Source organism: Telmatherina bonti, assembly GCF_933228915.1.
Source record: "Telmatherina bonti genome assembly, chromosome: 20".
In the NCBI taxonomy this organism is placed as follows: Eukaryota; Metazoa; Chordata; class Actinopteri; order Atheriniformes; family Telmatherinidae; genus Telmatherina; species Telmatherina bonti.
The window spans coordinates 27,977,823-28,104,946 of NC_136618.1; the positions used below are offsets into that span (position 1 = coordinate 27,977,823).

Consider the following 127,124-nt stretch of genomic DNA (forward strand, 5'->3'; position numbering starts at 1 on the left):
CAAACTCCAACGTCATTTATTGAAACACCAGAGAAAGACCTGATCCCCCTGTTTACAGGTAGACTGAGTCAACTTTGACGCACCATGCTGACCTCTGACCTCTGCACAGTTCTCATGTTGAGGAGAAACATGAGCAAACATTTCAACAACTCTCTCCAAGTCTGAGATTTTCTTTTACTATTAAAAAAACAAGACAGGAGACCCCAGCAGTGCAGTTTCTCTAGTTTTCTCTCTGTCTTCATGTAAAACATAATGCCATTCTTTATGTGCAATTTGGAAATATGGATTAAAAAAATGAACTGTCAAAATAAGACCATCTATCCATTCATTATCCAGGGTTGTGGGGCAGCCGCCTTAGCATAGAAGTGGAGATTTCCCCATCCCCAGCCACATTTACCAGCTCATCAGGGGATCTGGAGGCATTCCCAGGCCAGCTGAGAGACATAATCCCCTCCCTGGGTTTCTTCCTGCAGAGATTCATCATAGAGGTCCTCAAGCATCTCTAGGGTGCCCCCTTTTGGGCCTACCTCACTCTAAGGGCCATCTACTCGTTGGAAAGACTTCCCCAGACTGCAAGTTGCCTCTGATGCGCTTATTAGTCCTAGAACGTATGTTTAGATTAAGATTAGATTTAGATATTTCTTTATTTCAGACAAAATAACACAAATTAATCAGCAGGTTAAAAAAAGTAGAAATTATTATAGAGTCTGAAAAGGAGCAGGATGAAGCAATGCTCATGTATTCCTGCCTCCCTTTACAGCATATGTTTAAATCCTCCCGACTACCAGGAAACAAAATGTGTAACTACAAATGTCCACTACGGAGGACATTGCTTCAACTTTTAAATATTGTGGTAAAATATAGTTATATTTATCTAAGAAACGATTTAATGTGTTTATAAGATATTCAATGAAAACATAACTACAAAATTCCATGTAAAAATCAGCACAAAGAAAAGTATTATGCACTTTTGCTCTTCCCGTAAAACATGCTTGTTGCAATGGAGGCCATTTTTCTTGAAGAGAGAAAGAAAGTTCACAAAGCCTCACCCCCCACAAATGAGGTACCATTTAAAAGCACTAAATGTCCTCTTTAAAGACCAAAAAGTGTTAGTTCAGTAGCATTCAGGGAGATGAAAATATTTAGGTTTAAAAAGGTCTTCCACAGAGGACAAATTTGAACTACTGGTAGTCAGGAGGATATGTAGGAAGCAGGACATTAATAAATATATAAAGCAGTTTGAACTTTCAACGTACAGTGAATGCAACATGATTTAAAGGTGAAGTTAGGTGGTGATAGAGTTGAAGAGGCTGAATATTTCAGCTGAACTAGGAGTGTGAGTCTAAGATCTGAGACCAGAAACTCTGTTTTGTTTTGTAGATATGTTTCCATTTAGTCACAGTGGCTCCAGTCCACTGAAGGCAGAAATCTGTTTAAATCACCGTCATGTTGCCAGTTTTATCATGTCTGAGCTCTTTCTGACGTCTTGATGTTGTCCTTCCAGGCCAAGAGGAGAACAAGACGAAGAAATCCTGCGATGACTTCACAGACCTCAACCTGTCCCACTGCTTCCTAGGAACCAGGCTGTATGTCCGGCTGCTGCTCTACACCCGCTCCAACCTGGACTGCGGCCTTGAAATAAACCATCACCACCTGTCCACTCAGCCGCTCCTCAACCTCCAACGTCCCACCACCTTTGTCATCCATGGCTACCGCCCGACTGGAGCACCGCCCATCTGGATCAACCACATCGTCCACCTGCTGGCGCAGCAGGAAGACATGAACATCATCGTGGTGGACTGGAACCGAGGAGCCGCCAATCTCAACTACTTCACCGCTGTGACCTACACAAGCGAAGCTGCGCAGAACCTCACTGGCTTCATCATGGAAATGCAGGTGAGACGAAAAGCAAGCACTGAAAACCACGTCAGAGAAGAAGGACACAGCTGGAGAGCAGCTGAGGAGCCAGATGTTTCCAGAGGCAACACTAACTTAATCCCCTACAGAATCACTGGAAGCATCCTAAATCTGCAGATTTTCTGCCTTTAAGTAGCAAAAAATATCATAAAATAAAGAATGAAGACTTTAAATAATTAAATAAAAACATAAATAGAAGTTTGTTTCGACGGTTTACACATGTAGAAAGCACGCACTTTGAAGCTTGCTGATGTGTCTGCAGGAGGAAGGAGCAGCTCTGAGCTCAGTTCACCTCATCGGCGTCAGTCTGGGAGCTCACTTGGCTGGATATGTAGGAGCAAACCTGAAGGGGAAGATTGGCCGTATCACAGGTATGGAGGAGAGTTTGTTACATCTGGGAAGTTATTCCCTTTCTTTTGTGCTGTTTAACTTTTAGAGCAAAACGTTGCGATGTTGAGTAGGGACGTTCAATATTGGCATTTTTACCAACCAATACCAACTCTTCCGATACTGATATTTTAGAGCGAGTTGGAACAAACAAACAGGAATATCTGGAAATTATGACATCTCTAAAGTTTTGTCATTTTGAGTTAAAGGAGACGTAGCTGAAGAGTTTGATATAAATGTTCAAATTGTGTAAAAGTTGTGTAAAAAGAGTAAAAACTGATTCTGATTATTTCTGATGTTGTATTTTAATGCTAATATCAGCCACTGATATCGGTAGGCTGATAATACCGCACAGCTCTCAGTCTCCAGCCATCCCTCATTACTTTCAATGTATTGCTGAAAACAGGAAACAGGAGCAGAAATGTATTAAAATGTGTGCAAACATGAATTTAAAAACATTATAAAAGTGAGTTTGCATGTTTCTAACAGAGTTGAAAGTTAATATTTAGTTTGAGCCGCTTCATTCTTCAACACAGGCTGGATCCTCTTACACATTTTTATCATTTGCAGTTTCAGGAATAGTTCTCAATGCTTCAAAGCTCTTTTCTGAGAGTATATTCTGTGTCAGGATTATCCCACACTGCTTCCATCCATGTGTCATTTGGTGTTCCTCAGTCTTTTCTCCATGTTTCCTTTTTCAGATGAGGTTTCAGTAAAACAGTAGCTGGATCGCTGCATGTCCAGATGTCTTTTACAGGATACCACTTTCAGATCCTGATGTGTTTTTAGGTCAAACACTGCTCCGTTTGTCTTCCACTTGTTTATTTTCCTCAGATGTTTTAAAGGTGGAGTATGTAAGATTTTCAATATTTAAGAAAATAAATAAATAACTAATACAATAACTACAATCATAATTAGAAAGTTTTTTGAACATGTAGGTTCCAGTCTGTCCATATTTGATGCGTTATTAAATTACAAGTTTAATTAATGACAATGACAAAAAGCACTTTTTTTTTTTTTTTTACTGGTAGGCAAACATTTAAGAAGGGTCTTTGTTATTAATTAAACTTGTAATTTAATACCATTCAAATATGGACAGACTGGAACCTACATGTTTTAAAAACTATCTAATTATGATTGTAGTTATTTTTTTAGTTAATCTTTTTTTTTTTTAAATATTGAAAATTTTACATACTCCACCTTTAAGGACACGCTGCTCACCTGACGTTTATTGCCTCTATGATCTTAGGAATTTTTGGTGCAAAAATATTATTTTCTGTCTGTCAAGCTGCGTTTCCTTTGGTGTTTTTTAAAGACACCACTAGAGAAAAGGGAAAGTTATGTCTTTGTGACACAGTGCTGGTAACAAACAGCCTAAAGGTTTAATTCAAACTGGTTCTGTGGTGTTGTGTGTTCCTGTGTGTGTAAATCCATGTAACCTTTTTGTTATATAACAAGATTAAGAATGAGTTCATGATCATAATAATCAATTAATCAAAGTTTATTTATATAGCACTTTTCATACAAAAGTAGCACAAAGTGCTTCACAAAATAAAAAGCAAAAATAGAACAAGGTTAAAAAACCACCTTCACATCTAAAAATATGGAATTTACCCAAAGTCTAACACATATACTCACTTTTCACACATACTCACATAGATAAAACACATCAAACCAATTTTAGGGATCCACATTGGCACACTAATCATGACTTTAGGAATAAGGCCTTATCAGGGTTCAGGGCTTCAGCATGACAGATTAATAAAAAGAGAACATAGAAGATATTATTAAGACTAATTAGTAGAGTAGCTGCTGGTGAACTGACTGTAAAAAATTGTTCAAACTATTTCAATCAATTATTGAGTCATAAAATCTAAGATTTCCAAACAGAAGGAAAACAGAATATTTAAATAAAACCATTGAAGCTGAAGGAATAAAAACATTAGAATAAGACACATCCTGGGTTCTCCCTTCCAGGATTGGATCCGGCCGGACCCATGTTCACCAGCGCCACACCAGATGAGCGGCTGGACCCCACAGACGCCATGTTCGTGGATGTGCTTCACACCGACATGGACTGTAAGAACCTAACTCAGATTTACTGATAATAATGTTAAAATCATTTACGCGCAGTGGATTTTTACAGAGGAATGTTACCTTTCCCAGAGAAATTACTGTGATTTTCCGATGGTTGATCATTGATCCAGTAAAGTCTAAATAAAAACGGGACAAACAGAACATTTAAAACAACATAGAAGTCTAAATCATTCAAGAAAAAGGGTAATGTTGCATCTGAATTCTATTAATTATTGACAAATTTTTACATTTTGAGCAGCTTTTATGCAGAATTATGGAGCTGACCAATCAGAGCAGAGCAGGGCAGGCTCTGCTCTCATTGGTATTCACATAAAAGAAGGAAAAGTGCCGTTTTTAGCCTCGGGATGCTGCAGGGCAATGTTTTCTCCAGGAAAGTGCACAATAAATGTCAGTCTATCATCAAACAAGTCAGAAGCAAAACCTTTTCAGGTCAGAAATGAAAGTAATGTTGCTTTAAAAGAAGCATTTTAGCACACAGCAACCGAAACAGAAAGGGTTTTAATTTTCCAGAATATAGTTGGCTATAACTAAGAAAGGAAAAATTCAGTATTTGCATCAATGAGTGATGCATCCATTGCCCCAGAATCTAAATACCTGGCTCAGTGTTAATGCTGCCTTCTCAGGCCTCATGCACGATAGCGGGTTGAAGTGTGTGCTGCTTGGAAGCTGGCTGGTCTGTAACCTCTTTAACCTGAAAAATGTCTGTTTCCTGTTTTTATTCCAGCGTTTCACTTCAGTTCTTACCACTTCAAATAAGTTCAAGACTTACGAAACCCACGTGGCCCTGTTTCCGCTCAGTTTATAGTTTATGGAATACTAAATTCTGGCATCGCATGAAGTCTGAAAAGTCCTGAGAGTAAAAGCTGTGACTTCTGTTTGCAGCGTTCGGACTGAGAGGAGCTCATGGCCACATCGATTTCTATGCCAATGGCGGAGCTGATCAGCCAGGATGCCCCAAAACCATCTTTTCAGGTGTGCATGCACACACACACACACATTCATAAGCTGTTACAAGCACATAAAATGAACACACACTCGCTCATTGCAGCATCATCCCTTTGTCCTCCAGGTAAATCTTACTTTGTGTGCGACCACCAGCGCTCGGTGTTCCTGTACCTGTGCGCTCTGAACCGAACCTGCCACCTCACAGGCTACCCCTGTGTGTCATACTCCCACTTCCTGGATGCTCGATGTCTGCAGTGTGAGGTCTTCAAACCTGCGCCCTGTCCTGTGCTTGGTGGGTGCAGAAACACTAAAGAAACAAACACAAACTAACACAAATACAACAATATACTATTAAACCAACTTCATGGTAAAATGATCTACCTCAATGTATGTTTTCTTTTTGTATTAGAATAAAAAAAACTTTGGATTTTGGTCTGAAAAGATAAAATAATTAGTGAGCATGAACTCATGTCAGCATCCTGGTGTGACCTAATCTGCAGGTTATGACCTCAGCCAGTGGAGGGATTCTCTTCTTCGACTCGGACAGACCAAAGTCTTCTTCAGCACCACCGGCTCTTTACCCTACAGGAGTGAGTCCATCACACACTTCTTTCACAAGCAGTTTGACTTGTAGGAACATTTTAGAAGCAGAAAACCGACGACTCATTCGCTTTGTGTCCTGTGTGTTGCAGAGCTGAGCTACAGGGTGGATATGGTGACGTGGAACCAGTACCTCCGCTGGGGAGTGGTTTACATCCGGCTGCACAGTGGCAGGAACTTCACAGAAGCCCGAATAGACCAGTGAGTCCTTTTATGGTTTAACAACACAGCATATGCAAAAAAAAAAAAAAAAAAAAAAAAAGGAAGGAAATATCACACGTCGCTTCTTTTTTTTCCCTCTCTTTCCTCACCATTACTCCCAGTAAGCGTCTCCGGTTCGAGCAGTACACCTCCACAAGGCTGCTGGCCCAGTTTGACGAGGACCTGCAGCACATTCAGAAGATCTCCATGCGAATCAACACAGGAAACATCATCGGCCCCCGTTACAAAATAAGGCTGCTGAGGATTCGGTTCACGCCGCTGGAGCATCCAGAGAGGTCAGAGGTCACTGCACTCAACTACAAATTAACAGACAGCTCCTGTCTGTAAATGTTACAGAGAACATTTAATGTAAAAAAAGAGTTTATGTTTCTCTCTTTAACACACACTCACATACACTGCTGTGATCACATTGGAGACACAAGAAATAAAACATCTTCACATAAACTGAATCTCCAAGTGAAAATATTGGCAACAAGTTAAAAACCTTTAACTGGTCAGGTGGTTGTTTTGGGTGCAGTATGTGGTAGGAGGATGATAAATCTTTTCCATCACTTGTAGTTCTGCTTACTCTCTGATAGTGGTATTAAACTGGTCTGATCCTTGTGACGGCCTCCCAGTTGGAGCTGTTCTCAGCCTGATGTTTTCCTCCTCTTTACAGTTTAAATATCTTCTTACACAAATTAAGACGTTTTATAGGCAAGATTTGTCCATGTTTTCAAGCTAAAGGTACTTTAAAGTAAACTACAGCCTTGTTGGCCTCCTGTTTAACATAAACTGCATAATGTAGCGCTAGCTTAGTTAGCACTAGTTAATGTGGATATTGAGCATCTCTGTGAGCATCTATATTAGTTATTTTAGACTCTAATGTGAAAACCTTGATCACTGAGTTGTAAGTAGTCCTGAAATACACTTAGTAAAACTAAGTTAATTCATCTAATGCTACTATATAACTAGATATAACTATATAACTCGATTAGCACTGCTATGTAGCTTCATGCTAACATCAGGTTAAAATCCTTATGTAACATCAGTCGCTGTACAAGCTCTGGGGGGAAAAATGATAAAAATGCCAAAATTATTAAAGAATGACTGGATAGGAATGTACTTCAAACTGGTGTAGTGACACTGATGATCCATGCTTGTCTGGAGAAAAGGTTTCAAACCTCCTACAGTAACATCCTTATTCACCTGAGAAGTGGTATTTGGTGTGATCAATCTGATTTCAGCGGGGGAATTACCAGCCTTACACCCTCTAGCTCTGCCCCTGGTTTATATGAAATCCGTGATTAATAAAGCAGTCAGTTAAGGGACACAGATCCAGAAGGTGGAGCATTCAAAGGATTCCTCGCTTAGATCTGCTGCTATAATTCACTCGAGTTTTCACTCCAATTACTCAAACAATGATAAAAAAAAAAAAAAGTATTATTGCTATAAAACAAAGATGATTAAGTATCACAAAACAGCAGAAATGTTTAACAACAGAAATTTTAAATCAGAGTGACGTATTAACAGACATGTCTTCCTCTCCATCAGGCCTTTAATGTGCCGTTTTGACATCATCATGGAGGAAAACATGGAGGTGGCATTCCGGCCTCTGCCTTGTACCTCTCACCTCTGACTCAGCACACCTCACCTTCCTCTTCTTCTTCTTCTTTGGAGGCACATCTGACTCGCCCTGAAACCTGAGACCCAGCTTTCTGCTGGGTGCTACAGCCCCATCACCACGTGAAGCTCCAGGAACCTTAACGGAGGTCCAGCTGCAGGCTGAGGAAAGTTATTAGAACCAGAAACTGGAAAGCTGAAACACGACTCGTGTTTAATGGAAAGAATGAGAAACAGCTGATTTATGAAGAGATTCTACATGAGAGGCTTTGATCAAGCAACAGTTTTCCTTATGAAGCTTATGAACATCTATTTTTAGTAAATCCCCACATTGTTCCTCCAACTTCATTTGATGTAATGATTGTTAATCCCTTTAATCTAAATGAAAAAACTGGAAATGAACCAAAAAAATGAACATTTTAGTTTGTTTCTGGCCTCTGAGAGACATTTAGAAACCTAAACCTTTAAACAAACTCAGTGCACATAGAAACGGGACTAAATGCAGCTCCTCCTCTTTGTGCCTTGTTCCAGTAGCCCTTCTCAAGGTGAGGTGAATCAAATGCACTGGAAGTGTAGAACATGGAGCTTACCATCATCCACCAGAGGAGAGGCTGAGAAGTCCTCCACATCAACGCTGCAATGATGTTTGTCCACTGTGACAATTCAGGGTTAAACAGTTTTGGAGACCTGCGTGTTTCTGTGAAGTTGGCCAGAAGAAGATGGGACTTCAACTGAGCAGCCAATACAAACACCTCCTCCACTGTGCAATTCATAAAATACTGAAAATTTATAGTTGTCCTTTTTTTTTTTTTTTTTACTATTGTATTTTTTCACGCTGAAATAAATCCTTATATGTCACAGCCTTTAAAACTGACCATGCATATTTGATGGCATGTAAAGCAAAGTTGGTGTTTGAAGATGTGAAACATTTTCAGAAAGATTCACCTGTAAGCATCAAGGACAAAATACAATGTTGGAATGAGTTACTTTGTTGTTTTACTTGGAACAAATCTGAAAGGAACTTCTGATATGGACTTTGTAAATGCAAGATAAACATAACAGCTTTCTACAAAAGGCCAAGCAGAGCTGTGTAGAAGAGAAGGTACACCCTGTTTCCACTCTAAGGTTTTACATACCAGAACATAAAAATAAAAAATTCTGGTCATTACCAGACCTAAAAGTGAGATTAATACTAAACGCATTCTGATCACGTTCACAATGCACATTTTTGGCTAACTTGGCTTTCCATACTTTCATGTCGTCTGGTTTCAGACCTTCCATGACTTCCCTCGTAGGTTTCTAAAGAGCTAAATTGAAGCTCGTTGGGCAGTTCCTACTGTCACCATCTTGGCAGCATAATGCGTGTCTTCTCTCCCAAAAATGGGCAAAGTAGAACTGAGAGGGGGGCGGTGAGCATGGGGGTGGATGATTGACATCTACCGAACTCCGAGCTTTCTGTAGCTAAAAGCTAGCTGAGCTAACCCCGAGATAACGGGAGCTAACCAGCTAACGGAGGTAAGCGGGCTAAAGCTAAGCCACGTTGTTAACAGATTAAAAACCGCGGTTGTTCTCTAGAGCTATCTGAGATAACAGGAGCTAATGGAGGTAGGTGGGCTAAAGCTAAGTCACACTTAGTCGACTAAAAACCGCGGTTCTACATTCCCCCTTCTTGAGGCAGGACATTGTGTACCTGTCAATCAAAATGTCACGCCTCTAATTATGCAAAATTTCGGGATGAAATTATTTCTAAGCAGAAGAGTTAGAAAAAAATTCACTCCCCCCCACAGTTGTCATGAAGGTAAACCTGACTTATTAAACCCAAAATGGATTCTTGAACCAGGCTGTAAACATGTTTATTTCTGCTGTAAACATGTTTATTTCTGCTGTGAAGTTGGTCTTTTTAACATGGGAGTCTATGGGGATTCTCTCTGTTTTGGAGCCTCCTAGTGGATGAAGAGGGGAACTGCAATTTTTGGCACTTTAACATGGGCTTCACTTTTTACTGTGGAAGGTTGCTGCTTGGAGAGAACCCACGCATACACAGGGAGAACATGCAAGCTCCACATAGAAAGACCACCTTTCAAGCCTCCACCCCAGCAGAGGCTTAAAGCAGAGACTTGCTGTGAGGCCACAGTGCTAACCAGTGCTAGCCTGTTCTGGAAGTATTTTCTCTGGTAAGTGGCTGGAATTACATTTGTTGGCGTTGTGAGTCATTAGCTGTATATTCTGCAACAAGTTAAGTCAACTGTTAATCTGGACAGTCATAGTTAGATGCTGTGTTGCTGAGCCAGTATGTCCAGTTACATCAGAAAGCTCCACGCTTTGTGATTACCATCTCATCCAGTTTGCACACATTCTCCATCTCTGAGAGACTGAAGAATGAAATTATACTGTATAAGACTTTTTTGTTTGGTTGAAAGTTGGATTTTTAAGGACAAACTCATTTAGTCATTAAATAGAAAATATTTTAGTCTAATACATGTTCTATTGTTCTATAATACATATATATATTATACGTATATTCTATATTGTTTTATAATACATCTCATATTTTGCAATAGTTTTCCGGCTAAAACATTTCTTCTTCCACTGCTGGAGTGTTTGGAGACAGTAAATCCTGGCAATAGACAGTAATATCACAGGCTTTGTTGTATAATATAGATGTGAAGATAAACTCAAACAGGTGCTAACTCTGGCACAATGTAGCAGGATGATGTGTAGCATTCCCATGCTAGTGCCACACACAATGTTCTTCATGTTCCAGCAGCAAAAGCAGTTTCCACTGTTGGAGAGAAATTGTAACACAATTTGAATAATCAAAAACAGTTAAACACTGAATAAAATGCCCAAGAAACAGTCCAATAAAAGTCCTAAAAGATGAGGCTAAAAAGTTTAAGCTCCTGTTTGGAACTATTGAGGGATCAAATAAAACCTTTGGTTACTTTAGGTGTGATAGAAATACAAAGGAAATTTCTTTTATTTACATTTTTTTTCAGTGCATTGGGTTTTGAAAGCATTTGTAGATTTTTTTTCTATAATTATCTATTATAATCAAGATGTGAATATATTTCATATCTCTATGTGTACTAACATTGTTTTCACATTAAAGATTTTTTTTTTTAAAAATTGGAAGAAATTGTCTGTTTTTCTTTAAGGGTTGTGAGCAAATGTGATGGCATCAGTCTGGGAAGAGTTTCACCTCCACATTTCATCAGGAAATCTTCATCATAAAGCAGCATTTAAATTGAAAGTTTATGTGGGTAATAATAGTTGTCTGCCCAGGTTGTTTATATTTTATATAAAGAGGATGTAAAAGTCATAAAACTACAGATTGTGCAAAGTTTATTCTCAAAACATGCTGAATGAAAACTGATACAAGTTCAGACTGGGATTAAAACTGTTCCTGTGAACAGCGCTGTATGACAAGTCTTTGTGTGATGGTGCTTAAAGACATACGATGCAGGATGATCCTACATAAACAATTACCGATTTAAAAACTTTGTTTTTTTAACTTCATTCATCACATGACATGAGGACTTTAGTGGAAAAGAAATTATTTAGTTATGAAACAAGCTGCAGCAGAGCTGTTGTTCTCTTTATGGACTCATGTGAACATGTTAGTTGCTTTTCCAGGAGAACATGACACAACTTCACACACATGACATGATCAGACTTTTTCATGCAGTTTTGTTCACATCTGGATAAACATCAGGGCATGGATTGGCTGACCTGGGTTCCATGGTTGCTATGGTTCCTCCTGGGTCCATCATTGTTTGAAACATAACAAAGTTCTCCCAGATAAAAGAATTTTCTGGAAAAATCCAGTTTTATCTCAACAAGTCCTCTCTGAAGACAAGTTGTGCCATCTTGAGAGTTTATCAAGAGAAAGAGCAAAGCTTCTAACATGGAAGATGTAAGATTTAAGTTCATTTAAATTCTGTAGGAAGTTATTTAAGTCTTTTAAAATCCACGAATGAGATATTATTCTTGATGAAAATGAAGTCTGGATGTTACTAATTTAGTGGATAAAATGTAAATTTTTTAATTCAATTTTTTTATTTTATTTAATTTTTTTAATTTTAGCATATTGGTTTTAGAGTTTTGTATGTTAAAAATGCTCATAAGTGGTTTAGTTTAAAGGAGTTGTAGGCTGAGTTGACAAAAATGTTACTGTTTTTCTTAAATCTGTTGTGTTTTATAAAACTTATATATTCTTATGTATATTAAATGTTTTATATATATATATATATATATATATATATATATGCAGCACAAAGTACAGTATAGATTACATATACACATAATGTATGTAATTTTTTTCTGAACATTTGGGTAAAAAACTGTTGAAATTGTTCTGAAGTTCAAGGGACAAAGTTGACATACGTGCCAACTCATCTATCTAAACTGTATATTAAGTGCGCATGCGCCAAACCATGCTGGCCAGCCGTGTTGATTAGAGTCAGAATAAGAGTTTATTTGCCAAGAATTAGAGGAGCTGATTAATTCTCGGAGGGAACTCAAGTTGTCATAGCAACAACACCTTAAAAAAATACAAGAACATTTTTTAAAAAGCTGCGCTGTACATGGTTATGTAACACAGCAACACATTAATGCTGCTTATTAAATAGTTACTAAAATCTAAGAAATAGCTGCTAAAATATAGGAACATTATATAACTATAAACAAACTTAAGCGCAAGATGATAGACCAGTATTTGCATAAAATAGTTAAAGCAAATTTAAACTCATTTAAACTCTTTACATAAAACAGTTTAAAATTGCTTGATTAAAGGCAAAAGGTGAGAACCTATCACCTGTTTCATGGCATTAAATAAATGTTACTTTTTGTTACTTATTTTATTATTTTCCTTTAAACTGCAGCTCTAACATAAACTTAAACAAATTAAATGTGTTCAAAGAGCAAATAGTGAAGCAGATAAAACTACAGAGAGTAAAATCCAACACTGGAAGCAGAACTTTGTGGGTTTAAAAGGTTTTCAGGCTTCTTTAATTCACTTATTTACTTCTGTAGGATTGTGTGAAATTCCCATTTGTTAGATTTCCTGTTAATGTGCAGTTTTTCTCTGACGTGTGTGTTTAGTTTCAGAACCTATATTGTCCCCGCTGTTTGGGGAGTGGAGGCGACTGTGGAGATTGCGGGGAAGTGCAGGTAATCCATCTGATTCCCACATTTTACTGGGTGATTTTAACGTCTCAGTGAGCCGGATGATGAGAGAATCAGACATTTTCTATCATAGAAACACGTTCCTGAGGAAAGCAGGAATGTTTTTTTTATCCTAGCCTGCTGCTCAGCTGAGGATATGAAAGGTTTGCTGTGTAAAATCTGATGCTCTGAAAGGTGTAAAAGTGTGCAGTAAGGTCAGCTGGTTCCTCTGATCTGAACTGGTTTCTGTGGGAATGACGTGGTCCAGGTGGCGGATGGAGTTGTGAAGGAAGCGACGGCATCAGCTGTGTGTGTTTCTGCCTGCGGAGTCCGTCTTTAGTGTCGTTAGTCTGCAGCCAGAGTTCCTCTTCTGTTCCTGCTTCACTTTTCTGCTCTTTGCTTTCTGACGCGTCCAAGGAGCGACTGAAGCAACGTGTCTCCATGTGTTGCAGGAGATGTTTGCAACCTGGTATGCTGAGGAGGTGCCGTCGTCGGGGGATACCAGCCCTTCTCCATCTCTGACTCCTCCTGCTGCTCCTTTTCTCTCTGACGCCTCCTCTTCTCCTCAATCTGATCTCTCTGTTGCAACTCCTTCCTCTCCTCTGTCTCCTCCTTCACCTCTTCCCTCTTATGCCTCCTCTCCTCATTCTACACCTCCTCCCTCTGCCCCCCTTTCTCCCCTTGCTACTTCTTCTCCCCTTTTCTCTTTAAGCACTCCTCCTCTTTCTCCTCTTTTCTCCAGTCCCTCTCCTCCTCCGACTTCTCCTTCTTTTCCCCTTTCATCTTTTATCTCACTTCCCCCTCCTGCTACTTCTGCCCCTTCTCCTCCCCTTCTTTCTAGTCCTTCTCTCATTCCTCCTCCTGCCCAACCTCCTCTTTGTCATCCCTCCCTCCTTCCTCCAACTCCCCAACCTCCTCTTTGTCATCCCTCCCTCCTTCCTCCAACTCCCCAACCTCCTCTTGTTTGTCACCCCTCCCTCCTCCCCCCTCCTCCCCAACCTCCTCTTTGTCACCCCTCCCTCCTTCCTCCTCCTCCCCAACCTCTTGTTTGTCACCCCTCCCTCCTCCCTCCTCCTCCCCAACCTCTTGTTTGTCACCCCTCCCTCCTCCCTCCTCCTCCCCAACCTCCTCTTGTTTGTCACCCCTCCCTCCTCCCTCCAACTCCCCAACCTCCTCTTGTTTGTCACCCCTCCCTCCTCCCCCCTCCTCCCCAACCTCCTCTTTGTCACCCCTCCCTCCTTCCTCCTCCTCCCCAACCTCCTCTTGTTTGTCACCCCTCCTTCCTCCCTCCTCCTCCCCAACCTCCTCTTGTTTGTCACCCCTTCCTCCTCCCTCCTCCTCCCCAACCTCCTCTTGTTTGTCACCCCTCCTTCCTCCCTCCTCCTCCCCAACCTCCTCTTGTTTGTCACCCCTTCCTCCTCCCTCATCCTCCCCAACCTCCTCTTGTTTGTCACCCCTCCCTCCTCCCTCCTCCTCCCCAACCTCCTCTTGTTTGTCACCCCTCCCTCCTCCCTCCTCCTCCCCAACCTCCTCTTGTTTGTCACCCCTCCCTCCTCCCTCCTCCTCCCCAACCTCCTCTTTGTCACCCCTCCCTCCTTCCTCCTCCTCCCCAACCTCCTCTTGTTTGTCACCCCTCCCTCCTCCCTCCTCCTCCCCAACCTCCTCTTGTTTGTCACCCCTTCCTCCTCCCTCCTCCTCCCCAACCTCCTCTTGTTTGTCATCCCTCCCTCCTCCCTCCTCCTCCCCAACCTCCTCTTGTGTGTCATCCCTCCTTCCTTCTTCCAACTCCCCAACTTCTTCCTCTTCTTCCTCACCCCTCTCTCCTTCCTCCTCCTCCTGCTCCTCCTGGTCTCCCTGCAGGGCTCGGTCCAGCCCACCGTGTCCCCAGCCTCCTGCAGCCGGCTCACCTGACCAGCCAGGTAGGTGCAGACAGTCAGCAGCAGGTGAGACTGGAGGAACAAACAGAGGTTTCTTCTGCTTCATCAATAAAAACGATCTGATGAAGAAGCCGATCAATGAAGAAGATTTCAGAGCGAATCAAGATAAATTCATAGAAATGAATCATTAAACACAATCTGGTTTTTGACAACATTAGAAGTATAACGATAAGAATAATAATCAGTTTATTTATACCAAACATGTCAACCTGCTGGGACCCGACGTGACAAATAAAACTGTATTTTCCTCCGTCTGCCTTCCAAGTTCCCACACATGTTAAACACCAGTGGAAAGCTGGGATTTCTGAGATGGGAATGATGGGAATCATTCCGGTCTACAATCTGAACGTTCAGTAAACACTTTCTCAGACCAGTCGCCGCTACAGTTTGTCTTTGAAGCTGTACTGTAGTCCAGTAGCAGCAGAAACCCTTCTGTTCCATCAGCAGGGGTCCAGTATAAGTAGTCCAGTCAAATAGTGATCCTCAACAAGTCTGTCGTCCAGAAAAACACCATTTTGGCCAAAATAAAACCCAAAAAATAATCACAATCTAACTGATAAATAAAGTCGGCAAAGTTCCAAAAATCAACAATAAGGTTAAATAAACATCATTTCCTTAAAATAATGACTGATATTAAACAGTTTTGATGATAAAAGAATAATTTATTAGCTGATTAGATGTAACTGGTGAAGGCATGTGTGTGTGTGTGTGTGATGATGTTGGTTCTGCTTGTGTCTACAGGTGGGCTCTCTGCCGGTTCTCCGGCTGCCTGACGGTAACGTCATGGTCCCTGTTCAATACCAGTAAGTAAAATCCTGATGGATCAGCTGAGCCTCTGTGTTTTTACGTTGTCTTCCTAATGGAAAATCTGTGTGTGTGTGTGTGTGTGCAGGATGCCGGTGTACAACGCCTGCCCCGCTGCAGTCGACCAGAACTCCGGCTGCTCGCAGTAAGTTTTCCCTCCAGATCTTTTCTTCCCTCCTGATGTATGGCAGTGGATCAGTGTTTCTGCCTCCATATTTTCCTCTAAAACACTTTTTCCTTTGAAGCGAGTCGCCATGGAGACGTGTGAGCTCAGCTCTGAGTGTGTTTTATTCTGTTGTGTTGCTGCAGGAAGAGGAAGCGTGATGAAGACGATGAGAGCGCCGCTGTCAACGCCATCCTGGAGGAGAGAGTAAGTAGATGCGATCCGTCTGGATGCTGGTTTCTGCTCTGAGAGGCTGACAGTGGTGTGTGGTGTGTCCACAGCGGAGGTCCATGTCCGCTGAGCAGCAGGCCAGGTACTTCCAGGAGGCCGATGCAGAGACGCGGAGGCACGAGGAGCAGCGCCCCCAGTGCTCCAGCCAGGACGATGATGTACGTCCGCTGTGCTCAGACACGATCGCCTCACTGCACTGATGCTGCTGAAGCGGTGACAGAAATATCTGTGTGTCTAATGTGTGTTTTTCTGTGTTTTTAGGGCCAGGAGAGGAGGAGGAGGAGGCATCAGAGGAGCGCGGCTCCCAGCAGCTCTGGAGGTAACAAACACAACACTGGTGTGGATCATGTGATGAAAACAAGGCGACATGTGACACACTGAGTCCTGTCTGACTGGATGAGATCCCAGATTGTTAGAACGATGTTACAGAGACACAAGTTGAAGACATCAGAGTGTTTTTTAGCAGCGTGGAGGAGAAATCTGCTTTAGACGAAGGATGAAAATCTCTCTCCGTGCAGAAGCTGCATCTCTTCTCCCAGCTGTCTCAGGAGGCTGATGGGGTTTTTGTGTGTTTGTGTTGCAGCTTCCTCTTCTCAGCCAGAGGAGGGTCTGCAGGGGTCGGCTTTCCCCCGACCTGCCTCGGATATCTGAGGTAAGCCCCGCCTCCTGGTGGATGTTCCTGGGTTCTCCACGAGTGCACCACCTCAAGCCCAGGCCGACACCACCCGTTTAGAAACTCACCTCTTTTAAAATGCTAATGTTATGCTAATGCTAACGATTGTCAATTAAACGATTGATCCAAGATTTAATGATCATTGAAAGTTTCATCCTGATTGTTTCTGTTTCTTCTGTCTCTTGCAGGCGGAGGAGCGGCGGTGGTCTTTCAGGGTGGTGTCACAGCGCTGACCAGAAGTTCTGGGACACCAGACAAAGATCACCACGAGCCGCTTCACAAGTTTTATATTTAAACTAAATCTTCAACTTTTCTACAAACTTTTATTTTCTGGTTTCGTGTAAAAAGTTCTGAATTTAAGATTTTATGTTTCAGTGTTTTTGTTCTGTAAACTTGTTTGTTTTTTACTCTGCAGGGTCGACGACATCCACCTCCTTCCTCGTCGTGCAGCCACCACCATTGGCTCCCACAACATCCACCTCCTGCCTCCACCTGCAGCCACCACCATCGACTCCCACAGCATCCACCTCCTGCCTCCACCTGCAGCCACCACCATCGACTCCCACAACCTCCACCTCCTGCCACCACCATCGGCTCCCACAACATCCACCTGCTGCCTCCACCTGCAGCCACCACCATCGGCTCCCACAACATCCACCTCCTTCTTCCACCTGCAGCCACCACCATCGGCTCCCACAACATCCACCTCCTGCCTCCACCTGCAGCCACCACCATTGGCTCCCACAACATCCACATCCTGGCTCCACCTACTGCCACCACCATCGGCTCCCACAACATCCACCTGCTGCCTCCACCTGCAGCCACCACCATCGGCTCCCACAACATCCACCTCCTGCCTCCACCTGCAGCCATCACCATCGGCTCCCACAACATCCACCTCCTTCTTCCACCTGCAGCCACCACCATCGGCTCAAACAAAATCCACCTCCTGCCTCCACCTGCAGCCACCACCATCGGCTCCCACAACATCCACCTCCTGCCTCCACCTGCAGCCATCACCATCGGCTCCCACAACATCCACCTCCTGCCTCCACCTGCAACCACAAACATTGGCTCCAACAACATCCACCTCCTGCCACCACCATCGGCTCCCACAACATCCACCTCCTGCCTCCACCTGCAGCCACCACCATTGGCTCCCACAACATCCACCTCCTGCCTCCACCTGCAGCCACCACCATCGGCTCCAACAACATCCACCTCCTGCCACCACCATCGGCTCCCACAACATTCACTTCCTGCCTCCACCTGCAGCCACCACCATTGGCTCCCACAACATCCACCTCCTGCCTCCACCTGCAGCCACAAACATTGGCTCCCACAACATCCACCTCCTGCCTCCACCTGCAGCCACCACCATTGGCTCCAACAACATCCACCTCCTGCCACCACCATCGGCTCCCACAACATCCACCTCCTGCCTCCACCTGCAGCCACCACCATTGGCTCCCACAACATCCACCTCCTGCCTCCACCTGCAGCCACAAACATTGGCTCCCACAACATTCACTTCCTTCCTCCACCTGCAGCCACCACCATCAGTTCCAACAACATCCACCTCCTGCCACCACCATCGGCTCCCACAACATCCACCTCCTGCCTCCACCTGCAGCCACCACCATTGGCTCCCACAACATCCACCTCCTGCCTCCACCTGCAGCCACAAACATTGGCTCCCACAACATCCACCTCCTGCCTCCACCTGCAGCCACCACCATTGGCTCCAACAACATCCACCTCCTGCCACCACCATCGGCTCCCACAACATCCACCTCCTGCCTCCACCTGCAGCCACCACCATTGGCTCCCACAACATCCACCTCCTGCCTCCACCTGCAGCCACAAACATTGGCTCCCACAACATTCACTTCCTTCCTCCACCTACTGCCACCACCATCGGCTCCCACAACATCCACCTCCTGCCTCCACCTGCAGCCACCACCATCGGCTCACACAACATCCACCTCCTGCCTCCACCTGCAGCCACCACCATCGGCTCACACAACATCCACCTCCTGCCTCCACCTGCAGCCACCACCATCAGGTGAAGGCAGGAGGTGGATGTTTTGGGCGCCGATGCTGGTGGCTGCCTCCGCCTGCTGCCACCACCATCGGCTCAAAAAACAGCCACCTCCTTCATCCACCTGCAGCCACCACCATCGGCTCCCACAACATCCACCTCCTGCCTCCACCTGCTGCCACCACCATCGGCATGCAAAACATCCACCTCCTGCCTCCACCTGCAGCCACAACCATCAGCCTGCATAAAAAAGTCACCTCCACCCACAGTGTCTCCTCTCAGCAAGCACCGTCTCATCGTCCAACACCACCTGCAGCCTTTACATCCACCTTTAGGTAAAATCTGCCTCCTCTAGCCACCATCTTCCATCTGTTCCTTTGTCTTTCATTTCCAGTTTACTGACAGCGTCTGTGTTTTGGTTCCTACAGACTGGAAGAAGATCCACCTCCACCTGCAGGATCCACCAACTACTTCCCCCACCCCCACAGTACTGTGCAAAAGTCTCGAGCCACTCCTTGTGTTTGTCCTTTCCGTTTCCAACTCTGACCTTGTCTTGAGCAGTAGTTTCTGTTGCTCAGGACAAGTTCAGCTTTTCCTGGAACATTTTAACCCTGTTAACTTTTAAGCTTTCCTGTCTGCACTTTTTCATTGGACGTTGGCTGCTTTTTAACTGGTTTCCAGTCCAGTTCTTATACCAGACTGGTTTTGCAGGAATGTGTTTATATTTATGTGTTTATATGTGTTTATATTTATGTGTTTATATGTGTGTTCATATTTATGTGTTTGTATGTGTGTATATTTATATGTTTGTTTGTTTGCCTCTCAACACTAACCTGCAAATCATTCAGGTATAAAACAACTCCTAACTCGAGGAATACACATTAATCGACACGCAAAAAAATTACATTTGATTTTAAATTGGATTTTCGGCTCTTTGTTTACTGCCTGACACAAATTTATCATCGTAACATCGACAGTTTGACAAACTAAAGATAAAAATTTGGCCCAACAAGGTGATTCTTAAAGGGTTCGTAGCTTCAAACTTGGCACATCTCAGGACAGAATCCACAACCACTGGTTCAGATGTGGAACTTTGTCCACATCTTTTATTCTCATCTGGTCCAGTTTGTCCAGTTTAGTTGAGGACACACCGTCCACCACGCTGAGACGTGGCAAGTCCTCCTGAAGGAGAGTCAAGGCTGCATTGTAGGAGCTGGAAGATGATGCCTGATGCTTCTCCTGTCTATCATGGACAACCTCCTTCACTCCTGCCTCATCCATCTGTCTTCTCTGTCCAAAATGAGGACATGACTGTCCTCCAAAGAGCGTCCTTTCTCCTTGAGATGCAGATGGACGTCTGAATGTGGTCGTGTAGAGATGCTCTCCTGTGTTTATGAAGTGGTTGTTAGGTCTCTCCTGGATAAAGGTTTGGACACTCCTCGCTGCTCTGCAACACGATGCCACTCAGCTTGTGATTGGCTGTTTGGTCCTTCGGGTGAAGCAGCCTCTGTCTGAGAGGGATGTTTTGTGAGAAATGAACCAGGATGTCGTGTTTGGAGAAGATCCTTTGAGTTTCTCAGACACTCCTGGGACGTATGGAATGATGATATTCTTCCTCCTGTGCTTTCTGTCTTCTCTGCTTGTGTTTTTCTAGATTTTTCAGCCGATTTAATGAAGGTCCAGCTGGATATAAACAGGTTTGAAGAGCTTCCTTAATGTACTTTTGTTCCTTAAGTTTTCTCTTCGTCCTCGTAGCAACATCTTCAGCCTGATGGTGTGAAGTTCTGATGAGACAGTTTGTGTTCTGGTTGGTGGAGAAACGTGGAGTTCTGCATGTCGTCTGTATGTGGTGCCGTCCACTGATCCGGTTCAGGTGGATGACACCTGGGTCAGAATCTAAAGTCTAGAAGCAGAAAAACTCTGGAACAGAAAACTTTGACCCGGTGGACAGCAACATCCAGTTCACTAGACAGCAAGTTGTATTTTTGGACTGGGTGCTCACACCGAGGAGGATGTAGATCTCAACACTTTACCAGAAACACACCGGGATCTAGTTTTTGACCCACACCACGTCCTGGAACACAAACTGTCTGATGAGGACGGAGGGAAAACTCAGGGAACAAAAACACATCAAGGAAGATAGTTAAACCCGGTTTTATCCAAAATGACATTTTCTTAAATCAGATTAAAAGAAGTCTGGAAAAACAGAGACAGAAAAAACAGGAGGAAGAATATTGTCATTCCATATGTAGCCGGAGTGACCAAACATCACGCTCACACAGAGGCTGCTTCACCCACACAGCCAATCACAAGCTCAGTGGCTTCTGTTCAGACCTGAATCCAGGAGAAACCAAACAACCGCTTCATCAACACATGAACACAGCAGAGCATCTCAGCGTGGTGGACAGTGTGTTCTCATCTAAACTGGACAAACTGGGAAAGACAGGAGTAAAAAAAGAAGTGAAGGAATCTGAACCAGTGGCTGGTTGGACTGAAAATGATGGAATCCAGCCTGATAGAGCAGCTGAAACAGGGAGAAAGGTCTGAGGTGTGCCAGATGTGGAACTGGACTGAAAATCAGCGGTAACAGGTCTGATGGAGGGACGAGTCCAGACCTCAACATCATCAAAGGAATCTGGGACGATGTTGATAGAAAACAGAACAAAAAGCAGCCAACGTGCTTCAGTAACTCTCTTGCTTTTTTCTGATCTTACTCTGTTTTTTTATGTCCTGGAGTGTCTCCAGGCCTTTGCACAGTACTGTCCCCCAAAGTAAGAATTCAGCTTCCATCCCTGTCATGGACACACGGCATCAGACGTTGTTCATGATGACGTTTCTAAGTTCAGCAATTAATTCATGGTTTTCAGTCGGTGCCACATGATTTAACGGTTTAATGCTCTTTTCTTTTCCCGGTGCCGGGGTCTCCCGGTGCCTGAGACGTGCTGACTGAGGAAGACATTGTGTCAAAGACTAGAGGTAAACAGGGGAGGTGTTGCTGATATATAGAGGAAGGGAGGTCTTTATTTTATTTAGTTTAATTTGTTATTTCTTTTATTAGATCTTCTGGGATTCCTGGTAGTTTCCATCTCAGACCGCAGGCGTCAAGAAAGCCAGAAGGAGAACACACAATAAGGACCCGGGTGGATTTCTAATTCAGCTATCCATCAGCTAAAACAACATCCACCTCCTGCCTCCACCTGCAGCCACAACCATCAGCTCGAAAAACATCCACCTTTTTGCCTCCACCTGCTGCCACCACCATCGGCCTGCATAAGAAAGTCACCTCCACCTACAGTGTCTCCTCTCAGCAAGCACCGTCTCATCGTCCAACACCACCTGCAGCCTTTACATCCACCTTTAGGTAAAATCTGCCTCCTCTAGCCACCATCTTCCATCTGTTCCTTTGTCTTTCATTTCCAGTTTACTGACAGCGTCTGTGTTTTGGTTCCTACAGACTGGAAGAAGATCCACCTCCACCTGCAGGATCCACCAACTACTTCCCCCACCCCCACAGTACTGTGCAAAAGTCTCGAACCGCTCCTTGTGTTTGTCCTTTCCGTTTCCAACTCTGACCTTGTCTTGAGCAGTAGTTTCTGTTGCTCAGGACAAGTTCAGCTTTTCCTGGAACATTTTAACCCTGTTAACTTTTAAGCTTTCCTGTCTGCACTTTTTCATTGGACGTTGGCTGCTTTTTAACTGGTTTCCAGTCCAGTTCTTATACCAGACTGGTTTTGCAGGAATGTGTTTATATTTATGTGTTTATATGTGTTTATATTTATGTGTTTATATGTGTGTATATTTATATGTTTGTTTGTTTGCCTCTCAACACTAACCTGCAAATCATTCAGGTATAAAACAACTCCTAACTCGAGGAATACACAGTTATCGACACATAAAAAAATTACATTTTATTTTAAATTGGATTTTCGGCTCTTTGTTTACTGCCTGACACAAATTTATCATCGTAACATCGACAGTTTGACAAACTAAAGCTAAAAATTTGGCCCAACAAGGTGATTCCTAAAGGGTTCGTAGCTTCAGCTGGACTGAAAATGATGGAATCCAGCCTGATAGAGCAGCTGAAACAGGGAGAAAGGTCTGAGGTGTGCCAGATGTGGAACTGGACTGAAAATCAGTGGTAACAGGTCTGATGGAGGGACGAGTCCAGACCTCAACATCATCAAAGAAATCTGGGATGATGTTGATAGAAAACAGAACAAAAAGCAGCCAACGTGCTTCAGTAACTCTCTTGCTTTTTTCTGATCTTACTGTTTTTTTATGTCCTGGAGTGTCTCCAGGCCTTTGCACAGTACTGTCCCCCAAGGTAAGAATTCAGCTTCCATCCCTGTCATGGACACACGGCATCAGACGTTGTTCATGATGACGTTTCTAAGTTCAGCAATTAATTCATGGTTTTCAGTCGGTGCCACATGATTTAACGGTTTAATGCTCTTTTCTTTTCCCGGTGCCGGGGTCTCCCGGTGCCTGAGACGTGCTGACTGAGGAAGACATTGTGTCAAAGACTAGAGGTAAACAGGGGAGGTGTTGCTGATATATAGAGGAAGGGAGGTCTTTAATTTATTTAGTTTAATTTGTTATTTCTTTTATTAGATCTTCTGGGATTCCTGGTAGTTTCCATCTCAGACCGCAGGCGTCAAGAAAGCCGGAAGGAGACACACAATAAGGACCCGGGTGGATTTCTAATTCAGCCAACACAGTTCAGGTGTCGCATCACTGATGTCAGATCTAGACTTTAGCACATGATAAGTTAGGAAGTGTTTTTACTGAGGACGGTTCTTTGGTCTTTCTCCAATCAGTGGGAATCTGAACGTCAGGAATAGCTACATCTGACTCAGCAACGTTGGAGGACAGCACAATCTGAAAGAAGCACAAAGCAGAGAGACAGTGAAGACGTACCTCTGGACTGCAGTACCTTCATACGACCAGCAGGGGGCGCTGTGAAGCCTGCTACCTGATCAAAGTGGAGCAGAAGAGACACATCCTAAACTTTATTAAGGACTGCAGATGAAACATAACAATTTGACTGAGTGCTACATAATGTCTATAAATCTACATTGTATTGAAACAAAACAAAAATACACACAGTCAAAATAAACATGTCAACTTTAACCTGTTCAGTTTTTTTCCTTTTCTTGTGTTTTAGATGTGTAAGTTGTGAATAAATGTGCATTACAAAACCTTTTTTCTCCTGTAACTTCTGGTCTGGTCATCAGGTCATACAGCTTAAAAAAAAAAGTAAAAGGCAGCACATTGTCCTTAGGGAGGGGGGGCCCAGTGGTTGCAGAGGTGTGCTTAGGTCTGGAAAACCTGGGTTTAGGTCCTGCTGACAGGTGAACCATTGTGGTTCCCACTGAATGCTCTCTAGTACTTGTAGAGATGGGTTAAATGCAGAGCTGAATTTTCCAATGAGGATTAATAAAATCCAAATCAATATTAGTGTTTTATGCGTGTCAATCTGAAGTGTCACTCATACACACCTTGCTGTATGAAGTGTATTCTGTCCTCTGACCTGTCTTGTCTCCTTTGGCCTCGGCACCATCTGCTGTTTCTTTAGTGTGGTGGAAAATAGAGATTTATATTTATTAAACTGTTGTCTTTGATACTTTGATCGATTAGATGCAGCAGAAATGAGAACATTTGCTGTGTCTTTCTGACAGGCTGCTGGTAACAAAGTGCTTAATGATACAATTTAACACCTTGAGTAAGACGTCTTTTCTGTGCCTGAATTATGTTGTAAATGTGAGCCATCGCAATTAGTCAGTTCCTCTTATTGATCATAAATCTGCACTTGCATCAGTAGGTAGTCAAAACTATTTGTATATTATCTGAATTCATCATAAAAAATACAATATTGTTTCATGACTTTGAATAAAAAACTTATAAGGCCAAAATGAATAAATAAAACCCTTAAATCAGATCTAGAATTAACTGGAAGATGTTTTCTAACATTGTTTAGTCTCACAGTATTGAGACAGTATTCTAAAATCAGTCACAGGCTGTTCTATCGGCCTATGTAAGACAGGAAGATCAGAGTAAAAGATTGCAGTACTTTCCACATTTACAATCTACATATAGGGTCTAATTTCAGCATTTTTCTTTTATCTGGTGTGTGTGTGTGTGTGTGATGACATAAGGCAGTGGTTCCCTAACTGGGAGTAACAACAGGAGTTTTTCTGTGATCACTCACAAGTTATAATTTTGATTTGTTTTATGATTCAATGTCTAGATACAACTAAAGATTTCCCTATTATTATGTAACAGCAAATGTGAATGTGATAATGTGTAATTACTGATTTATAATGCAAAAAAGCTGACGATGTCACTGAAATTACTGGCAGGATGTTCCAAATATTTCTAGTCACAAGTGTAATATTCACATGACAGAGTGAATAAAGTCTTGTGTTCAGCAACACTTTTGATGAGACTAAAAGAATGAAAAGAAAGAATCAATAATCAAAGTTTTATAACATCTACATTTATTAGAAACAAAACTTCTTTTTAGGATAGTTGTATGTACATTCATCATCCACAGTGAGATCTGTTCATCAGATTTTATTCAGTATGTTGAACATCTTTGATCAATTTAAATGTAATCCGTCTAATTAAATCAAATATCTAAATAAAGCAAGAACGAAGTAAAAAAAAAAAAAAAAAAAAAAAAGTTTAAAAGAATTTGGAACATCACAACATACAAAGGATTGAGGACACGACATGTTAAAACAAGAATTGTGAGTGTTACACTTTTATGAAATGAGTAAGTCGTTACCAAACCTTCGTTTGCAGGAAGAAAAAGAAAAAACTGAGCTCAACGTCTTCACAGTTTCTAACATCATGGACACAATTCAGCCTGAGAACAAACTCTTCTCCTGACTGGCTGCTTCCTTCCGCTTGCATGAACTCCTTCTCAGACGTGATCCCTCTGCAGAGACCCATCACCAGTTAGGATCTACCAACAGGAGAGAGGAAAGCACATGAGGCGTCCAGTGAGAGCAGAAAGAATAAAATAAAATAAAAAAACTGGCCAGTAGAGGAGAAACTAGACTTCAGGTCTTTTTTTTCCACATGGAACACAAAAACCATAAAAAACCAGGTTCCAGAGTGGATAAACCTTTCTGTGTTTACATCCTACATGCATCTGTCCTGAACTGATGACATCAAAGCCCCCCCTTTCCCCCTAACCTGCATGTCTGAAGCCCACTAAGAGCTGCAGCAATGGAGGATGACAGCGTTGCATTTGGGCAGCTGACTTGATGCTAAATCATTTTTATCATGTTTTACACACAGTCAAACACACTGCACGTCTGTTTTTAGTGTATTTCTGTGTTACAGAACCACTTGCAGGCCCGGTACTAGAGCAGCGTTCTGAATCCTGGTCCTGAAGTACCACTGCTCTGTGTTTTAGAGGTAACCTACCTTAACGCACCATGCAGGCCAGCGGTGATGAGGACCAGGATTATCTAGAGTCATCAGTGACATCTTTATTTTAGGAACAACGCTGTATTTATGGAGTTTGGGTTTTTTTGTTTTTTTTTAAAAACAAAGATGAGTTCCGCCTCCATGCAAATGCAGATAAGATGAATAATTTTTACATTCAAGCTTCACTCAGCAACATTATTCTGGACAGAGACAGCATTCACATGCTGTACTTCTCACTCGAATCCAACCTTCAAAAAAACAACGTGTTTGACTCTCCACCAGAGACATGAAAACACAGAGCTGCATCAGATCATAGAGATTTCTATCACAACTTTGATCAGATTCATCCACGTCTTCCCCGTGAGCTGTTTTCCCATCCAGAGCCGTCTACTGTCCCACACACACGTTGCGTTGAACCCACAATGCACTTTGTTTTGTAGTCCGCTTCCTGTATTTGGTCCACTTGAAACGGACGGAGACCTGTGTTTGTAGGCAGACCGAGTCTGCTTCTTCGACCTGAATCAGAATCGTTTGCACGTTCCCATGACTCCAAAGGCAGCGGACTTTCCGAGCAAACAGCAAACGTGAATCAAAAGAGCTCATGTGAACGTGCCCTGAGGGCTTCACAAATCAGAAATTGTTTTAACTAATCTTTGTGCTCTGCAGAGTAATTCTGTGTAGATCTGTAGTTTTTCCCGAGGACCGGGTCGAGTGTGGTCAAGGTCCCAGAAAAAGCAGTGGAATCGCCCTTTTTGCACATCCCACATCAGAAACTAACCTCGGCAACGGCAGGCTTTCTCTGAACATTAGTTCATCTACGCTCTGCGACAGTGTTTAAAAACTAAATTTATCTCTCTATCGCAGCATGTAAGACCATATCGTGGCGATGGAGCCTCATATGAAACAACTGATATTTTCTATCGTCCTAAGGATATATACGTCATATCGCCCAGGCCTGGCAGGATGTCATTTCTGACTGTACATGGTCCAAGCAGCAACCTGCAGCGGTTAAAAGTGAAGCCTATGCGGAAGTGCATAAAAGTGCAGTTCCCCCTTCATCCACTAGGGGCTCCAAAACAGAGTTAATCCCCATAGACTCCCATGTTAAAAAGACCAACTTCACAGCAGAAATAAACATGTTTACAGCCTGGTTCAAAAATCCATTTTAGGTTTAATAGGTCAGGTTTACCTTCATGACAACTGTGAGGGGAGGGAATTTTTTTCTAACTCGCCTGTTTTAAAGTAATTTAATCTCGAAGTTCGGCATATTTAGGGGCGTGTCCTTTTGATTGACAGGTACCCAATCTCTGGCTTCAAGTCAGAAGAACGTAGAACAATCGCGGTTTTTAGCCGGTTAACAACGTGACTTAGCTTTAGCCTGCTTACCTCCGTTAGCTGGTTAGCTTCCGTTATCTCGGGGTTAGCTCGGTTAGCTCTTAGCTACAGAGAGCTCGGAGTTCGCTAGATGTCATTCATCCACCATGACACACAGGGCTCCCCTCTCAGCTCAACCTCTTTGCCCATATTTGTATTTTCCGGGCGAGACGACGCGCATAACGCTGCCAACAGGACGATGTTAGGAACCGCCCACCGAGCTTCAATTCAGCTCTTCAGAAACCTATGGGTGACATCACAGAGGCTCCGTCCATCTCTTTATATACAGTCTATGACGTGGTCACAAGTTTGGATTTTGTAGTTTTCAGCACCCACTGAGAGTGCAGTTATGATAATGATCCATAATTTCCTGCCATCTACAAAGAATTCAGACAACATCCATTTTTACTTCCACGTGTCCCCTCAGCAGGATAAAGCCAGTGTTGTAGTGTGATCAGTGGATACAGAAAGTCTAGTTAGTGATTCAGGAGAAGCATCATTGCATGTGCATGTAGGTGAGCAGGTTTGAGTTACCTGTTGGACTGTCGTGTATGTTGTGTCTCCGATTACTGAAGCGGTTGTTCCTGCGTGGAGGGCCCATGTTCAGTCTGTTTGAAGGGCCTCCTCTTGGTCCCTTCAGAAGACAGGTACGTATAAGAGTCACCTTCATGTCATCGGCAGCAGATGGCTCACACAGCTGAAAAGCTTCAAACAGTCAAGCTCTGCTGTTCCTGCAACTTACAAAGTTTCCTTCTCTTTTTCTATTTTGGCCTCTTGACCAGTTGGGGAATTCTTCTTGGTCCATCAGAGACATCCGATCCGCCTCACTGACACAAACATTTTCACACTTTACAATCAAAGTATCCAACTTACTAAACAAACAACTATTCTACAAACAGTTCATCTAAACCAGGGATGTGTAACTCCAGTCCTCGAGGGCCGGTATCCGGTTGGTTTTTGTTGTTTCTCTCCACCAACACACCTGATTCAAATCAAATGGATCCAGCAGCTTCTTGTTAACATATTTATGAGTTTCAGTCAGGTGTGTTGGAGCAGGGAGACAATAAAAACCTGCAGGAAACAGACGCTGGACTGGATTTTACACCTGTGATCTAAACCAAGTTAAATCACTTCTGAACATGAAGAAGAAATGTTCTTATGGCAAAATGTAAGTCTAACTTCAACGCATCAGACTGGAAAGTTAACCTCTTCCACTCCGAGGTTCTTTTGAAGGTTTTGGCTTGGTAATGACACACACATTGCATATTTATCTGTGATTATACACTCTACATAAACCATCTTGGTATCAAATTAAAGCTAACACTTGTGGGATTGTATCTGAAGTGTACTCATCACCACTGTAAAGGGCGCTTAATAAACCCTAAAAATGTGACTTCTTAATGTAATGGTTGTATGGTAATCACTTTCTAAAGCTTTTATTTTAGACGTTACGCTTTGCATTGTAAAGGCTTTTATTTTGGCACAGTTCCTGTGAACTTCCGGTTTTTATCATTTTGTAAGCAGGAAATCGTCTGTAAAAACGGAGGGAATGCGCATCGTCTAAGTAATGACTGTTATACTGCAAGGCTTCGGATCTCTCATAAATAAGCACCTAGCTGGAATGGGAACAAGGTACTGTTTGGTTTCTAACCATTTATGATTGTGTTCTCTAATAAGTTTGTTAACAAGTGTTCAAGTACATTACTCTTCCGACAGCTATGCCAAGATCAGAACCTAAACTGTAAGAAATCAAAGTCATGTTTCCAATAAGCCTCTCGTTTGTAAAGGGCTTTATATTATCTTGTGTCAAAATATTATGCTGATGAATAGATGTTTGTCTGTTTAATGGTTAAAACAATAAGGCTTCGCTTATGAAGAAAAGAGCTCATATTATGTTTCTGTCCTGTAGTTCTTACGGTGTTTTCTAAAGGCGAAGGAAGATCACAGAAAACGGATCAAACTCAATAAAATAGTTCTGAAACATCAGTAAGCTCCACCATCGTCTGGCTGGGTTAGCTACAACCGCAGACGTTGATATTTTAAAGTAATCAAAGATGGAACATGAGAAATGTTCATATTTTTTCCCTTACCTAAATATTTTTTTTTTTACATTTCATAGTATATAAAAGCTTTAAAAATGACTACTGTAGACAAAACACCCAGAAAACCATGAGTCAGCATGTGGACGGTACCTGTGCAATGTTTCATGGAGCTGAAGCAAAGCACAACAAACTTAGAGGGATTTCAGTAAAGAGGTGGCGAGGCGGTTTTCAGTTTGGCACCTTGTGTGAAAATTGGGATTTTTTCTTAGGTATTGAAAAGCAGAAATGGCCGGACTTCATTTGGGGTGGAAGAGGTTAAGAGCTTAACTGTGAAGTTAATGTTTATTTGTCCCTGGAAGTGACTCTACATTAATTTAATCTAAATCTAATCTGTTATAATAAACAGCCAATCAGAGCTACTTGACTCCTACCCGACAGGCTCCATGGCGCTTTGGGGAAGGCTGTTTCCTGGTATGGTAACCTGAACTCCCTCCAGCTTCTCCTGTCGCCTCCTCTCCAGGTCGTGCCTCAGGTCTCCCGGACCTCGTAACGGCTGCTTGCGCAACCCCTGTCATTACAACACTGTGATTAAAGGGCCAATCACAACCATAGATACTGATTATTGATAATCTTTGATATCAAATGATTGTCCCACCTGCGTTGGTCCCATTCCTGAAAAGATCAGTTCATCTTCCTCATCAAGTAACGACTCCATGTTTAAATTGAAGCCTCTGCAGAGAAACATGAACAGTATCTTAAATACATCAGCTGGACGATACAGAAAGAAAAGCATCAATAAAAACATCATATTGATCAATATTGGCCATTTCATGCTACTGTACAACAGGCGTCTTCACTGGTCTCACGACTTGATTTGACAACAATCCTCTTCCATTTGATTCAACGATGCATCATAATACATCACTTTGTGTTGCATCCTCCAGTTTTTGTCTCTGCAGAGTCTTGTCAGCACAAGCAGTCAGATAATTATGGACTCTTATTAGATCAGAACTTAATCTGAATGTCCTAATATTGACAAACAGAAACATGTAAATAATTACGCTATTTTTAACTTCATTGTATAACTTTATTGCTCCATTGCCAGAAAATAAAAAAAGCATCTTGCTGGTGGTGAAGCTTCTTGCAGTGATGATTGTGTTTTGTCCTTTCAGACTTGCTATTATTACTTTAGTCAGAATTTAGATGAAGATCAGATGTTTTTCGTGTTTTCTTTTAACAGCAGAAAATGTTTTCCTGCAAGTTTTTTACTTCATTTGTGATTAAACAGAAAATGTTGTCGAGGTAAACATTTGTTGGTTGAAAAAGCTGTTTTAATCTCTTTAGCTTGTGCACGCTAACCGCTAGCCTACCCACTGTATGTTCTATTGACATTAGCCTCAAGACAACATGTAGATTTTTATTCATCTTGATAGGCAGCGTTGTGTGATTTCACTCAGACAGTGAATTTATTTCCAGTAAGATACTGGTGTATTTTACGTATATCTGCACAGATTCGGCCTTGAATCCTTCTTGGGAAACTCCGTTTATCTGCTGAGCTCTGATAGCAGCTGGCTGAATCACGCCCAGAAAATGCAACCTGCGACAAAATAAATTTAGTTGAGCTTCACACCTCAATTATAATGTATAAAACTAAGAATAAAAACTAACCTGAGCAACTACAGAAATTATTAGAATCTGAAGGGGAGGGCTGCAGATGCTGGTTGGATTATAAACTCAGGTTTGCACGATTAACTATGAAACTAAAGTGTATTTCTGCTGCAGGTGCTAAACTAGGAAATTCAGTGAATGTTACTCTGAAATGTTTTAAGTACTACTTTGTTCAAGAAAATGTTTAAAAAAGAAAAAATGAGTTATGTTTCAGAAGAAGACTGTAAAAGATAACTTTAGTTGTTTCCTAGTTATATCAAGGTATGGTTAGTCGTGTCACTTTAGGCACCAGATGGAAGGACATGTATAGAGTGGGACAGGTATCTATCATTTTTCTTCCACCTGCTCCTTTTCATTTGTGGTATCAAAGAATGTCAACAAATGTAGCTATATAAACCATGAATGGAATAAATAAACAAATAATCAGTGGATTATGTTTTGTTGCTCCATCAGTGCAGAATTTTTCAATGGAACATTTATATATATAGCTTATCGGATTATTACCCAGCCCTACTGTTAGCACCACTTTAATAATCAAAAACAAATAAAAAGCCCGTTCACCACCATTAGTACCTGTTTGAACTGAATCTCTGACTGAGAGTCATCTCCTCGGGCTCTTCCTCAGAGTAACCTCCTTCTTGTGGAGCTGAGAAACGTTCGTTCAGGGTGACTCCATCACCTCGGAAATATTGTTCTGTAAAAGCAGAAAAATTGATTGTTAACACAACAGTTCATTCCTGTATTTAAGACCTACTTTATCCAATGTAATACTACCACAGTGATTTATACCAGAGATGCTGATATACCAGTGTCTTCATGTAGTAGCACATGTGTCTTTTAATGACATAACACCATGATTAACCAGCTTAGAGCGCACAATAAATTTACTTAAAGACCTCTCATACAACCACAAAGAAAGAGAGCTACAGACAGAATCAAGGATTGTGAAAGCCTACTACTTTACCTTGCTTTATTTTATTCTTATTTCTGACCTAAATTAGCATTTTATTGATGTTTGTACAAATGGCAACAGAGAAAAATCTGCTTCAGTATCAATTAAACATCCATCCATCCATCCATCCATCCATCCATCCATCTAGAGAAAGGATGCAGAGCTAAATGAAAGATGCAAGTTCCCCTGTTTTTAAAAGTTGTGTATGTGGATGCTTTCTATGACACACAAAAGGATGATGACACTTCATAACACTGTTCATATATAAATAAAATAATTCTTAGTCTTCTTATGTAAATGAAGCTGGGACTGTGTAAATACAGTTTTACAAGTCAAACAGTTCTGTCTGTTTCTGGAATATTTATTTAATGTCTTGTACTTTGTTAATGACTTTTAGTGAACATAATATTATGATTCAAAAGGTAAAATAATAACAATAACATCATGTAAGAATCATCTAATCTTCCTGACATCTGCCTGACCTGCAGGAAAGAATATTTACATTTCATCTAATATTTGTTGGTCCTTTCTGGAATTAGAAAAACAACTCCTTTAGTTTATCTTTTCACTGGTAAGAAGTTTTTTACCATGTTATAACAAACAAATATAAACAGAAACAACAGTATTTCCACCTGTCCAAAATGCCAACAGATTAGGTGTATGTGTGTGTGTGTGTGTGTAGTTTTGACCTTTGACAAGATGCACCAGAGTGATGATTTCCTGGGCAAACGTCCCAGTGTGCATGGCGCTCTCCTGGTAAGTCCCAGAGTGCTCCAGCATGGGCAGGAAGTCCAGGCGCTGGCGACCCACATTGACCAGGTCCAAAGACAGCTGTCTGTCTGAGGAGTAGCACAGCAGGCTGCAGGGGAGGTAGAGGAGGACGACGAAGATTAAAGCACCCAAGAATAACTTTAGCAGGTATGAGAAAAAAAATCTTACAATTAATTAAATACAGTTGGAAATTAGATGTTCGTGTTTCACAAAATATAATTCAACTAGACACTGCCTTCACTTCTGCAGCATTTAAAATAACTCGACTGATAAAGGCTTTATAGTTTACTATAAACAGTGAATTTGGGTCAGTATAAAATAAACACAGAAAATAGTGTGTGCAGCAATTTCACCTGATCTCAGTTATTAATCTAGTCTGCCATCAGCGGTTAGCTAAACATCCTGAGCAAAAGGACAAACTGCACACAAGCAGAGACTATCTGCACTAAGAATAAAATATAACTTAATCAGCTAATGTGTTTGTTTCTTCAAACAGAAAGGATTATTAACTCGTGCTGTTTTACAGCATTTCAGGCCAAGTTAGACATCCTAACCTCCGAGTTTGTTCTGATATTTATTTAGCTTAAAATTATATATATATATATATATATATATATATATATATATATATATATATATATATATATATATATATATATATATATATATACTGTTGAATGAAGAGAAAACTATTCTCTACAGAGTGTAAAACTATAGTAAATTATACATAAGAGCAGAAAAAATAGGTTTACCTGATCCAACCAACTTACCTTTCATGAGGTCCACAGATAATATTTACTATTTGTTCACTAAAAGGGGGGTTTTGTTTAGACTTGAAAACACAGATTTAAACCAAATCCTCATTTTTCCTAAAGCTGCTATAAAAAGTTTTAAGTGGGAGTCAAAGAAAACAAGCGGGTGAGTTAATAACTGGGTGAAAGTTCACACTTTTTCTTTTTTAGATCAATTAAATGTCGAGTTAGAGCGTGGCTTCAGTCCTTAGAGGTCATACCTGATGCTTGTCAACTGGTAAGTTAACATGCCTCCAGTCATGATTCATCATTCTTGGAGAACTTGCTTGCTTCTGCTGTCAGCAGCGGCTTCAACATGAAGCTCATTCTTCTCCTCGTGATGACCGTTCCCTCTAAAACAAGTGTGTTTCCGTGATGTCCGTCTTTTGGTGCGAGAACACTGCTGACAAGTGATGTTCATGACAACAGTCTCTCTTGGGAACAGATCCAACAATGCATCCGAGTCTCCAGACATCAGTGTTTGTGTATATTCTTGATTGTAAATTCAATATTTCCTTCCAGGAGTGAAGATGTCACAGACCTCTAGCAGACCAGGTCTTTATTTCCCTGAAGTAGGTTTGTAGTTGGTCTCTTCATACAATCTGTGACGAGAGCGTCTCCATTTCATTCATTAGTTGGGATTTTTATGTTCGTAGCTTTGTTGTCTTGACAATAAAGCCCCACGATGCTCCAATTCATCAACATTTTCCAGTTAATTTCCATCATAAATCTCTTCTTCTTACAGGAAACAGTGGTATTTATTCTCTTCTCATCTTCCTTAATCTTTTAAAGAACGATGAGGAGAAACGTTGTCCATGCGTCTTCATCATGTTGAACATGTTCATACTTTATTTTCCACTTCAAACTTGTATGATTTCACTGTTATGGTGTGAAACTCAAGTCTGAGTCAAGGTTTAGCTTTATGCGTTTGTCCTCACAACAAGGCAGGTTCTTCATCAAATCCTGTTTCCCTGTCGATCATCCCTCGCAGGGTTCTGGACAAAACCAACACTCCTTTCATTGCTCTTGTGCACATCTGGACATCCTCTTCAGTCACATCACACACTCATATTGGTAAGCTGATATATTTCAAGCACTGTCCCCCCTCAAGCACGTTCCATCTGTAGCTGGAGTCGTGTAGGTGTAGTTGGAAGCGCTTATTCTGAGGACCACGGGTACACTCATCCACATTGCCCCTCCCTCCACTCTCGGACGGCGAGTTGGATGGGCATGCTGGTTGGCTTGCTGCGACCTCACTGGCTGTTTGGGAGACCCCACCCACCCATTTTCCCATAGTGTGTGTTGTCTATTGTCTGAATTTGTGTTTATGCTTAGAGGCACGTGTTGTTTTTTTGCATCTTTATCCTTCCCCCCTTTAGGTGAAGTGTAGAGATACTTCTTTTTTTTTCCAACACCCACACATCATTCCTCATGTCATCTTTTCCACATTTTAAGGCAGCACCGGTTAAAAAACTGGCTGAAGGGCCTAAGTATCAGTTCGTTCTGTAAACTTGTTAAATGTAAATGTCTGTATGTCTAACCTTGGATGAGCTGGCTTGAACCTTGAATTTCCCCTCGGGGATAAATAAAGTATCTTTGATTTGATTTGATTAAATGCGGAAAACAGGTCGTCTGTCATGTTTTGACCGTGGTAGGTGTTTTTCCAACGGGCCCATCACGGGTTAACCTTGTGGTCCAGATCCTTCTGTCAAGCCCAAATCTAGTCCATATGTATGGATCTTGAAATGTGTTGCGTTACAACAACCAACCTTTCCTCTTTCTTCTTCAGGCCGACATGATCTTCAGTTTTCTTCTGAAAACACATCATCTCATCTCAGCGTTCTGCTTGGAGCTTCCTTGTTCCCACAGAGCACCTCCTCCAGCTTCCAGCACCTTTAGACCTCCAGTTTGACACACACGGGGCGAAGAAGACACTCCTCTCTCAGTAGCAACAGCTTCGGATGCTTCTCAGTCCAGCTTGACTGAAAACAGAAGGCTTATAAATATGTAAGAAAGCCCCCTCCTGTTGTCCGATACAGTGTACACACACAGACATTAGAATAAAGACGTCTCTGTCATATAAGTCTTCTTTCTGTCAAAACCCAAATGTAAAACATCTTCTGTTGACTATTATGGAGTGAAGATGTGAAGCAGGTGGCCTTCAAAGCATATATCCTTCTGCTGTAAATACAAGATATGAATCTTCAACAGGGACTTTGCTCCTGATTCGGGTTCAACGCAATCTTCTGCATCTATATGGATCCACAGGCTGCAAACTCTTTAGCATGATTTTCCAGACATCTTTCAGAAAATATCGTGAACTTGATGGACGGTGAGAGGTTTTATCTGCTTCAGCAGGTTGTGTACCTGTTGGCTTTTAACAACAATATCCCCACGTTCCAACGGAGTTTATCAGTGAAGACAATCGCTTCAGGATTAAAACAAAAACAACATTTTATGTCAGCCATCTTCCACTCTCAGGATAAGAGGTACACCTTTCCACCATCATCTGGAGGACCTGCTCTTCTGCATCGTGATTTAACATCAGGTGATTCCTTTCAGATCAACAGACGGATTGGTGCGGCGTCTGCAGTAATGCGGGCTCTGCGCCGGTCTGTCGTGGTGAAGAAGGAGCTGAGCCAGAAGGTAAAGCTCTCGATTTACCAGTCGATCTACGTTCCTACCCTCACCTATGGTCATGAGCTGTGGGTCGTGACCGAAAGAACGAGATCTCGTTTACAGGCGGCTGAAATGAGTTTCCTCCGCAGGGTGGCCGGGCTCACCCTTAGAGATAGGGTGAGGAGCTCGGTCATCCGGGAGGGGCTCAGAGTAGAGCCGCTGCTCCTCCGCATCGAGAGGAACCAGTTGAGGTGGCTCGGGCATCTGGTCAGGATGCTTCCTGGACGCCTCCCTGGTGAGGTGTTCCAGGCACGTCCCTCTGGGAGGAGACCCCGGGGAAGACCCAGGACACACTGGAGGGATTATTTCTCTCAGCTGGCCTGGGAACGCCTCGGGATCCCCCCCGCAGAGTTGGCAAATGTGGCTGGGGAGAGGGAAGTCTGGGCTTCCCTGCTTAGGCTGCTGCCCCCGCGACCTGACCCCGGATAAGCGGCAGAAGATGGATGGATGGATGGTGATTCCTTTCATTTCAGCTCAAAACATTTGAACAAGTCGAGATCTCAAAACGTTTCTTTCATTTGTGCATTTGTGCAAATGAACCATTTGCATCCAGTTCAATCTTCTTTTCCTCCACAGCAGCAAAGGCTTGTTTAAATCAGCTTGGCCACTCTCCTAAACTGTTCCTCGAAATCCTTCGAGTTTGGGGAAAAAAAAGGCTTGTTCCTTAAAATCAACTTAGGTTACACTTTAACTTGTGGCCAAGTTCCTTGTGAAAGGTGAGTTTTTCCATAGTTAGCTGTTTGGGAAGAGTTTCTTCTTCACGTTCTGTCACTGAGTTTTACTGTGACGTGAGACTTGAGACTTCTTGCAGAAACGTACGGGAAGTTTACGATCCTGTTTACAAGACAGCCAGGATCAGCTTAAGAAAGCGATTTCTTGAATCCACACAGATTCAGTTTCAGACAAACCCAGTAGGACTTGGCATGGATTTGTTTGTCCTTTCCTCAGCAGCTCCACGTGTCTGCAGCTTTCTTCAGGTTTAGAAAAAAGAAAATGTGAACTTTCACCCCTCACCCTGAAAGTAAAACCATGAAAAGAACTCTACCTGTTTTGGTTCGCAGGTCGACTCATGTCCACTTTGATGGTTAGTGTTTCCTCTGTAACAATGTTCATACTGCCAGACTTCTGATCGCTCCATCCGCGCTCTCTCTGACGGGACATTTTAGGGTTCAAATCATCCTTTTGTAAGTGTCGGTTCAAACTTCCAGACCTGTCCTGTTTCCATTGTGGATGTTTGCTTTTTTCCTCCCAGTTAGGCTTGTTTTCAAAGGACTTTCCAAAGTCGTCCCTGAAGGGTCGGTATTCTGGTCTCTGATCTTTACTGGGAAGATCCTGATATCCCTGGGAGGACTGCTGTACATGTGGTTGACTCCTGGGGTGTTCAATCCTTCCACCCCGACCTTGGTCATACCTCCTCCTCTCACCACCCCTTCCCCTGTGGTTCATGGGACTATCTCTGTTGCCATATTTTGTAGTATTTGGTCTGTCCTGTGGCACTGGGCTCCTGCTTGTTTCATGATAGTTGGGGTCCCTTGAATCATCTTGAAAATGGTAATCTGGCATGTCGTCATGGTTATCCATCCTGCCGTCTGATGGCCTAAAACGCTCCTGAGAGGAGCCTGCTGGACGGGGGCTCCTGTGGCGATCAAATTCAGAATAATGCCGTCTGCGATCCTCAAACTCTTCCCATTGTGAAGGTTCTCTGTCTGCGATGCCACGATCATGATCACTGAGAAGTGGCCGAATGCCTCCTCGGGGGAAGTTCCCCCGAGGGCCTCCTTTAAACCCACCTCTGGGTGTGTCCATTGAGAAACCCTTTCCCCCAAAGTCCTCCTCATCCCTGTACCTGTGACAGCATAAGAAGAGGTGACATGGTTCAACAATGCTACATGGAGCCATCGCATCTTCACATCTGATCTTTAAATCTGAAATTAGCGCTGCATTATTTTTAGTCAAATGATAATTTAAGATCACTGCTGGGTTTGAATGAGAAAATAAAAATGAGCAGTGTGCTAAAGCAACTATAAGGTGTTTAACAAAGTCATGCAGATCTAAAAAAAAAGAAGCTTAATTAAACAGGAAACTTAAGTCATGCAATTCTGCTACGCTGCATTAGAGAGAAAGAATCATGAAGATAAAGAAGGATTGCTCTACGGAGAACACGGAGGTTGAGCATCCTCTGCATTCTTCCTTTCCAGACTGTGCTGCAAAGCATTTTGCTTAAAATTTACCCAAGACGATCGCTGCTATCCATTTCTCTTCGTGGCCTTTTAAAAGGAGGTCCTCTGTCATGGTGTGGGTTCTCCCTTTGTCTGCCTCTATTATAATCCTGTGGGTTCCTTCTTCCTCTTTCCCAGTCACCAGGTCTGTGTTCACCTGACCTCATATCAGGAGTAAAGTCTCTGAACCTTCCTTGACCTCTGCCCTGCCCTCCTCTCCTCCAGCTTGGTCCCATCCCTCTCTGTTGGTGGTCTGAGTGAGACCTCTGAGTGGGTTGGAATCCTTCCCTTCCCATTCGCGGAGGCGACTGGGACATGGTTCCTCTTTTATCAAACCTCTGAAAGGGTTCTCTAAAACCTCGTCTGTCTCTCTCCATGTCAATCCCTCCATCATCCAGGGGGGAAAGCTTCTGGTTTTTATAGTGTGCCCCATCATGATGGGTCGATGACCTTCGTCCGTAGAACTCGTCCTGGTCTGGATGATGTCGACGACGAAACCGATAGTCATCTGGGAAAGGAGATCTTCTCTGGTCTTCTGGGTACATACCCTCGAAAGAGTCCCCACGTTCTTTGGCACCTTCTCTGAAATGATGACTTCTCTGCTGTGGATTCCTATCCAGCTCTGCAAGAACTTTGTGAGGATCAAAGTCAGGCTCTTCCCATGGGTACTTTCTGAGCAAATAAGGAAAACAGAAAAAGCAAATGAGACAGGAATATACTGATAACTCTTTGCATTCACAATAAAAAAAAAAACATTTCTGTCATATAATTTATACATGTTAGAACACTTAAAATGAGTTACTGATGTACCTGAAACGAGGGGATCTAGACCTTGATCTTGACATGTATCAGCCTAAAAGGAAGTGAGATTTATTGTCGCAAAATTGCCACTGTACAAAAACTGTAAGATTTTGTATATACAGTTTTAGTTTAGTTTATTTAGGATCCCCATTAGCTGTAGTAAGCTAGAGCTATTCTTCCTGGGGTCCGGCACAATTACACTTAAAAAAACAAAAATTTGTAAAAAGTTACACAGCACATCAGCACTTCAGTTCAATCGTGGAATACAAGCTATTTACATATTCAAATCCTTCTCTTTCCTATTTCTCAAATCCATTTTTACATACTAAATGCATGCATGTAAGTCCATTCATGTTACATTGTATCATATAAACTATTCATTCACAAAAATATGCTTACTCATATTTGGATATCAACCTATATATTTGATTACCTTTAATACAAATCTTCTAGTACACCTCTTTCCACATTATCAGTTTGTTTCCTCTATGACACATACATTTGTATTTATTATACTTTTAACACCAAACCCTTATAATTATGATTTATATAGATACCTGTACTTTTAATATTTAATCTTTTAATAATATTTTAAAGGGGGTTTGTTTTTGTTTTGTTTTTTTAAGTGATAAAAGAGTAGCAAGTAGTAGTCTTAATGTTAAAATGTACAGTTTAATCTAGAAGCGTTAAAAATTTGACCACATCACTGTTTTTTGCTGGTAATAAGCGATGTTTAACAGAAGAAAGTAACACTTAAAATCACAATGATTATTAAAAAAAAAAAAAAAAAAAAAAAAGGTACTGAACTGCAAGTAGAGCTCTAGTACTGCACTTTTTTTTGTTGTTGTTGTTAACTCTTCTTTTCTACAGCTACAATGTGAAATCTCAGCAACCCTTGAAGATTTGCATGCTGTAACTAGCTATGATTGATGCACAGTTAGCACACTCATTCAACTTTCTCATGTAATTATATCAACAGGACTCAACTAAGAAAGGCCATTACATTTGTTTAAGTAGGCTCAGGCATTCATATTCTAAAAAGTATAAGTAATTCTCTTAAAAGTAACTATTACGAAGAACTAACTTTGTCTGGCGACGCTAAAGAGAAGCTAGCTGTTATCTTACCTTTAACCGCAACACGCACCAAGCCAATGCGAACGTCGCTAAAATATATCGCAGCTAAAACTAAAACAAATATTCTAATAGTCTTTATTATTAGCCGTTTATAAATTATGTTTACACCCCCTTCCTTTTACAGACGTAACCGATGTATCCTACGGTTAGCTGCGTGTTTTAACGTCACACAAAACATGAGAGGAAAATGGCTGAGTGGTTTTTTTTCCCTCAAACGAGGTCAACAAACCGCCAAACGGAAATAGTTTAGTGTTTCCGGTCAGAACTTTTCAAAATAAAATGTGTAGGTTGGCGGAAACTACAACAATGCCGATGTTTGTGTTTGTCTACTTTTGATAAAAAGCAAAAGGAAAAAGTTGTTTGTATTTTATACGTAAGACAATTTTTTTTTAAATAATTGGTACAGATGACAGCAAATAATACAAATGAAACGGTTAAACAAATCTGTAAAAGTCTTACCTAAACCAATGGTGGTAGAGATCATTTAGGCAGGTTTACTACTACATTTTTTAATTAAAGCAGCATAGACCGTATATGAAAGTTGGACGGAGCCTCCAGCAGTTAAAAGTGAAGCTTATGCGGAAGTGCATAAAACTGCAGTTCCCCCTTCATCCACTAGGGGCAGCAAAACAGCGCAAATCCCCATAGACTCCCATGTTAAAAAGACCAACTTCACAACAGAAATAAACACGTTTACAGCCTGGTTCAGAAATCCGTTTTAGGTTTAATAGGTCAGGGGTACCTTCATGACAACTATGGGGGTGAGTGTTGTTGTTGTTTTTTTTTCTAACTCGCCAGTTTAAAAGTAATTTAATCCTGAAATTCATCATATTTAGGGGCGTGTCCTTTTGATTGACAGGTATCCAATCTCCCGCTTCAAGTAAGAAGAACTAGAACAACCGCGGTTGTTAGCCGGTTAACAACGCGACTTAGCTTTAGCCCGCTTACCTCAGTTAGCTGGTTAGCTCCTGTTATATCCGGTTTAGCTTAGTTAGCTCTTAGCAACAGAAAGCTCGATGTCAATTATCCACCATGACGCTCACCTTCACCTTCTCAGCTCCACCTCTTTGCCCATATTTGTATTTTCCGGGTAAGACGACACGCATGCCCCTGCCAAGATGGCGATCCTAGGAACCGCCCACCGAGCTTCAATTCAGCTCTTCAGAAACCTATGGTTTCCATCTTTTTTATATACAGTCTATGGCTTGTGTAGTTTTCATGACAAGCATTTAAAAAAAAAAAAAAAAAAGTTTGTATTTTTTTTATAAGACAAAAAAAAATTGTTTTTGAATAAATGGTACAGATGACAGCAAATAATACAAATAAAACGGTTAAACAAATCAGTAAAAGTCTGACTTAAACCAATGGTTGTAGAGATCATTAAGGCAGGTTTCCACATTTTTTAAATTAAAATGATCACTGTCACTGAAACATTTGCTCTATTAAAACAGTAGAATAGGCAGTTAAAGTTTTAAGAGTCGACTCTTTTAAGTTTCTCTCAGAGCCGTCTTCTCTCTTAAGCATTTTCTTAGGCATTTTGAAGGGTTTGTGTAGTGGCAAGCAATAAATTATGTTAATTTACTGTAAATGAGTAACTGAAGCCAGAAAAACAACCACAATAGCATGTTAATCAGAGAAAGGCCAAGAAGTTAACTTTATGACACTTGAATTTGTTAATTTCCTCATTCTTCTCCAGACACACTTGCATCTAAACGTGGCTCTCATTCTTACTCTGTCCTCTGTGTACCTTGCCTATGCTACTACACTTATCAATCTTGGAGCATCTGCCCCGCATTTTGTTCTTTTAAATGTTTTATTTTGTCTTTAGTTGTGAGACATAATCAATCTCAAGCAATGACATGAATGATTGAGATTATTGCAGATAAGTTTTAATGTCAATGTGGCATAATGCTGACACACATAATAGTTAAAGCAGTTGCATAAAGTCCTACACTAAATATTTCTTTCATGACACTCATAAATTCTAGACTAATCATCTCACACATACTTTATTTGCTCGTCAACATCTTGTATTGTTCATCTTAAAGTGTGTTTTTCCATCCAGACCTGTTCATTTATCCAGCTCACTGACACAAATGGTTCGATGAATTTTATTTGTCTTTTTCAGCAAGAATCCATGCACCACATCTACAATGATATATTCCACCAAGCTGCAGTGTCACAGAGTTTAAGTAATATTAGGATAAACACTATGTCCTTTATGTTTACTTCATATACAGGGGGACCCCATAAGAAACCTCTCTTTGCAGCAGAATCTGGAGAATGAGAAGCAAACGTGGAAGGAAGAGAGCTGACAGGAGTGGGATGATATAAATCAATGTTTAGTGTAACTGCTTTGTCCTCAGCAGGGATGGGAAATGTTTCCTTACCTCAGCTGAGCAGCGAGGTGGAGCAGCAGAGCTCCTTTACATAAAAGTAGTTTTTAGGGAACACTCTGTTGCTCCTGGTTCAGTTTGTGAGAATAAACAACACACTGTCAACACCACCTTTTTCTGTCGTATTCTACTTGTGTCATTTTTATGAACAGTCCATAATCACCACCACATTAATAAACTGCAAGCAGCTGAATAAATAAAGGATCTGTTACTTTATGATGGCTAGAAATGCTTTCAGAGTTTAGCTTTTGGTTGGTCAAACTTGTTACGGGTGGATGTGAATGTGTTATCTTAGTGGATGTGTAGTCAGAGTAGTGTGGCTGCATCGTCATCCTCAGCACAGAGAAGCTGGGCTCTCTTGGAGGCGTGAAGGCTTGTGTTCTCGAAGGTTAGCAGAACCATACTTTTACATAAATAGTCATGTTTACACTAACAGGCCAAAGCTGGGTGAATGAGTGTGTGCCAGGGCCAATAACACTTTAATTTGTCACTGCTAGGATGTAAGCAGGGCTTTGTTGGGGCTCTCTCAGCGCTACATCCCAGGCATTTTAACTCAGGAAATACCCTTGGAACAGACAAGGCTACTCTGGTATGAATGAGAGTAAAAAGTGGGGTTCACATGCGTGCTGCGAATGGTGTCGAAGATCAAGGAACCTTTTGTCAACTCCAATCTTTTGGCTGCAGTACAGCAATGTAATGATTCAGGAAACTGGACTTATTTTTCCTGGTTCCTCAGAGATGTTTCCCTTCTCCTCTAAATTGCTTCTTCACCTCTGACAAGATGGTGAGGAGTTTCAGCTTCTAAGTATAAAAGGTAAAGTCAATAATACGTAACAATAACATCTCTACATGTCTGAAAGCTCCTATTACGCTTAAAAACCCCAACTCCCCGCCGCCTCGCTAGAAATGATTAAATCTTTCAGGTGAGAGGTGAGACATCTTCAAGAACAAAGGGAGAGAAGTCCAGCTGCTTTTATTTAAACCTTCATGACCTGGATGACTGAGAACCTATAAAAGGGATCCTCAATCCTGGTCCTTGAGGGCCAGTTTCCTGCAGGTTTTCCAGGTGTCCCTGACTCAGACAAAAGTTCTGCACATGTCTGCTAAATACACATTGATTTGAATCGGGTGTGTTGCAGCGGGGCCACTTGGAAAACCTAAAGGACACCGGCCCTGAGGACCAGGGTTGAAGATCCCTGACCTATAACAAGGTACAGTAATACAGTAATGAACCAGGGCTCCAATATCTGGAGAGAATATGAGACCGACTGAGTGTCTGAAGATGTTTAAAGACCTGAAGAACCAGTACAAAACCTCTAAACTTAACAATTATATCCAAATAAAGGAAATCCAGTGGTACGACATAGACGTCTGCCACCATGGATGGTGGGTTGTTTTTAAACAGCTTTAAGTGTATTTCTGCAGAGCTTTGTATTCTAAGGACATCCTTGATGGATAGATCTGTGAGTTAACGATAAGGAGAGGCTATTTTCAGTAACCCAGTCTACAGGATTTATACATGACACACATGCTGGGTGACTTTCTGTATGTCCAGGGGTCCTAAAGTCTAAATTCAAAGATATTTTTGGTTCTGGGACTCAAACATCCAGATAAAAGGGAACGCCGGCTTGGGAACAACATTAACCCACAGCGAACTGATGAGTGTAAACATGGATTCGTTGAGGTTCCCCTCACAGATCTGCCTTATCTGGTGCAGCTGGAAAGTAAAGAAATTCCCTCAAGAAATCTATGAGTGTGCGGCTCTCGTTTCTGTAGTGCCTTTAAGTGGTGAAGGGACTTTCAGCAGTGAAAAGTGCTTGTGCTGAAGGGTGAAGCACAGAAGGCTGACAGAGGGAAAGATCTTGACTGCACAGAGGTTTAAGGCCTCAGAGGTGATGAGCTGTGAAGCGGTGAAGTCTGTTTAACAAAAGAGTCTGCGTTGAATCAGTGAGGTATGTTTTAGTCAGGGGAACAAGCCGAAGTGGACGTGCAAGCATCATCGGAGCAGCGAAACACACAACTTCTGTGAGTGCATACTACAAACTGCATGGTGTGTATTTGTCTGACACACCACAGGCGTGGTGTGTCAGACAAATACACACCACGCCTGTGTCAATCAGTTCCTGACCTGCAGATAAAAATACAAGACATTGAACATTTTTCACCCTTTTTCCTCCCTAAACGTTATGTCCACACCCTGTGACAAGCAGCGGAGATACCAAAGCTATAGGCTACGTGTTACAGGTTAACAGCAGGCTCATTATATCATGTTTATGGTTTCTCCAGCTTCAGGATGACAAGAAATCTGTTCTACACAAGTGAGAGTGGCTGTCAGCAGTAGATAAGATCAGTGGTGGGATAGACACACAGAAACCATCAGAAACACTGACAGGAGAGAAACTCCCACACACTGAAGTACACAGCTACAATAAAACAGCCTATAAAACAGCTCAACTAACTAGTCCTCACTGGAGATGCTACACAGGATTTACATAACAGCTTCACTCTAACAGCTCTCCTCCTTATTAACGGCTACTCAGCTGCTTCTTGTCCCAATGATTACAGACTCCACCATCCAGTTGATCTATTTACAAAGTCTTTAAAAGCAGAGGGTGCGAGATTAAAGCAGATGATACTTGAGATTCGCCTCGTGCAGCACAGATGGGCAACATCGATGAAAAACAGGTGTAAAGGAGATGTAGTGATTTATGGAGGACAGTAAAGTTCATGGAAAGCTACAGCTCACTGTCAGGTGTCTTCAGAGTGAAATATGTACAAGAGTGGCTTAACATGTGCAGATTTGATCTAATAATTAAATCGAGCCTCAGCTCATGCCTTAAAGTTTCACAGCATGATTAAGGTGTCGCGTCTCAGTGACTTTTACTGCTCTAAACTTGGAGCTTTTGGCGTGAAAATGGAGCAAGGATGTTTTCACCAGCTGCCCATCTGCGCTGAATCAAAACATGACAAAAAGCCTAACAGTGATGCGTGTGTTTGCAGAGATCAGGCGTGGAGCAGTTGTTCCTTTTGGAGATGATGACTGTCGTCGTTTGTGTTGCAGATGGAGGTGGTGGTCTCTTGGTCTGTGTCTCCTGGCTTCAGTTTTTACCCGCCAGCACACGAAAAGCTCTAAAAGAGAGACAAAATGGTAAATATGGGTTATTTTTGTTGACTAAAGTAAAGTATCTTCTTTTATTTTGGCTGAACGGGGGTTGTATGGGTCTGTTGATCTCCACCTGGCTACTAGACGTCCAGTTTGCTCGGACCAACGCTGGGAATCAGCTGGGATGTTTCAGAGGTGGCGCTGTACGCTTGGATCAGCAGGTTCTTGTTGAGGTCTCCGACCCCACTGCCAGCCTGCAGTTTTGAGTATGGGGGTGTTTCTGCAGCCTGACGCTGTCCCCGTCCTGGTGCGTCCACCTCCATCAGGTGCTCCAGGGGACAGACATCTGGTCCCTCGGTGACGGGTGAGAACTCGTGAGCGCTCGCCTGCTCGTCCCTGGACACAGGACTGATGGAGACAGATGGAGAGCTTACAGGAACAATGATGACAGAGACACAGTTTTTGATTTGTTAGCACTTAGAAAGATACTGATTCAGTTTTTCATGACAAAAATCTTCATCACTTTTCAAACATCAGCTTGTGAATCAATCAATCACAAGTCTGGGGGAGTCTAAGTCACATTTATATATCATCCTTTGGGGGCATGCTAAAAAGTGGTCCACCAAACAGAAACAGTCTGCAGTAAAGTGTTAACAAGCCCAGATCAGCAGGTTTTACTACAATCACCATGCTGTTATTTTTCTATCAAAGTGGAGTTTCAGTCTAAATGGCTCTAATTGGAATTGCTTATTTATCACTAAAATAAAGCAAAGCATGTAATGCTAATAAAAACCCTTTTGGCACGTGAAAAGAGGACCTGCATGCCAACTTCACAGCCAACTCAGACTTATTTCTCCTGCTGCCTATGAACACGTAGAAAGTGGAACTTTAGTCTGATGTCCATCCAGGAGGAAACAGGATCATATGGATCAAAGTGTTCGAGAAACATCAGATTTACTGATTAGGATGGAATTCTGTCGAAATCTTTCATTAAGTAGTTTAATGAAGTTTCCCCGACAAATAAAATAAAATGAAGTGTCTGAAAAGGGGCCGCACGGTGGAGATGTGTCCGTAAAGAGCCCGGAGACGACGTTATGAAGTGGTGCTATACGAATAAAGCTACATTGAATTGAATTGAATTGAACCGAATGAATTGAATTTAATTGAATTTAATACAATTGAACTGAATTTAATTAAAATTAATTGAATTAAATTGAATCGAATTGAATTGAATTATAATGAATTGAATTAAATTGAATTGAACTTAACTAAATTAAATTAAATTAAATTAAATTAAATTAAATTAAATTAAATTAAATTAAATTAAATTAAATTGAACTGAACTGAACTGAATTGAATTGGATGGGGAGGGGTTTGAACATGGGCATTTCTGAGTAGAGTTTTCTTGTTTTCCAAGTACATGAGTGGGTTCTCTCCTGGACTGGTATTCTAGTTACAAAGATGTCTAGATTAGATTACAAAGATCTAGATTACAAAGATGTCTTACAGACATCAAGACCTGGATGACTCTGAATTTTCTCCTTGTAAACTCAGACAAGACAGAGGTTATCTTCAGGCTTGAAAAACTTAGAACAAAATAATCCAGTTATGTAATTAATCTGGATGGCATTAATCTGGCCTCCAGTACCACTGTGAGAAATCTTGGAGTCATTATTGACCAGGACTTGTCTTTTAACTCACATGTAAAACAGGTTTCTCGAACCGCCTTCTTCCACCTGCGTAATATTGTAAAAATTAGAGGCATCTTGTCTCAGAAAGATGCAGAAAAATTATTCCATGCCTTTATTACTTCCAGACTGGATTACTGCAATTCCTTATTTATGGGTTGTCCCAAATATGCCCTGAAAAGTCTCCAGCTGATCCAAAATGCTGCAGCGAGGGTTCTGATGAGGACTAGCAGGAGAGATCATGTTTCACCAGTTTTAGCCTCTCTACACTGGCTCCCTGTTAAATCCAGGATAAAGTTTAACATTATTCTCCTCACATATAAAGCTCTCCATGACCAAGCTCCATTGTACATAAAAGATCTTATAGTTCCATATATTCCAAATGGAGCACTTTGCTCTCAGACTGCAGGTTTACTGGTGGTTCCCAGAGTCTCAAAGAGTACTATGGGAGGAAGGGCTTTTAGCTATCAGGCTCCTCTCTTATGGAACCAGCTCCCATCATGGGTTCAGGAGGCAGACTCCCTCCACACCTTTAAGATGGAGCTGAAAACCTTCCTTTTCCTTGATTCTTATAGTTAGGATATGAGCATCTCCTGAGTTCGAGTCTACATGTACGGGACCCAACTATCCAGGTTATGCTCATTGCTCTTATAGTTATGGGTAGTCTAGCCATCCATTACTTATGTAGCAATGGGGACGTTACCTGATGCACTGAGAAATACCTCACTCTATTTCTCTAATAATGTATAAATATATGACAATATTGCCGTCTCTAACTTATTTTTCCTTTTTTCCGCAGGTCTTCCTGAATAAGTGCAGTTGTACATGTTGATCTGTCTTTCCTGTCGTCTCCACCCCAACCAGTCGAGGCAGATGGCTGCCCTCCCTGAGCCGGGTACTGCCGGAGGTTTTCTTCCTGTTAAAGGGGAGTTTTTTCCTTCCCACTGTCGCCGCGTGCAGCTCAGGATGGGGGATTGGATCCAAGTCATGACTCGATGCAATCAGTTGGTTTCTATTATAGTATATGTATGAATTGGCTCGAAATGATGTGTATGTAAAGTTCCCTGTGACAACATTGTTGTGAAGTGGCGCTATACAAATAAAGTTGAGTTGAGTAGTTTCCTCCCACCATCCAAAGACACATTTTAGGTTTAATTGGTCTCTCTAAATTCTCCCCAGGTGTGTGTGTGTAAATGGTTACTGCCCCTGTGATGAACTGATGACCTGTCCAGGGTGTACCATGCTAACTGCTGGGACTGGCCACAGCTCCCAGTGACCCAGAACTGGATGAAGAACTATAGAGCATGAATGAAAGCATCTGAGCTGAGAAAAGAATAATGTGTCTTTACCTCTGTGTGGTTTGAGGAGACACATAAAGATCTAGTTTATTCCAACCCCAGAAAAACAATCAGATTAAATGATTTAATTTACACCACCACCATCTGAAACTACCCAAAATCTGACTTTTCTTAGTGATCTGAATGAAAACAAGGTGTTTTTTTTACAGTTAATTTTCCAACTAAAGTTTCTCTGCTTTTCTATGGTGAAACATTTTCTCCTTCCTCAACCATTAGCTTTTAGCTTCTGAGACACCAAAATTAAAACAATTTGCAGATTAATTATTAAATTAAAAAGTCTATCAGAAAATATCCAGGAGTTGCAGCCCCCCACACAAATATTTTAATGTTCCCCAACAATCAGTACCCAATCTTTCACGCTTTATTTGATCTGGAACCATGAATCATCTGGTGACAGAAGCCAACCAGACTCGATGCAAAGATGTGTAGGAATGTTCTTTGCATGCATTTACCTGACGTCCATGGACTGGACTCCATCAGAGAGCTCATCCAGGCAGCTCTTGTTCTCCAGGGGACCCAGCATAATGACGGGGCCTTCCGCAGGAGTTGGAGCATCGTCCTCGGAGGCGACAGCAGCTTCAGCTCTCCCCTCGCAGGCTGCAGACAAAGTGTTTAGGTATAACATCAGTCATTTAGCTGATACCTTTATTATCCTTTTATTACAAACTGAACATTCAAGCTTCAACTTGCTGCAAGAAACCCTGATCCACATGTGGAGGGAAAAATCATGATAAATAATTTTAAATCCAAATGAGCCCCCTGCTGAAGGAGACAGATTCTGCAGAGGCGGCTACAGCAGATGCACCTATCCCTCATCAGCCAAGTAAATACAGATGCTCTGTTCCTCTTTTCTGTGATCCTACCGCATTACAGCTGGATGGGGCGGGGGATTGATTAAAAGCTCGGACAGCTTATTGTTGCAGAAATCTGAGGTCCTCATTTTTGCAGATTGGGCTATAATCCATGCTTCGGCAGGGAGAAGCAATTATGAAGCATAAAATAGAGTTTGATACATTTATAGATGATAATATTTGTAATATTAGGAAGAAATTTAGCAGTTTAAAAGCAGCAGTAACAATGAAGCATGTAGAAGAACCTTTCACGGTAAAAATAATTTCCCTTCTGCCACTCAGTGATTGCTTTATAACTAATCCTGCATGGCTTGGTGTGGTTTATTTCCTCTGGGGCTACCTGTGCTAATAAAACAGCCATAATGACAGCTAGTTCAGGTCAGGGAGTTCAGTCAACGCTGCAGTATGGTTGGTGTTTTAGCCATCAGGGGGTAGTGTTTCCCTGCCTATCAAACACTGCTGAGTCACACTGCAGCTGTGGATGATTGCATCTGGTTTCATACAAGGAAATAAACATGACAGAGGAAACTAAATCAAATAGATCATAAAAATAAAAAACAAGAGCTTTATGGAAATCTTTCCCATACACAGAGAGGGGTAAATGAAGCAAAAAAAAAAAACACGTTTATGAGACGGTGAGTGTTGTTTTGTGGGATGAGTAGCAGAATTAAGAGTCACGTGAACTGTGCTGATGCAGACAATGAAGTCCTTGGGGAGGTGAGGGCATTAGTTTAGCTCAGGAGTGTATTTGTGGTGAAGGAGGAGCAGTTATTGAACAGCTACCCGAGGCAGCTGATGGAGGCTCCACTTCACTCTTCCTCGTCCTCTTCATAATCTCTTCAATTCTCTGCAAAGCAAATTAAACAACATCTGGTTAACAACCATAGTGGAGGAGCTTTTGTGGATTTTATCTGATGTTTGATGTTAAGTATTAATTTATATCCACACATTATACACTCAGTGCACACTTTATTAGGCATGCCTTGCTGGTACCCAGTTAGATCCCCTTTTCCCTTCAGAACTACCTACATTGTTGGTTTCATAGATTCAACAAAGACTTGGAAATATTCCTCAGAGATTTTGCTCCATATTGTCCGTCCTAAGGGGCCTAAAATGTGTCAAGAAAACATCCCCCACACCATTACACTCCCAGTCTGAGCTGCTGATACGTTTTTATTGTTTCCACATGATTCTGATCAAACCATCTTAACATGCACTGAAGTGGATTCATCAGACCAGCAACATTTCTCCATCTTCTATTGTCCAGTTTTGGTGAGTCTGTGTGAATTGTAGCCTCAGTTTCCTGTTCTTACTGACAGGAGGGAACCCGGTGTGGTCTTCTGCTGCTGGAGAACATCTGCTTCCAGGCTGGACGTGTTCAGAGATGATGTTCTGCAGATCTTGGTTAACACCATAGACTGTATATAAAGAGATGGACAGAGCCTACGTGACGTCACCCGTAGGTTTCTGAAGAGCTGAATTGAAGCTCGGTGGGGGGTTCCCACGATCGCCATCTTGGCAGAAGCATGCGCGTCGTCTCACCCGGAAAAAACAAATATGGGTAAAATGGATTTTTGAACCAGGTTGTAAACATGTTTATTTCTGCTGTGAAGTTGGTCTGTTTAACATGGGAGTTTACGAGGATTTGCTCTGTTTTGGAGCCCCTAGTGGATGAAGGGGGAACTGCCGTTTTATGCACTTCCACGTAGGCTTCACTTTTTACCGCCGAAGGCTCAATCCATCTTTAATATACGGTCTATGATTAACACCAGTTCTTATTTAACTTCCTGTTGCATTTCCATCATCTCCAACCAGTCTGCCCATTCAACTCTGACATCTGACACCAACAAGACATTTTGGTCCAGACAATGCTGCTCGCTGGATGTTTTCTCTTTCTTCCAGACCTTCTCTGTAAACTCTAGACATGGTTGTGTGAGAAAATCCCAATAGATCAGCAGTTTCTGAAACACTCAGACCAACAACCACGCTACATTCAAATCACCTTTCTTCCCCAATCTGATCATCGGTCTCGAGCATTTGTTGGCGGATTACACACTCATGTTAAAAAGCAAGTGAATAGCTGCACCTCAGAAAGTATCTGGTGAGTGTCGATGATGAAATCCAGGGGGCAAATAAAAAAAAAAAAAAAACACGAGACCTCAGCCTTGTGGACAGTTTTGCAGTGAACAAAGCGCCCAGAGGGAAAAACTCGACCGTCTTCCGGGGATGTTAACACTTCCGGTCAACGCCAACACACACGTTTTAACTTGAAAAAGTGCTATTTCCGGGTGATGACACCTTTAAGCTTTAAGATATCATGACAGAAAGTAAAAATCTGTCTGCAGGTGAATCTGAAGTGATTAGATCCGCCACAAGATTATCAGAAGGTCTGGCTGTGACATGTTGCTTGTGCCTCTAACTGTGCAGATGCTCCCTTCAGGAGTTAAAAAGCAAAGTTAAATGTTGGTTACCCTCCTCCTCTGCTGCCTCTCCTGCTCCTCCTGGATGTGTAGCAGCTCCCTCTCCCGCCTCTTCCTCTCAGCCTCTCTCTGGGCCCGCAGGAAAGCCTCCTCCCTCTGAAAAACACCCAGCAACATCCGGTCACTCACTGTTCATTAAAACTCTTCATCACAGTGATTAAAATGATGCAGCTGCATTGTCATTCTTTTATCTTTGTCGACCGTTTTCACTTCCCGGCAGTCAGCTCAGAAAATAAGAGAATTAAACCTTTGCATTAAAGTTGCTTATCAACCTACTTTCTCTTATTGCAGGTACTTAAATAGCTTTTGTTGAGATTTTTAATAATACGAAATACCACTCAAAGACTTTGAAAACGTGGTATTTCCAAAAAAGAAGACAATTCATTTCTAACTGGAACCCTGTATGTGTGAATATGTTGATATATTTCTGGGTTTGTGTTTCAGGAGTTAAAATAACACAAAGACAGAAACCAGCACACACACTGACATTTTATTAAACCCATCTGCAAATTTATATGCAAATAATATCAATACAGCCAGAGAGATGTTGTCTGGGATCTTTAAATCTACAGTTTTGAACAAAAGTCTTCAGTCACCTCCATTTCTTTCAACATTGCCAGGAAAACAGAAAAGTAGATGCTGTTTATAGAAACGTGTGAAAACATCAATAGAAATGCAGTGAATGCAGTAAAAATCGAGTTTTTCCAAGCAGCTTTATTCTTCCACACAGATGAGTTTTCTTTCATTTTCTGAAGTAATCCTCAGAAATAGTTTTCCAGACGTCTTAAAAGACGTTCCAGGGTGCTTCTTTGGATGCTGTCAGCCCCTGTTTCTGGTCTTCACTGTTTTTTTCCTCTTTCATCGGGTCACTTTCAGATCCTCTAAACCTACCTTATAAAGTTTTTAGTCCTTCACATGTCCTGTTTAACATGTTTAACCCTTTAATGTTCACACTATGAAAAAGACCAGCGAAAACTGTTTCTCTGCATGTTTTCTGTTTGTTTTGGACAAAATAATCAGAATAAATGTTTTTTATCAAATGGTTGAGATTTAATTTGATAACATTACAACAGGAAAAAGGGCCCAATTTGAAACAGTAGCGTAAACAAACACTTAGTTTGGGTTTTTACTAATCAAATAGTAGAGATGCTCATGAAGGTTTATTTCACAATTTTTAAATAAATCCATCATAGTCACTGCAAATATTCCTCTACCAAATGGTAGACCAGGACCTTAAAGGGTTATAGTGCACACTATCCTGACATATGCCGAGTTGTGAGCTAATAGCTCTTTAGAAATCACTTTATTGGTGCAAAAATGTATCCTTTCAGTTTTTGTTATGCTTGGATGAATCCTCTGTGGCCTCAACAAATGAGTGAAAAATCAGATGATGTCCACAAAAAATCTCAAAAACTGAAGGACTGAGGAACCACAATACCACTTTACAAGATAACAAGAAAGTCTGGCTCATTGGATGGGAATGAGGAGCACTTTAGCTCAGTACTGCTTCAAACAGATAAAAAAAAAATAAATAAATAATTCAATTATAACATTAAATGATTTAATTAAAAATGAAAAAATAAAAATTACACAGTGGTACAGGTATGTAGACAGACCTCTCTGTCCAGCTGGTCCTGCATGTCCTTCCATCTCTGCTCCTTCTGCCGCCTCTCCTCCTCCTCCTTGATCCTCTTGTCCTCCTCCCTCCTCACTCGCTCCTCCTCGGCCTGCTGTGCTGCTCTCTCCTGTCGCTCTCTCAGCTCCTGCTGCCTCCTCTGCTCCTCCTCAACTCTTAGCCTGAAGGAAGCACAGAGACTGGGCTCAACAGAGACGATAAAACAGCAGCCATCCCAGATATCTGGAAGTTATCTGATCACTGCATGCAGCAGGAATAAGGATGTTTTGAGACATTACAAACGGCAAATATTAAAAAAACAAGCTGCCTTCAGAATATTTAGATGGTTTCAGAAACATAAAAATATTATTTATATGATAAATTAAACGAACAGAAGACATATGAATGGTTGAATGAATGGAAGGATTAGAATAAAAGCTTTTGGTTGTATACCATGCATACTTTTTGGACACAGAACTTATGAACAGGGTTTCTATTTCCTCTCTGAGGAGTAACATTTAGAATATTTACTAAGCTTTTAAAATTTACTAGAAGCACAATATCTTTAATGTACCTAAATTATGAATCACAGTTGTTCAATATTGTTTGAACCAATTTATTGCCTATGCTACCCATAACGAAATGAGTATATGTCTGCAACCACACAGTCAATTTAGATACTTCTGGACTACTAATAGTAAATGGGACATTTGGGTCATCTGTGACATAGATGTGTAAATATCAGTATAAGTGTTACTGGTATAATAAATAAAAAAAACCCAGCATAAATGAAAGTAAGTTTTAATTTTGCCCAAAATAAAACACTTTCAGGATAAATATGAATATATCTTTGTTATCTGTGCATGTGTAGCTCTAATCCTCCTTTAGATCATAGTACAGCTTGTGAACATTTTCTCTGCATAGGCCAACGGACAGACAGACATATATATATATATATATATATATATATATATATATATATATATATATATATATATATATATATATATATATATATATATATATACATATACATATACATATATATATATATATATATACATATATATATATATATGTATATATATATAGATATATATATATATATATATATATATATATATATATATACATATACATATACATATATATATATATATATATACATATATATATATATGTATATATATATATATATATATATATATATATATATATATATATATATATAGCCTATATATATATAGCCTAAAATACATTCAAACCTGTACAGGTGAACTTAATGTGATCTTCTCTAAGCTTTTAAATGCACATGTCCAACTGTTAAATGTTTCAATAAATTTTGCACAAGTTGCTGTTCTCTAACAAGGAGCTTAACGGCAAAAATCACGGCAGGTGTGTGATCCTTGAATTGACCAATAAATGTCCTGGTTCAATTAGAGCTGGTGTTTAAACAGTTGTCCTCATCATGCTGTTCACATTTTGACATCATGAGACCAAGACGACACCTAACAATGGAACAACAGTCCCTTGCCATTGCGATGCTTCAAACAGGACGTTCTCAGACAGAAGTGGCCACTGAGCTTGGAGTGTCACAGAGTGTCATCAGCAGGTTGCAACAGAGATATGGAGAGACTGGAAGAGTCACAGAAAGGCCTAGAAGTGGACGTCCTTTGGCCCCATCCCGTGCTGATGACCGCTACATTGTGAACACTGCCCTGAGAAAGCGGATGATGAATGCCACTCAACTCCAGGCACGTTTAAGAGAGGTGAGAGGCACCCAAGTGTCACGTCAGACCATTAGAAACCGTTTCCATCAGCGTGGTCTGCGCGCTAGACGACCTGCACGGGTACCTGACCACACCACCAGGCACAGGCATCATCGTCTTGCATGGGCCAGGGAGCATTTACGCTGGACGAGGAACCAGTGGGCCTCAGTGCTGTTCTCTGATGAAAGTCGATTCACACTGAGCAGAAATGATGGCCGGCAACGATGTTGGAGACGTCAGGGAGAGCGCTATGCATCAGCCACTGTTGTCACCAGGCGGGCTTTTGGTGGTGGCGGTGTTACAGTGTGGGCAGGGGTGTCCACTTGGTACAGAACTGCCCTACACTTTGTGAATGGTACAGTGACAAGTCCATACTACCTGAATAACATCATTAATCCAGTGATTGTGCCCCTACATGAACAGCACAGGCCTAATTTCATCTTCATGGACGACAATGCTCCTGCTCATCGAGGCCGTATCATCAGGGAACGGCTGTTGGAGACTGGTGTACCTCAAATGGAATGGCCTGCACTCTCTCCAGACCTGAATCCCATTGAAAACCTGTGGGATCAGCTGAGCCGTCGTGTAGAGGCTCGAAACCCTGCACCCTAGAACCTCAATGACCTGAGGGCTGCCCTTCAAGAAGAGTGGGATGCCATGCCTCAGCAGGCAATAAGTTGCCTTGTGAACAGCATGAGACGTCGTTGTCAAGCTGTAATTGATGCTCAAGGGCACATGACGAGATATTGAGACGTTCAAATTTTTTGTTGTGGTGTAACTACCATTGTTGTTACCTTTTGTGTTGAATGAATTTTTTGAGATGAGGAAATCAGTAGTGCGTCCTTCTACTTAAATGTCTTACTTTTATGATATTATATCACTGTAGCATGAACATATTGCATTTTCCATAAATTTCACCTGAAAGCCAAATATCCCTAACTTTTTGTGAGTAGTGTGTATATATATATATATATATATATATGTATATATATATATATATATATATAGAGAGAGAGAGAGAGAGAGAAATAGACAGATGAAGATCCTGTCTTCATCATGTAAACAAGTGGAATTGATGGCATCACTGTGAATATGAGAGGAGTCACCTCTCCTCCTCCTGCCGTTGTCTCTCCTCCTGCTCCTTTTGTATTCGGGCCAGACGGCGTCTCTCTGCCAGCAGCCTGGACGCCTCCTCAGCATCCGTCGTCCCCCCGACACTTCTGCCCGTAGGAGTGCTGGGAGACTCTGTGTGGGTGGTGAGGGGGTGGAGACGGACAAAGACAGCTGGGTGAGGAGGTGGTTAAGAACGAAGGAGTGTTTGTGGAAAGACTACTGGTGGTTAGGAAAGACTGATCAGCAGACCAGACACAACTTCTTAATCTGCTTATCTTTTAATTTTCTCATGACTGTAACTGCATAAATACCATCATTTAGTTGTACAAAAGTTCAAGTTTGACATAGAAAACAGTTCACATAAAAGACTTTTTTAACACTTACACTCATTAAATAAATAAAAAGGAGCAGATTTGTGTGAACTTGGAAGTTTAAGCATTTAATGAACATCTTGATCAGTTGTCAAATATCCATCTTGAATTATTATTAGAGTTGTGTATCTATTAAAGAAAAGATTTCTAAATCAGTTGCTTTGCATAATTAGCAGAAAATCCCACATTGGATCCCATGAAACATTTATGTCACATCCACCAGTGACTTTGCTTTATTGCTGATGTATTCACTTTGAGGCAAAGTAAAAAGGAAAGAGACCTCCAGATCTCTTTCACTCATTTTTGTATTGGTTTGCATGAAGATAAACAACAAAGTCCAACTGAAAATGTAAAGTTGTCCAGTTCACCACCTGTCCTGGTACAAACCTGCTACTAGTTCAGTCCTTTTTCACTTGTTTAGACGTGTGATGTAGCAGATTAATCAGAGAAAACCCAGTCCTACAGGTTAAACAGGGACATATCATCACTTTCTGGGACAGAGTCTGACATGTTTTGGTCAATGAATTGATTCCCTTTGTTTGTATTCTGGGACAAGGACACCCGTCCAATCTGATGGCCTGGTTAAGTTAAAAAAAAAAAAAAAAAAAAGCCATGTCTATATGCCAGAAAACTAGATAAACAAAGTCATGAACAAGTAAACAAGCTACTGGCTAAACACTGAAACCTTTCATTACGTTTTAAACACATCCAGGAGGAAACTTCACACACTGCTTGGTCAGCTGTCATCAAAATGATGGGAACTTTTATATTTGAAGATTATATATTGTGGTTCATGACCACCAAACCACCCGTTTCCTCGTGTTGAGTGCTGAGAGACAGTCCATAATATGTAAATAAATGACAAAGCCATGTAGAAATAACGCATGCAGCTGGGTCTAAATGTTTCTGTGTGACCCAGCTTACCTGCATTCAGCTCTCTGCTGCTGGATTTAGGAATCTTCTTCTCTGAAGTCTCAGGTTTAGTGGACTTCCTCTCCAGGGTGCTGTGACCTTTAAAGTCAGCGTGGCCCCTGTCATCTGTGCCGGGCGTGGTGGCTCTCTGTCGGAGTGGGGATTGGGGGAACTGTCCAGGGGAGCAGGGGGACTGAGCCCGACTCCTGTTGGATCTCACCCTAAAAATAAACACAGCCGCCATGTCACCTGGACTCCAAACACTATGAGTGACGTGTTGCTATGTATGTGTGAGAGGTTTGTGTACCGTTTTGGTGTGGCGGGACCCTTGCTGTTGGCCCTTAATGAAGAACTACGGACTGGCGTGTTTGGTGTTTCCCCCTGTTTGTCATATTTAGAATAACAATAGATTAGAAAACACAATGTACACAGAGTAAAAATCGGATTAAAAAACATGTATAAACCTGACGACAAGCTAGCTCACTGACCTACAAATATTGACACATGAACATGAAGAGCTCTCACCATCGAGAAGCCAGACATCAAGCTAATTTTCCAGTCTGTTAAACTGATTTATTTGTTCCTGTGGGGTCTGAAGGCAGCAGCACCAGTTGTTCATGGTTTATCGAGTCAGGGAAAAGTAAACTGGTCAACAGAAAATGCTTATAAATCCCTGTTGTGGTGGTTTTTAGCTGAAATATGATGCAGTAGTTTACATGTGCTGAATGTTTTGTGACTAAACTTTAACCTTATGAAGCCAAACGCATCACATTTGATACAGTTTCTGAGACATTTTGCACCATTTTATGGTAAAATCTTTGTTCAAAATCTTGCAGAACACAATCTGATACTTATCTGCTGTCCGCTGACAGAAAACAGAAGATTACACAATAATAGTTTTGACATATGACATGGTAAGAAATGGTAAATATCCCTCCAAAAAATGTATTTTTTGGTACATTTTGTTAAAGCGCCAATTAACAACCTCAAATTTAAAAAAAACAATTCTTTTCTTACCAGTTTTCATGGGTCGGGTTAAACAAATCTACATTTGTCAGTTCATATTACAGGAAAACATGCCATATTAGCTTTCTGGTACATGACTATTAATAATTACTAAGAGCAGTGGGCAGCCTGAGTTGGGGGGTTAAAAAGTTAAGGATCTCTTATTTCCCTCAAAGCCGTTGCCACTTAAAAACAGTCAAACAAGACAAATAGTTGTGTGAATGAATTGCATTCAATTGGTGAATTAGTGGCTTAACACAGAAGCAGAGAATTTAGTCAATAAATAAATAAACGCAGAAAGTTAGTAAGCCTATCTGACCACAGTGTGCTGACTCGAGAAAACATCTGTGTGGAGGGGTCCACGCAGACCCCGGTGAAAAGTGCTCCAGCTGCACAGAAACCATCAATGTGACACCTATAAGGGGCTTTAATTCACTTTTTAAAAACTTTTTTTTCTCTGATTTACAACATTTGCTGAGTTTATTCTTTTTTTTTAATTTTTATTTTATTTTATTTTTTTTAATAAAAACAGGCTTAAATGTTTTGTTTACAAATAGTATTGGTGTTTTATTAAGGTGTACCATGGAGGTACTGGTGCTGCTGGTGGAGATCAACCATGAGATGAGGCAGAAAGGCAGAAATGAAGAAACTGGTAATGAACCAGAAATTAAACAGCAGCTTTTAAGTAAAACCAGGGTTGTTTAATGGGGTAAATTTCTCCTTCAGATCTTCTAATCATCCTCTGTCCAAGAGGTTCAGCAGTCAAAACGCTTGGAAGAAGATAGAAAAAGCTGTAATAGCTTTAGCTATAATCTTCTACTATAAGTGAGAAAGTGATGAAGAACGAAAGAAGAATTGTGACAAAACCATCACTCTTAAAAAAAGAAGCAGTCAGACGGTCTCATGGTTGTATTTCCCTTAAACCCCCCCATGAGAACCTCTCTGTGTACCTTTGATTATTATCCACACGCACAAACGTCAACACATGCAAATGTGCCTTTTGATATCTGGACACCTCACTTATATAACAAGTATTAAACATTGTCTGTGATACCAGGTTTGTTTTTTATGTATGTAGCAGCTGAGTGTGGACCACAAGGCTGGAACAAAGAAGCTTTTTTAGGGTAAAAACTTGCTTTTAGGTTAAATACTCAGTAAAAATACAGAGTATTACAGAGTATGTACAAAGGTGAAGGAAATGTATTAAATCCATTACTTAAGATTGTGTATCTATATGTGTGTGTGTGTGTTTGCTAACCGTGGGTGTTTTGGCCTTCGACGTCTCCTCTGGGAGTCCAGCAATGCTTCTGCGGTTGGATGAACTCCTGTACGGTCTGTGGTTATTAGGGGAAGCTGTTCGATGGGACATAAAAGACACTGACGGATCACAGAACGACAAACATACAGAAATATTGTTACAAAAAAAGCACAAAACACAGGAAATACGTGAAGACATATTTTTTACCCTGCAAATGTTTTCTGCTCAACTTAACTCTTAAAATCAAAAAGACGCATCAGTTCTTATGAGAATATCTATTATTTTATGTCTGAAGGTCATTTTGTGTGTTTCTGGGCCCTAAAATTAATTTATATAACACATCCAGTTTCACAGCGAGCTTGTCAAAAGACTAAGCTTGCGTGTTCAAGCAGAAATGAGTGTTTTAATTGGAAATCTAATAAATGAGATCACAAAAGTGGATTCCATTAGTTATAGATAGATTCATGTAAACGATAGATAAAGATCTGGATGGCTGCAGATGATGAAAAGTTTATACTGTCATCAGAGAGAACTTCCATATCTAACCTGCTCAGGGCTAAAAAGTGATGGTGAAACAAGAAAATGGTAAATTTTGTCCTGATTTTTCCTCTCAGGTTTTGTAAAAGTGCTGCTAAAGCTTCATATCGACCTTATGATTAACATGAGCTGCATGTCAGCTGGTCGGATGGCGTTATAAACAGCCCCCGACTCTGAACAGTCAGATATTCCCTGTCCAACTAAGGAGCTGAGCAAGCAGATTTTTACCTCCTTCTGTGGTTTTTTTTACATAAGTTTAGTTCAGCTGGTTGAAAAAGGGCAGGTTTCCAGCTGCAGTCCGTAAACACATTACACACAGACTATACAAGGCACATATTCAGTGCAATTTGCAGCGATGGTCTCATTCTACCGTAGTTTTACTCTGAACATGTGCAAACAAATGCCGTTTAATCAATAACTCTCTGGGGGGATAAAAAACACGGCCACTTTCAAACTCTATGCTTGTAACTCCTGATGTGAGCAGAGAAAATATGCTAGAAAGCATCGCCTCCTCCTGCAACCTGTCACTGCAGACTCAGTGTTGATATAAACTCATTTATCTCTGACTTAAGTAAAGATGTTAAACTTCTAATCATATTGATTCCAATCAAACTTTCAATATGTTTTATCAGTTCTTCTTGCAGCTGCTTCAAATCCCTTTTTCATTTTGGATGAACCCTTTGTTTGTCTGTGTTTTTATTGTAACTATGTTTTAATGTTGCCTGTGTTTTCTTGATAAAAACTCCTTTGAAACAGAAATCTGTCATGTCAACCTGACATGGCAACAATCATCATGGCAACCTTCCTGGGTAGAGATCAGCTCAACAAAATTGAACTAATAATTTTTTAGTACAACACTGTATTCTGTCTTTTAAACTATTCAGTTTATTTTATTTAAATCCACTAACATGGAGTTTAGTTAGTCTTCAATCAGAAACTGTTAATAAATAAATATATTAACTTATACTGTCACTTAACTTATTGGGAACTTCACTCATTAAGTTGAGCTACATGCCGTTGCCACAAATACAGAATTTTTAACCCTTTGCCTTGCGCCAAGAACATAACATGCAGCATTTTCTGGTAGGCTGACTGCTGCTAAAGCCAGCTACATACTCCATGAGAAGACAGAACTTTTGTCTTGTTCTCGCAGACTGTAATGGCTTTTCCCAGCAGTTCCTGAAGGCATCCTTCAGTGCTGCTTTGCTGATGCGTCCCACCTGTGCCTCTCTCTATTTAAGCAACAAGCCCAGGACTGCTGATTGACAGATCGTCAGAGTTTCTCTGTTCGTCTCCAGCCTGTAAAACTAAACACCTGCTCTCCCTGGTTCTCCTTCGCCCTGATCACCTGCCTGCCTCAGCGGTTTCCTGAACTCTTCCTCCTTGTGAGTTTTCCTGGTGAATTGGACCTTGGACTGTTTTTTTTTTAGATTTTGGGTTCTGGACTACCCATCTTTATCTCTGGTGAGAAGATTACTTTTGTTCAGTGGCGTAGTGGTCCCTCAAGAAGTGGATATACTCAATTTTTTTGCCCTTAAAAAAAAATAAATAAAGAGTGGTAGCGGGCGTCTGGCTGCTAGATATAGAAACATCGTTAATATGTCTATTTTCAGTCTAAAATTAATGCAGCTGCTGGTTAACTCCACCATTGTGGATTTGGTATCATTAGCTGAGCTGCTGGTAGACGTACATTCATGGGAATGTTTGTAATTGTAAAAGCAGCATCACAGATGCTTTAGAGGTGGGTATATTCACTGCTGACTGAAAAGAAGTGGGTATACTCTGTATACCCTGGACTACACCACTGCTCTTGTTGCTCCTGGACATTAATTCTCCCTGGAGTTTCTGTGCCACTCTACCAATGTCGTCTTCAGCCATGCCCAGTTTGAATAAACCTTAAAGGAAGATTCTCGCTCTACTGAATTCCTGCGTTCCCGACTCTGGCAACTGTCAAAATCTTGAACCTGAGGTCTTCTGATTCTTTTGTTTTCTGAGTCGTCGCACAGCTGTTGTTGAAGACGGTTGTCCAGATCGGGCTGGCAGAACTTTCTACTCGAGGTGCTCCGAAAACTATTGTGTGATTGGTCAGTCATTTGAGATGGGTGTGGTTAGCGTGAAAAAGCATGAAGCATGTTTGCTAATGCAGGTAAAGCAGATTGTTTTGATAAAACAGCTGATCAAGGTGGTGAGAAAGTATAAACACTTTTACATCATCTGGCATTTACACACGGTGACTCAGCCGTGTGCACGTGCCGCCATGCCGCGAACAAAGTTTCATGTTAAATATTAAATAACGGAGTTCATGGCACATAATAGCATGAACATCAGTACCCCTTGCAGACAAAGCTTCTCCTGGAGTATGAATGGACTGGATGAGAATTTTTTATTCTTGCGCTCTTAAGAGCAAGATGAAAGTTATCTCTTCTGTGGAGCAAGTAACAAGCACAATGTTAAACATATTTAACTGGTTTACAGACTAAAGATCCTTTAAAATATCTCTACATATTGACAAAACAGCTAAAAAATAAAATCTTGATAATAGAACTACCAGCCAAGTATGTCTTTGACAATTTGATAAGTGGTAAGCTGAGGTTTGATTGTTGTGGGTGCTTGGTAGTGTATCCTCTTTTATATAGTAATAAACTGTAAACATAGGAAATCTGTGGCGTGAATTCATGCGGGTCACTTCATGCCCTGAAACAGGTCGATGTGAACAGAGGTGTCATTTCATGTTAGAGAGCTGCTGTACTGTATTTTCCTAAACTTATAGAAGTTTTATTACACCTTCAGGTAGCTAATGCTAATAAAAGAGTTAAAAATGTCTCCTTTGAGTTTCAGAGATCATAATATTTAATAATATCTCACCTCGTTCTGGTGAGTGAAGGGCTGCAGAAGAGTTAGAAAGCTGCTTGTTGATTGGCTGATCCGTCATGGGTGGAGTCAAGAAGTCAACTACCGATCAAAAAAGGAAAAAAGTTATTAATTTCCACATGTGTGACTGAATCACAGCACTGACTCCTGCTTCTGCTGTTGTGATGACGTAAAAACATGTTGAGTAAATCCCAGAACAAACCAGACAACAAACACAAAACCTCCAGCTCACACACGAGATAATCCTGCTGAGCGATGAGCATTGCAGGTCGCCGCATGACTTAACCTTGCTGGTGTAAGACAGACGTGAAGCGGCGAAACAGAAGCACAGATTCTGTCTGCAAACTGCTTCGTCATGAAATGGAGGATGATGATTCAGAAGCAGCCCCATGAAACAGAGCAGACGTTTCACACACACCACAAGAACATCAAGAGAAGAAGAAGAGAGCAGCTCAGAACATTTAATTCATTCACAGACTTTGACATGTTTACTGTGAAGGATCACACACTCATTTTAGTGTTTTCTCAGTATGCATTAAACTATAAGGACGCTAATGTTTGGATAAACGTTTCTGGCTGAACAGAAAACAAAACTATGAGCTTTTCATTCACAAATCTCAAAGCCAGTTTCAAATCGAATTAAATACATGAGAGATGTAGTTAAAATCTATCTACACTGTTTTATAATAAATTTGGTCAGCTGACAGAACACATAAATATTATCACAGGAGTTAATTACAATGTGTTCAGAAAGCAACAACTAAATGAAATGCATTAAAAATATGTATTTAATTAGTTTTATCACACACAGAAATGGTCATTTATCAGTAGACAGTCAGCTTTAGCTTATAAGGGTTAATCCTTGAACACTAACTAGCCGCTATTCAAAGCCAATGTAGCAGCAGGTGAAAATCCCCTGAACTTGAGCTTTATTTATGTATTTTCTTTAGACTGATGCATAAATGGAGTCAAAATAAGGAACCTACAGGCCATGGCATGTAGCATTTGTCAGTGACAACAACCAGGTTCCCATTCACTAGCAGAGAAGCTGCAGAAAATAAATGTGAAGAGCAACAATTTCTATTAACTTCATTAACTAGGTGACTAAACAGAGCTGTGTAGTAAGTGGCGGTCTAGCCTCTGTTTCTATTGGCCGTAATGCAGTAGATTAAAATAAATCTAAAGTAAAGTCTGAGTTGATAGCAGGATTTCAATGATGCAGCTTGAAGGAACAAAAACTCGGGCTCTTTGAGTTGCTAAAAATATAAACAGTTGCTTTTACTGAAACGACTGCAAGACTACAAACAGACAAGATATTAGAAGATGGTAGAGAGAACAAATGCTGCATTTGTTTTCAAATTTGGTTTGTTCTGTAAATTACATGAAAACATTGTTCTAAAATATCATCACAGCTTGTTTTGAAGTAAAAGTATATACTCTGCATATATATATATATATATATATATATATATATATATATATATATATATATATATATATATATATATATGTATAAAAACACAAAAGCTATTCTTTTTATGATCTCTTTCTGCTGTACGAAAAAGTGCAGCAGCAGTCTAGAGCTAAAATGAAAATACGTTGCTGGTTGTTGTGTCTGTCTTCGATTGCACTGGTCTGGCTGTTGGTGGGATTTAATAAGTTCCACAGATGGCTTTAGGGTTAAAATCTGATATGACAAATGGTGGGTGTGTAGGAGAGTGTGTGTGTCAGGGAGAGCTGTGTTTTATAGAGTGGGTTCCCAGCCGAGAATTACATGTATGCACCAGTAAACAAGGCCCTGGGCCAGGAAAACAGGAAAGGGAGCAGCCTTTTGTTGTGCTGAGGATGGGGGTGGAAAGCCGTGCACATGTGGCTGTGTATATGAAGACAAGGGAGGGGGGGTTCACACCAGAAGCTCATTAAATGACTTGCTAAAGTAAAAGGAAGTACAGCTAAAATCTGCAGGAGAAGTAGAGATAATTAATGACTTTGCAATTTTAAAATAATCACTTTACTTGTAAGAAATTAAATAGTTTCTTCAGCTATTATCTAGATTTGCAAATGTCTTCCCAATGGCTGAATTATTTTCTTCAAATTTCCATCTAATTCTTGGAAAACATGTCAAGCACAGAAGGATAAAACAAGCCTCAACAAGCAGGTTCAACACACACACACACACACACTGTGAACACTAACACCGCAGTACGATTTTACAGCAAGTGTGACAACACAAAGACGTCCACGCGCATGCAGACGAGATCAGCTGCAGGTGAGACGCAGCAGTGGTAGAGGGTGGAAGTGGGATGGGCGTGGCACACAAGAGTCATGTGGTCTGTACCGTTACGGGACTGGTTGGCACTGGAAGCAGCAGGAAGCTCATTGGACTGAGCGGAGCCAATGGCATGGCAGGGCGGGGTCTTAGGATTACCTGGGCAGCCAGTAAAGCAGAGCGGAAAAAGCAAAGCATTACACATTCACTCACACACACCCACCTGTGTCACTAACACATAACAGGCACGCAAGAATCAACCTTCTTCCACGCTGAACAAGAACGAAACACACAAGATAAAATGCACAAAAACCCACAACAGGAGGCGCTGCCTCAGACGCTTTTTTTTTTAAATCAATTTGTCATCAGTTTGAATGAAACAGCAATAAAATGCATCTTCAACAGTTTAAACTGATGAGCTTCTACAACATCTGGCCTGGTATGAACAAGTAAATGTGTGCAGGAAGAATAAGGTCACCCTTACAGGTCATGAAAATATTGATCTAGTTGTATTTGTTGACCTCATGCCCCTGTAAGAGTTTTTATCTGTTTGCTGGAAATGACGCTGTCAGGGATTCTTCTCATGACATCAAGCAGACGTTACTGATCATACGGCTCCATACAAAGATTTTGCTTCAATCCTCATTGCTTCATATTTTGAATTCAAGCCACGACATTGTAATATCTTAAAGTGGTCTTAATGAATAGAACTCTTAAACTTTTAAAGACTGGCAGACAGTTTTTTGCCAGTCTTTAAAAGATTTTCCTTGGAAATGTCCTGCTTTTCACTCATTTTCAGTCCAGGAGTTGCTTATTGCTTTAGCAGGAGTGGATATTTTTGCTGCGATGGACTGGTGACCAGTCCAGGGTGTACCTGCATCCCACCTGCTAATTGCTGGGATTGGCTCCAGCTTCCCTGCGACCCTGAACTGGATTAAGTGGTTCAGAAAATGAATGGACATCTATGTTTTACAAACTACTTATTACTGAGCTATAAATCATAACAAAAGACACCCAACTCAAGAGGAGAACCAGCAGAAATCCACTTTAAATAGCATCTTTAGGGTCTTTGTTACTAGCAGCATGTCACAAAGACAAATCATTTAAAGAAAGGCGGGGTGGCTGTCAAAAAAACAAATGTTAGGAAAGTGGGGAGAAAAGGCAGAGGTATGCTGAATGACACAAGAAGTGGACTGAAAATCTGTGAACATAGATCTTATGGAGTGATGAATCCTCCTCAAAGCCCAGACCTCAGCATTTTTAAATGAGTGTGGGATCATCTGGACAGCAAACAGAACAAAACGCAGAAAGCATCCAAAGAAGAGCTTTACAAAGTGCTGCAAGAAGTCTGGAGAACAACTTTTGAAGCCTACTTAAAGAAATTACAAGAAAGTTCGTGTCAATTACCAGTCCATGTTAGTAATACACCCGTTAATGAGCAGGCCGTACCCTGTGAAGATGCTTGGGTCTCTGCAGTATGAACTGGATGCAAAACACCGAACGAGGAGTCGAGGCGCCACCACGGCTCACCACAACTGTTCATAACAATCCCAGCAGCTGCACCTGAATAAAAGCCTCCTTCTGATACAAGAAGGCATCAGAGATCACCAGACAGACCATTTTTAATCTGTCTGCTGCTTCAAAGAGCCGGTTTGACTCTACTGTCTGAAAGTTTCAGAAATATTCATTACCAGCTTGTTCTAAAGGCTGAACCGCTCCCTAAAAGCTTCACATTCAGACACAACATCCTGCTTCAGACCAAATGTTCTGTGTGATGAAGTAATGTTTCACTACACTGGATGGGTTTATTATGTCAGGTCTCTGCCTGCCTGTCTCTGCATTTGCATAATTATCACACTAAAGTAGCTTGTTGTAGCTCATTTATTTATAACCCCAAAAGGCCAAATTCTTATCATCCAGCCAACTGCCTCAAATTTTCTTTAATTTTTCACACCACCAAGCTTTTGAGCATAAATTAGTCTGTACTGACATAATTCTGTTCAGAAAAACTTGCACCTGCCACCAGTACGAACTGTTTAAACCAACAACCTCATGACCAGGCAAAAATACGCAGTCTGCTAACACACAAACACACACTTTGAGCCTGTGTCCTTTAATCGAGTGGAGCTGTAAGATGAGATGCTGCTGCTGTTTCTGCTGCAGTGAGCGTTCTTCTGGGTCTGACTGATCCCAGAGCAGCCACTCTGACAGTCAGCCAGACCAGAGCCAAATGAGCTGCCGGGCGAGCTGCTGATCCCCGGTCAGTGCCAGGACAGCTCAGCTGATGGGTGTAGTGAATAATTGATGGCGTTATGAATGCGCCACAGAATAGAGCCAAGCTGGTGGCGCTGTGGCCTCGTGCTGGCAGACATGACGACAGAAGATGTCCCAGAGAAGACGAGAGAGACACACGAGGCAGAAGATAAAAAGGCTCTGAATGACTGAGATGTATATACAGTAAACGTCTCCATGTTGCACTTTGCTGGTGTTTCTGTGCAGGACCTCGTTGTTTTCAAGGTTAAATGTGTAACACATGATCTTCTGAGGATTAGACCTGCATCCCAGCAGAGAAATAACACAACAGAGGATTGACACAGACACACACCTGTAGCACGTTTGCAGCAGGAAACACTAACTAATGACAACACCATCATATCCAGTCGCATCCTCAGACTCGCTGTAGACAGGTGGTTGACTAGAACCATAGTTTCTCCTCACCAAAAGGAGGTTTTGGGAGAAATTGCTGAGGAGCTCCTGCATTGCAGCCTCCACACCCTTTTCTTTCTTCTGCCCCTCTCTCTTACTCCATCTCTTCTTCTCTGTGTCCTCAATTCACCTGCTCTTTGTCCACCCTTTCTCTGCTCTGATGTCCCCACCCTTTCATCTCACCATCCCCCCCTTTCCTTTGCCACCTGACCTCCAGACTTCCTCCCCAAACGTCTCCCCTTTTCTCCAGTATCCACCTTTTCCCCAGTTGACATCATTGCAGTTATAACAACACCCCCGCTTCCCTCTTTACTCACCTTCCACTCCATCAGGAGGTCCTCCCCATGTCCATCGCTTGGGTCTGTTATCCAGGTGATCCTGGGCCTCTCCTGCGCCACCTCCTCTTCCTCGTCTATCAGCACCCCCACCTCTCCGGTGTACCAGGGCCTCCAGCCGCTCCTGTTCGTTCCGTTCGGAAACAGGGAAAAACAGGCATTCTCTCACAGAGCCATCACTACGGCGACGGACGCCGGGCGATGCGCTTGGAGAAGGCTGCGCCATGGTTACCGCATGCATCGGCAGAGGCCTCGCCCCTGCGTCCCCTTCACACTCCTCTGTTCACCGTCTGCTGATGCTCGACCGCTCAGTCGTCTGTCACTCAGTGATACACACAACAGCAGAGCTGCTGCTTCTCTCCTCCATCTGCCGCTCCCTCCACCAGCACTGATTCTCTCTCTCTTCCTCTCTCTCTTCCTCTCTCCTCCACCTCACAATTCAATTCACCCCACCCTCTCCCTTTCTCTCTTGTTCACTCTATACCTTGATCTTCCGCTCCCTCTCTAATGACTGAGTCTGTTTTCTGGAGCACTTTACCATACAGGGGAGGCAAAACGCAGCTTGTCACCCCCTCCCTACACACACACACACACACACACACACACACTCACATAGATCAACACTCTCACATGCACACACACACACACACACACACACACACATGCAATAGGTGGATTGGACATCGATACCAGCTGCATGTGTTTCCACCTCCTCTAATCTTGATCTATATCTTCCTTTGGAGATATAATGTAAAGTCACTAACAACAACAAATATAGTAATAATAATAATGATTTTTTTTTTTTTTTTTTTTTTACTTAATTACAATTTTTCATGTGGTCATTATAAAATATTGCTAAAATATTGTGAATAGATTGTATGACAGGATACCAAATAGACTCCAGGAACGCTCTGTGTTTTAGCAGCTAATGGAGATCTAAATAAATGAAAATAAAATTAAATAATAAGACAAGTCATAAATGGAAAAAAAAAACACCAGGCGAATGAAAAACACCATATGTGTCATATTTTACCTTGTTGCATTCTGTTTTGCATGCACATTGCATGTCTGTGTCATCTTTTAACAGAGTAAAAACATAGAGTTACATGTATAGATACAGAGATGTATCAGCTTCATATTAATATCAGACATATTCAGCCTGTATGACTGTAGTCGGATCATCTCTAACTAGGATTACATCAGCAGCTGGCAGTGCCTGGAGTTTAGCTGGTGTGTTCTTGTTTTGTGTTACTGACTTTGTCCTGTAACGTGATATTTTTTAACGTTTTATAGTACTAAAACCTTTTTAGAGCAATGTAAGCTTTGAAAATAATTGAATTTGCAATTTTACAGGGTAAAAGCCTTCTGTTATATTTTTGTATTTTATTTTGCACAAATGATCTTTTCAAATGACAAATTACATCTGTTTAGTACATTTGTAAGATGTGTGTAATTTATGGAAATTCCAACCTTGCAAAAGCTGTTTTAATGCACATTCATTTGATTCCATGGCATTAAGTGAAAAGTAAATGATAAAAACAAGTATCAGCAACACGTTTTAGCAAATGTTCCCTTTCTGACATCTGCATTAGCCAATAATTTTACAATTTGTGCATCCTTTCGACTGTTAATTTGGAAGAACATAATTAAACATATCTGTGACACAGCTAACATCATGCTTTGAATTTATTCATTAATCATTTTGTAAGATTTCCTGGCTAAATTTCAATTAACACTGAAGGTTCTTTGACGATATTGTCAGATAGGAACTCTGGTGCCTTTATTCATAATGCATATCAATATCTCATATTCATAGAAATGGTAATTCATTTATTATTTAAGTTGCTTGAAGGTCTGAAATCTCAGTTTTAGGCTCTTTAATATCACACAGAAAAGAACTTTTTATGATACCATAAAATTGGAATACTATTACAGAAAATTATTTTTTTAAAAACTGTCAGTGAGTATAATGTGATCCAGAATTACATTTATTACCTTTTATGTAACTACAGGTGTATAAAAATCATCCAAAATTATACTTATTATAATCATTCAGAATTATACTGAAGTCCAATCAGCCTGAACCCATAAAACCCATGGTTTTATTGAAGGTCTTTCTAGATTCAACATTATTGTCAGGGTTTGGACTTTTTGGGCCTCAGTTTTTCTGTTTTATTTAGTAGTTTTTCCTGTTTAGCTCCCTTATGTCTTGTTTAGTTTTTGTTCCTGTTGATTTGGTTCACCTGGGTTCATTTAGTAGACGTGTTTCACCTGTTTTGTTGTGTTCAGTGTATTTATACCCTTGGTTTCAGTTCTATGTGTTGAGTTCTTCTGTTCGCATTAAATCAGTCCTAAACCTGCATCTCAGTTTTCTCATCTCTGCTTTTGAGTCCACACTTTCACCGCCATCATGACAATTATAATGTCAGTAGTTCAAGTCAATAAATATTTTCTAAAGGTACTTTTCTTTTACATGCCACAGTTTTTTATGGTATGGCCTGAGAAGGCTTTTTGTTTGTTTTATAAACTGATACTATCCTGTACGCTTTGGATTTCTATGTCATCTGTGCTTGTAAGCGTGCCATGCTAACATCATACAATGACACTGAAAGACTGGAGCGGGTTGATTTTTCCTAAAACCATTGCTTGTGGACCTAAATGACTCTCTATAGCTGCACAGGCCAGCATACCTCCTTGTTACATGAAGCTGTATGAAAGTTGTAACATCCAACACAGAACTTTTGCATATTTGCTTGAATGAATCACATACTCTGAAAAAGACGAATGAACACAGGTTTTTATTTACAGCTGTGTCGGCGTTGTGTTTCTGTTGTTTTGATATTAACCTCCATGATAAATTGGTAAAAGAATTAAATTTTTTTTCTTTTTTCTCCTCTGATCGAGCTGAGCTCTGCGACTAGTCATTACGATTACTGCTGCTTTCCCTTATTGCTACTCTGTATTTATGTTTATTTATCTACATCTTTCTCTCATTTTTTTGCTTATTCTTTGATTATTTAACGTAATAACAACTGAGAGCAAGTTGGCACAAGTGTCAGATTCCTTCCTTGTTTGCACAAACATAGTGAATGAAGTAATTCTGATTCTGATACCCCAGCACTGTTGAAGTCACCACCAGATGCTTGTAATCAACTGTAATACACACACAGCTGATCCTTCCCACAGTTTCACCTGTAAAGGAAAACAAACCAGGGCAAAGATGTACGATGCATTACGGTACTGTCCCGTATTATGAAGAACCAGCGGAGGATCTATTGAACCAGATTGAAACCTAACAACAAAAAGCTTTTTACCGCTTGATTCCCCGTTCCAACTGGGATTACTACCGACTCGAAACCCTCTGAGACATGCTTAGAAAACTAAATACCTATAAAGACTTTCTAAGAACTGCACACACACTGCATATCTTTTCATTATTTTAATTATAGCAGTGCATCGTAAAGCACTTTACATAGTAAGACCATCTCAAAGTGCTACCAGTACACCCAGTAGCCACCTTCACTGCACCAGTATTTAACTGGAATTATTATTTTATGGTGTATAGATGAGCTTTTCCTGTTCAGACATTTAGTTTGAAGCTCTGATGCTGTAAAATATAAAAACATTATGTCCTTGTGTGTATTTTTCTTTTCATTGGAAATAAGAGTTTTGACATTTTAAACTGTTTAAATAGATAAAAAGGAAAACCGAACCATGATAATTAAACTTACTTATAAATCCCTTTTATAGGACACCTGAAGATGTGTTCATTCAATCACATAATGTGATATATACAGAATTACCCTTTTATTGAATTTCCCTTTTGGGGTAATCCCCAAAAGTATTTTTCATTTTGTTTCATTCATTCATTTTATATTTATATAATGTATTTTTTTCTACATAAAAATATGTGTGTGTTTACTTATATTTACTCATTTATCATTCTTTTATTAGTTTATCATTTTAATTTGTGTACCGACTAAGTTTATTTCTGCCTTTTCTAGTTGTGTCTATCATCCACTTTCTGCTCTTTATGTCGTCCAGCTGGGGGTGGGGGGTGGGGGGTGGGGGGGGGGGGGGGGGGGGGGGGGGGGGGTACGTGTTCAGAATACGTCTCAATATATATGCTGCTTTGGTAAACTGCTTAAATAAAGGATGAAAATGGCCCCTCTCAGCACAGTGGAGGGGGTTGCTGAAGGTGCATGCAGAGTCACGCACAAACTGCAGGAGGAGGTGGGGGGGAGGAGAACTGGTGGTTTCGAACCAGTAAGGGGGGGAGGGTTTAAAGGGAGAGGGAGACAGAAGACAAGTAAAGTATAGATGTGGACAGGAGCTGATATAAACATAGATCAAAGACAAAGACAGAAGCAGGGTGGATTAGCCGACTGCAGCAGAGGCATTTGATGCATCCGGATGCAGGACTGTTCAGTACTAACATCACATCCCACCATGATGAATCAGAAATACAAGACTTTCAGATGTGATTTTCCCCCACTCTGCAATATTTATACGTAAAAAACAAAGAATGATCAGTTCTATTTATCCATCTAGGGCACTGCAGTGTCATAATCGACTGTATTTACAAGGCAGATGTAGCAGAATTAATCATAATTAGCTCATTTACATCTGTAGTGTCATTCCTGGATGTTAAATTACTGTCTGATAAAAGGAAAGTCTGACTAATGACAGGGTTTATTTACTCTTTCAGGCATTACAGGCAGGTGACATAACTACAATATGATGAAGAAAAATTTACTAATTAAATATATATTGTTGATTAAAAAATGGTAATAGTTTTTATTCACTGTACGTCGATATAATCCACTAAGTGACATATTGGTTGGAGAAAACAAGACATTTCCTGCTGAACAGCTGATTTGAGGCTATATGATTAAAAACTTCTGTAACTAAAATATCTTTAAGAACAGAGAAGGAAAATATTCAAGCCAGCAAGGCTCAACCCTTTCCTCAGTGACCTGAGACAGCTTGATCATGTAGTTTTCTTTTCCTGTTCAGCGGTGAAATATATGCTTGTCCCAGCACTGCCGACATCAACTATCTGTTCCAGTAAACGCCACACAATACGCTAAACATGATGTCATCCAATCATTATATCATTAGGTTATGTATATGAAATGCAGGGTAAGAGAACACAGCCCCTACAAATCAATAGTGACCGTACACCCCCTCTCCCTTCCCGTGACTGCTGAGTAGTGACCCTCTGAGGATTTGGTAACCCTTCAAGTCCCGCACAAAATTTCATGTTTGTGTTCTTTATGATCTGGGTCAAACTGACAAGGTTACCATAAAAACAGCCAATAATTCATGGTGGAGGATGAAGTTATAGTGATAAAATGTGTTTGTGTTTCTGAGTCCGCTCATGACTCATTCAGAGCAGGATGACGTGAATATGTGATTCACTGTTTCTAAATGAAAAACCTATAAACAACTTTTTAAAATCATCCCTGCAATCATTTTCAGCATTTTAGTTTCTATAAAGCTGTCCTTGATTTCCTATAGGATTATCTCACATCTACGTAACAATAAATTCTCTTTACTTTCCATAAAACGCCTTGAAAATTCCCATTTTAAAACAGGCCATTAAAACTGCTTTTATATATTCCTTCCTATGAGTGGAATCATTTCCAAAAACTTTTAAATGGGACATCTTTGGGTTCCTTTAAACCAATTAAAAATCCCTCTTGGAAGATGGCGAGCTGACTAAATGCATCTCTGCAACTCAACATCACAACCGAGCGTACATCATTATATCTGCATTCTGTTTTATTTGAGCAGCTGTGGAGGTCAAATCTTATCAGCTGCTACTGGAGGGACTTAAGTACTCTGGCTGGTATTTGTTCATATTGTAATACTACTGGGGGTTTTTTTTTTCCCTCTCACATAATCACATGTGTTGTTTGCTTTTGAGTAGCCAAGCACTTGTGGTCTATTTAGACCATCCACAGAGGTCACAGAGTAGAAATATTAATACCAGAGGTTGTGACATAATCTCTGACAGATATGTGAATGAACGTGTGAAACCTAGAGGCAAGGACAAGATTATTAGTACCAGAGGCTTTCTTGCTTGTAGGCCCTGATAAGGCTGAGTCATGCTAACTAGTCATGACTGTGCAAGCTTTGGCTACATGCATGTAACATATCAAGACAGTAAAAGACAAAGCACATTGGTCAATGTAGAATCTCATAACCATCACCAACCGCTTAGCTTGTTGCTCGGGCTTCAAAATCCATCATTAAAGTCATTTTACCGTATTTAAACAAAAAAACACCCTCAGCTTATTGTCTGAGTATCTTCTCGCTACACTAGAAGCCCAGAAATATTGGGCTTCTAGAAATATTGAAATATTAAGCCTCATAGTCATCACTGTAGGTAAGGGGTGATGTGTTATTATAAAAGGCTACAAAAGAAGTTGACTTTTGTTCTACGCATCAAAAGGCATGTTTACAAGAAACACTGGACAAAATAGTTTGCATATAAGAAAGAAGCATAAATATCCTCTATTCTCTGTGTAATTTTATTTCACAAATGTACAGTGCCCCCTGTGTTCTCTGCTCTGTTTTTGTGTGGTAATACTTAAAATGCTAAATAAAGAGTTTGTTTTTTTTTTTTAAAAAAGGCTACACAAAGTTACATAGTGACTTTCTGCATCGAAGTGAGTTTATAATAAAGCTTCAACACCTACACAACAAGTTGCCTACATCAGATAGATTTCTGCATGTTTAGTTTATTGATTAGACATATAAATTCGGCCAAAGATTGGAAAGTAAAATCAGAGGTAACATCTGCAGTCTACTCCTCATTTATGCTGCAGAATAAAAGTTCGATCAAACTGAAGGGCTGTATTACGAAGCAGCTGAGGGGATTGCTTCTTATGTGTTATGATTACTGTATGCATAAATAAAGAAGTGCTCTGCGATGGACTGGCAAGCTGTCCAGGGTGTACCCTGCCTTTTGCTCAAAGACTGCTGGGATAGGCTCCAGCTTCCCGCGACCTTTCATCAGATTAAGCGGTGAGGATATTAAATGAATGAATGAATAAAGAAGTGAAATGTTGCTATGAACATGGGAGAAAAATGAAGTCACTTAATGTTTGCAAACCATACATAAATTAAAATCTTTAATTTCCTCCTGATGAAGTGCTTTTATCTATAAAATTGTGCCATAATAAAGTAGAAACCAAATTAACTTATTTAGACTTAATATATTTGGTATTTCATCCAGCACCGAGAATGAGGAAGAGATTTTGTAGCAAAGGCCAGATTATAGATTCAGGTTACCACCAATAAGATAGATTGGATGTAGAAAGTCATTATATTATGATTAAACTTGGCAATTAAAATATTAACATTTAATTAACATGGAAATCCAGTGATCAACCTTTTAGGAGATGGTTAAAGCATCAATTTTCTGTCGCTTATTGGACAATCTGACTTTAGTTCAGCGCCAATCAAGTGCTTTAGTGTGGTTATGATGTTAAATGTCAACAAAACAATCTACACTTTAGCCTTTATGCATGGGTTTATGTATGGGTTCTGCTGTCTGAGAACTCAAAGAATCAGCTGAAACATAGCTGTTAAAGACAATCATCTGAATCTCAGAACCTAAACTTCTCTGATGTCTCATATTTGTACAGCGATCTAGTAAATCTAGAACCAGACTGAATCCTACTGAAACTGAAAACTTTTGGCTTTAAGCCCAACATAGCTCTCTAAGATATTAACCGTGCTTCAAAAGACATTCCTCTGGAGATATGGCCCAACTCAGGGGACAATAAAGTGTTCTGGTGTAAAATATGCAGAAAACCAGCTAAACTTTTCATGTTTCACTCAAGTGCACACAAGTGGTCAGCTGACAGAAAGTCATTAGAGCTTCTGCGTTAATTACCAGCTTCTTCTTTCGACTCCGGCTCAGCCTAACGACACTGACTCAGTTACACACCACTACAACTAATTCAGAAAGAGAGAAGAGACTTCACAGAGGCAGCAGAAGGAAGTGATTATTGGTGGAACACGGTGACTTTTGATCACAGTTTTTCTTCCCAGCAGTATTGGTCAAAGGTACAGGATGTGAAATGGTGAGAAGGATGAGGCGTGGTGGCCAGAGGAACACATGACGGGACCATTTAGAGGAGAACACATAACTGATTTAATTAAAGGACATGAAAGCATTGAGGGATGATAAGTGCACAATATCTGCACTGGCCTTCAACTGAACTGAATCTCACCTATTTAATCCCTCTATGCTTTTGATTTATCAAATGTTTATATTTATCGTTTTCTTTATTAATTATTTTATTCATTTTATATGATCCCAACAGCTATACAGCTACTGCTAACAACCTTCCCAGCTAACGTTATTGGGGGATAGAGGTATCAGAGCACATTTAAGAGTCTACTGTGGGAAAACAAGAAGAAAAAAAAGATTGCATGTCTGTAACTATTAGAAATGTTGGATACACCCCTGTCTATGCATTTTCATGTTGACAGATATTCTTTAATAAATGACACTGTTAGTGTTAATAATAAAGTTCTTTGTTAAGAGCTTCTAATGACATACAAATACATCATTCGTATGCCTTAACCTCTGACCTTTTCAGCCTCTTGTTGCTGGCGTCGCTTCTCCTCAGCTGCTGCCCTGCGCTGCTTTTCCTTTCTCTTCTGCTCCTCCATCTTCCTCCCTCGCTCTTCAGCACAGCGTTCCAGCTGCTGCTGCACACGACGCTCCTTATCCTGCAGCACCTGCGACAGCTCTGCACACACAGTTGGAAAGTTAGTTTAATATTTATAATCCAAACAAAAAGTCTGAATTTGATGAAGATTTCATTTCTTCCTTGCAACTTTAGCTCAGTCCTTCCCGTTTGTGGGCTACACTTAGTTTTTTAAATAACTGGAAAACTGCTAAATAAATGTTTACATTTAAAGATCCTTAAATCAGATAAGTTTTATAAGACTGTCTAAGGTTTTAGTGGAGTTTATTTCACAGATATGATAAAGTAACTTTTTATAAGTTGACATTCATTATGTGCATTCCTTGTTTCTCTGCAGCATCCCAAATCTGAGAAACCCCACGTCACAATTTTTTCTCCAACCTGGGGCATTGTATTACATCTCTGTTTGGCTTTACATCGCCAGTTCACGCCAGCAACTGGATATCAATACACCTGCCATGACGGATTCAGCAAAGAAACGCAAGAGGGCACTCAGAGTAAGTGAAGAGAAAGACAGAATGTGACAGAACAAGAGATGATACAAGAGTCAATATCAAGCTGACTTTTACTGGCCAGAGAGAACTAAGCAAAGAGACAGGATGCAGGCCAGATTTTGAATTAACTTTCATTAGGGGGCATCGGTAGAAATATCTGCTGTAGTTCAGTAGTGTAGCTTTAACAAACAGCATAAGTAAAAGATAAAAAAAAAAAAAAAGAACATTCTCTATTTTCTTTTTTCTATTTTCTTCTTTTTAAGAGCATTTCGCATACATGTACATCTAAGAAAATTAGAATATTATTAAAAAGTTCAATATTTTTTGTCAATCATCTCAGAATGTGAAACCTATATATTTTATAGATTCATTACACATAGAGTGAAACATTTCAAATATTCAATATTCTTGGTTTATAGATAATGAAAACCCAAAATGCAGTGTCTCGGAAAATTAGAATATTGTGAAAAAGTTCAATCTTAGAAAGTCATGGTGTCACATCATAATCAACTAATTAATTCAAAATACCTCCAAAGGTATCCTAAACCTTTAAATGGTCTCTCAGTCAGATGGCTACAGAGTCATGGGGAAGACTGCTGACTTGTCCAGAAGACGATCATTGACCCTCCACAAGGAGGAAAAGCCATTAAAGGTCATTTCTAAAGAAGCTGGTTGTTCAGAGTGCTGGATCCAAGCATCTTAATGGAAAGTTGAGTGGAAGGAAAAGGTGCACCAGCAAAAGGCAGAACTGTAGCCTTGTGAGGATTGTCAAGCTACATCCATTCAAGAATTTGGGGAGCTTCACAAGGAGTGGAGAAGCTGGACTCAGAGCATCAAGAGCCGCTACGCACAGACGGATCCTAGACATGGGCTACAAATATCACATTCCTCGTGTCGAGCCACTCCTGAACCAGAGACAATAACAGAAGCATCTCACCTGGGCTAAGGAGGAAAAGGACTAGACTGTTTCTCAGATGGAAACAGATTCTGCATTTCATTTGAAAACCAAGGTCCCAGAGTCTGGAGAAAGAGTGGAGAGGCACAGAATCCATGTTGCTGGAAGTCCAGTGTGAAGTTTCCAGTCAGCAGTGATTTGGGGAACCATGTCATCTGCTGGTGTTGGTCCACTGTGTTTTCTGAAGTGCACAGTCAACACAGCATCTACCAGGAAATGTTAGAGCACTTCATGCTTCCTCCTGCTGACAAGCTTTATGGAGATGCCGATTTCATTTCCCAGCAGGACTTGGCAGCTGCCTACACTGCCAAAGGTACCGAAAGCTGCTCCAATGACCATGGTGTTACTAAAACCAACCTGATCTGAACCCCATAGAGAATCTGTGGGTATTGTCAAGAGGAAGATGAGAGACACCAGACCCAACTATGTAGATGACCTGAAGGCTGCTATCACAGCAACCCGGGTTTCATTACACCTGAGCAGCGCCACACACTCATGGCTTCCATAGCCACGCTGCATTGATGCAGTAATTCATGCAAAAGGAGGCCCAACCAAGTACTGAGTGCATGGGAATGAACATACTTTTCAGAAGCCTGACATTTCTGTTTAAAATATCCTTCTTTCATTTATCTTATGTAATATTCTATTTTTCTGAGACACTGCATTTTGGCTTTTTATTATCAATAAGCTACAATCATCAAAATTTCAAGAAATAAATGTTTGAAATGTTTCACACTATGTGTAATTAATCTATATAACATCTGGGTTTCACATTCTGAAATAAGTGACAAAAAAAATTGAACTTTTTTATAATAGACTAATTTTCTGATATGTGCCTGTAAGTTATGACAATATTATAATATTGTTGTATAATTTTTTTTATGTATATTGTTTTAAAGCAACACTACATACATTTTTGAGCTTAAAGCTCTCTGCTCCTGACTCATTTTAATGTCACACAGACATTCATTAGTCACATTCCTCCAACCATTGTTCCCCTGCAGTGTCCCAAAGCTGAGGAACGACATTACACAACTTTTCACAAGACAAGAGTCAGCTTGACTTTTATTGGCTGAAGGGAGCTAAGAAAAGAGACAGGATGCAAGATGGATGGTGATATATATTCAGTAGCCACATCTCAGTGAGAAAATCTGCTAATAATATTGGTTTAAGATTGAGTGCTTCACATATAAATGTCTCATTGTTTTCTGAGAAACTTTTCTTTTGTGAAACTAGATATTGAAACTACATATTCCATTTTTACACCAAAGCTAGCATGTTAAAAGAGAAATTTTATATATAGGTACACCACTTAAAATGAGGCAATTAAATCTTTCGTCACTGTTGCAGAACATTTAATCCATTCTTGATAAAAATAAATAAATAATGTATTTGCTCAACAATCAGAAGGCTACAATGTAAAACTTAATGAAGGATGATTTACTCTGTGTCAAGATGTGATGTTTCGTGTTGTCTTTAGTTTCTGTTTTGCTTTCCTGTTTGTTAGTTTCACCTGGTCTCATTTAGTTTATTCACTTCCCCTGTGGCTTGTTTTGTTCTTGTGTATTTAGACCCCTTGGTTTCTGTTCCCAGGGCTGGTCCATTGCGTTGTATTAGTGTTTGCTTCCCTTCAGTTCAGTTCAGTGTTCTGTCATTAAAACTTCTTCATTCTGCATCCTTGGCTCCTGTTCCTGCATTTGGGTCCTCCGCTCCACCACAACCCTGACACTCTGTATCCTGCATGTTGTGTCAACCACAGTTTCTGATGATCTCTGCTTTCTGATTTAATCAGATTGTTATTTTTAACTGAGGAACTAGGAAGGTAAGTTTCTAACTGTCTTAAAAATGCTAAAATTGATCAATCTCATCTCTTTTTGTCTGAGTTTTAGCTGTCAGATTCTGAATCTTCATGTGTGATGTTACAGCTGTTAAATGTGATTCTACAACTAAAAGTGGCCTTTCCGAACTCTTGTAACCCCCACAACAGCATAAGCACTGAGTATTGGTGAGTAAATCCAGGCGTTACGTTTCCATCTATGCAAATTAAAAATATTAACAACAGCAACAGCAACTGCCCTCACATGTCATGGTTAGAGGTGTTAACAGGTTTTCTCACCCACAGAGAAAAAAAGGTTGTTATACTGCAGCATCCAGGTTTATGAACTCCACTTCTGCACCATGATCAAATACTACTTATGACCGTGTGTATCCAAGAATATGAATGATCTATGAAAATTTTCATTTAACTAAAAATACTTAAATATCAAGGTGGCTCTACTTATCACTATTATTCATGTGTTTTGGTGTGTCAATATGATTTATAGGGTGCTGGTCTTTACAAATGGTTGTCATACATTTGCACTCAAAAACTTACTTTCTTCTTTCTTTCTATCCATTAAATGAGGCGGGCAAATCTCCAAATATGGAGTTGAAGAGGTTTTTATACTGCTACACCTCTACTACAACACATCCTTTAAATGTTTTTGCCCATTTTCTAAATAAAAACTTGAATAAACTTCAACAGTTGAAAAGAATAAATATTTAAATGTAAAGTTTGTGATTTTGAAAAGAGTGGGGTCAAATCTACCTACACCCTCCAGCACTGTGGGAGTGTGTGTGTGTGTGTGTGTGTGTGTTTGTGTGTGTGTGTGTGTGTGTGTGTGTGTGTGTGTGTGTGTGTGTGTGTTCGTGTGTCAGAGACAGATGAACAGGAAAGACCCCACAGAGCTCCACCAGCTGGAAGGTTGAGTATACCTTGTGTTTTCTCTCTGTACTCTGTTGTTCTTTTGCTAAATGTAGCCGGGAGCCTTGAAACAGGTGAAGGAAAGATTTAGAGATTAGCTCTGCCTGCAGATTGTTAAATATGTCATATTTCATTTCTGCCTCTATATTTACTGAGAGTCTGGTATCAGAACAGTGTGAGGTTGAAAAATCATCTTTTGTACTGGGGACCATATATTTGGCTGGACTCATGAAGCTAAATACCAGTCATTAACTCCTAAAATACAATTATGTTACTTTGTTTCAGTCCATATCAGTCCGACGTTCAGATCTGCAGTGGATTTTTATGTCACAATTTCCAGCTTCCTTATTTTTAACACCCAACTTCAACTTTAAATCATGCTGCATTCCCCGTACCACAGCATTGGAAACCCAAAACTATTTTGTTCTTTCTCTTTCTACACATATACTGTTTCCTCAATTCAAGAAAGAAATAAGCTAATACGTATGTTTAATAAGCCTCAAAGCAACATAATGATAAGACTGTCCCTAAAAGAGGGATTGGTATCTTTTCACATACGGTTATTGAGGTTTGGAAAATCACCTTTTAAAATATGCATTTTGTATTTACTCACTTCATGTTTGTCTCATATTAAAATGTGTGTGATGATCTAAAAACATTTAAGCGTGGCAAATTTGGAAAATAGTAAGAAATCAGGAAGAGGGCAAATACTTTTCGCATCACTATGAAAAAACCAAACTCGGAAACAAACTCTGGAACACCGAAAAGTTAAGCTTGTTCCATCCTCCACAAGAAGCCAGAACTTTTTTCTTGTTCTCGAGGCTCCGAGAAGAAAATTACGTCATCTTGTTCTCACAGACGCGTCTGAAGACAGTTCTCGACACATCGGGCTGGCAGAACTTTTTTCTTGCAGGGCTCCGAGAAGTATCGTGTGATTGGTCGGACATGTGAGGTGGGCGTGGTTAACACAGAGAAAGCATGAAGCGGAATTGCTGCTTCCGCATTTTTACTGTTGCAGGTAAAACGGATTGTTTTGATAAAACGCTGATCGAGGTGGTGAGGAAGTACAAACATTTTTACATGTGGCGTTAAAACACTTGGACCCAGCCGCGTGCACGACCCGCCCTGCCGCGTGCATGACCTGCCCCGCCACGTGCAGGACCTGCCCTGCTAGTTAAATATGAAACTAGAAAAGCACTCAGAGAGCGGAAACCTCCGCCAAGCACAATGTTACAGAATCCTTTTTAAAACATTCCTGGATCCAAACGGTGATCCGGATCACCAACAGAATTTAATCAGTTCTTTATTTTCACATTTCCAACAACGCTTGAAATGTTAATAAAAATCCGTCCGTAACCTTTTGAGTTATCTTGAGCACAAAGACGCCGGGAAAAACATAACCTCCATGGTGGAGGTAACAACCGGGTTCATTGCACATAAAAGCAGACATCCCCCCCCCCGCAGTGATCCCTCCCCGCTGCAGACCTGCTTCTCCTGGAGGACGGATGGACCTGACGAAAAGGTTTTTTCTTGTTCTTGCAGCCTCGAGAGCAAGAACTCAATTCTTGCTTCAGGTGGAGGATGGAACAAGTTTTAAGGTGATGTTTCACTTCCAAAGAACCAAATGCAGGAAGTGAATGACATCCTATGTGACAGAAACTGAAGTCCTCCTACATTAAACATTAAATGAGCTATTTTCTTGTTTGTTGTTTGTCTTTTCTGTAAATCTTCACGGCATGTAGCAAAATGCTTGTTTTTTTTTTACTGGGTGCAGAGTGAAAGCAAACTCCAACCAGGTGAATGTTCATTCATCCATTATTCTTATCCAGTTAATCCGATGAAGGGTCGCTGGGAAGCTGGAGCCTATCCCAGCAGTCTTTGGGCGAAAGGCAGGGTACACCCTGGACAGCTCGCCAGTCCATCGCAGGGCCCAGGTGAATGTTACAACCGTCAAATGGGCTGAATCCCCAGTCGCAGCAAGTCTTGCTGATGACTGGGTGTGAATATGACTTTATTGCTTCAGACCACTGGCTGTAAAGTTTCTTTGTGATCCAGCAGAGGACACTTAAGTATTAGCTTGTCCAAATGGCCTAAAAAGATCCCAGTAAAAGAAGCTGATGTTATGTAAAATAAACTTAAAGCCACTGAAAAGCTGGGAAATGACGTACTCATCTGGCGTTATCTTGTTTTCTGTTTGATGAATAAAAATATTAAAACCATTAACATCTTACTTTGCTCAGGATTTATAACTCATCTCGATGTGGTTTTCATTTCCTTTGCAATAATCCACAGTATAAATCCAAACTTATTCATTTAATATTCAATTTACCCACAATGCAAAGTAAAAATAGTGGTATTGGTACCAATAGTGGCCAAAAACCTGTTTGCTCTTTCTGTCACCTGAAATATAGTTCTTAGGTCTCAATTAACTACTGGATCAAATTAAACCTTTAAAAATGTCTGCTACAACATGTAAGCAAACAAAAATGTAGGAAAGAATGAACAAATCCTTCTTACAGAACAGAAACTTTGGCAGATTTTCTCAGAAAGGCGCCACCTAATGACAACTAATTCAGCATCCATCTTGCATCCTGTCTCTACTCTGAGAACTCTCCAGCCAGTAAAGGCCAGTCTGATATTTACATCTTTTGCTCTGTTCATTTACCTCTTTTTTTTCCTGATACTTTCTGAGAATGTCCTCTCGCCTTTCTTTTGCTAATCAGCCCCATTGCATTCTCAAAATGCCCAGGGTGTTGCTGGTCCATGCAGCGGTGCAGTGTGTAAAGCTAAACTCAGCTGTAACATTTGGCTCTAGTTTGGGATACAAATGTGTGAAGTGTAGTTTCTCATCCTTAGCAAGCTGCTGGGCAATGAGGGCTCCAGGAATCTGCATAATAAATATCACTCTGCTATCAAAATGAGTCAGAAACACATATTTTCGAGGTCAGAAAGTTACTATTGTTAGCTACAGTAACCTATTCAAAAACCATGATGCATCCTAAAGCAGGTCATTATAAACAGATGTGTGAAAGGAGCTGTGATACTGTCATCCTGTGGTGTTCTGAACAAATGATGTCAGAGACGTTTCATTACAGGTAAAATTTGGAAGAATTACTGACGTCTCGTGGCAAAGATGAGCACAGAAATGACTTTAATATAGATATGAAAGAACTGTGTCTGTTTGTTGCCTACAGATGTTTTTATCTGTGAGTGGATCCTGTGGCCTCGGGTACAGCGATGACCGGTAGCTACGGCAACACTGTGTACATGTATGTTGACTTCTATGTAACCATAAAGGCATTACTTATTCTAAACAGTGCTCAACCACTGATCAAACAAAGCCCCTAGTTTGGCATATACGATCAGAAAAGCAATCAGAAAGTCCATATTTATAGTCTGATCTGCAAATTTAGGCAACTTTATCAAAACATTACACCTCTGTATACCCATGAAAAGTGATTACAGTGATAGTTAATATTTATTTAGCAATAGTAATTTCAAAGATAAGCATTATGTGTTCAATAGTAGTTTGGGAAAAGGAGTTGAATGCTGATAACTTGATAACACAATATGTTTTTAAATAACCTTATAACCTCAGTTGCCAAAATAATAGCAGAAAACTGCAGTAAAATTACACTTTCATTCACTTCTTCTGGGTTCCTCTTAGCTTTAGTCATGAAAAGGATACATACTGTATGAACTACCAGCAATTGATTTGCAATATAACTAACTGCTAGTGGCTTCACAGTTTGCTGTATGCTGACACAATTTCTAAGTAGTAAGTAATGGGTCATTTGGTTGTTCTGTGCTGAGTATATGTTTTAACCAATTGTATTTCATTTTGAAACCATAAGAACATCCGTACTGCAGTTTTAATGCTCCAATGGTTCTCATTCCACACAGAGTTGTTTGTCCATTCAAAGACACCGAAGTAAAAATATCAGCACAGATATGTCAGCCGCTGTGAACTCATGGCAAGTAGATATAAATGGCTCATTATAAAAGAATAGAAGATAACAGTAATTTTAGTAAAGGCAAGCGAAAATAAAAGAAACAGTTTTTATTTAAATATATAATTTTTCTGTAATTGACTTTTGATTTTTTTACACACTGCACCTTTAAGATTTTATGACAATGTCAGCTTGTGGGAAAAGATATGCCTCCTTTAAACATTATTTCTCTCATCCAACAAAAAGTAAACAACAATGCAAAAATGATGGCTTGTCTGAGGAGAATTCAAACTGTGATATAATCTTTACACAAACGTGAAGCCTTCACACTTTCCTGATGCTGCCATATTACTGATTAAGAAACACTGAGAAGAAATGAAAAGATTGCAGGATTAGCTGTTTACCTGTAGGGCTGGATGGAGATCGAGCAGGAGATGGATGTCTGTTGGTGAGCGGCGGTGCAGGCGGTGGGACCAAAGCTGTGTTTTAAAGTCAGATATGATTCATGTAAACACTGACCAAAAGTCAGATACAATTAAAAATATAAAGCTACGATGGTGAATTGTACTACTGTATCTATCAATATGGAAGTGGCTTTAAAGCTAGGGACTGTCATGGTGCCTTTTATACAATAAATCTTCTGTCAGTCACTGTATTGCTTTTGGGGTCAAGTGTCAGTGTAAGACCCCTGAGTGTAACCTTCAGCCCTCTTCCTGTTATCTTTTCAAATCTCAGTCTGTCAATTCGACATGAAAGCTTCCTGGAGTCATCCATCGAAAGATGTCTACATGCAAACAAATGGGAGACCGCTATAAATAGGTCCTCAACATGGTCATTAGATATGTAAAAACATGCAAATCTCAGCTTAGTCTTCAGCATGCCATGGGTCCATCACTGTTTGATCTCACGTTAAAATTATATCACAGGCCAAAATCAGCATAATCACCAGTTAAAAAGGTGTGACTCTGTGTGATGGTTTACAGTAAGATTTTAATTACATTGTCAGGTTTCAATAGCACCCCTTGAAGCAGTTCACATGGTTATAGTGAAACATAGAAATATGGAAATCTACTCTTGAATATGAAAAATAACATCTGACTTAATGTCAAGTATCACATGCCAACATAGAAATTTTTTTTATCCAGCTATTGATCCTTTTAATAACTCAATAACATGAGATAATAAGCTGCACAGATAGAAAACGTAAAACAAGATACCTTGCAAGAAAAATGACTTAATCTTAAAAATATGATTTATCCCTTTATCCTCTTTGTCTGTGCAAACAAAATTATCACCTAATTCAAGGCACTATTACATAGATTTACAAAATGAGCATAACTATATCTCACCTGTCATGACAACACGGCTAGAAACCACCTGGGTCATCGAGTATTTTCAGCAGAGGAGACTGAGAGGAGCCAGAGTTCTGCTCGTTGAGACGGAGACCGCTGGTCCACACAGCGGTGACTCAGGAAAAATAAACGGAGGAGAAAGTGACGCACGGAGCGTCGCTGGAAAGACAAGAGTGGGGAGGGGAGCAAGCATAGCCTACATTTATTTATTTATTTGTTTGTTTATTTAACTGTTTTCCACCTGATATGACAAGCAAACACACAAAAAACATTGGACGGTCTGGTCTATTTTCTCAACGCCTCCATGAATATACTTTTGTTAGAAAATTATCGAAATGAGACGTTACTAGCCTATAAAACAGTTTTAAATTAACACGATAAAAAAAATTAGTACACATTTTCTAAATATCTTATATAAAAACATAAAAAGAAAAAAAAAAAGAAAAAAATACATCAGTAACCGATTCACATTTGGCTAATTTGCATATTAATGCACCAGGTCACGCTGCTATTTGTCACCTAGCAACCAAGTAGGCTTTTGCCCAAAAGATACAAGCAACATGGAGGAGTGAAAAACCTCTTTTTTCCACTATTTACCATTTAAAATACTTTTAGCAAGCGTTTAATGCACTTAATAATAAATTCCGTGTCCGTTACCGCAGATTCTGCATGCCTCATATCGCCCCTCCATCCCCCCGTCACGTGGCCGCTACTTCACTTGGTGCGGCTGTCAAACCGGCTCGTGTCAGAGCGCACGTGCGGAGCACAAGCGAGACCCAGCGGAAGAGTTACGTCATAGTTATTGCAAACAGGCCTGGCAGATGTAATATGGGTCAGTGATGTTTACGCTGCTCACACACGCGTTTACCGAGTCATGAGTGATGGAAAAGCCATAAACAACAACAAAGGGTTGTTTTCTTAAGAACCACCATGAAAACTATCAGGACCATTTATGTATCTGTACGAAATGAAAAAGCATACAAGATAATCTGGATCCTTTTTGCTTTATCCTTATTACCATATATCATCTGACATATTTGACTGTTGCGTCATAACACAATATGATAGGATCAAAAACCTTATGTCATCTTAAAGACAAGCACACACAATAACAAGTCAAAGAAAAATGCTGAAATTAGACCCTATATGTAGATTGTAAATGTGGAAAGTACTGCAATCTTTTACTCTGATCTTCCTGTCCAACATGCGCCTATAGAACAGCTTGTGATTGATTCAAAATACTGCTACCAGGAGACTAAACAATGTTAGAAAGTGCTTTCCAGTTAATTCTAGATCTGATTTAAAGGTTTCATTTATCCAGTTTGGCCATATGATAATTAATCAGTTTTTCATTCAAAGTCATGAAACAATATTGTATTTTTTATGATGAATTCAGATAATATACAAATAGTTTTGACTACCTACTGATGCAAGTGCAGATTTATGATCAATAAGAGGAACTGACTAATTGCGATGGCTCACATTTACAACATAATTCAGGCACAGAAAAGACGTCTTACTCAAGGTGTTAAATTGTATCATTAAGCACTTTGTTACCAGCAGCCTGTCAGAAAGACACAGCAAATGTTCTCATTTCTGCTGCATCTAATCAATCAAAGTATCAAAGACAGTTTAATAAATATAAATCTCTATTTTCCACCACACTAAAGAAACAGCAGATGGTGCCGAGGCCAAAGGAGACAAGACAGGTCAGAGGACAGAATACACTTCATACAGCAAGGTGTGTATGAGTGACACTTCAGATTGACACGCATAAAACACTAATATTGATTTGGATTTTATTAATCCTCATTGGAAAATTCAGCTCTGCATTTAACCCATCTCTACAAGTACTAGAGAGCATTCAGTGGGAACCACAATGGTTCACCTGTCAGCAGGACCTAAACCCAGGTTTTCCAGACCTAAGCACACCTCTGCAACCACTGGGCCCCCCCTCCCTAAGGACAATGTGCTGCCTTTTACTTTTTTTTTTTAAGCTGTATGACCTGATGACCAGACCAGAAGTTACAGGAGAAAAAAGGTTTTGTAATGCACTTTTATTCACAAATTACACATCTAAAACACAAGAAAAGGAAAAAAACTGAACAGGTTAAAGTTGACATGTTTATTTTGACTGTGTGTATTTTTGTTTTGTTTCAATACAATGTAGATTTATAGACATTATGTAGCACTCAGTCAAATTGTTATGTTTCATCTGCAGTCCTTAATAAAGTTTAGGATGTGTCTCTTCTGCTCCACTTTGATCAGGTAGCAGGCTTCACAGCGCCCCCTGCTGGTCGTATGAAGGTACTGCAGTCCAGAGGTACGTCTTCACTGTCTCTCTGCTTTGTGCTTCTTTCAGATTGTGCTGTCCTCCAACGTTGCTGAGTCAGATGTAGCTATTCCTGACGTTCAGATTCCCACTGATTGGAGAAAGACCAAAGAACCGTCCTCAGTAAAAACACTTCCTAACTTATCATGTGCTAAAGTCTAGATCTGACATCAGTGATGCGACACCTGAACTGTGTTGGCTGAATTAGAAATCCACCCGGGTCCTTATTGTGTGTTCTCCTTCCGGCTTTCTTGACGCCTGCGGTCTGAGATGGAAACTACCAGGAATCCCAGAAGATCTAATAAAAGAAATAACAAATTAAACTAAATAAATTAAAGACCTCCCTTCCTCTATATATCAGCAACACCTCCCCTGTTTACCTCTAGTCTTCGACACAATGTCTTCCTCAGTCAGCACGTCTCAGGCACCGGGAGACCCCGGCACCGGGAAAAGAAAAGAGCATTAAACCGTTAAATCATGTGGCACCGACTGAAAACCATGAATTAATTGCTGAACTTAGAAACGTCATCATGAACAACGTCTGATGCCGTGTGTCCATGACAGGGATGGAAGCTGAATTCTTACCTTGGGGGACAGTACTGTGCAAAGGCCTGGAGACACTCCAGGACATAAAAAAACAGAGTAAGATCAGAAAAAAGCAAGAGAGTTACTGAAGCACGTTGGCTGCTTTTTGTTCTGTTTTCTATCAACATCATCCCAGATTTCTTTGATGATGTTGAGGTCTGGACTCGTCCCTCCATCAGACCTGTTACCGCTGATTTTCAGTCCAGTTCCACATCTGGCACACCTCAGACCTTTCTCCCTGTTTCAGCTGCTCTATCAGGCTGGATTCCATCATTTTCAGTCCAACCAGCCACTGGTTCAGATTCCTTCACTTCTTTTTTTTACTCCTGTCTTTCCCAGTTTGTCCAGTTTAGATGAGAACACACTGTCCACCACGCTGAGATGCTCTGCTGTGTTCATGTGTTGATGAAGCGGTTGTTTGGTTTCTCCTGGATTCAGGTCTGAACAGAAGCCACTGAGCTTGTGATTGGCTGTGTGGGTGAAGCAGCCTCTGTGTGAGCGTGATGTTTGGTCACTCCGGCTACATATGGAATGACAATATTCTTCCTCCTGTTTTTTCTGTCTCTGTTTTTCCAGACTTCTTTTAATCTGATTTAACAAAATGTCATTTTGGATAAAACCGGGTTTAACTATCTTCCTTGATGTGTTTTTGTTCCCTGAGTTTTCCCTCCGTCCTCATCAGACAGTTTGTGTTCCAGGACGTGGTGTGGGTCAAAAACTAGATCCCGGTGTGTTTCTGGTAAAGTGTTGAGATCTACATCCTCCTCGGTGTGAGCAGCCAGTCCACAAATACAACTTGCTGTCTAGTGAACTGGATGTTGCTGTCCACCGGGTCAAAGTTTTCTGTTCCAGAGTTTTTCTGCTTCTAGACTTTAGATTCTGACCCAGGTGTCATCCGCCTGAACCGGATCAGTGGACGGCACCACATACAGACGACATGCAGAACTCCACGTTTCTCCACCAACCAGAACACAAACTGTCTCATCAGAACTTCACACCATCAGGCTGAAGATGTTGCTACGAGGACGAAGAGAAAACTTAAGGAACAAAAGTACATTAAGGAAGCTCTTCAAACCTGTTTATATCCAGCTGGACCTTCATTAAATCGGCTGAAAAATCTAGAAAAACACAAGCAGAGAAGACAGAAAGCACAGGAGGAAGAATATCATCATTCCATACGTCCCAGGAGTGTCTGAGAAACTCAAAGGATCTTCTCCAAACACGACATCCTGGTTCATTTCTCACAAAACATCCCTCTCAGACAGAGGCTGCTTCACCCGAAGGACCAAACAGCCAATCACAAGCTGAGTGGCATCATGTTGCAGAGCAGCGAGGAGTGTCCAAACCTTTATCCAGGAGAGACCTAACAACCACTTCATAAACACAGGAGAGCATCTCTACACGACCACATTCAGACGTCCATCTGCATCTCAAGGAGAAAGGACGCTCTTTGGAGGACAGTCATGTCCTCATTTTGGACAGAGAAGACAGATGGATGAGGCAGGAGTGAAGGAGGTTGTCCATGATAGACAGGAGAAGCATCAGGCATCACCTTCCAGCTCCTACAATGCAGCCTTGACTCTCCTTCAGGAGGACTTGCCACGTCTCAGCGTGGTGGACGGTGTGTCCTCAACTAAACTGGACAAACTGGACCAGATGAGAATAAAAGATGTGGACAAAGTTCCACATCTGAACCAGTGGTTGTGGATTCTGTCCTGAGATGTGCCAAGTTTGAAGCTACGAACCCTTTAAGAATCACCTTGTTGGGCCAAATTTTTATCTTTAGTTTGTCAAACTGTCGATGTTACGATGATAAATTTGTGTCAGGCAGTAAACAAAGAGCCGAAAATCCAATTTAAAATCAAATGTAATTTTTTTGCGTGTCGATTAATGTGTATTCCTCGAGTTAGGAGTTGTTTTATACCTGAATGATTTGCAGGTTAGTGTTGAGAGGCAAACAAACAAACATATAAATATACACACATATAAACACATAAATATGAACACACATATAAACACATAAATATACACACATATAAACACATAAATATAAACACATTCCTGCTAAACCAGTCTGGTATAAGAACTGGACTGGAAACCAGTTAAAAAGCAGCCAACGTCCAATGAAAAAGTGCAGACAGGAAAGCTTAAAAGTTAACAGGGTTAAAATGTTCCAGGAAAAGCTGAACTTGTCCTGAGCAACAGAAACTACTGCTCAAGACAAGGTCAGAGTTGGAAACGGAAAGGACAAACACAAGGAGTGGCTCGAGACTTTTGCACAGTACTGTGGGGGTGGGGGAAGTAGTTGGTGGATCCTGCAGGTGGAGGTGGATCTTCTTCCAGTCTGTAGGAACCAAAACACAGACGCTGTCAGTAAACTGGAAATGAAAGACAAAGGAACAGATGGAAGATGGTGGCTAGAGGAGGCAGATTTTACCTAAAGGTGGATGTAAAGGCTGCAGGTGGTGTTGGACGATGAGACGGTGCTTGCTGAGAGGAGACACTGTGGGTGGAGGTGACTTTCTTATGCAGGCTGCTGGTGGTGGCAGCAGGTGGAGGCAGGAGGTGGATGTTTTGCATGCCGATGGTGTTGGCAGCAGGTGGAGGCAGGAGGTGGATGTTGTTTTAGCTGATGGATAGCTGAATTAGAAATCCACCCGGGTCCTTATTGTGTGTTCTCCTTCTGGCTTTCTTGACGCCTGCGGTCTGAGATGGAAACTACCAGGAATCCCAGAAGATCTAATAAAAGAAATAACAAATTAAACTAAATAAATTAAAGACCTCCCTTCCTCTATATATCAGCAACACCTCCCCTGTTTACCTCTAGTCTTTGACACAATGTCTTCCTCAGTCAGCACGTCTCAGGCACCGGGAGACCCCGGCACCGGGAAAAGAAAAGAGCATTAAACCGTTAAATCATGTGGCACCGACTGAAAACCATGAATTAATTGCTGAACTTAGAAACGTCATCATGAACAACGTCTGATGCCGTGTGTCCATGACAGGGATGGAAGCTGAATTCTTACCTTGGGGGACAGTACTGTGCAAAGGCCTGGAGACACTCCAGGACATAAAAAAACAGAGTAAGATCAGAAAAAAGCAAGAGAGTTACTGAAGCACGTTGGCTGCTTTTTGTTCTGTTTTCTATCAACATCATCCCAGATTTCTTTGATGATGTTGAGGTCTGGACTCGTCCCTCCATCAGACCTGTTACCGCTGATTTTCAGTCCAGTTCCACATCTGGCACACCTCAGACCTTTCTCCCTGTTTCAGCTGCTCTATCAGGCTGGATTCCATCATTTTCAGTCCAACCAGCCACTGGTTCAGATTCCTTCACTTCTTTTTTTACTCCTGTCTTTCCCAGTTTGTCCAGTTTAGATGAGAACACACTGTCCACCACGCTGAGATGCTCTGCTGTGTTCATGTGTTGATGAAGCGGTTGTTTGGTTTCTCCTGGATTCAGGTCTGAACAGAAGCCACTGAGCTTGTGATTGGCTGTGTGGGTGAAGCAGCCTCTGTGTGAGCGTGATGTTTGGTCACTCCGGCTACATATGGAATGACAATATTCTTCCTCCTGTTTTTTCTGTCTCTGTTTTTCCAGACTTCTTTTAATCTGATTTAACAAAATGTCATTTTGGATAAAACCGGGTTTAACTATCTTCCTTGATGTGTTTTTGTTCCCTGAGTTTTCCCTCCGTCCTCATCAGACAGTTTGTGTTCCAGGACGTGGTGTGGGTCAAAAACTAGATCCCGGTGTGTTTCTGGTAAAGTGTTGAGATCTACATCCTCCTCGGTGTGAGCAGCCAGTCCACAAATACAACTTGCTGTCTAGTGAACTGGATGTTGCTGTCCACCGGGTCAAAGTTTTCTGTTCCAGAGTTTTTCTGCTTCTAGACTTTAGATTCTGACCCAGGTGTCATCCGCCTGAACCGGATCAGTGGACGGCACCACATACAGACGACATGCAGAACTCCACGTTTCTCCACCAACCAGAACACAAACTGTCTCATCAGAACTTCACACCATCAGGCTGAAGATGTTGCTACGAGGACGAAGAGAAAACTTAAGGAACAAAAGTACATTAAGGAAGCTCTTCAAACCTGTTTATATCCAGCTGGACCTTCATTAAATTGGCTGAAAAATCTAGAAAAACACAAGCAGAGAAGACAGAAAGCACAGGAGGAAGAATATCATCATTCCATACGTCCCAGGAGTGTCTGAGAAACTCAAAGGATCTTCTCCAAACACGACATCCTGGTTCATTTCTCACAAAACATCCCTCTCAGACAGAGGCTGCTTCACCCGAAGGACCAAACAGCCAATCACAAGCTGAGTGGCATCGTGTTGCAGAGCAGCGAGGAGTGTCCAAACCTTTATCCAGGAGAGACCTAACAACCACTTCATAAACACAGGAGAACATCTCTACACGACCACATTCAGACGTCCATCTGCATCTCAAGGAGAAAGGATGCTCTTTGGAGGACAGTCATGTCCTCATTTTGGACAGAGAAGACAGATGGATGAGGCAGGAGTGAAGGAGGTTGTCCATGATAGACAGGAGAAGCATCAGGCATCACCTTCCAGCTCCTACAATGCAGCCTTGACTCTCCTTCAGGAGGACTTGCCACGTCTCAGCGTGGTGGACGGTGTGTCCTCAACTAAACTGGACAAACTGGACCAGATGAGAATAAAAGATGTGGACAAAGTTCCACATCTGAACCAGTGGTTGTGGATTCTGTCCTGAGATGTGCCAAGTTTGAAGCTACGAACCCTTTAAGAATCACCTTGTTGGGCCAAATTTTTATCTTTAGTTTGTCAAACTGTCGATGTTACGATGATAAATTTGTGTCAGGCAGTAAACAAAGAGCCGAAAATCCAATTTAAAATCAAATGTAATTTTTTTGCGTGTCGATTAATGTGTATTCCTCGAGTTAGGAGTTGTTTTATACCTGAATGATTTGCAGGTTAGTGTTGAGAGGCAAACAAACAAACATATAAATATACACACATATAAACACATAAATATGAACACACATATAAACACATAAATATACACACATATAAACACATAAATATAAACACATTCCTGCAAAACCAGTCTGGTATAAGAACTGGACTGGAAACCAGTTAAAAAGCAGCCAACGTCCAATGAAAAAGTGCAGACAGGAAAGCTTAAAAGTTAAAAGGGTTAAAATGTTCCAGGAAAAGCTGAACTTGTCCTGAGCAACAGAAACTACTGCTCAAGACAAGGTCAGAGTTGGAAACGGAAAGGACAAACACAAGGAGTGGCTCGAGACTTTTGCACAGTACTGTGGGGGTGGGGGAAGTAGTTGGTGGATCCTGCAGGTGGAGGTGGATCTTCTTCCAGTCTGTAGGAACCAAAACACAGACGCTGTCAGTAAACTGGAAATGAAAGACAAAGGAACAGATGGAAGATGGTGGCTAGAGGAGGCAGATTTTACCTAAAGGTGGATGTAAAGGCTGCAGGTAGTGTTGGACGATGAGACGGTGCTTGCTGAGAGGAGACACTGTGGGTGGAGGTGACTTTCTTATGCAGGCTGATGGTGGTGGCTGCAGGTGGAGGCAGGAGGTGGATGTTGTTTTAGCTGATGGATAGCTGAATTAGAAATCCACCCGGGTCCTTATTGTGTGTTCTCCTTCTGGCTTTCTTGACGCCTGCGGTCTGAGATGGAAACTACCAGGAATCCCAGAAGATCTAATAAAAGAAATAACAAATTAAACTAAATAAAATAAAGACCTCCCTTCCTCTATATATCAGCAACACCTCCCCTGTTTACCTCTAGTCTTTGACACAATGTCTTCCTCAGTCAGCACGTCTCAGGCACCGGGAGACCCCGGCACCGGGAAAAGAAAAGAGCATTAAACCGTTAAATCATGTGGCACCGACTGAAAACCATGAATTAATTGCTGAACTTAGAAACGTCATCATGAACAACGTCTGATGCCGTGTGTCCATGACAGGGATGGAAGCTGAATTCTTACCTTGGGGGACAGTACTGTGCAAAGGCCTGGAGACACTCCAGGACATAAAAAAACAGAGTAAGATCAGAAAAAAGCAAGAGAGTTACTGAAGCACGTTGGCTGCTTTTTGTTCTGTTTTCTATCAACATCATCCCAGATTTCTTTGATGATGTTGAGGTCTGGACTCGTCCCTCCATCAGACCTGTTACCGCTGATTTTCAGTCCAGTTCCACATCTGGCACACCTCAGACCTTTCTCCCTGTTTCAGCTGCTCTATCAGGCTGGATTCCATCATTTTCAGTCCAACCAGCCACTGGTTCAGATTCCTTCACTTCTTTTTTTACTCCTGTCTTTCCCAGTTTGTCCAGTTTAGATGAGAACACACTGTCCACCACGCTGAGATGCTCTGCTGTGTTCATGTGTTGATGAAGCGGTTGTTTGGTTTCTCCTGGATTCAGGTCTGAACAGAAGCCACTGAGCTTGTGATTGGCTGTGTGGGTGAAGCAGCCTCTGTGTGAGCGTGATGTTTGGTCACTCCGGCTACATATGGAATGACAATATTCTTCCTCCTGTTTTTTCTGTCTCTGTTTTTCCAGACTTCTTTTAATCTGATTTAACAAAATGTCATTTTGGATAAAACCGGGTTTAACTATCTTCCTTGATGTGTTTTTGTTCCCTGAGTTTTCCCTCCGTCCTCATCAGACAGTTTGTGTTCCAGGACGTGGTGTGGGTCAAAAACTAGATCCCGGTGTGTTTCTGGTAAAGTGTTGAGATCTACATCCTCCTCGGTGTGAGCAGCCAGTCCACAAATACAACTTGCTGTCTAGTGAACTGGATGTTGCTGTCCACCGGGTCAAAGTTTTCTGTTCCAGAGTTTTTCTGCTTCTAGACTTTAGATTCTGACCCAGGTGTCATCCGCCTGAACCGGATCAGTGGACGGCACCACATACAGACGACATGCAGAACTCCACGTTTCTCCACCAACCAGAACACAAACTGTCTCATCAGAACTTCACACCATCAGGCTGAAGATGTTGCTACGAGGACGAAGAGAAAACTTAAGGAACAAAAGTACATTAAGGAAGCTCTTCAAACCTGTTTATATCCAGCTGGACCTTCATTAAATCGGCTGAAAAATCTAGAAAAACACAAGCAGAGAAGACAGAAAGCACAGGAGGAAGAATATCATCATTCCATACGTCCCAGGAGTGTCTGAGAAACTCAAAGGATCTTCTCCAAACACGACATCCTGGTTCATTTCTCACAAAACATCCCTCTCAGACAGAGGCTGCTTCACCCGAAGGACCAAACAGCCAATCACAAGCTGAGTGGCATCATGTTGCAGAGCAGCGAGGAGTGTCCAAACCTTTATCCAGGAGAGACCTAACAACCACTTCATAAACACAGGAGAGCATCTCTACACGACCACATTCAGACGTCCATCTGCATCTCAAGGAGAAAGGACGCTCTTTGGAGGACAGTCATGTCCTCATTTTGGACAGAGAAGACAGATGGATGAGGCAGGAGTGAAGGAGGTTGTCCATGATAGACAGGAGAAGCATCAGGCATCACCTTCCAGCTCCTACAATGCAGCCTTGACTCTCCTTCAGGAGGACTTGCCACGTCTCAGCGTGGTGGACGGTGTGTCCTCAACTAAACTGGACAAACTGGACCAGATGAGAATAAAAGATGTGGACAAAGTTCCACATCTGAACCAGTGGTTGTGGATTCTGTCCTGAGATGTGCCAAGTTTGAAGCTACGAACCCTTTAAGAATCACCTTGTTGGGCCAAATTTTTATCTTTAGTTTGTCAAACTGTCGATGTTACGATGATAAATTTGTGTCAGGCAGTAAACAAAGAGCCGAAAATCCAATTTAAAATCAAATGTAATTTTTTTGCGTGTCGATTAATGTGTATTCCTCGAGTTAGGAGTTGTTTTATACCTGAATGATTTGCAGGTTAGTGTTGAGAGGCAAACAAACAAACATATAAATATACACACATATAAACACATAAATATGAACACACATATAAACACATAAATATACACACATATAAACACATAAATATAAACACATTCCTGCTAAACCAGTCTGGTATAAGAACTGGACTGGAAACCAGTTAAAAAGCAGCCAACGTCCAATGAAAAAGTGCAGACAGGAAAGCTTAAAAGTTAACAGGGTTAAAATGTTCCAGGAAAAGCTGAACTTGTCCTGAGCAACAGAAACTACTGCTCAAGACAAGGTCAGAGTTGGAAACGGAAAGGACAAACACAAGGAGTGGCTCGAGACTTTTGCACAGTACTGTGGGGGTGGGGGAAGTAGTTGGTGGATCCTGCAGGTGGAGGTGGATCTTCTTCCAGTCTGTAGGAACCAAAACACAGACGCTGTCAGTAAACTGGAAATGAAAGACAAAGGAACAGATGGAAGATGGTGGCTAGAGGAGGCAGATTTTACCTAAAGGTGGATGTAAAGGCTGCAGGTGGTGTTGGACGATGAGACGGTGCTTGCTGAGAGGAGACACTGTGGGTGGAGGTGACTTTCTTATGCAGGCTGCTGGTGGTGGCAGCAGGTGGAGGCAGGAGGTGGATGTTTTGCATGCCGATGGTGGTGGCAGCAGGTGGAGGCAGGAGGTGGATGTTGTTTTAGCTGATGGATAGCTGAATTAGAAATCCACCCGGGTCCTTATTGTGTGTTCTCCTTCTGGCTTTCTTGACGCCTGCGGTCTGAGATGGAAACTACCAGGAATCCCAGAAGATCTAATAAAAGAAATAACAAATTAAACTAAATAAAATAAAGACCTCCCTTCCTCTATATATCAGCAACACCTCCCCTGTTTACCTCTAGTCTTTGACACAATGTCTTCCTCAGTCAGCACGTCTCAGGCACCGGGAGACCCCGGCACCGGGAAAAGAAAAGAGCATTAAACCGTTAAATCATGTGGCACCGACTGAAAACCATGAATTAATTGCTGAACTTAGAAACGTCATCATGAACAACGTCTGATGCCGTGTGTCCATGACAGGGATGGAAGCTGAATTCTTACCTTGGGGGACAGTACTGTGCAAAGGCCTGGAGACACTCCAGGACATAAAAAAACAGAGTAAGATCAGAAAAAAGCAAGAGAGTTACTGAAGCACGTTGGCTGCTTTTTGTTCTGTTTTCTATCAACATCATCCCAGATTTCTTTGATGATGTTGAGGTCTGGACTCGTCCCTCCATCAGACCTGTTACCGCTGATTTTCAGTCCAGTTCCACATCTGGCACACCTCAGACCTTTCTCCCTGTTTCAGCTGCTCTATCAGGCTGGATTCCATCATTTTCAGTCCAACCAGCCACTGGTTCAGATTCCTTCACTTCTTTTTTTACTCCTGTCTTTCCCAGTTTGTCCAGTTTAGATGAGAACACACTGTCCACCACGCTGAGATGCTCTGCTGTGTTCATGTGTTGATGAAGCGGTTGTTTGGTTTCTCCTGGATTCAGGTCTGAACAGAAGCCACTGAGCTTGTGATTGGCTGTGTGGGTGAAGCAGCCTCTGTGTGAGCGTGATGTTTGGTCACTCCGGCTACATATGGAATGACAATATTCTTCCTCCTGTTTTTTCTGTCTCTGTTTTTCCAGACTTCTTTTAATCTGATTTAACAAAATGTCATTTTGGATAAAACCGGGTTTAACTATCTTCCTTGATGTGTTTTTGTTCCCTGAGTTTTCCCTCCGTCCTCATCAGACAGTTTGTGTTCCAGGACGTGGTGTGGGTCAAAAACTAGATCCCGGTGTGTTTCTGGTAAAGTGTTGAGATCTACATCCTCCTCGGTGTGAGCAGCCAGTCCACAAATACAACTTGCTGTCTAGTGAACTGGATGTTGCTGTCCACCGGGTCAAAGTTTTCTGTTCCAGAGTTTTTCTGCTTCTAGACTTTAGATTCTGACCCAGGTGTCATCCGCCTGAACCGGATCAGTGGACGGCACCACATACAGACGACATGCAGAACTCCACGTTTCTCCACCAACCAGAACACAAACTGTCTCATCAGAACTTCACACCATCAGGCTGAAGATGTTGCTACGAGGATGAAGAGAAAACTTAAGGAACAAAAGTACATTAAGGAAGCTCTTCAAACCTGTTTATATCCAGCTGGACCTTCATTAAATCGGCTGAAAAATCTAGAAAAACACAAGCAGAGAAGACAGAAAGCACAGGAGGAAGAATATCATCATTCCATACGTCCCAGGAGTGTCTGAGAAACTCAAAGGATCTTCTCCAAACACGACATCCTGGTTCATTTCTCACAAAACATCCCTCTCAGACAGAGGCTGCTTCACCCGAAGGACCAAACAGCCAATCACAAGCTGAGTGGCATCGTGTTGCAGAGCAGCGAGGAGTGTCCAAACCTTTATCCAGGAGAGACCTAACAACCACTTCATAAACACAGGAGAGCATCTCTACACGACCACATTCAGACGTCCATCTGCATCTCAAGGAGAAAGGACGCTCTTTGGAGGACAGTCATGTCCTCATTTTGGACAGAGAAGACAGATGGATGAGGCAGGAGTGAAGGAGGTTGTCCATGATAGACAGGAGAAGCATCAGGCATCATCTTCCAGCTCCTACAATGCAGCCTTGACTCTCCTTCAGGAGGACTTGCCACGTCTCAGCGTGGTGGACGGTGTGTCCTCAACTAAACTGGACAAACTGGACCAGATGAGAATAAAAGATGTGGACAAAGTTCCACATCTGAACCAGTGGTTGTGGATTCTGTCCTGAGATGTGCCAAGTTTGAAGCTACGAACCCTTTAAGAATTACCTTGTTGGGCAAAATTTTTATCTTTAGTTTGTCAAACTGTCGATGTTACGATGATAAATTTGTGTCAGGCAGTAAACAAAGAGCCGAAAATCCAATTTAAAATCAAATGTAATTTTTTTGCGTGTCGATTAATGTGTATTCCTCGAGTTAGGAGTTGTTTTATACCTGAATGATTTGCAGGTTAGTGTTGAGAGGCAAACAAACAAACATATAAATATACACACATACAAACACATAAATATGAACACACATATAAACACATAAATATACACACATATAAACACATAAATATAAACACATTCCTGCAAAACCAGTCTGGTATAAGAACTGGACTGGAAACCAGTTAAAAAGCAGCCAACGTCCAATGAAAAAGTGCAGACAGGAAAGCTTAAAAGTTAAAAGGGTTAAAATGTTCCAGGAAAAGCTGAACTTGTCCTGAGCAACAGAAACTACTGCTCAAGACAAGGTCAGAGTTGGAAACGGAAAGGACAAACACAAGGAGTGGCTCGAGACTTTTGCACAGTACTGTGGGGGTGGGGGAAGTAGTTGGTGGATCCTGCAGGTGGAGGTGGATCTTCTTCCAGTCTGTAGGAACCAAAACACAGACGCTGTCAGTAAACTGGAAATGACAGACAAAGGAACAGATGGAAGATGGTGGCTAGAGGAGGCAGATTTTACCTAAAGGTGGATGTAAAGGCTGCAGGTGGTGTTGGACGATGAGACGGTGCTTGCTGAGAGGAGACACTGTAGGTGGAGGTGACTTTTTTATGCAGGCTGATGGTTGTGGCTGCAGGTGGAGGCAGGAGGTGGATGTTTTGCATGCCGATGGTGGTGGCAGCAGGTGGAGGCAGGAGGTGGATGTTGTGGGAGCCGATGGTGGTGGCTGCAGGCGGATGAAGGAGGTGGCTGTTTTTTGAGCCGATGGTGGTGGCAGCAGGCGGAGGCAGCCACCAGCATCGGCGCCCAAAACATCCACCTCCTGCCTTCACCTGATGGTGGTGGCTGCAGGTGGAGGAAGGAGGTGGATGCTGTGGGAGTCGATGGTGGTGGCTGCAGGTGGAGGAAGGAGGTGGATGCTGTGGGAGTCGATGGTGGTGGCAGCAGGTGGAGGAAGGAGGTGGATGTTGTGTGAGCCAATGGTGGTGGCTGCAGGTGGAGGAAGGGGGTGGATGCTGTGGGAGTCGATGGTGGTGGCTACAGGTGGAGGAAGGAGGTGGATGTTGTGGCAGCTGATGGTGGTGGCTACAGGTGGAGGCAGGAGGTGGATGTTGTGGGAATCAATGGTAGTGGCTACAGGTGGAGAAAGGAGGTGGATGCTGTGGGAGCTGATGGTGGTGGCTACAGGTGGAGGAAGGAGGTGGATGTTGTGGGAGCTGATGGTGGTGGCTGCAGGTGGAGGCAGGAGGTGGATGTTGTGGGAGCCGATGGTGGTGGCTACAGGTGGAGGCAGGAGGTGGATGTTGTGGGAATCAATGGTAGTGGCTACAGGTGGAGAAAGGAGGTGGATGCTGTGGGAGTCGATGGTGGTGGCTACAGGTGGAGGAAGGAGGTGGATGTTGTGGGAGCTGATGGTGGTGGCTGCAGGTGGAGGCAGGAGGTGGATGTTGTGGGAGTCGATGGTGGTGGCTGCAGGTGGAGGCAGGAGGTGGATGTTGTGGGAGCCGATGGTGGTGGCAGTAGGTGGAGGCAGGATGTGGATGTTGTGGGAGTCGATGGTAGTGGCTGCAGGTGGAGGAAGGAGGTGGATGTTGTGGGAGCCGATGGTGGTGGCAGTAGGTGGAGACAGGATGTGGATGTTGTTGGAGCCAATGGTGGTGGCTGCAGGTGGAGGCAGGAGGTGAATGTTGTGGGAACCGATGTTTGTGGCTGCAGGTGGAGGCAGGAGGTGGATGTTGTGGGAGCCAATGGTGGTGGCTGAAGGTGGAGGCAGGAGGTGGATTTTGTTTTAGCCGATGGTGGTGGCAGCAGGTGGAGGCAGGAGGTGGATTTTGTGGGAGCCAATGGTGGTGGCAGTAGGTGGAGGCAGGATGTGGATGTTGTAGGAGCCGATGGTGGTGGCTGCAGGTGGAGGAAGGAGGTGGATGTTGTGGGAGTCGATGGTGGTGGCTGCAGGTGGAGGAAGGGGGTGGATGCTGTGGGAGTCGATGGTGGTGGCTGCAGGTGGAGGAAGGAGGTGGATGTTGTGGGAGCTGATGGTGGTGGCTGCAGGTGGAGGAAGGAGGTGGATGTTGTGGGAGCCGATGGTGGTGGCTGCAGGTGGAGGAAGGAGGTGGATGTTGTGGGAGTCAGTGGTGGTGGCAGTAGGTGGAGGCAGGATGTGGATGTTGTAGGAGCCGATGGTGGTGGCTACAGGTGGAGGCAGGAGGTGGATTTTGTGTGAGCCGATGGTGGTGGCAGTAGGTGGAGGCAGGAGGTGGATGTTGTAGGAGCTGATGGTGGTGGCTGCAGGTGGAGGAAGGAGGTGGATGTTGTGTGAGCCGATGGTGGTGGCTGCAGGTGGAGGCAGGAGGTGGATGTTGTAGGAGCTGATGGTGGTGGCTGCAGGTGGAGGCAGGAGGTGGATTTTGTGTGAGCCGATGGTGGTGGCTACAGGTGGAGGCAGGAGGTGGATTTTGTGTGAGCCGATGGTGGTGGCTGCAGGTGGAGGCAGGAGGTGGATTTTGTGGGAGTCGATGGTGGTGGCTACAGGTGGAGGCAGGAGGTGGATGTTGTGGGAGCCGATGGTGGTGGCTGCAGGTGGAGGCAGGAGGTGGATTTTGTGGGAGTCGATGGTGGTGGCTACAGGTGGAGGAAGGAGGTGGATGTTGTGGGAGTCGATGGTGGTGGCTACAGGTGGAGGAAGGAGGTGGATGTTGTGGGAGCCGATGGTGGTGGCTGCAGGTGGAGGCAGGAGGTGGATTTTGTGGGAGTCGATGGTGGTGGCTACAGGTGGAGGAAGGAGGTGGATGTTGTGGGAGTCGATGGTGGTGGCTGCAGGTGGAGGCAGGAGGTGGATGTTGTGGGAGCCGATGGTGGTGGCTGAAGGTGGAGGCAGGAGGTGGATTTTGTTTTAGCCGATGGTGGTGGCTGCAGGTGGAGGCAGGAGGTGGATTTTGTGGGAGTCGATGGTGGCGGCAAGAGGTGGATGTTGTTGGAGCCAATGGTGGCGGCTGCGGGTGGAGGCAGGAGGTGGATGTTGTGGGAGCCGATGGTGGTGGCAAGAGGTGGATGTTGTTGGAGCCAATGGTGGTGGCTGCGGGTGGAGACAGCAGGTGGAGACAGCAGGTGGAGGCTGCAGGTGGAGGCCGATGGTGGAGGCAGGATGTGGATCACATGTTATCTGATGGTGGTGGCTGCAGGTGGAGGCAGCAGGTGGGTGGAGGAAGTAGGTGGATGTCGTCGACCCTGCAGAGTAAAAAACAAACAAGTTTACAGAACAAAAACACTGAAACATAAAATCTTAAATTCAGAACTTTTTACACGAAACCAGAAAATAAAAGTTTGTAGAAAAGTTGAAGATTTAGTTTAAATATAAAACTTGTGAAGCGGCTCGTGGTGATCTTTGTCTGGTGTCCCAGAACTTCTGGTCAGCGCTGTGACACCACCCTGAAAGACCACCGCCGCTCCTCCGCCTGCAAGAGACAGAAGAAACAGAAACAATCAGGATGAAACTTTCAATGATCATTAAATCTTGGATCAATCGTTTAATTGACAATCGTTAGCATTAGCATAACATTAGCATTTTAAAAGAGGTGAGTTTCTAAACGGGTGGTGTCGGCCTGGGCTTGAGGTGGTGCACTCGTGGAGAACCCAGGAACATCCACCAGGAGGCGGTGCTTACCTCAGATATCCGAGGCAGGTCGGGGGAAAGCCGACCCCTGCAGACCCTCCTCTGGCTGAGAAGAGGAAGCTGCAACACAAACACACAAAAACCCCATCAGCCTCCTGAGACAGCTGGGAGAAGAGATGCAGCTTCTGCACGGAGAGAGATTTTCATCCTTCGTCTAAAGCAGATTTCTCCTCCACGCTGCTAAAAAACACTCTGATGTCTTCAACTTGTGTCTCTGTAACATCGTTCTAACAATCTGGGATCTCATCCAGTCAGACAGGACTCAGTGTGTCACATGTCGCCTTGTTTTCATCACATGATCCACACCAGTGTTGTGTTTGTTACCTCCAGAGCTGCTGGGAGCCGCGCTCCTCTGATGCCTCCTCCTCCTCCTCTCCTGGCCCTAAAAACACAGAAAAACACACATTAGACACACAGATATTTCTGTCACCGCTTCAGCAGCATCAGTGCAGTGAGGCGATCGTGTCTGAGCACAGCGGACGTACATCATCGTCCCGGCTGGAGCACTGGGGGCGCTGCTCCTCGTGCCTCCGCCTCTCTGCATCGGCCTCCTGGAAGTACCTGGCCTGCTGCTCAGCGGACATGGACCTCCGCTGTGGACACACCACACACCACTGTCAGCCTCTCAGAGCAGAAACCAGCATCCAGACGGATCACATCTACTTACTCTCTCCTCCAGGATGGCGTTGACAGCGGCGCTCTCATCGTCTTCATCACGCTTCCTCTTCCTGCAGCAACACAACAGAATAAAACACACTCAGAGCTGAGCTCACACGTCTCCATGGCGACTCGCTTCAAAGGAAAAAGTGTTTTAGAGGAAAATATGGAGGCAGAAACACTGATCCACTGACATACATCAGGAGGGAAGAAAAGATCTGGAGGGAAAACTTACTGCGAGCAGCCGGAGTTCTGGTCGGCTGCAGCGGGGCAGGCGTTGTATACCGGCATCCTGCACACACACACACACACAGATTTTCCATTAGGAAGACAACGTAAAAACACAGAGGCTCAGCTGATCCATCAGGATTTTACTTACTGGTATTGAACAGGGACCATGACGTTACCGTCAGGCAGCCAGAGAACCGGCAGAGAGCCCACCTGTAGACACAAGCAGAACCAACATCATCTCACACACACACACACATGCCTTCACCAGTTACATCTAATCAGCTAATAAATTATTCTTTTATCATCAAAACTGTTTAATATCAGTCATTATTTTAAGGAAATGATGTTTATTTAACCTTATTGTTGATTTTTGGAACTTTGCCCACTTTATTTATCAATTAGATTGTGATTATTTTTTTGGGTTTTATTTTGGCCAAAATGGTGTTTTTCTGGACGACAGACTTGTTGAGGATCACTATTTGACTGGACTACTTATACTGGACCCCTGCTGATGGAACAGAAGGGTTTCTGCTGCTACTGGACTACAGTACAGCTTCAAAGACAAACTGTAGCGGCGACTGGTCTGAGAAAGTGTTTACTGAACGTTCAGATTGTAGACCGGAATGATTCCCATCATTCCCATCTCAGAAATCCCAGCTTTCCACTGGTGTTTAACATGTGTGGGAACTTGGAAGGCAGACGGAGGAAAATACAGTTTTATTTGTCACGTCGGGTCCCAGCAGGTTGACATGTTTGGTATAAATAAACTGATTATTATTCTTATCGTTATACTTCTAATGTTGTCAAAAACCAGATTGTGTTTAATGATTAATTTCTATGAATTTATCTTGATTCGCTCTGAAATCTTCTTCATTGATCGGCTTCTTCATCGGATCGTTTTTATTGATGAAGCAGAAGAAACGTCTGTTTGTTCCTCCAGTCTCACCTGCTGCTGACTGTCTGCACCTACCTGGCTGGTCAGGTGAGCCGGCTGCAGGAGGCTGGGGACACGGTGGGCTGGACCGAGCCCGGCAGGGAGACCAGGAGGAGCAGGAGGAGGAGGAAGGAGAGAGGGGTGAGGAAGAAGAGGAAGAAGTTGGGGAGTTGGAAGAAGGAAGGAGGGATGACAAACAAGAGGAGGTTGGGGAGGAGGAGGGAGGAGGGAGGGATGACAAACAAGAGGAGGTTGGGGAGGAGGAGGGAGGAGGAAGGGGTGACAAACAAGAGGAGGTTGGGGAGGAGGAGGGAGGAGGGAGGGGTGACAAACAAGAGGAGGTTGGGGAGGAGGAGGGAGGAGGGAGGGGTGACAGACAAGAGGAGGTTGGGGAGGAGGAGGGAGGAGGGAGGGGTGACAAACAAGAGGAGGTTGGGGAGGAGGAGGGAGGAGGGAGGGGTGACAAACAAGAGGAGGTTGGGGAGGAGGAGGGAGGAGGGAGGGGTGACAGACAAGAGGAGGTTGGGGAGGAGGAGGGAGGAGGGAGGGGTGACAAACAAGAGGAGGTTGGGGAGGAGAAGGAAGGAGGGAGGGGTGACAAACAAGAGGAGGTTGGGGAGGAGGAGGAAGGAGGGAGGGATGACAAACAAGAGGAGGTTGGGGAGGAGGAGGGAGGAGGGAGGGGTGACAAACAAGAGGAGGTTGGGGAGGAGGAGGGAGGAGGGAGGGGTGACAAACAAGAGGAGGTTGGGGAGGAGGAGGAAGGAGGGAGGGATGACAAAGAGGAGGTTGGGGAGGAGGAGGGAGGAGGGAGGGGTGACAAACAAGAGGAGGTTGGGGAGGAGGAGGGAGGAGGGAGGGGTGACAAACAAGAGGAGGTTGGGGAGTTGGAGGAAGGAGGGAGGGGTGACAAAGAGGAGGTTGGGGAGTTGGAGGAAGGAGGGAGGGATGACAAAGAGGAGGAGGTTGGGGAGTTGGAGGAAGGAGGGAGGGGTGACAAAGAGGAGGTTGGGGAGTTGGAGGAAGGAGGGAGGGATGACAAAGAGGAGGAGGTTGGGGAGTTGGAGGAAGGAGGGAGGGGTGACAAAGAGGAGGTTGGGGAGGAGGAGGAAGGAGGGAGGGGTGACAAAGAGGAGGTTGGGGAGGAGGAGGGAGGAGGGAGGGGTGACAAAGAGGAGGTTGGGCAGGAGGAGGAATGAGAGAAGGACTAGAAAGAAGGGGAGGAGAAGGGGCAGAAGTAGCAGGAGGGGGAAGAGAGATAAAAGATGAAAGGGGAAAAGAAGGAGAAGTCGGAGGAGGAGAGGGACTGGAGAAAAGAGGAGAAAGAGGAGGAGTGCTTAAAGAGAAAAGGGGAGAAGAAGTAGCAAGGGGAGAAAGGGGGGCAGAGGGAGGAGGTGTAGAATGAGGAGAGGAGGCATAAGAGGGAAGAGGTGAAGGAGGAGACAGAGGAGAGGAAGGAGTTGCAACAGAGAGATCAGATTGAGGAGAAGAGGAGGCGTCAGAGAGAAAAGGAGCAGCAGGAGGAGTCAGAGATGGAGAAGGGCTGGTATCCCCCGACGACGGCACCTCCTCAGCATACCAGGTTGCAAACATCTCCTGCAACACATGGAGACACGTTGCTTCAGTCGCTCCTTGGACACGTCACAAAGCAAAGAGCAGAAAAGTGAAGCAGGAACAGAAGAGGAACTCTGGCTGCAGACTAACGACACTAAAGACGGACTCCGCAGGCAGAAACACACACAGCTGATGCCGTCGCTTCCTTCACAACTCCATCCGCCACCTGGACCACGTCATTCCCACAGAAACCAGTTCAGATCAGAGGAACCAGCTGACCTTACTGCACACTTTTACACCTTTCAGAGCATCAGATTTTACACAGCAAACCTTTCATATCCTCAGCTGAGCAGCAGGCTAGGATAAAAAAAACATTCCTGCTTTCCTCAGGAACGTGTTTCTATGATAGAAAATGTCTGATTCTCTCATCATCCGGCTCACTGAGACGTTAAAATCACCCAGTAAAATGTGGGAATCAGATGGATTACCTGCACTTCCCCGCAATCTCCACAGTCGCCTCCACTCCCCAAACAGCGGGGACAATATAGGTTCTGAAACTAAACACACACGTCAGAGAAAAACTGCACATTAACAGGAAATCTAACAAATGGGAATTTCACACAATCCTACAGAAGTAAATAAGTGAATTAAAGAAGCCTGAAAACCTTTTAAACCCACAAAGTTCTGCTTCCAGTGTTGGATTTTACTCTCTGTAGTTTTATCTGCTTCACTATTTGCTCTTTGAACACATTTAATTTGTTTAAGTTTATGTTAGAGCTGCAATTTAAAGGAAAATAATAAAATAAGTAACAAAAAGTAACATTTATTTAATGCCATGAAACAGGTGATAGGTTCTCACCTTTTGCCTTTAATCAAGCAATTTTAAACTGTTTTATGTAAAGAGTTTAAATGAGTTTAAATTTGCTTTAACTATTTTATGCAAATACTGGTCTATCATCTTGCGCTTAAGTTTGTTTATAGTTATATAATGTTCCTATATTTTAGCAGCTATTTCTTAGATTTTAGTAACTATTTAATAAGCAGCATTAATGTGTTGCTGTGTTACATAACCATGTACAGCGCAGCTTTTTAAAAAATGTTCTTGTATTTTTTTAAGGTGTTGTTGCTATGACAACTTGAGTTCCCTCCGAGAATTAATCAGCTCCTCTAATTCTTGGCAAATAAACTCTTATTCTGACTCTAATCAACACGGCTGGCCAGCATGGTTTGGCGCATGCGCACTTAATATACAGTTTAGATATGGATGAGTTGGCACGTATGTCAACTTTGTCCCTTGAACTTCAGAACAATTTCAACAGTTTTTTTTTTTTTTCTTAATTTCATCTATTTTTGATACCCAAATGTTCAGAAAAAAATTACATACATTAGAATTATATGTTATCTATACTGTACTTTGTGCTGCATATATATATATATATATATATATATATATATATATATATATATATATATATATATATATATATATATATATATATATAAATATGTAATATGTGTGTGTGTGTGTGTGTGTGTGTGTGTTTTATTAAAAAAAAACTGCTTTCAGTGTACAAAACTCAGATTTTTTGTTCTACATGTCATGAGGGTTTTTTTTCGAGAATAAATGTTTTAATATAAAACCCTCATGTCATGTAGACCAAAAAAATCTGAGTTTTGTACATGTAAAAACAGTTTCTTTTATAAAACAGAACAGGTTCAAGGAAAACAGTAACATTTTTGTCAACTCAGCCTAAAACTCTTTCATACCTAAACCACTTATAAGCATTTTTAACATACAAAACTCTAAAACCAATATGCTAAAATTAAAAAATTAAAGTAAAATAAAAATGTAAATTCAAAAATTTACATTTTATCCACTAAATTAGTAACATCCAGACTTCTTCATCTTCATCAACAATAATATCTCATTTGTGGATTTTAAAAGACTTAAATAACTTCCTACAGAATTTAAATGAACTTAAATCTTACATCTTCCATGTTAGAAGCTTTGCTCTTTCTCTTGATAAACTCTCAAGATGGCACAACTTGTCTTCAGAGAGGACTTGTTGAGATAAAACTGGATTTTTCCAGAAAATTCTTTTATCTGGGAGAACTTTGTTATTTTTCAAACAATGATGGACCCAGGAGGAACCATAGCAACCATGGAACCCAGGTCAGCCAATCCATGCCCTGATGTTTATCCAGATGTGAACAAAACTGCATGAAAAAGTCTGATCATGTCATGTGTGTGAAGTTGTGTCATGTTCTCCTGGAAAAGCAACTAACATGTTCACATGAGTCCATAAAGAGAACAACAGCTCTGCTGCGGCTTGTTTCATAACTAAATCATTTCTTTTCCACTAAAGTCCTCATGTCATGTGATGAATGAAGTTAAAAAACCAAAGTTTTTAAATCAGTAATTGTTTATGTAGGATCATCCTGCATCGTATGTCTTTAAGCACCATCACACAAAGACTTGTCATACAGCGCTGTTCACAGGAACAGTTTTAATCCCAGTCTGAACTTGTATCAGTTTTCATTCAGCATGTTTTGAGAATAAACTTTGCACAATCTGTAGTTTTATGACTTTTACATCCTCTTTATATAAAATATAAACAACCTGGGGAGACAACTATTATTATCCATAAAAACTTTACATTCAAATGCTGCTTTATGAAATGAAATGAAATGAAAAATACTTTATTAATCCCTAAAGGGAAATTGAATATTGTAGTATATAATAATAATTAATTTGAGAAGGTCTTGTTCCGGAGGCTGCTGGCAGGAATGATCTTCTGTATCTTTCAGTCTTACATCACTATGATGAAGATTTCCTGATGAAATGTGGAGGCGAAACTCTTCCCAGACCACATCTTTCATGCGGCCATTAAACACCTGTGACTCATCAAGACATAGACACAGAGTTTCTGGGCTTCTCTGGATTCTTTATTTGTTTGTGAATTGTCTGTGGAACCTGTGGATCAACCTTGTTCCAGCATAACAGGGTTTACCAAGAAAATAATGTTTAGAAAAAAATTAAATATATGCAGTATTATCTCTTTTTTTTTATAAACAAACTGTACAACTTCTACTGAGACCTTTATGTACTATTAATTATAATTAAAAACAACATTTATTTAGCTTTATTATTGAAATAGTTTGAAAACTACTGAGTTAGTCGAGGTAATGAAATAAGTGGAAAACCATCTGGCAGATCTACAGATCTCTGAAGTTAGTTTATTTTGACCAACAACAGTTATTGTTCTATAAAACTGAGCGAATGCCACTGAAATCATAGTCAGTTTTTGTTGTTACGATACCTCTCTACACAGGCTCCCTGTTAAATCCAGGATAGTTTAAAATTCTTCTCTTCACATATAAAGCTCTCCATGACCAAGCTCCATTGTACATAAAAGATCTTATAGTTCCATATATTCCAAATGGAGCACTTTGCTCTCAGACTGCAGGTTTACTGGTGGTTCCCAGAGTCTCAAAGAGTACTATGGGAGGAAGAGCCTTTAGCTATCAGGCTCCTCTCTTATGGAACCAGCTCCCACCGTGGGTTCAGGAGGCAGACTCCCTCCACACCTTTAAGATGGAGCTGAAAACCTTCCTTTTCCATGATTCTTATAGTTAGGATATGAGCATCTCCTGAGTTGGAGTCTGCATGTACGGGACCCAACTGTCCAGGTTATGCTCATTCCTCTTATAGTTATGGGTAGTCTAGCCAACCTTTACTAATGTAGCAATGGGGATGTTACCTGATGCACTGAGAAGTACCTTACTCATTTTCCCTCATGTATAAATTTATGTTAGTATTGCCATTATTAATATATTTCTTCCGCAGGTCTGAATAAGTGCAGTTGTACATATTGATCTGTCTTTCCTGTCGTCTCCACCCCAACCAGCCGAGCCAGATGGCTGCCCTCCCTGAGCCGGGTTCTGTTGGGGGTTTTGTCTTCCGGTTAAAACAGAGTTTTCCATCCCACTGTCGCCTCATGCAGCTCAGGATGGGGGATTGGATCGAAGTCATGATTCGATGCAATTACTTGGTTTCTATTAGTTAGGCTTTGTATGAATTGGCTTTAACTGATGTGTATGTAAAATGCCCTGAGACAACATTGCTGTGAGGTGGCGCTGTACAAATAAAGCTGAATTGAATATGGTTGGAATTTTTATTTCTGTGAAAGCTGCATCTACAGTCACAAAAATGAAAACTGCATTTTACATAACACACTTGCATCAATTCTTCTTTAGATGTAAGATTTCATTGGCAGAGCATTATGCAACTGATTTTGTTTACCTTGGTTTATTGATTGACACAACATTGTTTACTAAAATAACTGCCCATTTTAGTTAACATGGTTTGGTTATATTTGAGTCAATTTCACTTTTTGACTGGGTTACTTTGGTTGCAGCTTCACCAGTCCTTTGGCTGAGAGGGAGCAAAGGGGGCAAATCCAGTCTATGGTGAAAGCAAACTGGATCTGATCTCACATCTACAACATGGGGGGGGGAATGGAGTTGGCTTGTATTACTGATTATGTCTTACCCCTTTGAGTTTTTCTTTGGTCTGATCACTTTTTAAATTCTTCTATATCTCAATTTGGTAAGACATTTTGAGTTAGTCTTGTTCTGTTATTTGAATCAAGTTTTTAATATATAACATCTTATATGGGCGCATTTTATTGTTTTTGTAGAAAATAAAATTGAATTATTTTGGAATTAAATTAAAACTTTTTTTTTACGTTAACCTGTGTCTGACTATCCTTTCACTGCTCTGGCCATCACAATGTCTTTTTTAAATGGAGCCACATTTGTGAGGAAAATGCAATGTGGAGATGAGCAGCACTTTCCAGATCTTCTCTGCCAATGACCAAAAACTTGTTATGTGGTCTTGTTTGATGTTATTTATTAGGTTGGATGACTAAAGACTGAAGAAACAAGACATAGTGACAGTGTAATAATTTCTTCATGTAACAATCAGGGAGTCAAGAACCATTAACAGCCCCAACATCCTGGCGCCTCCTCCTCATGCTGGTCATGAGCTTAGCTCCACACTGCTGATCCTGCAGGTGTAAAATGGGCCTGAGAACAGGACTGCAGGCAGGTCATTTCTTCCCCTGGAGGTGCTCTGTTGGGACCATTGTCATCATGGAGGACAGAGTTCAGTCCCAGTCAGTGGAGATGTGTGTATTACACCTCCTCCACTAAAGCTGTTACCCTGTGGTGCAGCAATCAGCATACTAGGTCCATGCTCACCGAGCGATTGTCATCGCCTTAGGTACCAATAGTTTAAAACCAGATTCAATAGCAGAATCAGCCATTTAGTGGAGAAGATTTCATGTTTTTTTAATATGCAATGCTTAACTCTGCTGCTCATCCCACACATGCATCATCATGACAAATGTGGCTTCGTTTAAAATGGAAATAAACAAACTTTCCACTAGTTTATTAATAACAATATCGACCAAACTGCCTCAGTTTCTTTGTTGTTTATTAATGAGAAGTCTATCATTTAACAAAACTGAATTCTAAAATTGCCTCTGTTCGAGCCCCTGTCTGGATTTTAGACTGATGTTTTTTTAACTCACTAGCTGCCAGACACTGTTAGAACAGATGTCTTTGGCAGCCAGTGAGTTAATGAAGTGTTTATTACTGTCATGGTTTGATCTGCAAAGCCACAGCTCCTGATTAGGCTCATCTGTGATACTACTCACCTGTACTTTGCCTTTAAGTCTCCTCTTGTCACTCCTGCAGGGCCAGATCGTCTGTTGTCACTTGCTCTGCGATCCAGCATCCTTCCACAGCCACTGAAACTTTTTTTTTTTTTTTACTGTTTTCTGCATCAGGGATTTCTGCTTCAGCTTTGTCCCTTGGTTATATTTAGCATCTCTGCCTTCATGTTGATGACCTTTGCCTGCCTGTTTGACCTTGCATTCTGGTCTCGCCCTGGCAGCCACATTTCTTCTATACATTACATGTAGTGGATTACTGGCTCTGAAGTTCTTTTGGATGACGTCTCTCACAATAACCAGGTTTGCATGAACACAAGCATTTGGATTAAAAGCTTGCTCAGACTTAAAAAGAAAAAGCCTGCATGTAAACACACAAATCAGACGATTCTGATCTGATCACACTCATTCAGATCACAATTTCATTCTAATCAAATAATAGACAATGTTTATTGTTCTGATGCATATGCATGTAAACCCATGTTCTTGCCATCTACTGCTGGATCACCTTCTTTACTACACACACACACAGCCATCCGTATGTTATGCTATGTTAAAAAAAAGAAAATCTATCTCAACGTTGTTCAGGGTAGTTTTAAGTGCCTAAACTAGACTAATCTCACTGTGATATGGTACAAAACTAATAGAAATGTTTACTTCTAATATGAGACCTCACCTGAGAGCCTGCCTGTGCTTATCACCATGTGCTGCCCAACAGCTTTGACTTATCACATGAAAAATGACAATCAATTCAATACTGATGCTACATGATGGGACTAAACGTGCCCATTAAAAGTTGTAATAAACACTGAGATAAACCATTATTACAGTCCATCTTGATCTAAGTCATAACTATATGAAAGCTTACTTGCTGTGAACCTGCATCATCATCTTTAAACTACCAAGCAGCTTTTAAACAGACTGAATAAAAGACTATATAAACGTATTCATGTATATAATTTACAACTATGTTGGCGTATGGATACACAGGTGATCTGTGTGTGATGCGGTCACCGAGTTCAAGCTGCAACTTGAAGAATGAGTCGTCTTAATAAATTAACAGTTCGTGCCACTAAGTGAAGCCTACCGTCTCTGTTATTACACATTTCACTCAGTTAACTAAGACTTTTACACCACACTAGTCGTCCCATAGCTTCATTCTGCCTGGATTTTCCCGACGCAACAGTTATGCTAGCAAACTAAGGCTAACCAAAGCTAATAAACTTTGGCGCTCCCGGGACAGCAGTGAGTACAGGGGGAAAAAATGGATTAGTTTAGATTACTTCACCGCTGTGTTGACCGTCAATACTGGGAACAGCCATACAGTGTATGGAAAGTCTACATGACAGCGACTAGCATCGCTGATGGTAAGGAGGAAAAGATGAATATATACAACCATGTTGCTGCAAGCGCGAGACGTTATGGAGGTGTACAACACGCCATGGTGGACACGATGATGAACTGACAGTTGCACAAATTTATAGCAGTCTTCAAAACTTAATGCTAGCTCAAGGTTAACTCAGTGTTTCAAAAATACCAGTTTTGGCACATCCTACATCAGCGTTTCATGTAACTGAGCTCAGACAAAAGAGCAAAGACTTCAGAAAATGTCATGTTAAAGATACATGGATGCAGTGGGACGCATCATCACTGATGTATCCTGGGTTCATCAGGTGTTTCTGGCCTTGCAACATCAGATACCCTCACCCAGGATACCCAGCCGGGGTGATCAAGTCCTGGTTCGCATCCCTGTAGCTACCCACGAATCGGCCCTTTTCAACAATTATAATTTTTTTAAATTATAATTTAAAAAAACAACTTATTTTTTACTTTTAACCTGTGGCTGTCTGTTCCCTACTGCTCAGCCCATCACAGTCGACATACCAACGACTGAAAGAGACTTTTGAGAGAATTATATCACACAGAAAGCAGAAACACTGTTGCAGGGGAAATCCTTCCTAAAAATGTTGAAAATAACATCACTTTGCCAAGATGTGTGTGTCAGGCAGTACACAGCAGGGGAAGTGCAGGATAAAATCCCAGAAACAGGCACGTTCATTGGCGCTCTAAACACCAATCAACCAAATGTCACATAGACAGTTCCTGGTATGGGGAATTAAGTTCTGGCCACATGGTTTTCTAGTTTAAGTTGGATGCAGGAACTGAGGCCAATGTCCCGGTTCTGGATATATTTGAGTCCATGCAAACTAAAGTCAGTTATGAACGCAATACCCACCTACTACTGCAGCCTGCATGGAGGGGTGAAACTGAAACCTGGAGGGACAATTAGTCTGAAATCCTCCATAAACAAGGCTCAGGCAAACTGTTCTATGTCTCCATCACTCACCTATTCCCACCCCAAGAAAAGATGCTTGTCAGGCATTGCACGCAGGTCAGAGTGAACACAGATATGCTCAAAGCAAAACCTCCTCTACCACTAAAGGAGTCAATTGCACAACATGCCAATATCTCTGAAGGTCTGGAAGAGTTTTCAGAAGAGCGTCACATCCACAATGACCTCAGAGCTTCAGCAGCTACACACAGATGCAGGAAGACACCTTGCTAGATGTCCTTTTAAAAGCAGATGTGTTAGGATGTGTGACAGAGCCAAAGAAAGATAAAAGAAGCTTAGAACTTGCTTGGATCCCAGATTGCTGGATCACATGCCCCTTGATGCCCAGAGTGCGCTTTTCTCCTTTTATTGTTGATTTTTTTTTTTTTTTGGCCCAGCATTACACATAAAATAATCATTTAGATCTCCCTTAGGTAGGTCACATGATCCAAAATGACGCACACTCACTGCCCTGATGTGTCCAGAGGTGCCTTGCATGGAAAGGAGAAAAACCAAGGGAGAGAGTGCACAGCTGCATGAATGAGTTGTTTAGAAAACTTATAAAAAGTAAAACAAGCAGCTGCAAAAAAAACAAAACAAAATCATGTTGTCATTTAAAATAGAAAGTTCAGCTAACTTGAGGCTAAAATGAAAATTTACTCAAGTACCAGTAATTAAGTTAGTTAACCTATTCAGGGATATATTGAGTTCAGATACATGCGTTCACCTGAATGGTCATTGGATGTTTGTTAAAAATAAGATTTTATTTTGAGTTATTCTCTTTTTTGGGGGGTTGACACAACACCAGAAGCCACTAGCTGAGTTCCTTAACTAAAGCATTGCTGCTGGATACCACACGTTAGGTTCCCTCAACCTGTTTTTTTTTTTCTTTTTTGCAGTATTGAATAGATGCTCTTCATCATTAGTCCAGGTTTTACAAAAAGCTTCCAAATATCCACGTGACGTCTCTTGTCAGCTGGAAACTGGACAGATTGTGAAGCCGTCAGATGTCGTAGTTATCCCTTCTCCCTCTGCTGTTCTTTTCTTGTCTGAGCCTGAAGCCGCTTCATCAGATTTCTTCCTTTTCTTAAAGGGACCCTCCTGATCTCAGCTGAGATGTTCAAACTTGCACTTTTTTCCAAAACACAGATTAGAGGTGAGAAACTCTGGTCCTGTTTCCCTGTTGTAAAGCCCATGTGGTGAGCTTCCTGGGCATCCCTCCTCTCCTACATACTTCCCTGTTCCGCATCATTTTATTGTTTTCTTTTCCCTTCACTTAAAATTTTTCATTTTGTGCATTTTATTTAGATATTTATATGTATATATTTTATTGTTATTAATGTAATTTTTGTTATGTTTGATGGTGGGTGGGTAGTGGAAAGAAGTTGTTGCTTTATTCCTGTCATAACACATTTCCCAGGGTAAAACAGAAACACAAAAACCACCAGTGGAACAGAGTTGGACCTTGAGGTTAGTCTCAGGTTTTTGCTCAATTTAAAAAAAAAAGTGGAGGAAAAAATAATTAATCTCATATTCTATTAAAAAAAAAAAAAAAAAAGAAAGAAATTGGCAATTCCATGCAAATGTCAACCTCACCATGAAAAAAAAGTAACCATATTTAAAATAAAACCTATTTAAAATATATCATCAAGGTCTATATTTTTAAGTCAGAAATACTTTTTGATCATAATAGTCATGCAAATATATGTTCTTCCTCACTATAACAAGGAGATGTCCTGATGTAATAATTTATTTTCAATGTAACAAATTGTATGTCTTTCTAAAAGGCCAGAGGGGCAAAAAGAAAATCACCTCCAGAAATCTTCTAACCTCATTTTTTTAATCAGGAAGGGTTGTTCTATCAATATGTACAATCATTTGTACTTTTTCGTCTTCTCATTGGTAGCTGGAATGTGCTGTTATGATGCTCATTTATTGGACAGCTCGTGTAACATCCATAACGTTTTTAAGGAAAAGTTTCTGTAAAACATCCGTTTGGAAAGTAATTTCCACCAAACTTTCTAAGCGAAGCTAACTTTAATAATTAATATTGGATTTATCCAATATTCAGTATTAATGAAAAGTTCTGAGTGTCAATCATGTCTCCATAGCAACAAATTATACTACATCATTTCTTGCAGTAAAAGATAAAGTTTACCTTTATCACAGTCTGTTGTCTTTCTTGAAGTTAAGACCTCTTCGCTTTATGAGAGGTGCTGTCCTCAGAGGACCGCCATCGTCCCTCCTCCTACTCTGCAGCCGAGTCATTAGTGGAGTCATGTGACTTTCTGATGATGCTGCTGCATCCAGCTGTTCAACCTTTCTGCATCTGCATGTTGCTTTGAAGCTGGAATTAATCATTTTAATAGGCTTCATTTAACGCTACATCTCAACAATCTGTGCTACACAGTCATGAGCTTGACAGGATTTTGAAGTTTTTGCTTCCTCCTACTCCTTTCTGGACACTTTGTCTCTTGTTCAAAATCATGCGATAGTCTTTTCAGCGTCTGCTCAGTTTTTAAACACATTTTATACATGATCTTTTTAATGAGCCATTTCGCTCCATGGATTGTTGTTGTGCAGGGTAAAGTGAGTCTGAATGAATCAAACGGTCCAGTTTAAGTCTAAAAAGAACACAATAATCCTGAAATCATGCAGCTAAAAACAGTAATGCTTCAGTGGCATGACTCTGTAAAGCCGTTTCAGGTTCCTGCACGTTTTTTTAAAACCTATAAATAAAAAAAAAAGATGAAACTGCATAAGAATTACTTCTTATAATTCTTATTTTCTTTAAAGTCTACAGCTTTTAACAAATCTGCAGACGAACAAAATAGTGTTCTCTTCATAGAAACCCTGAAAAACAGCCATAACAAACTCAAATTTGACTTGTCTGCATGAAGTTGTACATTTTCCCCTGCTAACACTGTGCAAGCCTAGTGACGAAAATGAAAACACCTCCTTGTTTTAACTATTAAAAGAAAAGTCAGAGCAGGGAGGTAGAAACCCAGGATTAGTGGCTCCAGCACCGAGAAGCTCCACATCAGCAGCTCTGATACTACCTCAGGATGTTTGCTTCACACTAAAAGATATAAAACCTCATGAGGAATCTTGCTGAGCCAGAATGACTCTGGACGCCTGGAGCTCTGAGGGACTGACCAGTTCACCCAGCAAGGTTCGTTCTCGCTGGATGCTGCCACCATCAGACCGGCACAGGACGTGTGTTAGGCGCCCAATAACCACGATGCCAGGTCAGTGGAGTTAAGATCTTTATTGGAAACCCAGCCTTCAAACATCATTGGACATTTTATTTATTCAGTCACAGAACAACATCAACAGGCTCGTGTGGCGTAGAGCAGTGGTTCCCAAACTGAGGTTCTGGGCCCCCTCAGGGAACATGGGCAGGCGTCCGGAGGAGCGGAGTTAGGACATACAAATAATCTGCTGTGTGTGTTTGTATACATACATGTGTGTATATATTCATATATATATATATATATATATATAAAAATCACTGGTTTTCTAGATGTGTGTTAGGATAGTTCTGCTGTGAGGTTTTACTGGTTTTATTGGTGGACTTGTTTGTTGGGAAGTTTGGGAACCGCTGGTCTAAAATGAGACAGGGCGACCAACCAGTTTACTGCGTTAAACCATCAGAGTGAGCAGCGAAGACTTCGAAACTGAAAAAAGAAACAAAAAACCAGACAAACAGAAATAAGGGAAACAACAGGGAAGTAAATTTTATGCTTTTTTAGTTGGATTCCAGGAGAGTGGGTGCCTTTATCTGGCAACAAGACATCCAAAACAAGCAAACACTTTTTGTGATACGCCGTCAGTGGAAGAGGACTTCAACAAAATGAAGACTTTAAAAACACAAAGCCAGAACGTTATTACCTTCCTTCTGTCAGAAACAACACAGCTTTCAAACTGTCTGACAGGACACAGCTACATGAAGAAAGACCGCCCAAGAAGATAAAGACAAAATGGTTTGTTTTTATTGGCGAATCCAGAGATTCTGTACGGTTTCTAAATTCCACATAGTGTGAAATTATTATAAATACATTTTTAAAAGACGATGCTGTGTGATCAGTTGCAGTCACGGTGTCACCTGCAACAAAGCAGTGTTTCTGGGACTATAAAGGAAAAATAAAAAGGAAGAAAACTTTGTGGATGAGGTGGCAAAATGGCCATTTTCTTGGAATTAGAAGGGGAAAAAAATGTAAAAATCTAGCAATTTTCCAGATATTCATCCAAACTATGACATTTGAGATCAGTCTCCAATCAAACTGCACAAAAAGCAAACAGCGTGCATCACCATGAGCCACCAGGCAGCCTGCTGCAGCCGCTACGACCCGCAGCTGAGACAATGTTTCTAAAGCAGCATCTCGTATTCAATCATGATAACAAGAAATCAAAGCACAGACGATGCTTCCCCCCCGTGAATGCACTTATAAGTTCTCCAAACAACAAAGACGTCTATGGATGGTAAACGAACTGAAATAAACATATTGTATTTAATAAACTGTTGAAGTGGCGTTAGGCTCAATTTATTCAAAATAATGATTGATGTGCTGAACCGGCTCAAAATATCCCAACTGGAGCATCTCTAGTAAAATCCCACCTTCCGCCTCCAGAAGCAGGTTTTTAGATCTGCGGAGGAAAAAAACAAACAAGAAAATGATTTCAAGCACTGTGTAGTAGAGAATCACTGAATATACTGTAGTTTCCATTTCCTGTAAATGGTTTATGACAAGCTGCTACAAGCCCTGAAGCAAAGTCTAAAGATGGAGGATCTAATAACACGTTGCTGTTTGTGCCACTAGATGTTCCCTCATCCTAAACCTCAAGTCATTTAGGAAATTACTAAAGGAACAAATCAGTCAAATAGGGTCCAACACGAACTTCTAAGACACTACTGTAGCTGCTATCAGTGGCAGTTTAAGTTATTTGATTATTTGAGTTGTAAATTACAATATATGTTTGTTAAGAAGTTCTTTCTTTCATGTTATTTCAATTGTAACTGTGTTGAGCCGCTTAAGAGCCAGTTCATATTTAAGGGGAAACCAAAGTTTTAATGCTGTTGAAGTCTGGATATATTTTGGTGGTGCTCTTTAAGCAGCGACGAGAAACTGCATGTGATCCCGTTAAAGAGAAGAAGAAATGTTTGAATAACGGCAATTATCGCTTGGGATTCATGCACTCGAAGATTTAGTTTAACCCCCATTTCTGGTTAATGCGGCCAATAAAGTACGACACCTTGTGTCGTTTTTATTTCTCTTAGCCGAATTCCAACCTGTTGCATTTATGAAACACAGTTGCTGTAAGTTTGTCTGTCATGTAATGTTTTTTGTGTCTTTGTACAGTTCTCACGGCGTAAAATAAATGCCAGTAACTGAAGAACTCCTTGTGTCGTGTTTAATCCAAGGGGTGTTACAACTAGTGTTGCTATTAAAAGGAAGCTGCTGCCTTCTATTAATATGTAACATGTGAAAATGTATTTAATATGTAAAAACATATCGAATACGTAAAAATTGTAAATTTTTTGAGAAAAATATTGCCACGACGACGTAAAAAAGACCAAAAAAAAATCATACAGTTGACCTACATCATCAATGTCTTCATCATCGTCGCCAATGTCATCGAACTGGATCTCGTCATCGTCTCCAGGCCCAAAGGTGTCTGTCTCGTTGATTTTAGCTGTGGGAAGAGTTAAAATACAGTTCAGACAACAACATGCTTCAGCGTTTTAACTGGATAATAATTGTACTCGATAAGTTTGCAGGGTAGCTGGAAGCTGTTGGACAGAAGTCAAGCTATCTCGTCTGTTTGCTTTTACGTCGCTTTGTGAAGTTAACGCTGACTCACCGTGCTCTGGCAGCTCTCCGTAAGCTTTCAAACTCCGAGCTTCGTCTGCGTTGTACTTAAGGATGACATCGGCTTTGTTATCCTGCAACACAACTTAAAGGTTTACTGATCATGAAGATAAAATACACCCACAGATTTTATATATATATATATATATATATATATATATGTATACACACACACACACACACACACACACACAGAAAGACTAAACATTTAAGTGTCCAAATGCAGCATAAAATATAGTATACATGATACATGTTCTCATATCATGACGCTGGCGCTGATAAATCCTCCTCACATGTACAACACATTAGGGCTGTGACGATATGCTTTTGTCCCGATTTGATTTGATTCAGATTTTTTGGGTGCCGATTCGATTTAAATTGTGATTCTCAAAAATCTTCCATATTGTTGATTTGTCTAGATTAAAAACAACAAAAAAAAAAAAAAATGTACAAAACTTTATTTTTTTTTATTTTAATTAGGAAAAGAAACAGTAGCTAGACCAGTAGCTAGTAGCTGCTACAATGCCCAAGTAAAAAGATCAATAAAAACGGTAAAAATGACCAAAATTTTATAATGGATTATTTTTATTTATTTGAAGAAAAGAAAAAAAAAAAGATTTTAAAATTAACAAGCAAAAAATCCCTATATTTGGTTTTTCAATTTTATTTTCCCACCCCTACAACGCGTCCCCACATCCTGCTTGCCGCATCGTTCATTAATGCAGCTCAATGTTTGGAAATGCCAGCCAGCGTTCCCATTTAAAACAGCTTATGTAACAGACTGGTGATATTCAGACATTAGTTTGGAAAGAAAACCAGACAAAACCTGATCTGTGTAGATAAACTGTCTCATTTTTTCCTCATTTCATTTCGTTATTCTTCTCCATTTTATTTTCCCTTTTTTCTTTGATAGTTTTTATTTACTGTTATTTCCATCTTCTTTCTTTCTTGTTTTACTTTTAAATTTAGCTTCATATTTTCTAATGTTTTTATAATAAACTTGCCTTTATATATGTGTATATACACACACACACACACACACACCCACCAATTCTTTGTCCGGTTTAAAATCATTTCTCTGAGGTTTTACTTCTGCTCCTCCGTCTTGCTACATACCTGGTACCTGGGACCTGGTAAGCGTGTGGCATCATCATTTAATGTGCCATACACCACACGATGCCATTCACGTATGTGAAGCTCCACATGAGGTGAGGGATTTTTACAACAGGTTGACATTCTGATCTGCATCGTGTGTGAACAACCAACACACCTGGTAATCTCTCAGTCCGACCAGGATGATGTCTGACGTGTTAATCCAAACCTGGAGGGAAACAAACAAGGCAGACAGGGTCACAGCCTCACACTGCACTGTGTGACCCTCTCACACACACACAGTCGATTGAGTCCATGCAGGCACTCTAACGGTGACTGAACGACTATTGAGAAAGCGCTGATGTTGCATTACGTCAGGGGGTCTCCTGTATGTGTGCAGAAAAGGTGCGGTCGGTCGGTCGGGACATTCCTACCTTTTTCCGGAGTTTTCCTCTGATGTGGCAGAGTCGCTTGGTTCCATCAAAGCACATGGCCTCCAGACGTCCATTCCCCAACATTTTAATCACCTGAGCATACTCTGCAGGCCGAGAGCGAGCGGAGGATTGGTCAGTTTAAGGGATCTTTGGCTAACTAGTGTCTGCTGTGACTGAGTGAAACTGAGAAACATTAATGACAAACTGGAACCAGCTGTAAAAGGCAGAGTCACTACTGGGATCCCTACAAGTCTTATCTAACAAAATATTTTAAACTGGAAACCACTGAGTGGAAAACTAAATCCCACCCTCATAAATCCAGTTTAAGACTTATCAAAAACATGTAGCGCTGGCTTGATCAATCAAAGTAAAAGCATGACATGTTTGAACTGTATACATAATTTATTAAGAAGATGAGACCATAAGGGAGCTGAGGCGTGAAATGGACGAGGACCAGAGTCTGAATAGCAGTTTTACTGCAGGTTGTACAAACAAGGAAAGCTTGTCAACCAAACTAAGATGGAAAACATGGTACAAGCTTGATTTAACTAGCACCTTCTGAACATTTTCATATTGTAAAGCACTTTCTACACTTTGTACAGCCGTGTCAGGAGTCCTGTCAAGAGGCATGGTTTTTAAATGTGGGTTTTGTTGTCTTGTGTATGCAGTATTAAGTGTGTGGAATATGTATATATGTTGGACTTATGGGTAAAGGTTTTGGTGTTTAAAGAGCTGATATGACTGTATGTGGAAACAGTGGCTCACAATGGGATTGGACTCTATCTGCTGGTTAAATAGAGCCAGGTGGGAGCAATCAGGTGACTGGGTCACAAACATTTCCAGTTTATAAAAGTAGCCGAGGTGGAAGTGAGGTCGTCAGCAGCGAGGCTAAGGAGCTAAGCTTTGGATAAAAGCGTTTGCTAAATGACTGCAGAATAGAATATTTTATCTTAAGTTTAAGTTTTATTTTGTCTCGTCATTTGTTCAAAAACCTGACTGTCCGGTTTAATGTGTGTTTTGTCATGAAATGTCAAATACTATTATTGTTTCTGCAAAACAAATCTACCCACAAATATAAACAAAGTAAAAATGAACCTTCAGCATGATTGTTTTTCCAACATTAATCATAAGAGAAATTTATTCCTGAGTTTTACTTGATGAAATGCAACTAGAAAGACCAGAAGAAACATTACTAAAACTAGTAAAGTGTACAATACCTCATTATGATCATTTAAGAAAATATTTTCTAAAAGTATAATGATACAAATATAGCTAAGGTGCTCCAGTTAAAATCAACATCTATATCACATCTTCAATTAATGTCTGAAGTCTAAACAGTGTGAAATGTGCAGGCTAACAGCTTTTGGTAGCATCTTACTGCAACTGTTAGCTGATATGCTGATGTGCATTTAACGAAAAGCCTCTTTTCATTCATTCATTTTCTGAACCGCTTAATCCAATTCAGGGTCGCGGGGAAGCTGGAGCCTATCCCAGCTGGCTTTGGGCGACAGGCAGGGTACACCCTGGACAGCTCGCCAGTCCATCGCAGGGCCACACAGAGACGAACAACCACTCACACTCACTCTTATGGACAATTTAGAGTAGCCAATTAACCTAACATGCATGTCTTTGGACGGTGGGAGGAAGCCGGAGACCCGGAGAGAACCCACGCATACACGCAGCCACGCAAAGCCTCTTGTTTAAGTATTTTCCCCTTCATAAATATTGGACTTCAGACTCAAGTCCTTCAACTTGAACAGTTTCAAATGGTCCACCTTTTGGAAGAAAATATATCAAATTTTGATGTCAAATACATTTTTTTCCAAGAGATGTTCATGTATCTACATTGTGTTCATGCAACACATCTGTCACATCATGTGAAGAAACCTACATTAAGCCGTGTTGTGATGACTTCCAACTAAATGAAAACAGAATCAGAACTCACCTTGTCCATCCTCCTTGAACACCAGCTCCCTCTTCTCAGACTCATTCTCGTTCTTTCCACGTCGCCTGTTTTTTCCTCCTTTACCTGTAAGCAGTATTCATTACACATCAGTTTGGCCATGACAGTCTTTCATGGACAAACTTCATGATGCATCAGCTTTGAAACAGAAGATTTATTGAAATGAAATGCAGAGAGGAGAAACATAAACGTTAGGATTAACACCTAAATATTAAACCAGCACATTATTGCTGTAAATTTAAAGACAGTGAGCAGTAAGCAGCAAAATAAAGTAGGGCTGTGACAATATGCTTTTGTCCCGATTCAATTCAGATTTTTTTGGGTGCTGATTTGATTTAAATTGCGAGTCTCACAATTCTTCGATATTGCTGATTTTCGTAGATTAAAAAAAAAAAAACAACAAAAAAAAAAAGAAAACAAAAAAACTTTTTTTGCTCGTAATTTTTCTTGATTTCAATTAGGAAAAAACAACACAGTAGACAGACCATCATTCTGCTGCTATAATGCCCAAGAAGACAAGTAAAATGATCAATAAAGCCAATAAAAATTACAAAAAGACTTACAAAAAAAAATCTATTTTAAAACTGTAAAACCAAAAATCCCGATTTTCAATTTTTCGATTCGATTTTCCCACCCCTACAATAAAGTATGAAAAAAAAAAGATATCTTATAAATGCGTAAAAAATAAAAAAAATTAAATATAAATCTTAAAAAAGAAAAAAAAAAAAAGTAAAGAAAGCAGCAAAACCAGTCTTTAAGCCTTGACTTCACTAATTGCCTTAATACAAGTTAAATGGTCATGATAAAGAGTTAGGCTACATACTAGCCATGATAAATTATTTAAGGTCACATGATCTATTATAACTTATCTAATCAGCGTCCTAATTTAGTAATCGTTAAAGATTATTTACAAGAGAGTCTGATACAAAGTGTCACCGACATGGCAACCCGTTGCTAACGCCAATGTTTCCCAGCTTGAATAAAACACAAATATTAGTAAATATACTACTAAATATTTTTATAATTTATAATAATTTATCATTACTAAATATGTTACTGGGGTAGGTTTTATTACAATTAACAGATGTCACGGGCCAGGCGGGGTGGGGTTTACCTTGCTAGCAACTCGCTAGTTAGCTCAGTCAGCTAGCAGCGGGATTACTGTTTATTTTTATATGTTGCTCGTAAAGACGCGTGAAATGCTGGTAATTTTCTAAAAATAAAATAAATTTATCGTTTTATTAGATCGACAGACGCCTGGTGAAGGTATTACACGAAGA

General features: G+C 41.3%; 4 protein-coding genes across 8 annotated transcripts in view; 1 reads left to right on the forward strand and 3 right to left on the reverse strand.

Moving 5' to 3' along the window:
* lipib (lipase, member Ib) overlaps positions 1–7,786 on the forward strand; it is a gene marked incomplete at both ends in the record, with an annotated part of 10,629 nt that extends 2,843 nt beyond the window's left edge. The window contains 9 exons of the mRNA XM_079259901.1: positions 1,505–1,896; positions 2,180–2,288; positions 4,282–4,383; positions 5,284–5,373; positions 5,471–5,638; positions 5,847–5,936; positions 6,039–6,147; positions 6,270–6,443; positions 7,702–7,786. Of these exons, the coding sequence (XP_079116027.1) occupies positions 1,505–1,896; positions 2,180–2,288; positions 4,282–4,383; positions 5,284–5,373; positions 5,471–5,638; positions 5,847–5,936; positions 6,039–6,147; positions 6,270–6,443; positions 7,702–7,786 (1,319 nt within the window). The remainder of the gene's footprint in view (positions 1–1,504; positions 1,897–2,179; positions 2,289–4,281; positions 4,384–5,283; positions 5,374–5,470; positions 5,639–5,846; positions 5,937–6,038; positions 6,148–6,269; positions 6,444–7,701) is intronic.
* Positions 7,787–25,315: 17,529 nt separating this feature from the next.
* LOC306770778 (uncharacterized protein) lies at positions 25,316–40,832 on the reverse strand. Of its 5 annotated transcripts, XM_079259718.1 has the most exons (12): positions 40,642–40,832; positions 39,526–39,568; positions 38,728–39,387; positions 37,908–38,342; positions 37,542–37,865; positions 32,945–33,114; positions 31,877–31,997; positions 30,291–30,366; positions 30,067–30,203; positions 28,336–28,420; positions 28,128–28,227; positions 25,316–25,749 (listed from the first exon to the last, which is right to left on the reverse strand). In XM_079259718.1, exons 2-12 carry the CDS (start codon positions 39,558–39,560, stop codon positions 25,736–25,738), a joined length of 2,157 nt encoding a protein of 718 aa, XP_079115844.1. In that variant the 5' UTR covers positions 39,561–39,568; positions 40,642–40,832; the 3' UTR covers positions 25,316–25,735. The 5 variants fall into 5 exon arrangements, 4 of the variants coding, with proteins under 4 accessions (XP_079115844.1, XP_079115842.1, XP_079115843.1 ...); XM_079259716.1 differs by having other exon boundaries at positions 37,542–38,342; XM_079259717.1 differs by lacking the exon at positions 40,642–40,832 and adding an exon at positions 39,950–40,006 and having other exon boundaries at positions 37,542–38,342.
* A 4,476-nt stretch (positions 40,833–45,308) lies between these two features.
* On the reverse strand, positions 45,309–87,609 carry map7d2b (MAP7 domain containing 2b). The gene is made up of 15 exons (XM_079259777.1): positions 87,508–87,609; positions 86,563–86,637; positions 77,898–78,058; positions 69,270–69,411; positions 63,972–64,058; positions 60,570–60,688; positions 58,614–58,687; positions 58,319–58,527; positions 57,017–57,155; positions 54,143–54,323; positions 52,518–52,622; positions 50,830–50,893; positions 49,648–49,792; positions 46,283–46,557; positions 45,309–46,175 (listed from the first exon to the last, which is right to left on the reverse strand). Exons 1-14 carry the CDS (start codon positions 87,542–87,544, stop codon positions 46,290–46,292), a joined length of 1,806 nt encoding a protein of 601 aa, XP_079115903.1. The 5' UTR covers positions 87,545–87,609; the 3' UTR covers positions 45,309–46,175; positions 46,283–46,289.
* A 32,129-nt stretch (positions 87,610–119,738) lies between these two features.
* Positions 119,739–127,124, reverse strand: part of eif1axb (eukaryotic translation initiation factor 1A X-linked b) — a 7,667-nt gene continuing 281 nt past the window's right edge. Inside the window, exons 2-7 of the mRNA XM_079259866.1 lie at positions 125,827–125,910; positions 123,882–123,985; positions 123,626–123,676; positions 122,348–122,429; positions 122,088–122,179; positions 119,739–121,132 (exon numbers count right to left, since the gene is read on the reverse strand). Coding sequence (XP_079115992.1) covers positions 121,127–121,132; positions 122,088–122,179; positions 122,348–122,429; positions 123,626–123,676; positions 123,882–123,985; positions 125,827–125,910 — 419 coding nt within the window. The 3' untranslated portion in view covers positions 119,739–121,126. The remainder of the gene's footprint in view (positions 121,133–122,087; positions 122,180–122,347; positions 122,430–123,625; positions 123,677–123,881; positions 123,986–125,826; positions 125,911–127,124) is intronic.

Excerpts from the sequence above, each read along its gene's own strand:
- map7d2b (XM_079259777.1), bottom strand. The coding sequence starts at position 87,544 with ATGACCCAGGTGGTTTCTAGCCGTGTTGTCATGACAG. Across the intron at positions 69,412-77,897 it reads AGCAACAAGAGGCTGAAAAG|GAGCGGCTGGAGGCCCTGGT; the intron begins GTCAGAGGTTAA and ends CGGAACGAACAG. Across the intron at positions 52,623-54,142 it reads AGGACCAGCTGGACAGAGAG|AGGGAGGAGGCTTTCCTGCG; the intron begins GTCTGTCTACAT and ends GGTGTTTTTCAG.
- LOC306770778 (XM_079259716.1), bottom strand. The coding sequence starts at position 39,560 with ATGTCAAGATCAAGGTCTAGATCCCCTCGTTTCAG. Across the intron at positions 39,388-39,525 it reads TCTAGATCCCCTCGTTTCAG|AAAGTACCCATGGGAAGAGC; the intron begins GTACATCAGTAA and ends TTATTTGCTCAG. Across the intron at positions 30,367-31,876 it reads CAGAGATTCAGTTCAAACAG|AGGCTTCAATTTAAACATGG; the intron begins GTACTAATGGTG and ends GTTTCTCTGCAG.